The following is a 144,179-nucleotide window of genomic DNA, read 5'->3' on the forward strand; positions in this document are numbered from 1 at the left end:
CAGGCGGGTGACATTTATTCGGTCCGATATTGTGTCGGTCCCTTCCCCCCCCCCCCCCCCCCCGCCTGCTACTTTTCACCAGCAGCCTAGAGCGATTCTGCCCAGCTGTGTGTGGTTTGAATAATCAACCCATTTAGGCCTGACGTTCGCTCTGAAAGAATATATATTCAAAGATTTGTGCCACATTTTTTACGATTTTTTTAGAAATAGCAGACCTACAAGCTGAGTGGCGCGCTATGAGCTTGTATTTTGTACATTTTCACGATTTTTCACTGCGCTGTGAGCTTGTTAGATCTGATATTTTTCAACAGCTAAAGTGGCTAAAAGCTTTAAGGCGACACAGATGCCATGCGCCCTCGGCTCTAAATGGGTTTTAACAACGTCCAAGTTATCGGTGTTTTTTTATATTTGTTTTCACTGACGGCAGACTTATTTCTACAACTAACCTTACTGACACCCCCCCCCCCTCTCCCCCCACTGTGACTGCTTGTCTGGCTCCATGTAGTCGTCATAACCACACACACACACCTACACTCCCGTTTCCCAGTCTGTCGCAACCGAGCTCAAAGGTGAGGCGCCGGTGGCAAGGTGGGGGAGGTGTCTTACTGACCACCCCACCCACACCACCACCCTCCACCCTGCCCCCCCCCACTGTGCTTTGCAGGTTCTGGAGCAGTGGGAGTCCCAGCAGCAGCAGCAGCAGCATCAGGGCCAAAGCCAGGGGTTGTTGGGCAGCAGCAGCCCTGCCCAGACCAGCAGCCTGCTGTCGGCCCCCGTTTTCCCCCACTGTGCTCCCCCCTACCCGACAACCCCCCACCACCTGCACAGGGCCTCGGTCCCAGACTCGGCATGCACCCCCGAGGCCCTGCAGCTCAAAGCAGAGCCCTTTGATCCCTATGAGACGTCCAGGTCTATCTATGAGAATAGGCGTAAGTACCCCATGGGTTGTAAAAGCTCTGTCGCCTCCACGACTGATTTCTGTCTTTTTTTTTGGATGGATTCCATAGAAGCCAACATTTATTTTATTTCTTCCATGGCATTTTTGCGCAGCGAAAATCGCCCGTCTAACAGCCAAAGCAATCTAACAGCAGGAACGGTATGACTAAAACGTGAACGTGTGCACTGCAGATAGTTTGGTGTCACTATATTACTGTTTATTTCATTGGCCCGTTTGACTGTCAAGGGTTCAGCCTCCAGGAAGAAACCCTAGATACAAAGTTACTACACCATTGCACATAAAAACGATTCCAAGGTATGTCTAATGAAGTACTGTCACCTCATAGACTCATGAAAAATACAAAAAATTGTGGCACTCCATCTTTAAGAAATACTACACGAGAGAGGGTGTTCTTCAACGTCATTAATGCACGCCTGCGAGTTCTGAAAGGCAGCGATATTGCAATTATACGGTTGCTTTTTTCAGATTTTTAGCAGCTGTTTTTCCGCCGGTTTTCCGAAAAGAAAAACGCGTCCAGTCTGCAAGGACATATTTCTACTTGCAGAAAAGAGATTTCAACCTTACTACTACTTTGTACTACTAGGACTTATGTTAAAAAAACATGTTTAAAAAAAAAGCACATTTATAATAACTATTCAAATAATAATAATAAATTAATAATTTACATTCGGTGGAAATCTTTCACAATAATACATAATACATGTTCTAGACATTCTAAGGATCGCACAAATATATGTATTACATGCATTTTAGTTACTTTTATCAGGGTTAAGGGTCAATTTTGAGTGTCCAGAGAAGTTTGTGCCTCTGAGGGGGGGAATTTATACGCGAATATCATGACCAATGGCATGGCAAGACTAAACAATGAACTTCAATGATGATGTTTAGGTGAAAAAAAATAATAATAAATGAATTAATTAAAATAAAAATGTTAATGAGAACCAAACACTGTGTAAAACCCTCTTGTATAGGCTTTTAAAGTAACTAAGTATTTGTTGATTTACTTAAGTACTGTACCTAAATATAATTCATTTTGAGGTATTTTGTACTTTGCTCGAGCATTCTACTCCACTACATCTCGGATACAAATATTGTACTTTTACTCCACTACATTAGTTGAAAGCTTTAGTTACTTTGTAGATTTTGATTATTGTGACAAAACATTACAATAACCGCTTTACAGTTGAAAATAGCAGATTCTAGAAGCTCACAATGGGACGCATTGTGAGCTTCTAGATCTGCTATTTTCAAATGATTTTTATACTTTCTGCATTCTGCATAATGAGTTATTTTGAGTACTTCCTACTTTTGGCAATAATTTTGTACTTTTACTCAGGTAAATTTTGAATTCCAGACTTTTACTTGTAACAAAGTATTTCTACATTGCAGTATTGATACACAATCATGTGCGTACTATTTCCACCACTGTGGAATATATGACATATGGCATATATGTGATGTATGCCATGCTTTGTTTTTGCTTAATGTAAGTCGCTCTGGACTAAATTGGGTGACACAAACAAAACATCTGACTCACTCAAATCTGTAAATGGCTACCACTTCATAGCATTAAAAATACCATGAGCCATTCATTTTTGTAAAAGGGGGGGGGGGGGGGGGGGACCCGTCTGAAGTAAGTGGTGCTGTACTGTACTGTACTGTGCTGTGCTGTGCTGTGCTGTGCTGCACTGCACTGCACTGCGCTGTACAAGCCCTCCTCCCTGGCCTGTGTGTGTGTGTGTGTGTGTGTGTTAGGCTGTGCAACAGTGAACAAACACTATAACGCTATTTTTGTGCTCAGGGACAGCCAGGGACACAGGGACAGGACACAGCCACACACATAGCTGTCTATAGGAGTGGTTGCACCACTCAAAAAAAGTATTCAAGCCCTTTGCACACCCGGATTAAAAGGCTAAAGGAATGGGTGTGTAAGTGAAACAATCAACGATACAAGGTGAAGATAATCCGCACACTGCCTCATGCGAGGTCCACCCTTCATCATGCCCGAGGAAGGTTGTGTGTGACCATAACGTTGCTTTAACACTTTGAGGGCTTTAAATTGTTCAAGCAAACGATCAACTCTGCTTAATACGCTAAACCCGCTATTTGTTTTATGTGTTTAATTCGCCATATTTTAATAATTAAAAATAAACTGCGGCTTTGTCGCTGACCTGGTGACGAGGCCGTCACGCTATGATGACGAAACCCGAAATCAACCCATGCTCTGGGCTGCTAGGCCTTCTGGGAAATTGAGGCCAATGCAAGTGAACGAGGGGGTAGGGACAATCTTGGCTCGCTTTGCTCTTTGTCTGTGACCCGGATCAAGGAAGTGGCTTTTTTGTCGGCTCAATAACAAATGCTGGGAGTGTTTACTTAAGCAATATTACATGAGAGGGTGTGGGTTAATGTGATTATAATAATATTTGCAATAATAATGATTGCAATAATCACGTTAAACCACACCCTCAAGTGTAATATTGCAATTATACAACAGTTACCCTTAAAACTAAGAAAATCGCTGAAAAAATAAAAACATTTAATGACAGATGTAGTCACTACGACCACAAATGTCCCAATAAACTAGCTAGCCTAGCCACCGAGTTTGCTAGCGCTCTGGGAGAACAGAGCAGCTGAATTATTTTGATTAGGTGGTGAATGGTGTTGGTTTAACCCACGGTTAGAAGGCTGTTTCAACCAATCAGATTGCTTCCTCGAAACGACCTGTGGTATAATAGCGTTTTTTCACGGATCAAAAGCGCAAATCCTTTGGCGTATGCTGCAAAGGTAATAAAATAATCTAGGCAGCGTAGAATATTTGATTAAATGTGTGTGAGAGTGGGGTGCATTCGTATTGGTGTGCAGGCTTCGTTGAAGATGAACACAATTGGCTGTCCAAAATGTTCCATATCATCTCTCTCTGTGATAAATGTTGCATTGTGTGTGGCTTCATGAAAGGTCATTCGTTCATTGTGGAGATACTTGTTTGAGGGGAGAGACACACTCACACTCACTCATCACACAGAGAGAGAGAGAGCGCTATGGTGACTATGAGGAAAGACATCTTGGTTAGTCTTGTTGTGGTAGCACAAATGGCTACAGTAATTCGGGACATTCCCAAAATAGGGATGCCAGTAATTATTTTGGGGTTAGCATTTATATTAAGGGAATCAATCCATTGGCCAATGTCAGCCCTCCTGAGCAAGAGACATGATGCGAGAGACTATCTGCATGAATCCCAGGCAAGAGTTCCTGATGGTGACTGTTCTTCCCCCACGCCACAATGAGGTGTGGCGTGGTCGTGTGGACCATGGGTTCACACGGGCAGATGCAAAGATGCAGTCTACCGTTCATTGTCGAAGGAAGCACAGCGACGTCAAGCTACGAGGCAATTCTGACTTTTGCAGCTGCTGCAAAAGACACAAAGCTACAAATTGAATTGAGCTGGGTTCTATCTATCTATTTATCTATCTATCTATCTATCTATCTATCTATCTATCTATCTATCTATCTATCTATCTATCTATCTATCTATCTATCTACTGACTCTTATGACCCATGTCAACCTGTAATCTCTAAATCAAGTGTCTGGCCATTTTTCCAACATCAGGACTTCACCGTGTTTTGTAACGTCCCGCCAGATCCGATCCCTGTAGTCAGTGCTCGTACTTTAACCCATTCTGACCTGAGATCAGATTCAAAAAATGTCTATTACATCCTGACAGTTTCATTATTAACCCATTCTGACCTGAGATCAGATTCTAAAAGTGTCTTCGATTTTTCAAAAAATAGCAGACCTACAAGCTCGTATCGCGCCACTCGGTGGCGCGATATGAGCTTGTAGATCTTCTATTTTTCAATAGTTAAAGCATAACATGATGCCAACACCAAAATGGGTGCCCGGTCAGAATGGGTTAAATACTGGGAGGGGCACATCACAGATCACACCCACTGTATGCCAGTGGGAGGTCCTTGAGGGAGTTCTATAGGGGGTCCCTAGTTAAATTAGAGATAGTTAGGAACCAAATGGACCCTTATGGGTCTGTAACTCAGAGAGTGGTGCCATATGGACCCGGCATTTGTACACATTCCGAGATAAAAAATAATAACAGTGATTTTACAATATAAATTGGGGGGTCCCAGAGATAGAAATGCCATTAAATGGGGGTTGCCTAATAAATTACATGGAAAAAGTTTGAGGACCACTGCTGTAAAATAAATTAAAAAAATAGGGACAGGCGAATTACACACACTGTAAGCATTTTCAGGCAGTAATGGATGACAGCGTGGCTTCCGCTACCACATTACTGCTGAGACACAGGCTTTGTGTGTGTGTGTGTGTGTGTGTGTGTGTGTGTGTGTGTGTGTGTGTGTGTGTGTGTGTGTGTGTGTGTGTGTGTGTGTGTGTGTGTGTGTGTGTGTGTGTGTGTGTGTGTGTGTGTGTGTGTGTGTGTGTGTGTGTGTGTGTGTGTGTGTGTGTGTGTGTGTGTGTGTGTGTGCGCGTGTGCGTGCGTGCACAGTGGTAAGTAACTATAAAGTGTTGTACTTTTACTCCACTACAATTTAGTTACTGGTTACTTTATAGATTTTCGATAATTATTATTACAAAACGTGTGCGTCCGCCATGGTTTATGGGTGCTTTTCTTTCATCTACCCCTATCCTAGAGCCCGGCCAGCCACGGACCATTTTCCCCGTGGAGCCCTCGGGTAAGTACGGTGTCTGCGAAGGCACATTATGTTCCCCCGAAAGATAACTGTTACTGAATCACTATCCATTATTTATTGACCGTGTAGACTACTGCGCTGTGGAATACAACACAGCATATTGAATGGTATGCAAGGTGCAATTCTGGGGAAATTGCAAGTGCGGTTGCAAAGACCACACTTCTATCTCCTCTAACAAATTGGGGATAACATGGTAAATGGTGCATTTACAAAGCGTGTTCACCCATGCAGCTTTAAACTGGGTTTTAACTCAAATCTAGGACTACCAGGACATGGTTTTCATTCTAGTGTGGTTGCTCCATTCAGGGGAGGGCTACCAGGACATGGTTTTCATTCTAGTGTGGTTGCTCCATTCAGGGGAGGGCTACCAGGACATGGTTTTCATTCTAGTGTGGTTGCTCCATTCAGGGGAGGGCTACCAGGACATGGTTTTCATTCTAGTGTGGTTGCTCCATTCAGGGGAGGGCTACCAGGACATGGTTTTCATTCTAGTGTGGTTGCTCCATTCAGGGGAGGGCTACCAGGACATGGTTTTCATTCTAGTGTGGTTGCTCCGTTCAGGGGAGGGCTACCAGGACATGGAGGTCTCACTCCGCAGACAGAAGTCGGGTTTCGGGTTCCGGGTCAGGGGAGGGCTACCAGGACATTTATATCTACCAGGACATGGTTTTCATTCTCGTGTGGTTGCTCCATTCAGGGGAGGGCTACCAGGACATGGTTTTCATTCTAGTGTGGTTGCTCCATTCAGGGGAGGGCTACCAGGACATGGAGGTCTCACTCCGCAGGCAGAAGTCGGGTTTCGGGTTCCGGGTCCTGGGAGGAGACGAGGCGGGCCAGCCTGTCAGTCCGGAGACGCGCGAGAAGGTTGGTATGGTGACGGGAGTAGCACGCACACACGCACACACGCACTCACGCACGCACGCACGCACGCCTGTCGTTTAAAGGCTCCGGACAGATGTCATGTCACACGACGTCTAGTCTGCCTCTCGCTATTTTCAAATCCAGTCTGGAGAAACGGAGGCTCCGACCATGAGTCAAATGTAAAGCGGCTCACTTCCGTTTCGTCTTTACAGTCACACACATTTATCCTAGATAGTATATATTATATTCTTTTAAATGTATTTGTGTGAATAGAAATGCAGCATGCAGCCTCCTTACTCTTATTTTGGGAGGTGTATAGTTCCAGACTCTATATACCAGTTGTTCTCAAAGTGGGGTCTGGGGGACCCCCAGGGGTCCTTGAGGGAGTTCCAGGGGGTCCCCCAGCTATGATAGTTAGGAACCAGTTAGTACCAAACTAGTCAAATTAACATTGATTTTACAATTTAAATTGGGGTCTCAGAGATAGAAATGCCATTAAGGAGATTCGTAGCCTAATGCAGGTCAAACTGGGGGTCCTTGAAATTGAAATTGAAATGGTTGAGGAATAGTTGTCTTGACATGTGGCTCTCTTCCGCTCTCGGACCACAACATTGCAGATCGTGATCGGCGCCATCGTGGAGAAGAGTCCGGCGGACGTGGACGGGCGCCTGCGGCCGGGCGACGAGCTGCTCTTCGTGGACGGGATCCCCGTGCTGGGGAAGCCCCACCGCTACGTCATCGAGCTCATGCACGGAGCGGCGCGCAGCGGCCAGGTCAACCTGCTCGTCAGGAGGAGGACGCACGCAGCAGGTGAGAGGTGATTGACGCGAGGTCACTTTAAGGGCTCTTCTTCTGCATGGGGGAGAATTCTGTATGTTTGAGGGGCGCCTATAGCCCCTCCTATATGATGTCCAGCTTCGAGGGTTTGCGTAAACACAACCTTTGGCCTAGCACTATAACATTGAATGCCATTTGACAATGAATGGCCAGTTTTGAGTGTTTGTATAAACACAGACATTCTGTAAACGCAAACATTGAAGACGAAGGTGAGGACGCAATTTGTGATTGGCCCGGAATGAGATGATGTTTGATGACGTGTGGTGATAAGAGCGCCCCCCTCACTTCACATGGCCCGGGTGTGATTTTTTTTTTTTAATTTTATCCCACGATTTTGCAAGCCATTCTTTTCTTCACCCTGTGTCAATATTGTCTAATGTAATCCTGGGCGCTTACACTCCCTCTGCCAACCTGGGGAGAGCAACGGACTGACCTCATGCTTCCTTCAATGCATGAGGAGTGCAAGCAGCTTTTTTTCCACCTGACAGGAGCGGGAGTTTCCCCGGTTGGACGTAGAGCGCGTGGAAGGAACACGTTATTCCAACCAGTTCCTTTCCCCTCCATCAGGCATTTAGTGCTCTGTCTGTTCTGCACATTAGGAAGGATTCAGTATTGAAGAATGGTGGAAAGCAACTTTGTGCATTTATGTATTTCCAATTCTCCAGTACTTTTACTTCTACTCCACTCCACTATTATTATTAGAAAACATAAACACTAACCACCACACCAGCCCCTATATACATTTCCGCCATCTGAAAATAGCCGATATACAACCATGTAGATCTGCTATTTTCGGGGGAAAAAAAATAATATTTGACAACCTCTCCACTCTCTTATACCTTTCCCTCTGGCAGGCGAGCCGCCCGGCTGTTGGGAGAACGGCCGCAGCCCGGGCTCTGTCTCCACGCAGCACAGCTCCCCGCGCAGTGACTTCACCTACGTGGTCAACAGCACGGCCCCGGAGGCCGCGGCGCCCAACCCCAACGCCACGCCCAGCGACGTGGTCATCAACCGCAACGAGAGCGAAGGCTTCGGCTTCGTCATCATCAGCTCGCTCAACCGGCCCGAGGCGGCGTCTCCGGCCATCGGTGAGTCTTCTGACTCTGTGTCGGCTTTTCACGTTGGTCGTTTTCCAGTGTCGTTTTTGGTCAGTGGTGGAAAGTAAGTGCTTTTACTTAAGTACTGTACTTTGAGGTATTTGTACTTTACTTGAGTATTTCCAATTTCAGATTTTTAACCTGCCGCGCGGGTTTGTCTTGACTAATGACTGTATATAGCCTGGGGTCCACCTATGCTTTCTATGGCATTATAGGCAGCTTCCGGCAGGATCCGCCGGGAGAATCTAGACGCAGCTGCGCGACATGAGACTAATTAATTAGAGCGACAGAGAGAGAGAGAGAGAGGAGTTTGTGTGTATGCGTGTGTGCGTCAAATTTAACAAAGGTGCAGACGATCAGAAATCAGCAGAGAGTGATCGACGTTTGCGCTACTCTATGCCGAATTGAAGTGGACTCTGTCCCAGACTTTTTTTTCCTCCCTGGGTTTCCGAGGCTAACGACTAGGTATGCACCCCCAATGGACATAGTTAGTTCAGTGTTGAAAATAAGTGGTATTACTATTCCCCTTTACAGTAAGTCCGAAATCTAGAGTACTTCACTGCTTCAGGATGTTTTCTGAAAAAGCTATGTGTGCAGCTGCAGCCCCGTGTGGAATCAATAATGTAAGTAAGCTAACGAGGAGAGGTCATTGTTACGTTGAAAAACTGAAACCCATCTTCCTTCAACATCTACACCCCTCCGTCTCAATTATGTATACCCCTCCTACGATGAGCCATTCTCTGCACAGATCTGTAGCATGCTGTGCTGCGTGAGCCTCAGCGCTTCGCCCACACACACACACACACACACACACACACACACACATGCAAAAAACCCAACTGGCTTACGTAAGCTTGGTGGGGGGTGTTGGGTGTAGCAAAATAGCAGAGACAGAGAGGATTGTCAGCCGTTCAGTCAGTCGGTCGATGAGTGTTAGTGCGTCTGAGCGAAGAAACGTTTCCTACTGCCTGCACGTGTGCTTGTACGGTACGGTAGGCATGTGTGTGTGTGTGTGTGTGTGTGTGCGCACGTGCGTGTGAATGTACGGTATGTGTGTGTGTGCGCGTGCGTGCGTGCATGTACAGTAGGCGTGTGTGTGTGTGTGTGTGTGTGTGTGTGTGTGTGTGTGCGTGTGTGTGTGCGTGTGAGCGTGCGACCGAGTGCATGTACAGTAGTTGTGTGTGTGTGCATAGTGCATACTTTATTAACCCATTCTGGGCAGGAACCCTTGGTGTTTTAAGCTTGTTGTTGTTCTACTTTAGCTATTGAAAAATAGCAGACCTACAAGCTCGTAGCGCGGCACTCTGTGCCGCGCTACGAGCTTGTAGGTCTGCTATTTTTGAAAAATCGTGAAAATGCGGCACAAATCTTTGAATATATATTCTTTCAGAGCGAATGTTTTTAACTAAAATCGGAGATTGGGGTCCGGCGGTCAATTACATATAATTCTGGGGCTCCTTGACCTGAAATATAGTTCGAGAACCACTGACACACAGAAACATAGGGTTTTTTCAGAAACATAGGGTTTTTTCAGAAACCCGTCAGGATTCAGAAGACATTTTGTAGAATCGTTCCTCGGGGTCTATAGATGGGTTAATAATTGAACTGGTTGTGAATCATTTTGGCCAATGCAGCCGCCGTGCCCCATAAGATCGGACGCATCATCGAGGGCAGCCCGGCGGACCGCTGCTCGGCGCTGAAGGTGGGCGAGCGCATCCTGGCGGTCAACGGCCGCTCCATCGTGGACATGCCCCACGCGGACATCGTCAAGCTCATCAAGGACGCCGGACTCACCGTCAGCCTGAGGATCATACCACAGGAAGGTGAGCAAGGAAAGTGTTACTGCCGTCGACTTAACCCATTTAGACCCGAGTTAAAAACATTCATCTTGAAAGAATATGTGACCAGATTTGACTGAGAGACTTCCATCGCGCAAATTCCAGCTTTTCACCAGGAGGAGAAAAACTTTTTTCTTTTCTTTTTTTCCAAAATGAGGTAATGGCACAGGCAGACTCTTCACAGCATGTCTTAAATAAGTGTCAGAGCTGAAATCGATGTAAATATATTTTATGTAAATATGAAATAAATGCTTAAACATGTAGCTAGGTGTAATGTTAGAGACCACAGAAGTGAACCTTTCAAGCCTCTTTTCTCAACTCGCTGTTTTCTGCAAGACATCACTCTATAAGCCATATCTCCAAAACTGGTCAAACTCAACAACCAATATGTCAATTTGAAGCTATGATTCCCTGCTTTCATATAACATGAAAAAAACTAAAAATTCAAAAAAATCCAATGGCAGCCCCTCAGTCAAATTTGGTCACATATATATTCAAAGATTTGTGCCACATTTTTACGATTTTTCAAAAATAGCAGACCTACAAGCTCGTAGCACGCCACTCGGTGGCGTGCTATGAGCTTGTAGATCTGCTATTTTTCAATAGCTAAAGTATAACATAATGTTTAAAACACCAAAAGGGGTTCCCGCCCCAAAATGGGTTAACACTAAAAGACTTTGGGCTCCGTTAACGTCATCGTTCTACGAGCTCGCGACGTGTCAATGTAGATTGGCTAGTTGAACTATTCAAAAATGTTTTTACAAATAGTAAAAAAAAAAAAAAAAATGATAAGTTTAGGGATAAGGGGTTTAGCTGTGACGAACATGGAGCCCTTTTTGGGCTCTGTTTTCGTCCATGCTAAACCCCTTATCCATACTTTGCCTTTTTTTTACCATTATAAAATAATAATTAATAGATCGATGTAGATCGGCTAGTTGAACTATTCAAAATTTAAAAAAAAAAAATATATATAAAAAAAAAAGGCTAAAAAGTTTAGGGATAAGGGGTTTAGCATAGCATGGACGACAATAGAGCCCTAACACTTAAAGTCATGATGCGGAATGTCCCATTTCAGGTTTTCAACAATATCTTGAAAATAGCCGATCTTCAAGCTCACAATGGGCTCACGCTGAGCTTATCAGTCTTAGTTTTAGTCATCATAGCTTATTTTTTATTTCTTTTTCGTCAGTGAAAAAAAGGTAGTCAACGAACACTGTTCGTCACGTCAACGACATCAATGCGCGGGGGCCGCGCCCTGCACAGATGGCAGTGATGATATACACACACACACACATTAGACGAGGGCATGCGACTTCGATGCGTAAGACAGACAAAGATTTATGGCCGCTGTTGAATCAGCGCTTTAATGGAAATTGTTATATGGAGCGTGCAAGGTCTTTGTTATCTTTATGTACCGGTATTCACTTACGTGCAGTGGTGGAAAGTACTTTTACTTAGGTACTGTACTTAAGTACAATTTTGAGGCGTTTGCACGCACGGCAGTTACTTTGTACTGTCGATTTTGATTATTATTACAAGACATACTGTACATTAACCACTTCAGCCCTATATGCACATTTGGGACATTTGAAAATAGCCGATCTACAAGCTCACAATGCGCCGCATCGTGACGCATTGTGAGATTTTTTATACATTTGAAAACCTGAAATGGGACCTTTTGCATAATGCCTACTTTTGCTTTTGGTACTTTAAGTACACTTTGACGCCAATACCTTTGTACTTTTACTCAAGTACATTTTGAATTCCGGACTTTTACTTGTAGTAAACCCTGGGGTTCTCGTTGCTATCTACAGATAGCAAAAATCGGCTCCGGTCCCTAAATGGGTTAAAGAAAGTAAAAGATGAGTGTTATTATTTATTGATTTGCTCCCTTATTTAGTTTCAGTGATTTTAGCTATTTTGACAGGACAGGACAAAAAGACATATTATTTAAAAAAAATTAGCCAGTTCTTTGAATGCCCCGTCCCCCTGTCAAAACAGCTTACAGTACAGTACATTGTTAAAACGAAAGAAAGCAGTAAATGAAAAAAAAAATCACACCTGTGTGTATCGAGTGGTGCAACTCCCCTCTCCTCCCCCCCCCCCCCCCCCTCTCTCTCTCTCTCTCTCATTAGCAGGGAACAGTGCCTGTCTCTGTCTCTCTCTCTCTCTCTCTCTCTCTGTTTCTGGAAAACAGCGCCCCTACTGGTACTCATTATATTATGCTCATAGTCACATAGGTAAACACATAGGTGAACACATAGGTGCAGGACACGGACAAAGCTGTTCCTTCACCACTCAAAAAAGAAAAATACTCTCATCTTTTGCTTCCTCTAATAACAACCTAACATGAACCATGGTTGAAAAAAATCAAAGTCCTTTAAAGTAATGGCCGCTGTGCGTTTCCATCCGCGTATCATTGAGAGACCGACACTTTGCTCGCTTTGCTTCATGTTTTTTCCATTTTGGTTAACGCTCCTGTCGGTCTTCTACCTCTGTGATCACCCAGAGTTGAGCAACCCCCCGTCGGCGCCCAGCTCTGAGAAACAGAGCCCCATGAACCAGAACCAGCAGCACAGCCCGGCCCAGACCCAGAGCCAGCAGCCTGCCACAACGGCAGCCTCGCAGCCCGGTTCTGTGGCCCCGGTGACGGAGCCCCCCGGCCAGCAGCCCCCCCTTGGCCCCGTGGTCACCCAGCCCGGCCCCGCTCCTCACCAGAGCCCTGCCGCCCAGCTGTCTGCCGCCCCGCCACCCCAGACCTACGCCCATGAAAACAGGTAAGGCAAAAACGCACGTACGGTAGGAGCCCTGCCCCGTCGCCCCGTCACCTTCATGCCCATAGCTCTTGTCTAACGCCAGTAAGACGCCGAAGGGCGAGAAGCAACGTTGACGGCAGACTGCTGGGCGAGCACTGGCGCTTTGGCATGGGGGGGGTGTCAGATCAACATGGAATGAATTCTGTAGTGGCCATATAAGGAGCGTGTCTTGAGTGTACAGGGTTTGATAACGTCAGATCAACATAATGGAATGTCAGAACAGGTCAGCTCCCTATAATGGAGATCTAAGGGTGGCAGCGGGGGCAGTGTCTTGAGTGTACAGGGTTTGATGAGGGCCCAGGTAGGGCCGGGCCTAAATTTCCGGGCCTGTTGAGAACTCTAGTTTTCGCCAGCTGCATTCATAACTTTGGGACGGGCCCGTCTACAGTTTGATGGACGGGTATCAGTCAAAAGGGAGACATCGAAGAGGAAGGATGGATGGGGAAGGATCAACATTATGTAATGTCAGAACAGGTCAGCTCCATATATGGAGATCTAAGAGTTTGAGGGCAGATTTAGATTTGCTGGCCAATATTGATGATATCAGGGACCTCCATATTTGGGCTTAATTGCGACAGATGCATTTACTATGACATCAGGGATCTCCATCCCTGATGATGTCACGTGATGTCACGAGACCATCTATGGGGATAATAAGTGACTGACTGACTGACGTGGAAATGGACGTTTTCATAGTAAGTGCGACGTGCAGTCGCAACAAGACTGTACAGTAGGAGTAGGTCACGACCTATCCATAGTCCCCCTATAGTGTAGATGCCCTCACAAAAAGCATGCAGTAATACCGGTCTCTGTTCACACAGGCAGATGCAATGATACAGTCTACTATTCATTTTCAATGGAAGCACAGCGACATGAAGATACAAAGATATAGGCTACATCAGACGTTTGTGTAGCTGCTGCAAATGCTACAAAGTTACAAAAAAGCTGAACCGGTTTCAACTTCAGCCACAAAGATTCAAAGCTACAAATACTGCTGTGTGGCTTTGTATCTTTGAATCTTTTGCATCGGCATATGTGAACGCAGCATCTCTCGCTCCCTTCTGCCCGACCGACCGACCGACCCGCGATATGATGATTGGTCTGTTAGTTACAGGTCGGAGGTGAAGGCCAGGCAGGACGTGAAACCGGACATTCGCCAGGCGCCGTTCACGGACTACCGGCAGCCCCCAGCGCTCGACTACCGGCACCCTCCTCCCGTTGCAGACTACCGGCAGCCGCCCACGTTGGACTACAGACACCCGCCCCTACTGGACTACAGGCAGCTGTCACCTGACACCAGGCAGTTCACCATCCCCGACTACCGGATGCCTCCGGCCGTTCAGGTGAAGGAGCTTTCACTACACACGTCGTCTCTGAAGCCAAATTCCAAATCGGTATCCCAAAAACTCTGCCACTCGCTCACTCACACTCGGTCTCACTCGTGACGCGTTACAGTGAAATAGTGACTAGACTTTCAATCCATATACCTCCTAGGTTTGAATCTTGCTTGTGCCACTATTTTGTGTGCCAACCGCAAAGTGTTTTTTTTTGCAGATAAAGTAAAAGTTTTAGACCTCGACGGAGTCTGTGAGGTTATAGGGTTACGGGTAGGGTTATTGTTAGGGTTAGTGTTGGGTTTCAGAAATGCATTAATCAGATGGTATTTTTGTCAGACAAAGCCCCAGACAAAGCCAACTATGGTTTGTGACAAATCATGACAATAAACCTTTTGTTGTCATGATTTGTCACAAAAATACTTTTTGAAAAATGCATGCACTGCGACGCTCTATTTCTGTCAGAAAAACAGTTACATAGTTACCAGACTGGTATTTCTGTCAGAAAAACAGTTAGTTACCAGACTGGTATTTCTGTCAGAAAAACAGTTAGTTACCAGACTGGTATTTCTGTCAGAAAGACACCCATGGCTTCCGCGTTCAGTGCCACTCAAAGTGAGGGAAGCCTCGCCCCTCCGTTGAGGGCTGATTTCACCCCGCTGCTTCTCTCTGAAGCCATTTTTGTCAATTTTCCAATTCATTGTAGCCATTTAAGGAGTAACAACATCGGATAAAATAATGAAAGTGATCGTGACATAAAAAAAAAGGTTTTGTAAAAAACAAAATAGGTTTTCTGAGCTCAATTGCACCCAAAAAACCTGAACATTCAGTAGATGTTCTGGGGTTTTCTGGCTCAAACAAGCGCTCTGATTTGCCTGTGGACTGTGAGGTAACAGTCCACAAATCCCATACAGTATGATTTTTTTTTTTGTCATGTTTATTTCGAATATGCCAATAAACAGAACAATTCCTTGCATTTCACAATGAAAAATAATTAAAATAAAATAGCAAGAAGAAATAAAAGGAAAATAATAAAATAAATAAATCTAAGCATATCCGAAAAGGAGTGAGAAGAAGTAAAAACTTATAAACTCCCACCCCTCTTTAACTGAAATTACTTTTCAGTTACACATACATCCATATTATACATATCCAAAGATTGTCTATTTTAATATACAATTTAGTACCAATATAACAAAACATTCTACACAAATATAATATAATATAATATATAATATATATATATATATTGATGTCACCCTGTAATTTGGCCAAATTATCCCCGGAGCAGAAAACATTTGTGTCGTCTGCAAAAAGTACCAATGATAGCAGCTGTGATACTTTGCAAATATCATTGATGTATAAAATAAAGAGATGTCACTGAGGGATTTTGCCTGCTTTCGTTGCAGCTCAAAAGGCTTCAGAACACACAAAGAAAAGTTGTGTGGGTGTAATTGAGGTCATACAACCGGAAAAAAAAGAATGTCATGAAACCTTTAAAATGTATGGCTGAGTGGTCCTAATACTGTATGACTTTATAAATTGACCCAAAATACAACAAAACAAGGTATTTCCTTGCTTGGTAATGAAAGTATTCCTGCAGCTGGCCCAGCTGCAGCACAGTCGGAAAACAAGGAAGTGAGTTGATCAAATAGAATCCATTTCCGGGTACTGCTTCGTCTATTTCTCGCTCGAATGTTTTCAAAAACATTTATGAGAGCAATGTTTAGCTGTAAAAGACATTGTGTGTGTGTGTGTGTGTGTGTGTACATGGCTGTCGTGTTGGAAACAGCAGTAAATCAGCGGTTTGCAGCAGGTGCTCCGAGGGTTTTATTAGGCATCGGTCTGTTATAGAGCGGAGCGGTCATTATCCAGAAATAACAGACCGCTGAATTTGGCGAATGACCAATCAGAATCAAGCATTCAACCAAGCCGTGTAATTAAATGCAGCATTGCATGTATAACCATTGTTTTCCTCATGCCTCAGCTTCCCATGCAGGACTTTGACTTCTTCACGGTGGAGTTGGAGAAGAGCGCGAAAGGCTTCGGCTTCAGCATCCGCGGAGGACGAGAGTACAAGATGGACCTGTTTGTCCTGCGGCTGGCCGAGGACGGCCCCGCCGTCCGCAACGGCAGGATGAGGGTGGGTTTGATCGACTGATTGAAATGTGTATTCACAGTATACGCAGAGCTGGACTGAGACAGAGAAATTCGGCACCTGACATTTTCGTGGAATTTGGCCCAGTGCTCCTTGAGAGCGGTTTTTGAAGGAGTCTATAGGATTCACATTTCTTAACGGCTGTCGGTAGGGTGTTCCACATTATAGTGGCATAGGGTACGGAATTAATTTAACCCCTTGTTGGAGCCGATTCGGGGTTGAACGTTGCTTGTGGTACTCCCTCTGGTGTTGTGGCCAGGTACCTGGGTATCTTAGACGTTGTAGACCAGGCCCATTGCAAGTTGCTGTACCCTAAGCCATTCCAACCGAATCGAAATTAGTGTGGTGGTGGTGTGGGAGGGGGGGGGGTGTCGCTGACTGGATGTTGTCCTCCTTTGCTCTACTGCTGCTAAAACGTCTCTCTCAGGATGAGAGTTGTCCTCATAGATATTTTAAAATATAGATGCCGCTGCAGTTCATTAGAGCCAGTTCATTGTGAGAGCTGAGCCAGAAGGCAAAGCTCTCTGTCTAACCGAGCAATCTTCGTTCCTACTCTCACCTATATGGTCATGAAGTGTGGGTCATGACCGAAAGAATGAGGTTGCGAATACAAGCGGCCGAAATAGGTTGCTGTCGTCTCCCTTAGAGATAGGGTGAGAAGTTCATTCACGCGAGAGAGTAGAGTCGCTGCTTCTTCGCCTGGAAAGGAGCCAACTTAGGTGGTTCGGGATTCTGGTTAGGATGCCTCTCGAGCGTCTCCCCAGGGAGGTCCTCGAGGCACGTCCCCGGGCAAACCAAGGATGAGATGGAGGGATCACATCTACTCACTGGCCTTGGAACGCCTCGGGATCCCCCAGGAGCAAGTTACTAATGTTGCTCTGGAGAGGGAAATCTGGAGCTCTCTGGTGGAGCTGTTGCCCCCGCGACCAGACTACGGATAAGCGGTCGAAGAAGGATGGAGTTCATTGGCGCGATGTGTCTTCAACGAAGGCGGAAGTGCGGAAGGCACGCTGCGTCACTGCCACTCAAGTGACCAATCACAGCAGGTCTTTTCCGGGACTTATCAATTAAATCCAAGTGAGCTTTATTAGCATAAAATATTTACCGAAGGCCTATACCTTCCGTTACGCACGCTTGGCAAGCTCCCGCTTTGCTTATGCTATGCTTATGCTATGCTTATGCTATGCTTCGCAAGGAATCTCAGGGAAGCTTTCCCTCCATGTTGCCTTCAAGAGAGACACACGCCCCAGAGCCGAAGGAGGCATCAACCTTTTTATGTCTATGGTTGTCCTCCTTTGCTCTACCGCTGATAAAACGTCCCTATCAAGCTCTTTCTTATCACTCTGGATTACGTGTACAAAAACACTCTGATGTTGTCCGATGCGATCAATGCTCTCATTTCAGGCCCCGGTTCCCGAATAAAATAATCTGACCAAATAACTAAGACACTAAGACACAGAGAGCTATATATTGAGCCACCCGCCTATCCCTAAACTCATTTGCCATTTTTTACTATTTTGAAATCGTCCAAATAGCTGATCTACAAGCTCACAACGTGTCGATGTAGATCGGCTACTTGAACTATTTTAAATTGTTTTTCAAGATAGTAAAGTGTGGCAAACAAGTTTAGGGATAAAATAGGTAAGGCCATGAGTCCAAACGGCAAAACATTCTGTAAATAATAGCTGATTACTTTGCACGGTCAATATAAAGCACATTTTCAGGTTTGCTTGGTTGCACAATTAATTTGGTCATGCCAGTGAGAGTACCAGAGTCTGGCATTTTATGAAATTGAAAAGGGCAATTGGAATAGTCTTCTCCCCCAAGTCCATTAGCACTGTGTGCGTACAGTGTGTTACCTTTACACTATTAGTCAGAGCCTTTGTCACACAGCCTTGAGACAGACTGCAGCTATTATACTGCAGCGCGTCTGAGCACCGAAGTCTGACGTCAATATCGGTAGAGGGTGTTAGAAGGCCTCATATAATAGCTGTTTGAAAAATAAACATGTCATCCCGGCCGTTTCACTCATGTGGATATGAAGAATCAACTGACTGAGAGAAAACGCTATTGTTACTGCTGCCAAATTAGTTATATTTTTGCTAGAAACAGACTGTATCAAATATGAATGACTAAACGATAAACGATACAGAGACACCTCCTCGACAATAACACAGAGACAGTATGTTTTTTTTGCATTGAACATTTGAACATTACAATTTGTATTTCTGTTTGCCTTTTAGGCTTCATAATTACACATTGCACAGGACAGATATGACAACTAAGATTGACTAATCAAAGATATCACATTTTACTATGTCATTAATATACCTTAGAGGTATAAACATGGCGAATCACATGTGTTTCACCATGTCTATCTCTCTCTCTCTCTCTCTCTCTCTGTCTCTCTCTCACTCACATGCACACAGACAAACAGAAAACAAAACAACAAACTGTATGCCATACGCCTGAGAAGGTTCGCCTGTCTGTTTTTGGTACAGAGAGGAGGTCCAAGTTTGTGGACTGCAGGTTTCCGTGTCACAGGAGGTTTCGACATTTGTAGGTGAGAAGGAACTTGACAGGAAGCCAGTGTTGATTCCTTCCCGCAAACTGGACCCTGGCCCTAATTACACTATGGGTTTTGACACCAGTTAACACTAGTTCTAATAGTCCCATGGTTTGTTGTTGAAGAGAAAAACATGCCGCCATTACGATGTGAAACCAAAACAGCCTGCACAGCATGTTGTAGTCCAAACAAACCCCCCCGTTCACTTGCATTGAACTCATTTTCCCAGAAGCCCTAGCAGTCCAGAGCATGGCTTGATTTCCGGTTTCGTCATCATAACACGACACGACGATCATAATCCGCTCTTTCTTTATAATTATTAAAAAATGCGGCTTAACCCGCTATATATAAACAAATTGCGCTATAAACAAATAGCGGGTTAAGCGGTATTACGCAGCACCGACACATGGATTAAATAGTGGCGAACACGGGTTACGCAGTGGAACTGTTAAGTACTGTAGAGGCATAATTGAATTCAAGCAACCTAATAAACCGGGGGGTATTTCTTCTTCTTTTCTAAAAATAAATGTAAAGCCGTTGGTAGCAATGCCATGCTCAGTGCTGCTGGTTCAGTAAAAACAGCTCCCTTCAAGAATGTACTTCTTGAATAGGTTATGAATCTCAGTGTCTCATGAGGCAGAAGTCTTCTTTGTAGCGTAGTAGTGGGTACTTAAAAACGCCTTGATCCAAGAGGTTGTTTAATATGTAAAGAGCTCTTTAGGAGAAGTGCAAACAGTGCCGTTAAAAGCATTTGACAACTGTGTGACCTTGCAATGCACTCAGCAACTAATAGCGGTTAACAACGTCTAATGGCAAACGATGACATTTAGAATCTCAATCTCTCATTCCTTCATAAAGTGCTTCAAGAAAGACAAAGACGTTTTTTTGTCCTTCAGCTGCTGTGAACCGACTGCAATCCAAGCAGGTGTTTAACCCGTTAAGACATGAGGACCTGATTCTACAAGTGTCTCCTAAATCCTAACAGTTTTCTGAAAAACGTATGTGTCTATGTTAGTGGTTCTCATACTATTTCATGTCAAGGATCCCCTGTAGGAAAAAGCTTTCGCAGACCTAGAAATCGGGCGTACTGCTCTGAAAGGGACCGAAACGTTGCCTTATTAAAAGCTAAAACACTTTTACTTTCGGGGCGCTGTGGGCGCTGGCGGCGTGTCTCCTCCTCCGCGTCATCGGTGCCCATACCCGAGGCGGGGTTGGCGAAAGGGCCTTTCTGTGTGGAGTTTGCATGTTCTCCCCGTGTCCCCTAGGGTAGGTAGTAGGTACCCTCACAAAAAACGTGCAGTAATCCTGGTCTCTAAACTGCCTCCCCCTGGCCAGCCTGGGCGCCTGATGGAGGGGAAAGGAACTGGTTGGAATAACGTCTTCCTTCCACACGCTACGTCCAACCAGGGAAACTCCCCCCTGTCAGGTGTAAAGGAGCAACTTGGACACTCATGCATGAAGGAAGCAAGAGTTCAAGTCCGTTGCTCTCCCCCCTAGGGCACACAGCAAAAACTCATCCTCTTAACCCATTCTGACCTGAGATCAGATTCATACAAGGTTTCCGCCGGACACACACTGGTCCTGATGAACCCATTCTGACCTGAGATCAGATTCTAAAAATGTCAGTCGTTCTTTGATTTTTCAAAAATAGCAGACCTACAAGCTCGTATCGCGCCACTCGGTGGCGCGATATGAGCTTGTAGATCTGCTATTTTTCAATAGATAAAGCATTACATGATGCTGACACCAAAATGGGTGCCCGTTCAGAATGGGTTAAGCTGTCTGACTAGTCGGAACGTCTTTCTGTGTAAATGCTCAGAAAGCACGTGATTATCGTCCGCAAAATGAGGCAGCCCAAGGTCAACCCAATTCCCACCATCCGCACATTCCTCGTTGTGTGCAGTCCACTATAGTGTCCACTTGGCCCTCCATTCCCACTATCCTTCCCACTCCGCCCTCCGTTCTTTAAACTTGAAGACACGAAGTGCTCTCGTATGCTGTCGGGAGGCACGGATTAATGACTGCACCATGTCCCCTTCCACCTCGCCTTCAGACCACAGTGATGACACCTAATCACACACATGCGCGCGCGCACACACACACACACACACACACACACACACCCACAGACCACAAACTCCGCTTCTCCACACTTTCAAATTACACCAGCCGTTAGCAGAGGATTTCTCCATTTGCTGGCGTAATTGGTCGGCACATTCTGCCTCTCTCTCTCTCTCTCTCTCTTGGGTGATTCCTCTCCTTCCAGAAGTCATTCAGGGCCAGGTCCATCATTTAAAGGGCCGGGCAAGTGAGAGGCTCCGAAGGAGGAAGGCTTCCCTTTGAGGGGACGTGACCTGACCTCAATGTAACATTGAAAGGAAACGGTTGTGTCGTTATAGGCTGTATGTCACAGGTGCGCGGGAAGGTATTCATAACAAGGGGGGCTGACGTGGAGGGGGGTTATTTATTTTTATCAGTTTTTTATAATGGTCCAATTGGCCTAACAGTTAGTTATTTAGGACGTAGCACCGACGCACGCACGCACGCACGCACACACACACTGAAGAGAAACAATTGATGATTTCATATTACACCCACCCACTTTACTGTAATGATTCCATTTCAATGGGCTATTACAGACAGACTGCACAGTGGCAGACAGTGTTGCAAAGAAAAACGACTGCCTACTTTACAAGTGAAGTCATGCTCATTGCTCTTTGCCCTGAGTCAGCTAAGCAAACTTCGAAACATTAATAAAACAATAACTAACTGAACCAACTTTGTGTGTTTACAAAACGAACAAAAATCTAAGGTTGTCTTTGTCAGTGTATTTCATACAATAAGCCTAGTAGTGTTGTTTTGCTTGGATATGAAATCTATCTTCCAAATCTTTAGTTTGGAAACTGCCTTAATTCTATCCAAATGACATCTTTGAATTGAGGCTGAAATTAATTATAGCGGACACCTATTTGTGGTTAGGCATGCTTATTGGTGTTCCCAGAAGCCGCTGAGACAGGCCAGTAAATCGTTGACTGATGCTTGTGAATCGTCATTGACATTAACGAGGCTTATTAATTACCTACTTAATGTGTGCCGTCCATGCCTCAAACCTGCAGAGATAATTACCTTGCCTTTTGTCACATTCAAAAACTAGTTGCCTGTCATTGTTGAACAGATGCGTTTCTGTGCATTCAGTTTGTGAAGTCTATGTAATGATGCGGTCCCACCTAAACATGTTTTTAATTGATATTCTTCAGCTGTATTAACGTATTCATGGCTGGACTTTCAAGGACTTTCAAACTAGGAAGGGTATGGCCTGGTCAGCCAGCAATGACATGCATAAAATATGGTCATCCCAGTTTAGGGACAAAGTAAAACATATTTAGGACGACCATCGAGCCGATTCTACTCTATGGCTCCGAGACATGGACACTTTCAAAGAAATGAGAGAAACGGCTGGATGGCACTTACACCCGCCTTCTAATGAGAGCGCAACATCTCTCTTAGAAGAGCCACTCATCGACTTCTCTAATATACGGCAACAATCTTCTGATCCAGAATAACACAGTTTGCTACAGAGCTGATATATCTTCCCTTCTTCTCTGGAGTCCTGCCTCAAAGCAGACCAGAGGTAGAAAACTGTCGTTCCCTGATGTCATCGCTTAGGGACACATGCATCAGTAAGCACTAAGCAGGAACTGGGGATGGCAATGAAGGACCGGGAAGTCTGGCGTGGCATTGTGAAATCCATGATCTCGACCGCGGACGAAAAATGATGATGATTCATGGCTGTTTGTGGAATGCATTTCTGCAACACAATAGTGCAACACAATCATTGCCAAACTCGAGAAATCTCGAGAATATGAATTAAAGTCTCCTTTGCCAAGCACGAGAACACAAGAAATGTTAAGAGTGTTAATCCTGAATGAATACTATTATTCTTTACCTTATTTTAGCTTCCTGTCGCTAGGCAGCGCTTCCATGGTGTGACGTCATCAGAATCCAAAAACTCTGTGCACACACGCGCATGTGATCTTTAGCGGCTAGAGGCTCAGATTGAGTTTATATGAGGTGAAGGACGATGTTAGGAGCTTAATAAAACATTATCCCGAGATCCTGCTTAGCATATTAGTGTTTCTAACACTGGAGAAGGTGATACATGGGGGCACGAAAATGGCCGATTCACGGGTCTTCTTTGCAGCCTTTTTTGTGCATTCTTTCGGCACTGAAAGTCAATGGTGGCATGGATTCGGTTAACCACTTGAACCCTTGCGCCCCCCCCCCTATTGCTGTGAGGCTATTTTCTAAAGATATTTCATACATTTTGAACTTGTGAAATGGGACATACCTCACAATGAGTACTTTTACTTTTGGTACTTATATATATATATATATATATATATATATACCAAGTATATTTGGATACCGACGGATACTTTTGTACTTTTAAGTGCATTTCAGATAGGGCACTTCCACTTTGATACTTTTTCACTTAAGCAAAGAAACATACTGGTGCTTTTTCCCACCACCACTCACTTCACCTTCCCCCAATAATGTCCTTCAGGTCGGGGACCAAATCATCGAGATCAACGGAGAAAGCACCAGAGACATGACCCACGCCAGGGCCATCGAGCTGATCAAGTCCGGGGGGCGGCGGGTCCGCCTGCTCCTCAAGAGGGGCAGCGGACAGGTCCCGGAGTACGGTAAGCATCACCGCAATAACCCTGCTGGCCCTATTCACTCTCTCTGTATGTATGGCTGTCTGTCTCCAGGGCCATCATTTTATCCTTTTAAGCTTTGGGTCGTACTGCTTTATTCTTTTCACTGTCTAACTTACAGTCACTGTATCTCTTTGTAACAATTCTGTTTACTATTAGCCCTTTGCTAAACCCCACTGCAAAAAGTGATAGTCCAATGCCAATCCAAATAGTTTAGCAACCGTTGCTAAGGAAGGTCACCTCATAGCTGTCAATGTTATTTTTGCATGGCTGTATTGTTGAACACATACACAGCTCAACGTCGGGAAAGTTACACGATTGAGCCACCCAGTTGATAGCAATAACACTAATCACCGTAGTCTTACCGTGCATTACATGAAAACTCGGCGGACGGTCGTTAAAGTTGAGCGAGTTGGATACTGTTTCTCCCTCGAACATTTCCTCATATTTCTGGTACATTGAAATATTGTCTTGCACATTTGTCCATTGCATATCCTACTGCAGGCCTGGTTGACTAGATTTAGAAGACATTCTGAAGCTCTTGCTACAGAAATGATCGATTATTTTAATTTATATGGAGAAATCCCCGTCATTTAACATGCATCTCAATGGGTGAGAAGGAAAGCGTGCCATGTCTCCTCTCTTAGTCACGGTTGCTAATGTGCCTATTGGACGAGGACGGGTTGGGGAGGGACTTAGCGACGGGCTAATTTCTCGGGCATGCGTCTTCATTCAATGCTATATCCTCTGTGCATTAATACTATTTCTCCTGTATTTCTCTCATTTTCGATCTCTTCTGTCTTGACTAAAATAACGGCAGTAGTGTGACTGTGTGTCTGTTCCATTTCAATCTCTAACCCTAATGATCGGTCTAGGCTGTTACTTCCCCTTCTATAGGAATGGCATCTTCCAGTCTCTCCATGTGCATGAAAAGTGACAAGCATGGCGCCCCCTATTTCTACCTAATGGGCCACTCTAAAGACACGGTTTGTGACCATCGGAATGTTTCCTTTCTCTCTACCGCTCTTAACCTTGGTGTTGCCGTGTCGTGCTGTGGTGCTGTGATGTGCTGTGGAGTGTCCAAGGGCTTTTCACGCGGGAAGCGAATTGCGTGCCTATTATATTAGAGGAAAGTGGCCAGGTAGGGGAGTTGAGGGTCCCGCAATGTCGGCATTTGTGTTCATTTCACGCCCACCCGCGACAACAGCTGGATTGTTGTCCACGTTGTCCACTTTTTCCCTGAGTGGTGTCTGACTTGACACCACTGAAGCAGCCGTAGATTGCCTTCCGTTTACTGGCAGAGCCATTGTCCTTCTGTGTTTTACCAAGAGCAGACAGTGCAACCCCGCTGATCCAAGAGCAGGCAGTGCAACGCCACTGATCCAAGAGCAGACAGTGCAACGCCACTGATCCAAGAGTACATTGCAACGCCACTGATCCAAGAGCAGACAGTGCAACGCCACTGATCCAAGAACAGACAGTGCAACCCTACAGGCACTGTGTACTTCTTCCCGTCTGTAAAGCCCTTAACGCTGTGTTTTGCTGTGATTACTTCTTCAGGACACGTACAGTGGTTCCCAACGTTTCCTTCATTCCCATCTTGCGCCACCCCTTTACCCTTAATATAGTTCAAATAGTCGATCTACAAGCTCACAACATGTCGATGTGTAGATTGGCTAGTTGACATATTTTTTTATGTTTTTCAAGATAGTAAAAATATGGCAAAATAAGTTTAGGGATAAAGGGTAAGGCGTGCCCAAGATAGGACCATCGGTGTGATATGCATTCGGGCAGAGGTTCTCAAACCCTTTTGGCTCAGGTACCCCCTTGGAGGGGACACATTTCTCCATATATACCCCCCCTCGTCACAGATACAGATAATAAGCATACTTATAACCACGTGTTCATTTAGATGCATTTGGAACTATATGCATTAAAAGCTTTTCAATCAATACCACTACTATAATATGAATCGTAATAATAATAATAATAATGAATTTTATTTGTATCGCACTTTTCATTCACAGGGAATCTTGTGCCAAGAGTCAAATTGATTGTGTGCAAAACCTGACAGCACACTTGTCAATTAGATCAACATAATTGTAACGATACAGCATTAAAAAAAATCAATTCACTTTGAAAACCATCCACTTTGAGAACCGTGGCATTAGGACACCAAATCTCTGAATGCAGCGGAGCAGGCTGGAACCCAGGCTAGATCTGGATCTACAGTGTACAATTAATTTGACACTGACAATATACAGTAGAGCCTCTAATTATCTATTAGGTTTCTACTGTAACTATCAGTGATTTAGCTGCAGGACCCCTGGAGACCAGCCATGAAGCGGGACCTTTATTGCCATGAACTTGGGGGACATTCATGGCTGCCACTTTTCAACCCAAATCCCATCCTTTACAAGCGTCAGCATCCAAACCACATGGCATCAACAAAATATCTGGCACCAAGACCTTTTTGAAGGACAAATTCACCAAAGATATATCCAAGTCTTATGAAGTTCATAGAATAAGCAACTCCGCGCTCGCCTTCTATCGCTCGAGTACTCAAGAGAGAGGGAAAGATCACCAGGCGTATAACCTGCGCACACGGAAGCAGTAATGCAATATGAACGTGCAATCCGAATCGCCCGGGCCGGGGAAATGAATCGTAAATAATATCACGGCAGATGATTTTACGCTGTGGAATCCAAGCGATCCACGAGTGGCGCCTTTTATAATAATAATAATAATAATAATAATAAAACTTTATTTGTATAGCACCTTTCATGACATGAAATGCAGCTCAAAGTGCTTTACAGAGCAATGGAGAAAAAAAAGGAAAGCAAGGCAACGACATTAAAAAACAAGCAGTAATGCAATACAGTGAGGACATGAATAACAAAAAATAAAAGATCAATTAAAAGCAATGTTGTAGAAGTGGGTCTTGAGCTGTGCTTTAAAAATGTCTACAGAGGCTGCCTGACGAAGGTACAGTGGGAGCTTGTTCCATGCCGACGGCCCGTAGAAGCAAAAAGCTGCTTCCCCGTCTTTTTTAGTTGCCATTTTTTTAGGCAAAGCGAGCAGGCCAGCAGTGGAAGACCTTAGGGGGCGGTTTGAGGGCCCATGTTTACATGTGTGAAGCCTCTGGTGATAAAGCTTCAGTGTGTTATCCACTCCCATGGCCCTCGGAGTGAACAGAGAGCAGTTGTGGAAAAACGTTTTGCCATACTTTGCTTAAGTAAAAGTATCAATACTGCAATATTGAAATAGTCTATTACGAATAAAAGTCCAAAATTCTAAATGTGCTTGAGTAAAAGTACAAAAGTGTTGGCTTCAAAATGTACTTAAAGTACCAAAAGTAAAAGTAGTCATTGTGCAACTTTTTGAATGTATGAAAATCTGTTGAAAATAGAAGATAATACAAAGCGACACATAGTGAGCTTGCAGATCGGCTATTTCCAGATGGCTGAAATGTGCTATGTTTTGTAATTATAATCCAAATCTACAATGTAAAACAAATTGTAGTGGAGTAGGCCTACAAGTACAATGTTTGGATCAGAGAAATTGGAATGACTCAAGAAAAGTGCAAACACCTCAAAATTGTACTTAAAGGGTGGACAAGAAATTAAAATCACACCTGTGTGAACTGAGTGGTGCAACTCCCCTCTCCCCCCCTTCCTTCCCCTCTCTCTCTCTCTCTCTCTCTCTCTCTCTCTCTCATATTAGCAGGCAACAGTACAGCACTATCTCTCTCTCTGTTTGGCACAACAACGCCCCTACTGGTACTAATAGTCATACTCGTGCTCATACATAGGTGAATGTCACATACATAGGTGAACAACACGGACATTGCTGTTCCTTGGAGTGGTTGCACCACTCAAAAATAATTGCTCCAGTGATTAGAAATTGATCATTCAAAACATGCTCCTCATTGACTAACATTGTACACTGAAACAGCTCTCAAAGTCACTCTTTTAGTACGTAAAACAAACACAATCTAAGTTGATTCAGACAATATAGAGCATCACCAAAACTCATGTGGTTTTATTTTTCCATAAAATGTTTCTAATCACTGGAAAAAACATTCTTCCACATCCACATTTGGAGTTACATCATGGCAACACAAAAAGAAAGTGGTCTTACGCTTTAAGTACAGCACTTAAGTAAATGTACTTAGTTACTGTATACACCAGTGGAAGAGGGAGCATGCAGTGCAGTAGCCCTGAGTGAAATCCATTCATCAGCCGTCGGCAGCGAGTGGGAGTCTGTGTAGTGGGTAAAGGGGAGACCCTCCAGGCTTTACACACCTGAGCGATGTAATGCCGGTTTCCCACGTCGTCTTGTTGTTCAGCCTCGTCTTTATCTTGGCCAGCTCCGTTTGCGACAGAGATTTAATTCCTCCACTGTGTTGGAGGGAGGGAGGGTATATTCTATAGCCTGCCTTGAGGGGGACATAAAGCTTGTGAAATCCACTCGCAGGGACCATTACTCTAGGTCAGCCCCAATGCAACAGACGGTGTACTAAATCACTGGTGCGTTTTCGCCTGTTCTCTTCTGGGCCACGCTGCGGTAAATCCCAAAGTAGAATAGGCCGCGTTTTAACATCTGCGTTTTGTGTGGGCTTTTACTCATTGTTTTACAACCTCGGCCGGGTAGTTAATTTGCAATTTGCCAACGAAGCACGCGTAGAGAGAGTGTCCATCCATTCCAAACGTGCACGTGTCAAAAGGAGACGAATGTTTACTTTTATTGTGTTAAAGAATAGTTTCCCCCCAAAAAGAAAGAAATGTGACTTTGTTTGCAACCCGTTGAGACTTGTGACCGATTATACAAAATGCCTTCTAAACAAAAGTAGCAGATGTACAAGCTCGCAGTGCACCGTGAAAGTGACACGCTGTGAGCTTGCAGATCAGATGCTTTCCCGGTTTTAAAAGCATACAGATGTTCTGCACATGCGTGCGTGTGTGTGTGTGCGCGTGCGAGAAAGAGACACTGTGGAAGACATACATACTGTAGTTCATATGTAGAGTATGTGAGCTGACAGCAGGCATTATCACAGTGTGCGACAGTGATAGGTTTCCAACCAACCACACACACACACACACACACACACACACACACACACACACACACACACAGTGGTTATTACACAAAAGCAGAAGTCACTTCACTGTAGCAAGCGAGGGATGACAACAGACCATGATGAGCCGGTGCGTACCTCTGATCCACCAGGTACTTTGTCCAGCTCGTTAGCTCCAGCTGAGGTCGGGTGGACACCCTTCTATGTCCAAGACGGTTTCTGTTCAGGAAATGGAAAATGAACCATGTGTTCCAACGAATCCAAGGGTTACTTTTGGTCCAATATAATATATTGGTTACATTGGAATACTGGAATATATTTGTTCAATATAATCCACAGACTAATATAATAAAATATATAATAATACTAATATAATCCACAGACTTCATTTCACTCAGATTGGTGATTATCCAGTGCTTGCTCCATGCGCTACCCGCCCCTCTATACCAGAAAGCACACTGGCTGCTGGGCCAGGCTAATATCTATTATATAATTTAAAAAAAACAGCAACAATATACTTCAAATCTGGCGTGAGGGTGTTTTCATTTTATAATTGTGTCTCATGGTGTAGCCACTATAGTGCAGCTAGCCTAGCCTAGCCTCTGCCCGCTGCCTAGCCCAGTGAGAATGAATGATGGATCAGGGAGCATATGGCTCACTGGTGCAGAAAAACAGTGGTTTGAAAAAGTACTCACATTTTCTTACTTAAGTAATAGTATCAATACTGCAATGTAGAACTACTCTATTACAAGTAAAAGTCTGGTATCAAGTATTGGTAGGCTATTGGTATCAATTTATAGCAAAACGACCAAATGTAGAAAGTGCTCATTATGCACAATGTCGCTTTTCACCTGTTTTCGAATGCCTAAAATGTATTCAGATATTTTGAAAACAGCAGCTCTATAAAGCTCACAATGCGTCACATCGCGCCACGCATTGTCCGAGATGGATCCGAGATGTAGTGGAGTAGAACTAACGGTATTGTACATTATAATAATAATGCAAATACATCAACATTGTGCTGAGGTACTCTACTTGGATATACTTCACAGCACTGCTCGCTGGTGCAGGGACAGAGGCTAACAGGCTGTTAGAGTGGACGGTTCTGAAGAAACACACCTTTTAGAGTCACTGTGGCGGATACCGAGTGCTTAAAGCTAGAGAGAGAGAGAAAGAGAGGGAGGGAGAGAGAGGAATTCCGGGGGCCCATATAGGTTCTCATTTGAACTAAAGCACCGTCTTATTGGTCACATCATTCCATTTCATTAAACCTGTTTTTTCTTTCTTGTCGATTTTCCGCCAACATTGTGGCCTGGGATTTACAGGGAGCCAGGGGAAGGTATAGACTGATGTTGTCTAGAAGTGGAGTCGCCCTGTGACATGACAGGAAGTATAGCTTGTAGTGCTGTGATTTCTATACCTTACGACTGTGCGTGCGTGTGCGCGTGTGTGTATGTGCATGCCTATGAGAAGGTGTGAGTCGATGGAGAAGCCTTGTTGTGCATTTATGTGTTACTTACTTTGTCCTTTTCAACTGTGTGTGTGTGCGTGCGTGCGTGCTCGTGCACTGCACTCACGCATGTGTGCTCGCGTCCCCCCAGACAATGCCGCCCCATGGGACGCTCGGCCTGCAGCCTCCCCAGGCCTGTCGGAAGTAGCTCCTCTCGTCGACGGCCCGTCCATGACGCCATCGCCCTCATCTCATCTGACCCCGCTGACCCCCGACCTGGCTCGCCTGTCGCCCCCGGAGGTCCCGGCGGCGCGAGGAGAGAGCCGGGCGGAGCGCGCCTCCCAGAGCCCCCCGAGGAGGGCCGAGGAGGGGCCGCTCCACCCAGAATATGGCGTCGGCCGGGGGAAGAGAGGGCCGGCCGCCGTGCCCACGGGGAGCGGCAGAGCCGCCAGGAATGAGGGTGGCAGGTCCGCCCGCAACGAGGGCAGCAGCGGGGCGCACCACAGGGGGCAGCGGGTCATGCCCGAGGAGGAGGAGGAGGGGGACGGGGGCCGAGGCGACGAACAGTTCGGGGACGCCAAACCGTCCGGAGGCTCCAGCAGGGGGAGGTCTAAGGATCGGAAAGTAGCCGCGGAGAGAAGCGCCTCCTCCTCCGGCGGGAAGATGGGAACCACCACCACCACCCAGTCCCTGGGAGGCTCCGGGGGGTCCACCACGCACGCCAACGGTGGCAACGACGACAACCGGGGGCAATCGGGGCAAACGGGCAGACCCCGGCCCTGCAGGGACCTGGTGGACAGGGGCCTCCCGGGGGAGAGCCGTCCCGGCCACCCTAACAACAACAACAACAAGGGCACCGGCGGCGGCGGTGGCAGGAAAACCCCCGTCTCCCCGGGACCCTGGAAGATCCCCGGCTCAGACAAGCTGCCCAGTACCCTGCGCTCGGGCACGTCCACTGTGAGCAGATAATACAATACCCCAAGCCCAGCCCCCCCACCCCCCGCATCCCCACCCAGTGGCTCCAGCAGGTTGGACATTCTGGACTGGAATGGAATGGAATGGAATGAATAGGCCACAACCGACCCCCCCCCAACATTTGGACGAAGCCACTCCATTTGAACACATCTGAAACATTAAAGGTCCTTGCAGACTGGACGTGTTTTTCGGGAAACCGGCGGAGAGCTGCTGCTAAAAATCTGGAAAATGCAGCAGCGTGAAGGGACCCTTTAACTTAGTTTTTCTTTTTGCCCTGTGTATTTCCTTCACCCAGAGACCTCGATGTCTGGGGCCGCGATGTTCTGAATCATGTGTTTTTAGTACGGAAACCTATTTTTTTCTTCTTTCTCCGTCTTCTTTTTAATTTATAATACTGGACTCTAAATTATTTTGAGGAATATTTTACACCCACCACCTTAAGAACTGGAAGGATCATCCACTTTTGAAAATCAAAGGGGGAGCGAGTGGAATGTTGTGCGTGCGCGTGAGTGTGTGCGTGCGTGTGTGTGTGTAGTGTGGCAAAGAACTAGACGGAGATATAAACATTGAGGACTCCATTTTGGAAGTGGTTCGGCTGTCCCAACACCACAATTCCCCCAGCGATGGACCCGAGGGACGGAGATGCAAATACAAACCACTAACAGCAGACGACTGTTGGTTGCCATTGCATTTTTTTTTGTTTTTATGTCTATATTATGGAGTCTATTTTATGAAATGAAATGTAAAAGAAGGTTTTGCCTGTTTCTTTTCTTTTTTGGTGAAAGAGAATAACACAGAGAACTGCAGTACAGGTTGAACTTCAATTCATCGACGGGACTTTTGCCTTAACAAAGACTATATGGGCCTGAATCTATCTTGAATAATCTATCAGATGATTATAGACATAAATATATTATAATGGATTTGAACACGTGTGGGAGTGTTATGTAAATACAATCATCTCGCCGACCCGCTGCCCGCGGTCCAAGCCCATGGTGGCAAATCTAGTTTCCAAAAGGTCTAGACGAGCCAAGGAACACAGAACTCGTATACGGTGTCTTTCAAGGTGTCTCCACCCTCCTGTTGAAACCCCACCCCTGCATTGTGGTTCTAAGTTCCATCTAGGTCTATCTCAGCCGGCCCCGACGCGGAACGGCGGACTGGACTGCATGGTCTGTTTGTGCTTGAATCATCCTCGTTCGGCGGCCGTGTCACAGTCTGTCCATTACTGTGCTTCGTATGAACAAATGCCGTTGTTTTCCACTAACCTTTGAAGAACAACCGAGCCGCGGTCGTATAAATTCTGCCTTAAAATCCGCCTATAATTCGTCTAAAATCCGTCTAATATTCATCTAAAATCCGCCTTATCGTTTGTAATAGTGTCCAAAAATATTCCATGGTCCCGACAACATCAGCAGCAGGAACTGGGAGACACCGCCGCCGCCATTGCCCCTCATAGACTCTGCATTGCGCCTCAATTTTCCCAGAAGCCCTGAGAAGCCAGTGTGACTGATTTTTTTGACGTGATCCAGACGTGTGACTTATCCTACTGTGTCCGACGGAAACCATGTATCTCTTCAAAGTTATCAAAAACAGCGAATTAAACAATGAAAACAAAAGTTGGGAATGTCGTGATCAGCAGGGAATGTGTTGTTAATTAAAAGTATCAATACGGCAATGTAGAAATACTCTGTTACGAGTATACGTCCGGAATTTGAAATTAACTTGAGTAAAAGTGCAAAAGTGTTGGCATCAAAGTACCAAAAGTAGAAAGTACTCATCACAAGTTTTTAAATTATACTAATCTTTTGAAATATAAGATCTGCAAGCTCACATTGTGAGCGCACGTGTTGACGCATTTGGGTGTATATGGGGACGTGTAATAGTAAAAGTGCACTTGTCCTCTATAGACTCCAACTCCCAACTGGGCCATATAGGTTATTGTTTTCAATTCAACAGTTAGACCGTCGATATTCAGCACACACTCCAGAGTCTAGCCCCGTGAAGGACGAACCGTAAAATGCCAAAAAGCTATTTTGTTTGTCATTCTCTGACATCCACAGCACTTTGAAATGGCCTTTGAGTTTCTTTCAACTGCAGATTGGTTGGAGGTTGTTGTCTGGAGGTGGATCTCTGTGGAAGGAGGGCTCGTGAGACGCCAAATATATATATATATATATATATATATATGTAATTGGCCGAATATGCTTTGTTCCAGGGACCTCCGAGAACAGTGAGAGTGAGTTGAAAACGTTTGCTGTGAAAGGACATGCAGTATATTCAAAGATTTGCGCCACATTTTGACGATTTTTCAACAAAAATAGCAGATCTACAAGCTCGTGGCGTGGCACGCTATGAGCTTGTATATCTGCTATTTTTCAAGAGCTGAAGTTTAAAATAATGGCTAATGTGGTTAAAAGCTGCATGCGTTCCAGGTTTTTACTCTACAGCAGTGTGGGGGTGGTGGCCGAAAAATAGGCGACCTATACAAAATGACGACGTGTTGCCGTGCAACGCGTTATGTAGCTTGTTGATCGTTTATTTTTCCCCTGAAGAGAATTGGTGTGTGAAAGGACAAAAGGAGCAGACCAAGTAAAGAGCCCGGTGGAACTCCACTGCATACATCATACAGTATACATATGGGTTTAACCCATTCTGACCTGAGATCAGATTCATACGAGGTTTCCGCCGGACACACACTGGTCTGATGAACCCATTCTGACCTGAGATCAGATTCTAAAAATGTCAGTCGCTCTTCGATTTAAAAAAAATAGCAGACCTACAAGCTCGTATCGCGCCACTCGGTGGCGCGATATGAGCTTGTAGATCTGCTATTTTTAAATAGCTAAAGCATAACATGATGCCAACACCAAAATGGGTGCCCGCCCAGAATGGGTTAAGTGGTTAAAACCATTTCATGTCTTTGGGGTGATACAATAGTGAGCGTTGATATTTAGGTGTGTGCTTTTCTTTTTCTTTTTTGTTGCAGAAATTAAGACATTTTGTGTGCTAGCTCCTCCCAGACAATTGAAACATGAGTTATTTTCATTCAACTATATTATATAAAACCAGAGTCATTTATGAGCTCTATTGACTGTTTGTGACAGTATTTCATTGTTTGGTTCCTTAATGAGGATTCATTTCCATGAAGAATCTTATTGGATGACACAGTGTAATTAATTACATTTCGGCACAGAATGACGTCCTTTGGGGAAACCTTCTCATTTGGCAAAAACTTGCAGTTTACACATTAGCTTAACAGTCTGTAACAGAACTTAAATTAATGCACTCCATTTGAACACGATACATGTCTATCCATCCCAGACACTGAGGAGGGTAGATTACATCTGACTGCCTTCAAAGTTAATTTCCCTAAACGGTTTGGGTGTACCGTGTTTGTATGACGTGCAATTGTAAAGTGCACTTGTCCTCTCCAACTCCCCAAATGGGCATAGGTCATTGTAAAAAAAATTAGGGGCGCCAACAATGTTATGAATTTTGTGCGTGTGTGTGTGTGTGTGTGTGTGTGTGTGTGTGTGCGTGCGTGCGTGCGTGTGTGCGTGTGTGCGTGCGTGCGTGCGTGCATGCACTTTTCAGGATATTTATTTTCAATTTAACCCTCCATTCAAATTGGTCCATTGGTGCCCCCTGGAGGCCCCCACTTTAATAAAAATCAGACCCATTTGAAGTAAGTAGTGCTGTACTGTACTGTACAAGCCCTCCTCCCTGGCCTGTTTGTGTGTGTCAGTCGTTCTTCGATTTTTCAAAAATAGCAGACCTACAAGTGGCGCGCTACGAGCTTGTAGATCTGCTATTTTTCAATAGCTAAAGCATAACATAATGCTAACACCAAAAGGGGTTCCTGGCTCCTGCCCTGGGTTAAGTCTACATAAGTCTGGTATCCACACTTTTCCTGGGCTGTGTGTGCTCCAGTTCCTGTTGATTTCATTGGATATCATTGGACATCTGACCAGTTTCATTGGCTTTCATTGGATCAAATCGACAGGAACTGGAGCACACACAGCCCAGGAAAAGTGTGGATATCATCACCATTGATTAGTAGTCTTAGGAGGACGACAGATCGGAGCAACAGCAGAGCTGTCTGTATATATAATTGGACAAACAATTTCCTGGAAGAGTGGATGATCCTTCAGAAGGTTTGATTCTCAAGCTATATTCACCAAGTCTTGATGGGGGGGAGGTAATGTTTCAGGCAACGGTGCACACGACACATCTACAGTTGTCAAAGATATGCAGCGAAGCAACTTGACACTTGAGAAGCTGAAAATTAATCTTCATGATGACACTGTGTCACATAATTTTATTTCACTAGTATTATGGGCACTTTGATGGCAGTTAATTTACATATAAAGCAGGTTGGGTGTTTAATAGGCTGTAGTTATTATTAGTTGATATGTCTGACCAGGGCCGCCAGGGGCACTTTGGAGAACATAACCCTGTGAATAGCAAGTGCAACTTCTGGCATGCTTTTCGTTTTTTTTTACGGGGAGAAAAAGGCCTGGAATGAGAGAATGAATTGTGCAAATGAGCTAGAGAATACACACCTGAGAGGCAACTTGATTTTATTTTTAATATACATGGTTTAAAATAATGCAACTTTGTAAGCCTACAGTACCAATATTAGCAAAGATTCATACATTGAAGATGGGCAGTGGTGGTCGAAGTACTAAGATTTGTTTTATAGAAAATTTCTGCAACAAGTATAAAGTGAAAAAGTATTGTACTTCATCATCAATCAAATCATCAAATTATACTTAAAGTATGAAAAGTTAAAGTACTCATTTGGCTAGTTACAACTGTTACAAATACAAGATGGGCCCAGTCGAATGGCCCCAATGAAATTCCTGCCTGTAACTAAATGGAAGCATTTAGCCACACGAGGGCGCTGTTGCACAACAAAAGGATCAACCTACAACGAATGTTATTTGAAAATCATTCTGCATAGCCTGGAGTCAGGTCCACGTAGCCTATACTTTGACCATCATCATTGACATTCATTTTTGTGGAGACACTTGTCTAATATAAGCTATAGCCAAAAAAAAAGGATACTATGAAACAACTCATATGATGATGTAAAAACAGGGGTTTTCAACTGACTGTGAAGGAGGGACCACCACCCCGAGTCCCTGACTTAGAAGCAACCAGTGGGGACCACTGTTGTGTTGGGTGGGGACATGGGTTAAGATTCGTGCTTTTGTAATGCTAGATATGCATCCAGGGCCAAATTAGCCATTGGGCCAGTGCATGGGGCCGTGGCCCAGGGGCCCTTGGCTCTCAGGCGTCCTTTGGGGAAATTGGACCGCTCTGTTCTGGGTTTATGGCCCTGAAAAGAGCTCCTGGAGACCTTCATTGGCCAAATTCCCGATTGTTAAATTTAGGTCCAAAATTTGATAAAAACATGAAAATTCTGCGCACACACGGGCTATGGGGGCCCCAAAAAATGTACCGGCCCAGGGGCCCTCGTGGGGGTTAATCAGTCCCTGTATGCATCCCATGTGTATACATCCCACTGTTTCTCAACCAATGGTCCATTGATTACTAATCATTTCCTAATAATAATGACTCAACGATGCAATCCGGTGCACTTCCCCCTCTTGAGATTCTATACTTGACCTCCAACTTGTCAGTAAAAGATTAGATCAGGGGTCTGCAACCCGCGGCTCTGGAGCCACATGTGGCTCTTTAGCCCCTTTGTGGCTCCCTGTATAGCTTTACAAAAATATAATATGGAAATTAACTGTTTATTTTCTTCAATTTAAACATTCTTTTAATGTATTGTTGCTGTAGTAGGCCAAACGTGACACATACATTCCAATATTATAAAAATGTGTACTTAGAATAAATACAAAGTTTCAAAAAATAACATTTGCATTGTAGCCTACAACAATCCGGTGTGATTCCAAATGCGAAAAACAACAACAACTGAGGAAAATAGAGAATTTAATAGTTTAAGAGTTTGCTTTCACTGCCAATACTGCTGGATTACCTTTAGGGCCTATATGAATGTTTGATCTGTTGCAAGAAGTTATCATATCTAATGAATGCTCATTAACATTGTAATTAGTAACTTCGGTAGGCTAATATAGGCAGTGTTGACTTCATTATAAGGCTCAGGTTCAGGTTTATTTGTCATTTGTATAGATACAGAGTATACATACAATGAAATTTATTTTGCTCAGAGCACTCTCCGTCTTACATACACAGGACATAAACAAACATCTAAAGTGCAAGAAAAGACAAAAAAAAAACAGGAAAAGAAAAGTGAAGTGAAGTGCAATACAGTTCAAGGTCAGCTGTTCAGCAGCCTGACTGCCTGGGGGTAAAAACTGTTACTGAGACGGGTGGTACGAGATTTGATGCTCTGGTAGCGTTTTTTGGAGGGGAGTAGTTTGAACAGGGTATTTGCGGGGTGGCTGGTGTCTTCCATGATGTTATGGGCTTTTTTCATACAGCGAGTGGTGTAGATCAGGGGTTCCCAAACTTTTTTGGACCAGGTACCCCTTTTGGGGTAGATATTTTTCCAGGTACCCCCTCATCCTCGCAACACAGATAACAATATATTTACAACCACACGCAGTGTTTCCTGCAGGAAAAAGCTTTGGCATGGTGCTGGGCGCAGGCCGCAGGGGGGCCTTCTTGCGTCGAACATTTTGATGAATTAATTAATTTGATTCAATAATGAATGAATTTGTATTATTGCTCTTGTATTGCTATTGGAGACACTGGGGGGACACTGGGGGACACTGGGCAGGCACTGGGGAGGCACTGGGGAGACACTGGGGAGGCACTCGGGAGGCACTCAGGGGGACACTGGGGAGGCACTGGGGAGGCACTCAGGGGGACACTGGGGAGGCACTCAGGGAGGCACTGGGGAGACACTGGGGAGGCACTCAGGGGGACACTGGGGAGGCACTCAGGGGGACACTGGGGAGGCACTGAGGGGACATTGAGGAGGCACTGGGAAGGCACTGAGGGGACACTGGGGAGGCACTGGGAAGGCACTGGGGAGCATGGGGAGGCACTCAGGGGGACACTGGGGAGGCACTGGGGAGGCACTGAGGGGACACTGGGGAGGCACTGGGGAGATACTGGGGAGACACTGGGGAGCATGGGGAGGCACTCAGGGGGACACTGGGGAGGCACTGGGGAGGCACTCGGCTGGGCACTGGGGAGGCACTGGGGAGGCACTCAGGGGGACACTGGGGAGGCACTGGGAAGGGTCTGAGGGGACACTGGGGAGGCACTGGGAAGGCACTGAGGGGACACTGGGGAGACACTGGGGAGGCACTCAGGGGGACACTGGGGAGGCACTGGGAAGGCACTGAGGGGACACTGGGGAGGCACTGGGAAGGCACTGAGGGGACACTGGGGAGACACTGGGCAGGCACTCAGGGGGACACTGGGGAGGCACTGGGGAGGCACTCAGGGGGACACTGGGGAGGCACTGGGGAAGCACTGAGGGGACACTGGGGAGGCACTGGGAAGGCACTGGGGAGAAACTGCAGCCACTGGGGAGACATTGGGGAGGCACTGGGGAGACACTGGGGAGGCACTCAGGGGGACACTGGGGAGGCACTGGGGCAGCACTGAGGGGACACTGGGGAGGCACTGGGGAGCCACTGGGCAGACACTGGGGAGGCACCATGGCGGACACTGGGGAGGCACTGGGCAGACACTGGGCAGACACTGCAGGGCAGACACTGGGGTGGCACTTGGGGAGGCACTGGGGAGGTACTGGACATTTCATATCACACACACACCATGTGTCAGGGTACCCCCTGGCTATGCGTCGCGTACCCCACTTTGGGAACCGCTGGTGTAGATGTTATGGAGACTGGGTAATTCTGTAGTGCCGATGATTTTAGCTGCAACCTGTTGCAGTCCTGAGCGGTCGTGTTACCGTACCACACTGTGATACAGCCAGTTAAGACTTTCAATTATACAGCGATAAAAGTTCACTAGTCCTTTTGTACTTAAGCCAAATTTTTTAAGGCGCCTCAGAAAGTACAGTCGCTGCTGCGCCTTCTTGAGGATGTACTCGTTGTTGAGTGACCATGTGAATGTGTCTGTGATGTGTATGCCCAGGAATTTAAAGTTATCAACTATGTCGACAGATGACCCTTTGATGGAAATGGGGGTCAAATATAATGTGCGGCCCCGCAGACAGAGAGAGACTTATGCCTTCCAGGGCTCAAAATTGGTTCAAATTGGTTGAAGAGGGGAGGATGGGTACACACTTCCTCCTCGCTCGTACTTTCTGGAAGAGTTTTTTTAAAGGTTCGCCAACTATTTTTGCTTGCCACTGACAAGGTTTATTCTTAGATCTCCACTAGTTTTTATAGGCGACCGTACTATAGCCAGACAGGAAGATGAAAAGAACTCTCAGAAATAGTTTTGTAGGCCTACATAGTTGTTAAATCTGCTGACTCACTCCAAAGCCGCTGAGAACCTGGCTGCGAGTCTGAACTGCACCAGGCAGCCTAGATTGTAGCGTTCCACTTAGTTTCAACGAGTTGGCCATCATCAAGTGTTAATTTTTTATTTTTTATCTATCATGTATTAATTTACTTAAATTGACCCTATAAACAATATAATATGTATGGTTTTGCACACTCAATTCGTAATTAACGTTCCAATTTTGGGGGTCTGGCTCATGGACTGGCTCATGGACTCCTGGTGGAAAAGGGGCCATGAGTGACAATCATGCGTTTTGACGTGTTTTTAGTTTTTACATTAGATGGCACTCTAATTGATAGGCAGGTTTCTGAACTGCCCATAGCCCACCAATGAGACGCATAAACTGTATTATGAAATGTATTGACAATTGGAAATAGTAAAAGTACCTAAAATGTTTTACTTAAGTACATCACTCAAGTAAATGTACATGTACGTAGTTTACTTTTCACCACCACTATACAGTACCTTCTATCAAAGGATGCCGGCCGTAAAACACATTTTCTGCTACTATACCCTGCCATATAGGGTTGCTATTTTCATCATTAGAATCTCCGTCGTCGTCACCATAATGTATCTGTATTTGCTACAACAGCTTTTAATTCCAAGACGATACGGCACGCTAATCCAGCTGTGAGTAGCCAACCACGTGCCATGCTTCTCTCACGCGCGCGCACGCACACACACACACAATATGTGCTTCACGTTAAACATCATTATAATTGTCCCTCTGTGCATAACTGATGTAATCCGACAGGCTGGATTAAACACCACAAAGCAAACGATGATGTAGACCTTGCTGCTGTTGCCCCTTCATCTGCCATGAATCTGTATTATTTCAACTCTGTTGTGGTCCCAATTTATTATTTTCCCTTTATTCTTGTGGTAAATTTGTCATTGAACTCCATTTAAGTGCAACATCATTAGGCCTACCGTATCACTGATGTTGACGTAGTAGGACGTAAAGCAGTGGTAGGCAACAGGCGGCCTGTGGGCCAGAACTGGCCCGCTATATCTAGCCAGACAAATTATTGTGTACATAATTTAAAAAACAAGAGTCCTTGAACCATGAAAGAAAGTGCTCCAGAAAAAATGTTCTTTTGAAAACTTTCAATGAAATAAATATCCTCGAACGGCCACATTCGAGGACGAAACCGGCACAAAAACGGTTACATAAGCTTTTCTGTGTGCACCTGTAACATTTGATTTCACATAGCTTCTCTATCAATTGTTATACAACACACACAACTTTATGTATTAACTATGACAATCTAGTTATTATTGTGTTGTTGTATATATAGGCCTAAGGTTGTTTGCAAGTTCCAGGTCCAAAGAAACATTGATTGTGTTCTGGTCCACCATCTAATGATTAATGTTTTAAAAAGTTTGACCCGAGGCCAAACTTACTTGCCGACCCCTGACGTACAGTACTTAAACCCAATCTTATTTTGTGCTTTTTTTGATTGAATACTTTATTAGCAGTTTGCAAATAGTACAGTTGTACAATTATACAATGGTACAATTATACAAAGATGCTATAAGGCAACAGGCATGTTTCTATTGTGGTTCAATGCATTCAATTCATCAATAATTGTCACGCTTGTAGACCTGCTACTTTGCTACTATGAATGACTGCTAGTGCTACTTCAGTCATTCATAAACTCCCCGCCCGGAAATTGCAGCTAATGTGTGCATTTTTCACAACCTTGACACAGTTCTACTTGCTGCTTAGGATAGGATTCTTTCTTTCTCTGTCAGGCTGCCTGGGCCTCCCCTTTCTCTATTCCCACCTTCCTTTCACCTTCATTTAAATAATCATCATTAAACATAATTATACTGTATTTGAATCTTTGAATTATGGCCCAGAATCTCAAAAACTGCATCCAATGCATAACTACTTAGGCCCTATATACTTATTCATGAGACAAATAACAAAAGTAGTGAGGTTGCAGATCAGCTTTTTCTTTTTTTTCTCTCTCTTCACCTATGATGACATGCTCAAAGTATGTTTGCCAGGCTACACGTGCTAGACATATCTACAGTAGTTGCGCTGTTGCCACACCTGACTCTACACAGCGGCACAAGTGAAGGTGTGCCAAAAGGTTATCTGAGTTATGGTACGAGAGAGATGTGTGCTAGCACAAAGCAAATATGCATTCTCCTTTATTTCCTTATCTCTCTTGTCTGACACAAAATGTGCTGGCAGCGGTGGAAAGTATAACTATAAGTACTTCATTTCAACATGAATTCCACTGAATTCCAGACTTTGAGTATACTTTTTCCATCCCTGCTGGGGTTCCTGGAATCTAACATTTTGTTATTCATTCCCCTGCCACCTCACCTCACCCTGTCAGCCCAGCCTTAAATTGGATGGACCAAGTAATAATACCTGTATTTCCTCCTCTATTGTTGGCTCAAGGGTCATTGTGTGTTCTGCATCAGCCGTTCAAAGTTGCTGCTCAGATGGCAGGACAATGCAGAACACGTCACTGTTCTTGTATAATTTTCACAAAAAAAGAAAAAGAAAAAAAAGGCCTATACACAGCATACCCAAAGTAATTTTTCATCGACAGGCTATGTAAAGCCATGGTTCTCAGCAGGAAACCGATGGATGGAGTGAAGGAGTTCAAATATCTCAGGGTTCACAAGTGAGGGGAGGATGCAGAAGGAGATCAGCCGGAGAATCGGAGCAGCAGGGGCAGTATTGCAGTGGTTTGGGCATCTGGTTAGGATGCCTCTCGGGCATCTCCCTAGGGAGGTCCTCGAGGCACGTCCCACTGGGAGGAGACCCCGGGGCAGACCAAGGCACAGTTGGAGGAATCACATCAACTCACTGGTGTCGGAACGCCTCAGGATCCCCCAGGAGGAAGTTACTAATGTTGCTCTGGAGAGGGAAGTCTGGAGCTCTCTGGTGGAGCTGTTGCCCCCGTTGACCCGACTACGGATAAGCGGTTGAAGATGGATGGAGGCTACGTAAAGTGCTTTGTGGGTTCTCTCTGTGAGAAGTGCTATACAAATAAAATGTGTACATAGACTACTTTACTTACACTACCACACTACATGTTCATAAGAGTTGTTGAACATGTTTCACCAGGCAGGTCATGCCATTTGTTAATGAGGTCAGGTCATAAAACTTGCACTTGGCACTGGCTATGACAACATTAGAGACTATGGATGATGATGCGGTGCTATTGTTCCCCAAATGGAACGACAGTTTGAAGCCTCGCCTGCTGTTAAACTTAGGTGTGTCTGCGTCCTGGACCAAACCTTATAAGTACATATAACAAGTTGACAACCTTTTTACTTTGGCGTTTATTAGTGTGGTTGCCTGAAGGCAACCATACTATTGTTTTTGTGACCTTTTATTATTAATGTTCCTATTATAGATAAACTTTATTTTGTCCCGTTATACCTCCCACAGTTTTTGTCGCACGCACTCGAGCCATATGTCAAAACGACGGGCTACATCGGGAATCGTGTGCGTGTATTGGGATAAGACATTTGTTGGATAGTTTAATTGATATGAATTAATTAGTGCATTAAATTTCCCCATAGACATGAATGGGAAAATGCAAAAACTCACTTTCAAGTATTTTTTCCTCTGAGACCGTAAGGGCTATACTTACAAGACTTGGAGGAGAGATTCATAATAATTACTAAAATTAATTACCTTAGAAGTATAACGTTCTGCCTCATGGTGGCGCTATAACAGCCAACTTTACCTTTTGGGGTATAACTCTTGAACCGTAGGTCGTAAAATCAAAAATATTTTTTCCCTGGATTCCTTGGGTCATGACGCATCTCCCCATATAGGCCACGCCCATTTGCGTCTAGATAGATTTCCCGCCATTTTGAATTTTGTTCAAAACACACTTTTTGCTCCTCCTCCTACAGATTTTGACCAAATCTCACAAAAATCAGTACACATGATCTCGGGACCTATCCCATTAAAACAGCACAGTCAGAATTTAGATCTTCTGTATCGTTCGGCCGTAATCGTCTTCCAAAGTTAGTGGGAGGGGCCTATTTTACAAAAAAGGCCACAATTCACGCACGGAATGTCCGATCCATCCCAAATCTGAATCACATGTCGAGGGTGGCTTAATCAACGCAGAGACAAAAGCAATTCCATTTTCGACGGGTGCGATGTGGGCAACCACACTTTGCAATTTCCCAGAATTGCCTCTTTCTAGTTATTATTGTGTCTGGGTCTCTCGGTAGAGGTCTCGCCTTTGGACCACAAGTTCATGGATTCGATCCCGGGCACCGTCAACTCAGCGAATGAGTATCACGGCTTGGGGGCAGGAAGTACCGGGAGCTGATGGTAGGTGTGGCGCTCCACCTCAGCAATCCATCTTCCAGGGGTCTAGCGCATTGTAACAGGGACAGACTCCATCTCCCAGGGGTCTAGCGCAATGTAACGGGGACAGACTCCATCTTACAGGGGTCTAGCGCATTGTAACGGGGACAGACTCCATCTCCCAGGGGTCTAGTGCATTGTAACGGGGACAGACTCCATCTTACAGGGGTCTAGCGTGTTGTAACAGGGTGACTGACTCATCTTCCAGGGGTCTAGTGCATTGTAACAGGGACATATTCCATCTCCCAGGGGTCTAGCCCACACAGGGACAGACTGCATCTTCCAGGGGTCTGTTCTAGCGCATTGAACAGAGACTCCATCTTCCAGGGGTCTAGCCTCTAGTGCATTGTAACAGGGACAGACTCCATCTCCCAGGGGTCTAGCGCATTGTAACAGGGACAGACTCCCACGTGTTACAAGCCACTCCTGACTAGGCTACCTACAATGTTTTGCCACTGTAGCACTGTCTGCCATTATTAATTAAACATTACTGTGGAATAGCTAATACACAAAGAAAAAGAAAAGAGTGGCTTGGGTGTGTGTTTCATACAATGGAACGTCAGCAGCAGAGGAATTCAGAAAGATTATGTGTGGACTGTGGATGGTATTTAGTTTAGATAAACATATTCACGCGGAAACAGTGACCCATCCCAATCTGATTTTCAGTGAATAGAAAGTTGATCCTGTTATTTCACTGTTGACAGTGAAAGTACAAAGAAGCACGCACACACGAATGCACGCACGCAGAATGTTATTTTTCTCCTATTGGGCATAGCATTTTCTGGTTCCATCGATCCAGAACCCATTCGTTCCAAAACTATTTACCGGTATATCAATTATAGCCTAGAATCCAACCACCCAGAATCCAAATATTGTGTGACACTGTCACATACATGTGTGAAATAATGTATTTCCTGTCCGAGTATTGAAAGAAAATGAAACATACTGGGGAATAATAAGGGAATATATTGGTTGAAACTATGGTTGAATATTTAACCCTGAAATGTAGTGTACGGAGAATATAATAGTGTTTTGTGTAGTTGAACCATAGTCATACATTTTCTGTTGACAAAATGACAAAGTTTGATCACGGGGAGCTGTGGGGAAATGTATGTGAGCAATAGTTCCAGGAATAGAACTGTCAGGAAGCTATAAAGGAACAGGAAGTGAGGCCGAGCCTGGGTTCCATTTGAGGCAGGTAGAAGAGGGTGTGCTGCTGCTGTTACTTGTTTATCAAACACACTCTTTTTACGCCAATACTAAGCAAAATCAGAACCGAACTCGAACCAATAAGTAGTTTGACCGAAGAACTTTGGATAGGGGAAGCAGAAAAGTTCGGTCGGACATTTCTGAGGCTTGGTGCTCTGAACAAACAAATAAGAGCTTGTGAACAAAATAACCAGCGGAGCACTCCTGACTTAAAGTTTGGGTGAGAAGGATATACTTTTCTTTTTTCCAGTGAGCAATGGAACAATTGGCAGGTGGTGTGATTAATTACCCAGCACCTATCGCAAGGTACCTGCCAATTGTGCGCCCCAAACATTTGTTCTTCCTAGCCCCTCTCGGAACCCTTTTTTCAGTTTTCTGAAATTTGGATGTAACTTTACGTAGGGTCCCTATGCATTTATTCCACGCGCTATGGTATACAGATGTACATACCCTCCGTGCAGGCCGTGCTGTGGCCTTTTGGTGGTGGTGAGATGTTTCAAAAGAAGCATAAACCGGCTATGAGACAACGGAAATGTGAGAGAATTTTTGCTCTGAAATTCTCTCTTCCTTCCTTCCTTGACTTCCTAATTGACTTCCCATTGTACCGCCTCCCACACCGACACTGGCTAGCTGCGCGTCCCTACGTTCCTGCCTCTGATCTGCTCTGTCGCAGCTAGCCAGTGTCGGTGTGGGAGGCGGTAGCCTACAATGGGAAGTCAAGGAAGGAAGGAAGTGAGAATTTCAGAGCAGCCAAAACGGTCAAACAAAGTGAATGGCTTCTGCGCCAAATCAATTCTCTCACGTTTCCGTTGTCTCCTATATAGCCTTCTTTTGAAACATCTCACCACCACCAAAAGGCCGCAGCACAGCCTGCACGTTGTAGTCAAAAAACTTGCTGGAGTAGCAAGCGAGGACCCCCCACCCCCTCTCGAAACCTCCGATGTACTGAAAGGATCGGGAGGAGTGTCCGAGTGTGTATATGACACGGGAGGAAGTTGGATATACAGAAGCTGCTAAAACGTTAACGTGCACTGCTGCTATGTTTGATATTGATGATTTGGATTTGAATGCGCGTAGCGGACCGCAGCGCATATAATGAATGGGAGCTATTGGAGCTGCTATATAGATCACGTTAACGGTGCATGCAAACGCTTCTGCTAATATTAATTCAAGAAATAAACGGGAATTAAACCCGATCGAAATGGAACTGGATAATAATGTGCCCGCTGAGGTGGTCCCCGCAGAGGGAGAGCAGCAGAGCTCGAGTCTAGATCAACTGATAAAGGCCAGGAAAGCCAAACTGAGCGCATGCACGCGCAAAATGAATGAATTAAAAGCCATGATTGACGCTAATGACAATGCCGAAAATATGCAACATGATTATGAAATTTTTTATGCCGTCTGTGTTGAATTTAGGAGCGCTCATAAAGCGGTGCAATATAATATGCTGTCAGAGAAAGACAGAGAAAATGATCATACTGAATGGTACATACCAAGAGTTAAACCATTTGAAGATTTGTTGGAAAGCCTATATAATATATTAGCTCAAACTCGAGCAGAGGCAGAGAGTGCACAATCACATAATTATAAACAAGACACAATACAAAGAAGAAATGGGAGAAGAATAGTTTTGTTTACGTTAGCCGAACTCTTGCACTTACACTGATTTACACACACACACACACACACACACACACACACACACACACACACACACACACACACACACACACACAGCGATCGTTTTGGAGTTTGTTTTTGTGAACAACGCTGTGTGATTGCAAACAATAATGGAATGTGCGTCTGAACTACACCGTCTCCGAGCCAGGCGACTTGAAAATTAAGGTAGGACAAGTCTCCATAACAAAGTGGATCAGTGACTACACTGTTCCATTCAGTAGGCCATTAAGTGTACATCTGTATACCATAGCGCGTGGAATAAATGCATAGGGACCCTACGTAAAGATCAATGGCTCCTGTATGTGGAATACTGTACCAACTACCAACTGTATGTAACAACAGAGGGGCTAGATGGTTCAGAGTCTTGCTCATGGACACTTCAACACTAACTCTGGGATGAGTGGAGCCTGGGATCGAACTGGGGACCATGTGGCCGCTCTACTGGCCACTCTACCATATTCACTCTACATAGTCACTGCTGCCATATCCATATATCACAGTACTTAATACCTTTTTTCTTCACTTTACTGCTGTATGTGGGATGCACTCTCTGACCCTCTTTCCACCGGTTGGTTCCCAATGGGAACCGGTTCAGTTCTTTTTGGTTTTTAGTAGATGAGCCAGAGCTCCAAAATTGGTGGGCAAACTAGACCTATATTAAATTGTTTATAGGATCAATACAAGTAAATTAATACATGATGACCCTTCCACAGTAGTATTTTCCTACAATGCCTCATTTGCATATTTACAAATGTAAAATTCGTAATACAATAAATCATTGTCTTCGTGCAAGTACTCAATTGGGGAAGTTTCATGGTGATAACAATCTAATATAGGCATGGTTTTGCCCACTCAATTCATAATTAACGTTCCAATTTTGGAGCTCTGGCTCGTGGACTAAAAACCAAAAAGAACTGAACCGGTTCCCACTGGGAACCAACGGGGGGAAAAGGGGCCTCTGTGCCGTGTGATGCGGTGTGCACTGCAGTATCAGTATGACACTGATTAGTATGCAGTGACTGCACACTTGAAACCTGAAAAACCTGAAGGCAAACCTGAAAGCAAAGATGATGCCCTTTAGCCATTAGTCTGAAATAGTATAGTAATAGTAGATTATGCTGACACATATGCAGGTGTAACTGGTGTAATCTGTCTCTCTCTGCGTTGTGTTGAATGGAGTATGGACAGACGGACCCAGAACTGTCTTTGGAAACCACGTTTTATTCTGACAACGAATAACAGACACGTCTCCACGTTAGTTCTTAGTAGTGCAATGGCTCTCTCGTTCCAAGACGGAAGTAAAGAAGCAAGAGCGACAGTAATACAACAAATAATATAACGTAACATACCTGACAACGAATAACAACAGACACGTCTCCACGTTAGTTCTTAGTAGTGCAATGGCTCTCTAAACAGAGTGAAACAAACACTGTATAAATCGATTTGCAAGTACAATTCTTATTATATTATACAAAGAAGTCAACAAAGACACCCACCTCGTTCCAAGACGGAAGTAAAGAAGGAAGAGGTGGAGGTGTCGCAGGACATTTATACAGGGGGCAAAAGGGGGAGACTTAAAGGGGCTGTGACCTCTAATGCACTATGTATCCCTATACACATGAACCATGGAGAATTAAGTCAGGTAGAAGCACTTATTTGTGTCATATTTTGTGTAATTATATAATACTGTTACACAGACACCAATTCACACATAGCCAAGCTATATCGGGTTGTCCCGATCTGATCACGTGATCACCGATCGCGTCATTTTCAAAAATGAATGATAGGAATTGGATCGGAAGCAAAAGAAAAAACGTGATTGGGACATCACTGGTATCAATATTATATCCATGATATTGGACTGGATATTGTCTGTGAATTTGGATATTGTATCGTGATATGGCATAAACGTGTTATATAATAATATAAATATCGGATCGGGAAACATCGGTATTGGCAGATACTCAAAATTAAATGATCGGAATCGAACCGTGAGTGGTTCTAGGGACATCCCTAGAAATAACTTTGATTTACTTTAAACCTTAGTCTGCACCCCAGGGATATGTGATCAAAAGGTCCTCCATAGGCAATGCAATAAGTTATACTGCTTTGTTGATACTTGGATACCCGTGACCCCCCCCCCCCCCCCCCCCCATCTCTCTCAAAATTGTTTATGAATCAATCATCAATGCCTATACAGAAATTAAATTCACGTCACTGCAATTGAGCATTTTCTATGAGAAATTAAGAAGTTACATGATCTGATAAAACTAAAGGTAGACTAGATAGGCTATGTAATTATGTATGCAATGGATATCATAAAATGCATCTCTTCAAAAGCCTATATTGGGGGCGAGCCGTCTTTTCGCGGGGGTGAGTTGCAAAAGGGGCGAGCAGACCCGTTACCTCCACCAGGGCAGGTCAGGTTGCGCTATAATAAGCCAATGTGAAAAGGGTGACATTTCACCTTGGATGGCAATTGGATGATTTGAGGCATTTTGTTCCAAAAATGTGTTTTGCAAAAATCCACCTGTTGGTGGCGCTATAACAGGCCAATGTGAAAAGGGTGGGATATATTCCTCAGCCTAGTAGGAAAGTCTGTGAAATATTTCACGCTTTTTGTTCAAAACAGGCCAATCCTGTAAACTTTGAAAGCCAATGTTAGCCAATCAGGATGGAATAATAAAATATCGGACAGATGTCTTGAGCACATGACTATAGGCCTATATGTAACGATTTGCAGGATTTCTGGACAAAATATGGAGGAGTAATATAAAAAAGAATGTTTTACCTAAGTCGGCCTCCTGGTGGAGCTATAACAGGCCGTTCTGGAAAATTTGGGACAGAGGTTCATGTTGGCATCCAGGGAGTGTGTGCGCAAAGTTTGGCATCGACCGGGTTAACGGTGCCGGAGATTAGCTGTACACGGACGGATACTCACACACACACAGACGGAGTGCTGAATATGTATACCCTTTGAGCTCTTTTATATACTTTACTGAATATGTGTGTGTGTGTGTGTGTGTGTGTGTGTGTGTGTGTGTGTGTGTGTGTGTGTGTGTGTGTGTGTGTGTGTGTGTGTGTGTGTGTGAGTGTGAGTGTGAGTGTGAGTGTGACTGAATAAAAACTGACCGCGTTCTGTAACATGTTTGTGTTCCTGGTGGACACCTGTTACTGAGGGGCACTTTTTCTAGTTTATTCTGCATTTGAGCCACGGACTAACATTTGATGACATTTATCCTTGCAGACCTAAAACTAAGAATATTAATGTTGAATATGATTTTGTTCGCAATTCCATTGATTGATTGAAACAAATACAAAATGCTACTTTGACGAGACCGAAAAGCACTAGTTTACATCAAGGTCCTCCATTTTCAATTAATCAGAAATTATGTATTGATGGTAGTACCATAGGAGAGATAACAGGCAGACGTTGATCAAAATAACAATTCTTAATCTACATTCTCTAATTGTGTAGACTTGAAAACTTGAAAATTAAGTAACGCAGATGTTTAACAATTTTGGTTTCATTTTACAATCTCAATAGTTAAAGATCTATAGTCCATTTGGTTACCAATTCTCCATCATTTAGCTGGGGTGACCTGGAACCTCCTCAAGGACCACTGGTTGAAATTGAAAACCACTGTAGTAGTGGTAGTGTCCTTAAAACAAGGCTCCAGACCTCCCACAACAAACTGGTCAGGCTCCTACTTGGCCTCACCCCCCGAACCCACCTCACCCCTGCCCACTTTGACAGGCTGGGGTGGCTTAGGGTCGACGACAGAGTACAGCATCTTGCAATGGGTCTGGTCCACAAGATTCGATACACCACCAAGATACCCATGTACCTGTCTAAATACTTCCTTAATGAAAACTAAGTCCACACCTACAACAACAACCAACAGTCATTAAGACATGTGAATCCCTTGACTCCTTCAAAACCGCTCTCAAAGGGCACCTATACGGACGGCTGCAATTCGAAACTGGCCCCCGTAAAATCTGAATCCCCTCCCACCGCACCCCCCCCCCCCCCTTCCCCTCACTGTATATGTTCATTTTCCCTTTTTGCTTCCTTTATGATGAATTCCTGTTCTGTTCTTTAACTATATAGAAGTGTCTATTTGTACGTCTCTTTTGATGAATTGAACATGGTGGACCCTGTTGTAAACAAGTGTAATGCTTAATTGTGTCGTCTTTGTATTGAGTTTGTGCTTGAAATGTACTGTAATTCTGCAAAATGTTATATTTGTTATTATTTCAATCAATCAATCAATCAATCAAAAAAAGTTGTACTATAGTAGCGTATCTGGTTGCTTGCTTCTCTCTCAATTCTCCACACATGGCAACGCTGTTCGCTGCCTGTTAACGGAGATGTAACGCAGCCGGGTGGTTGGTTTGTGTCGGAGGAGGCAGGCAGCCAGCCAGCCCACAGCAGCAAACAGCAGCACTTGTCTCTATACCGCACAGCAGCGAGTACGGGGACGGTAACTATATACGCCGGTGCCAGTGGGAGGGAGCAGAACAGGCATTACAGAACAGGCTGCCTGCAGACCCGACACGCACAACCAACCTTACGCACGTTTTGTTTCTTCTGCTGGTGTTGGTGGTCCCGGACGGCACGGCACGGCACTCACCCGGCACTGACGGCAGACAATTGGTGTAATAATTGTTGCTCTGCTGACTGAACTACCGAGATAAAAATAAATCAGGTAAGAAACGCGAATTTGGAGCTTTTTCTGGCACAGTGGTCACTCACTCACCTGTTTTGGTTTAATGGTGATTATGAAGGGAATGTGCATCATGTATGCGATGATGACGGTTTGGTTGTGCATGATTCATCCGTTTGTTTGGTTTGGTATAATGTAAGTGTGTGTGTGTGAGTGACGTGTGTGTGTGTGTGTGTGTGTGTGTGTGGACTGGAGAGCCTATGCACGTTGCGTGCGCCTGCGAGTGCGACTCAAAGCTGAAATGTTTACAAACGTTTACCCACGTGTTCTTGTTTGATTTGTTGTATTTTGGCTTTTGCCCCCCACCACCACACATCCGTTTCAATGGTTGTCAAAACGCGACGCAAGACGTTGTATTTAGTAGCAGTAGCATAGTGTACAGTACAGTACAGTACAGTACAGTACAGTAAGGTCGGAGCGAAACAGTTTGCGACAGAATGAATGGACAGACAGACAGACAGACAGACAGACAGACAGACAGACAGACAGACAGACAGACAGACAGATAAACTGACTGACTGTCCGGGATAGCAAAGAACAATACCCTGGCAGATGAGAAAACCCTATGAAGTGTATATATTTACATCTTTAATATTGTTATGATGAATTGAAAATGGTGGACCCTGATGTAAGACGAGTCTTAATTGTAATTTGTACCTTTCATGGCTTCGTCCTCATGTAGCATTATTTTATAATTGAATGGTGGTTTATTCTTTTGAATTGTACCCATTCTATTCTACAAAAAATACAAAATCAATCTATTCAATCGATGAATAAAACGCATGCTCTCTGGAGAGCCTTCACTTATACAACTATTAGGGAAACAAACACTCAACCAATTGATTGATTGACTACACTGATCCATTCAGTAGGCCTATAGTGACAGTAAGCAACATGCCTGATGGTTGTTGAATTAATCCAGTGCTTTTCAACCAAGGCCCATTATTGATATGGCATTTGAGCCACGGACCACTTCAGAACGAAGAATATGTTATTGTTGGATAAGATTTTGTCCACAATTCCGTGCTGTATTATTGATGTGATTTGGTAAATCAAAATAACAATTCCTCTACATTATCTTAATTGTGTAGACTTCTTGTAAATTAAGTAGTGCGTGTGTGTGTGTGTGTGTGTGTGTGTGTGTGCACATTTTGTTCATCAATTCAATTCAAAGGGCTTTATTGGCATGACAAACATACGTTTACATTGCCAAGGCACAATGCAATCAAAACAAAAGTGTTCAAAATGTCTATGTACGAAGATCACTCGATGTACGTAGATAGTGCAGGAATACACACAATGATTTGTCTTTAGGGTGGTTGTGTTCCATTTGATATTCTTCTATCACAGCAGCTCACAAATCTTGCTGCTGTGTTTGCATATTTTTGTACTTCGCCCAGCAGATATGGGAGTTTTTTGTCAGTCATGTTTTCTAAATCTCCGTGGGTGATTGTAATCTGGGGGAAGTACAATGTGTCTCTGATGTCTTGGTACAGTGGACAGGTGGTTAGGAAGTGTAGCTCGGTTTCCACTTAATTTTGTGTGCAGTGGGTGCATAGTCTGTCTTCTCTCAGGATACCATGACGGCCTTTCTCGATCGCAAGACTGTGCTCACTGAGTCTGTACCTAAGATTTTTCTTTGTTTTGGGTCGGTTACGGTGCTCAGGTATTCTGCCACAGTGTATTCTCCGTTTTAGGGCCAGATAGCGTTCTAGTTTATTCTGCTTTTGTTTAGTTTTATTGCTGTTTCATAATTTGGCTTAGTCCAATAGGTTTTCTATCTGCTGGCTCTGTTTGTGTGTTTCGTCACTGGTTTCACATGCATATTCAATCTGTATGATATTGGGTTATCATGGGTAGGCTATAGGTGGTATAATTCTTTCAAGCCTTAGCCTATAGTACTTAACAGCAGTACAGGAATAGAAAGCCTGCAGTTTCTATTAGCTTGGATTCCCCATCGATGATGTCCGTCTTGATCTCGGCCGGCCCGGTTCCAGCGAGGCTTCCCACGTGCGAAATGGCCAAGAAATGCTGCATAATGGATCGGAGGCGCCGCTCAAAAAGCAAATTGCTGCTGTTGGACCGAAACCTTATGTCCAAAACCATTCCTTTTCTTTTAGGGAAGCTTCAAGCTAGCACCTCGGCTTCCGGAATTGCATCATATGGCAGCCAAGCCTATGGACTTTTAATGTTTGTTTAGAGCATATTATTACCAGGCACTCCTCACTTCACACGAGTGTGATTTGTATTATTATTAAAAAAAAACATTTTAAAATGGTGCCTTTATTGTTTATTACGGATCCGGCATTAGTCCTCACTACAGTGAAGACTACTCTTCCTGCATGGGGTCCAAACACTCATACAATCAAATTAAAACATAATACAATGTTATTCTGTCATTACATAGTTAAAAACAAAACAAAACAAAAATTATTGAAGCTTTCAGTCTTCATGCATTCTAGAAAATATATTACATTACAACAAATTTACAAACTAAACATTGTATATCCTATTATTAATTTAACACTCACCAATCTAACTAAACATGATTTCTTTCATAATCACTGCTGCCTTCAATTTCTTTTTACAGCTTGATTTATTCTCTGTGGCGGGAGCTCATTCCAATGTGCTCCTGCTCTGTACATTACTGTTCTCTTAAGTGCATTTGTTCTAGGTCTACAAGTTCACAACGCCTCGCATTGCAACACGCTTGTACAGTATGAGTACATTCATTTACGGAAAAAACAAACAGGTTTATGCACGGCAGCAACAACATGGTGCATTTATAATATAGTGGCTTTCTCCGAAAGAGCTTTGTACTGTGCGTCATACGTTCGCACATGGCATTCCACATTCCACATAGCAGAGGAAACCATGCGATGCACCATGATCCTCATTGTCAGGAGCAGTCTCAAGGGTAATTTGACACAGCCAGGAGGAGCTGGGGAGCAAACCGGGGACGACGACGTGTTTTTCAGGTGGTGCAGACTGCAGAGTTTTCTCAGGACAGATCCAATTGTTTGTTATTGTTACAGTGAGTGAGTCATAGTCAGTGGGCTAAAGGTTCAGGTTCAGGTTTATTTGTCATATGTATAGATGGAGTATAAATACAATTACATTTATTTTGCTCAGAGCACTCTCAGTCTTACATACACAGGACATAAACAAACATCTATAGTGCAAAGAAAAAGACAAAAACACAAAAAGTGCAAGTGAAGAGACAATACAGTGCAATACAGTTCAAGGTCAGCTGGTTCAGCAGCCTGACTGCCTTGGGGAAGAAACTGTTACTGAGACGGGTGGTGCGAGATTTGATGCTCTGGTAGCGTTTTTTTGGGTGGTTTGAACAGGGTTTTTGCGGGATGGCTGGTGTCTTTAATGATGTTGTGGGCTTTTTTCATACAACGGGTGGTGTAAATGTTGTGGAGACTGGGTAGTTCTGTGCTGCCGATGATTTTAGCTGCTGTTTTGACGGTCCTCTAAACATGCCAGACCACTGGTATGGTCTTTTAAGGATTTTTATTTAGCGAATGCAAAGTCCCTAAGCCAAGCGGTTGCCTCCTGGTCTGCTGTATGGAGGGTGATTAATCCTCCTTCCAGTCTTTGGAGAGGACACACTTCTATGATGTGCTCCATAGTTTGTTACATGTAAAAGTCATGTATTCAAAATGTAGTTGAGTAAAAGTACAAAAGTATTCAGTATTGGTATAATTAAATACTATTTTATAAATAAGTACCAAAAGTAAATGTAATCATGAATGTGTCATTTTGTATCCATTTATTTAAACTTTTGAAACGCATTGTGAGCATGTATAGATCTTTCTATAAATAATTAAGACCTACAAAGTAACTAGTAAGTAAAATCTTCAAATAATTGTACTTACTTACTTACTTACTCCTCTTCGTCCCCAATGGGACATAAGGCTTCAATGAGCACTCTCCATTTCATTCGATCCCTGGCAGCATGTTGCGCCTTTCCCCAGGACAGGTTCATCTGTTCCAGCTCCTGCGTCACAGTTCTGCGCCAGGTGGTCTTGGGCCTCCCAGGTTTTCTTTTTCCTGGTGATGTCCATCTTAAATCCACCTTTGTGATGCAGTCCTGCTCCATTCTCAGTACATGCCCTAGCCATCTCAGGCGTCTGTGTGTAATGTCCTTGGTAATGCTCCGGCTCCCTGTTTGTTTGTACAGTTCATTGTTTGATATTTTGTTCGGCCAAAAGATCTGACATATACGTCTGAGGCATCTGTTATGGAATACTTCTATTTTCTGTCTTGACCACTCTCCAGCTCTCAGATCCATACAGCAGGACAGACTTGACATTGCTGTTGTATAGGAGCATCTTTGTTTTAAGGCTATATTGCTTTGATCTCCAGATGGATCGGAGTTGGGAGAAGGCCCAGATAAGTGAAATCGTCCACAAACTCGAGTGGTTTTTCATCGACAAGGATGGGTTGTGTGGGGGTGGAGTTCACACACACACCACTTGTGTTTTTGAGGTGTTAATACCGAGTCCGACCTGTCTGGCGAAGGTGTTAAGCCTGTCAGTTTTAGTCTGCATGTTGTTGTGGTTTGTGGATAGGAGAGCAAGATCGTCAGCGAAGTCACCACTCAAAATACACTGTACTTAACTCGAGTAATTGTACTCACAGTTGTTACTTTCCACCACTGCAGCACAGTGTCCATTAAGATAATTAATAAAAAAAAGACAATGCAAAGAAATGAGCATGAATGTGAAAAACATTCTGATTAGCTGATTACTGAACTGATTAGCCTAGCTGGAGGAAAATCCTCAGATGTAGATGTTATTGGCATTTGATGGATGAATTTCATCTGCTGTTTGAAAAGAAAGGAAAGTAATCATTGTAGTAGACTTCTGATCTTCTCTACTGTTTTTTCCCCCTTTTTTTCCTTCTTCCTACAGCCAGTCTATTCTGTTCTGCTTACAGCAGTTTACATTCTTCATTTTTCATTTCCTGGATCTCAGCGCAGGGTGGTTCTGTCTGTGTTACGCAGATTAATTTCCCTTGTACTCAAACTAGTCATGCCGGCAGCCATGCAGGGTGCAAGTTAGGATAGAGACGAAAGTGTTTGAACACAAACCAAGTTGTACAGCAGTGGTTCTCAAACTTTTTCATCTCAAGGACCCCCAAATTGACACTTATTAGCCCGTGGACCCCCCATTTGAAAACGATATTCCAGGGGCCCCCATATACATTTTTACAGCTCTGGTAGTGATTCTCAACCCCCCCCCCCGTTTGACATGCATTAGGCTACGGACCGCCATTTAATGTCATTTTCATCTCTGGGACCCCACTTTATATTGTAAAATCAATGTTAATGTAACTCTGAGAGTTACGGGTCCATTTGGTTCCCTACACTCCTACAGAGTTTGTCAGTCGGGACTCGGGACCCATCTGAATTAAAAACACATTCAATGTGTTTTTTTCATATTTTCTTTTTTCAGTCATTTTACGAAGATAATAAAACATTTGAAAACAAATGTTTAAGAACATTAAACAGGCGTTGTAGCTTGTAGATCTGCTATTTTCAATGTCTGCAGATCCAGAAAAAAGAATTGCCTGGAGAAGTCAACAGTGTAAAATAGAATAGAAGGCACAGTGCCAAAATGGGGGGTTCGGAGTTGTTTGAGAGGACTATTTTAGTTTGTTTATTTACATTTGCGCACCGTGAAAGGTGTTAGCGGTGCCAGAGCATACTGACAGACAGCAAAGGAATGGTCTCCCCTGCAACCTGCGGATTCTCATTCTTCACAGGAACCCTCCCCTCCCCTCAATACGACTGCATCAGCGATTCAGCATTTGTAGTATTGGATGGCAAGGATTGATGACCAGCCGGTACAGCAGAGTGGAGTCAGACGCGGGAGAGGAGAGGAGAGGAGAGGAGAGGAGAGCCTGAGCCTGAGCCTGGAAAAAAAAAACCTGCCTGTAAGGGTTGGAGGTGGAAGACAAACTACCTCCAACATCCCATTAAGGCCCGACTGAAAGTAATAAAACAAAAGTTAATTTCTAGGACCGATTTATTAGGCAGTAAATCATCTGGCCATGATCCACCACGTATAGATCTAGTGGCAGAAAGTAGACTCTAGATAATTGTAGTAGAGCGTGTGTCAGGCATATCCTGAACTCTCAGCTACTCTGTTAATTAGTATGTCATACGAGGGCAATTGAGAAGATGTATTGGTGGTATTAATAGTAGTGACTTCCCCATGCACTCCCCAGTGTGAGATCACAATGGCTAACTGGACACAATTTAAGTAAGCAAGAACAATACTGTTGTATGGTAATGCATCAAATACATAAAAACAGTCATCATTAATATGAAAGCTAAGAACCTAGGATCTATATAATCTATTATATAATGAAACTATGCGTATACACACTATAGAGTGCTAGGTCTACATAAAATGCTATCTAAATTACATAAGTTGAGCCTTTGCAGACGCCTGTAAGATTGTCGAGGCTAGAGCAAGTGCTAAGGTGGAGTCTGAAGACTTTTCAGACTACGACGACATATGTATTATACAATATTAGTTTATTCGAATATTGGACTTAATCTTCTGATGGTGCATTGGACAATCATGATTGTTGAATGTATGATTAGTTTGCTCAAATTGATCCGTGTGAAGATAAAGTATAACGTGATTGTGATTTTGGGTTTTTCCGCCGATTAGTATAGAGACAGTCGGCAACTGTTAGCCTGGAAACCATGCAGATGAATCCCTGGGCAGATTAGGTCTGGTACGCCTCAGTTTGAATTACATTTCGCTCACCCCAGAGTTGTGGGTGACTAATCGGAGCCCACTATTCAAAGTGAGACTTTTTTGCCTGTAACACTAGGAAGAAATATCCTAAACTGGACTCCCTTTGTCGAGGCCACGTTTCATCATAGAAGCCTGCAGAATCTCAGTAGATGCAATAATAGTTCAAAAGAATGTACAGGTCAATACAAAAGCTGCTACGAGGATAAAACCAGAAAAAGCACTAAGACTTGTAGTCATTCAACCTTTTACATAGAGGGATAAACTCGCACCCTTCTGTCTGTCTGTCTGTCTGTCTGTCTGTGCTGTCATTGAGGGGGCAGAAAACGGTGAACTCAGCCTTAAATTAGGGATGCACCGATCCGATACTCGTATCGGAGATCGGCGCCGATCCAGGCTAAAATTCTAGATCGGGTATCGGATCGGTGGCCGATCCATTATCCGATCCGATCCGAATGTGTAATTACAGTATGAAAACAACTCTACCTCCTCTGTGACACAGCAGTGTAGTATTGACAGTATAACATGTGGAATGCAGCCAGGCTAGCCTGCGCACACATTAACCTGGTCTAATTGTTGCACAGTTATTTAATAAATAATTCAGTGCATTTATATCTGTGTTTGTTACATTTTGTTTTACAAAGTTGGGAAAGTAATGTTTAAGTCAAGCCTTGATGTTGCCTTACACAAAATAATGATTCCAGACTCCACACAGTGAGGCATACAGCTTAATAGGTTATTACGTTTCTTTGTGGGGGTATCGGATCGGTACTCTGTATCGGCAGATACTGGACCCCCATGTATCGAAATCGGTATCGAATGCCAAAAAGCCGGATCGGTGCATCCCTACCTTAAATACGATAGGGCTGTGTAGTGCACCTTGTTTTTAGTTATACTTCTGTACACAGTATGAATATCAGCGTATATTGATTGTCGTCGAGGGCATTGTTCTGAAAACTAGTTGTACATTTGCAGCATGGCTGTCGTTTGGTTTCAGAGAATTAGACGCTAAGACACTTCTCTATTTTGTAGTATGCTACAGTATGATGTTGAATTACATTCACTTTTGTATTGGTTCCAATTAAAAGTACTGTATACTGTCCTTTCTACTGTTTCTCTGTAATAAGAAGAGTTGGGGGGATTAACGAAGATGTGTTCTGTGAGAGATCGTTGACTTTACTTTGACCTGCTGTAGCAACAAGACTTCAAGATGATGTCAGTTTGTGTTTGGGCATCACCATTGGAGAACCAAAAAACATCAGCTAGTACAATACTGTCAGCAATATGAGAAATCTCATATTTTCATAATATTTATATATTATATTTTATTTTGTATTCTTTCTCAAAAAAGGAAGAGATAATTCACCCATTTTCACCCCCATTTGTTGTGAGTACCAATGATGTGATATAAATAGCTGAGCTAGATTAGAAGCTGGCAGCCTGGCAAGTCTGTCTGTCTCGCTTGTCTTCTACACCTTGGTTGATCAAGCTACTCCTTGACGGGCAGCCATGAGTGGCTGGTCTCGGAACACGGATTGACTTGCCAGGCCGACTCAGTCACTCACAGCTAATGCCCGGTGGTGGTCACCTTATCTTTATAGTCTCTGAGTAAAATGACCCCTGTCTCCATTATTTCCCATTGTAGCCTGTGAATGAAAGCACTTTTACCCATGCAATTTTGAATGTCTGTTTCTAATCTCCACGGTATAAGATATCCATCACAGCTCGATGGGGTGTCAGTGGAAGAGAGTGAACGCAGTTCAGCCTCTGTGGCTAATCTCTAGTGATGTTTGTCTCGGACCCCATTAGGGATGTCGGTGGCAGGGTGGACCTTAACCTACTGTAACATGGCTGGCTGGCTGTGTCTGGGGCTTGGACCAATGCCCTGGGCATTGTAAAGTTGTGCATAGCTCTAAACGAGGCTTGCCTGCAATTAAACAGGACCTGAAGATTGTAATTATATGCTCTAACAAATCAAAGCTTCAGAAAGGGACAGTTCATACCTGATCTGCCTGATGGAGGTGGACTTGGGGCCATTTGGAAATGAACCTGTCAATAGCAATATTTCAACTGTTTGCAGTCGCATTTATAGTGCTGTAGTGTCACTCGATCCTTTTGAGCCAATTTGCCAGCTTTCAGTAGTGGTCCTTTTGATCCTCATTCAAGGAGATTCTCCACATGACCTTTCCATTTTGTGTTCCCGTCGATGCAAAACAAATTGAACTGAACGGGGTTTGGAGAGATTGGTGTAGTGTTGAGATACAACATTTTCAAATGTTTTTATTATATTTTGACACTTGCTTTGGCAATGTTTTCTCGTGCCAATAAAGCTCCTTTGAATTGAAAATTTGATCGAGATGCACTTCAAAGCTTCTCCTGTATCATAATGTGTCTTCCAGCAATGCAATAAGACTCATCTTCTCTTACGTTGTTCGGTCCTGGTTGTTCTTCCCCGGTGTTCTCACCTTCTTCTCTATCTCGCTGACCTCCGAGCAACATGTGGGGAGGATTGACGGAAGCTCTGCATTGAGTCTTTGTCATTAATTATAGACTCTGGCCTGCCAGCGATACGAGGCATCACGTATGTTTGTGAAGTAGTACATTACTCTTAAGTCGTGTCATGTATCTCCTCTCTCCTACGCACACTGTAATCGATCCCACCACTTACTAGATTCAATCAGTCCGTCACGGCATGTGCACTTTTTTTAATTCATTAAGCAAGAGAGATGACCACCCGTTGCTCAGAAACATAGTCAACATACAACAAGTTACTGTATGACCATCTGTAAATGCAGTCTACAAGCTTACCTCGGGGTTCACGGATAGGTCGATGGTGTAAGAGACAGACGTTGTCCATTATTTAGCAATTAGTCGCCCCCGGGTCCAGCGGCAAGCGGCTTACTTGGATTGCAATGCAGACGACCTGAAAGAATCAGTTGCTCGCGGTGGAGCAAGTGATATCCCACCTGTCTACCCAGCCCTCTTTCCACATTAGGAAATTGAGCCTTCAGGGTGCATGACTGACTGGGCCGCCGTGCCCCAACACCTCCTCAGCCCTCCATCTATATATTGTGATAAAGAGGCTAGAAACCGCACTAGCAATTAAGGCCTGTTCCAAATGTCGCCAACACTAGTGTGTGTGTGTGGGGCCGTGTGCGCATTGTGTGGGGGGCGGCCGGCTTCAGTCCAGCTGCGGAAAGGGATGACCTTTTTCCAGCTACTGTGAAAATGCCCACGTGAAATTGGCCGTTAAACGGCTGTTGTGCTCTCCACTGCTGAGTCACCAAAACGTTTCCTTTACTTTATTTATTTATTTTATTTATTGACTGCCAGGGGGCAGTATGTCTGTCGGCTACTGCCACCATAGACTCTCGTTCTATTTTGCTTGTCTTCAACAAGCAAAATAGAATAGAGTTAATTAAGTCCATGGCTGAGTTAAGTAGCAGCAAACCTTATTGGGAAACCTAAGTAATCACCATTTAATCATTTATAACAAGCTTTCCAAATTGTGTGGTATGGTCGCAGTTTGGGGGGGGCAGCGGTGGCCGAACGGTTTGTGGAGCGGTCTTGATATCGGAAGGTCGCTAGTTCGTATTCCCGGACCGGCACGTTAAAATTACCACCGATGAAGTGCCCTTGGACAAGGCATTGAACCCCTACCATGAAATGTTCTATGAGCAGGGCCTGGCTGTAAACAAGTTATTGAGCTTAGTCCAGTTACCCTGGGTAAACATGGTACCTTTCCTTTCCTTTCCTTTGTAACCAATTTGTTGGTTTCATTTGTACACGAGTTTATTTAACACTGATCATTTTATTGTTTACTGTTTGGAATGCAACTCATCCTCAAGTCACGCGGCATCTCCTTTTATATCAAAGTTTAACAATGTGGCAATAAACAGAAGATGACAATGTGTTGTCACTTTTATTTCCCTGACTCGCTGTCGTCTTAGAATAGCATTTTTGAGACGCGTTTGCAGGATCCATTGGATGTGCTGAAAATGCCACGTTTATTTGACGGATGGAAGGAGATTGGAGGCCCCGCAGGGTTCTCTGAGCGTCAGGACATCACTGCAGGACCTCTAAATCATCACATTATGTGTAAAAACCATGCACCAAATGACAATAAAAGAACGACAGGCCTGCTGCCACTTTATTGCTGCAGTGAGATTATAACCCAGTAAGAAGCCAGTGAAATGCCACTTTAGTGCAGAGGACTAGGACTGCGGCAGCGGCTGTTTCCTAATAAACCAGTGGCTTTCAACCCTTTTCATATCAAGGGCCATTCTTTTTTTGACATTTGAGCCACGGAATTTGATTAGATTTAGCCTTGCAGACTCACAACTTAGAATATTTTTGTCATTGGATAAGATTTTGTCCACAATTCCATGCTCAAATTGTGACGTCTTGTAAATTATGTGATGAAGATGTGTTTTCTTTTGAGTGGTGCAACCACTCAACTCCCTTACGGAGCTGTGTGGGTGGGTGCGTCTGAGCACGAAAACAGCATGGTTGTTTCCCCCCCCCCCCGGGGACCCCCACACGGAGTTGCACCACTCACTTCACACGGGTGTGATTATTATTATTATTTTTTATATAACATTTCATTTCCCCACACCTCCCCCCCCAGCATAAATACAAATGTACAAATTGTCCTCTTTCTCTGTCACGTCTTTGTGCACTGTATACTCAGTTTCCACACATAAAAAGATAAAATAATAATAATAATAATAATAATATACACAATAGCAAAAAGAGATAATAAAAATCACACCTGTGTGAACCGAGTGGTGCAACTCCCCTCTCCCCCCCTTCTCTCTCTCTCTCTCTCTCTCTATTATGGATATCAATCCGCGTCGCTGACAACTCTTTTTCATTATTTTGGGTCGGCCTTTCCTTCTTTAACATACCTCCTAGACCGGATCGTGCATGCGAGCTGCCGTCCACGGGGGTCGGCCTTTCCTTCTTTAGCATACCTCCTAGACCGGATTGCGCATGCGAGCTGCTGTCCACCTCCCATTATACAGGCAGACTAAAAGCTTCAATAACTCCTAATCTACGGATCTCTCCATGGTTTGGTCAATTAGCGCGATGTTCAGAGGTCTTTGCTGATTATCCGGTGGTCTAGATGGAAACATTGGTGCTTTCTAGAGCAAGGATGGCTATATTTTAGCTCGCTAGCATTGACGCTATTTATTTAGCACAAGATGTGAGGTGCGCATTGTACACACACGCATGGATATTGCTGGCCATTGCTGGTTTCACGCATGCGCACACCACTCATGCTCATGATGACTGATACAAGATACAAGATACAAGATACAAGATACATGATACATGTGGACATTCCTGGTTATAGGAGTGGTTGCACCACTCAAAAATAAAAGTGGTCCCCGCACCACTGGTTGAAAACCACTTGGCACCGAAGTCTGACGTAATTTACTCATCCTACCTGGGTCGCATTGTTTCCCCCCCATTCTGAATTCACATAGTCTTTTTTTTCTTCATATCTTGTCAAATAAGAACTGTGTTCCAAAAATAAACAAATGATGATGTTTGACTCATATGGATCATATGGATATGAAGAATCAACTGACTGCGAGAAAACGCTAATGTTACCGCCGTATTAGTTACATTTTCGCCTGACTATGAGTGACAGACTATCGTAAACGATACAGAGACACCTCCCAGACAATATATATTGCAGGGACAGTCTGTTATTTTTGGACCACAGTGCTTTTATGAGACTATTTAATATAAGATTATTCTCCAATGAGAAAAACTTCCACGACCAAGGGAATGACCAGGGGATGAACGGGTGACGCCAGGACTTCTGTACTCTATGGATTATGAATAGTGACATCCGAGCACAGCTGATTGTAATGACAGAATATCTCCACTATCACACAGGTATAGATAGAAGATGTGCATCATGGAATGGATGGTGTAATGGGAATTTAGAATGCCAACTACAGTGCCAGATATATGCATTATTGTGTATTTATCTTCCTTCCATGAAGTCTCTTTGCTCAACAATGTGCTCAGTCTAATTCATGCAGCTGTCAATCTAACAGCTGACTTGACTCCTCCACGCGGTCAGCAAAGGTATACTTATGTGTGTGTCGCCCTTATGTTTAGCACAGATCCGTATATGGACATTACATGACTATAAGGACTGTCTGAGAATGGGGTTGAGGAGGCATGCGCCCGGAGGGGCTGCTGGAACGGGCAAGGAGGCCTGTTCCTCACTCTCTGTATGTTGTTACTCTGCCGAATCTTCTATATAAATTCTCAACACTTCACTTCGTCATTCCTTCATCTTTGCAAGATTATTTAATAGACAAATATGGACACACAAATGTGTACACGACACACACACACACACACGTGTGCATTCCTAGATTCACTTTCTAGGAGCCAGGATGCGTTGCGATAGTGAGCAAGTTGATGGCGCTGCTTCTAAACTGACCGAGAGGCGTAATGATCTCTTAAATTAAATTAACAGCACTGGGGTCCGTTAAACCTTTAAAGCTCTTAATCTGATGAATTCTATTAAGGATAACTGTCAGTCAGCTACCCCACAATTGCAGCGAGTAGCAGAAACGGATGTGTGCGCCGTGTACATTTTCCACTATAGGCTGCAGTTACTGGTTTGAGATTGGGTCATCAATATGTCCGTATGTACACAGACAAATGTTTGATGTTCTCTTACACACCATTATAATGTTATTTTGATCACAAGACCCAATTACTGAATGTCAAGTCTCCAGTATGTATGTATGTATCATGTACAGTATGTATGTATGTATGTATGACACTTATTTACTACAACACTGGCATATTCGGAGGCCAACTATAGTACTAGTGGTTCTCAAATATTTTATTTGCAAGGACCCCCACACTCTCATACCAATCCTGTTATGGTCATTCAGGGCCAGCTCTTTAACCCATTTTGGGCAGGAACCCCTTTTGGTGTTTAAACATTGTTATAATTTAGCTATGGAAAAATAGCAGATCTACAAGCTCACATAAAAAGAGAAAATAATAATAAGAGCTATTAATAATAATAATGAGTACATATATAACACAATAGCAAAAAGAGATGAAGAACAAAGAAAAAAAAGATACAGCTTCAAAATAAACATCAAATATCCTCTTATACATCCTTTTCCTTCACACCCGTACGCCACCTTTAGGTGTGATGCAGATGTGTAAAGATCTAACGCACGGGTCCATTCATGGGCGCGCTCTGAGCTTGTAGGTCTGCTATTTTTGAAACATCGTGAAAATGTGGCGCACATTTGGAATATAACAAACGTTTTTAACTCAAACCTTTGCTTCTGGAGGGTCCCTGGATCAACATGTTCAGATGGGTTTCGGAGGCCAATTACATATCATGTTTGGGGTCCTTGACATGAAATATTGAGCACCACTGATACAGAAACATAGGTATTTCAGATTTTTTTTTCTTTTGTTTCGACGTTGGTATGTCCATCATGGCAAAACCTTTTTGAAAGGTTGACAAACATGTCCACCACAAGCCAGCATGGTCCTGACCCCTGAGGGTGATGCTTGATGGAGGGAGTCCTAGGATGCTTATCCCATTTAGACCTGACCTCAACATTAAAAAATAATCTTCTACATCCTCCAGTTTTCTGAAATAAATATTTTCACAATTTTTCAAAAATAGCAGACCTAAACACCAAAATGGGTTATGGTGGAAAGTAAACGAAGTACCTGCACCCAAGTACTAATTTGAGGACTCTTTTCTTTCTTTTTTTTTTTTTTTTTACTTTACTGGAGTATTTTAAAATCTCAGTACTTTTACTTCTATTCCACTACCATCTCAGAGACAAGTATTGTAATTACAATTATTCTAAAACTGCTACTAGTTACTTTGTAGATCTTTATTATTATAACAAAACATACATTAACCACTTTGAACCTACATAATACTTTGGCTATTTAGATTTTCATACATTAAAACAATTAATAAAATAAAATAAATATAGCATAATGATTACTTTTGGTATTTTTAGGTACATTTGTACGACTTGTAACAAACTATTTCTATTTTCTACATGATGGTATTGATACAGTATTTTTACTTAAGTATTCGATGACTCTAATTGTGTGTGGTTAACTCAACTCAACAGTTTACTTACCCCATGCACACTGCTGCTAACTAGTAATTTAACTACGCAATGTCATGGTTTCTTCTTTTTGCCATCAGCTGATTATCCTAAAGAGCAGATCATTATTGGCCCCAACCTTCACCCCATTAATTGTGTGACTGGTACAAAAACTCATTTCCTCTGTGCTCACATCCTCTCTAGGCCTACAGTACTTAAGACACAGCATATCTTAGTAAGCTTGTTTCACATCTACGACCCATGGCATATTTTTGATTACCGATGTAAAAAATAAATGAATAACCATACGAAGTATAATACACACCCATTCACCTTTGCAGCCAAGTGACCTTTCTTCTGCAATGGAAGATGGAAGCACTGTCTGTACTGATAAGAGCCAATTATTGAAATCCCAAACATGGAATATATACATGGATGTGATACCCGTCTCAGGATTGCTCCCTAGCTGCCAGTATGCAGTGGACGACTTCCCAGTCTCCAGGTTTTCTAAAGTAGAGATAAGTTAACCACTTCACCTGATGTGAGCTTGTAGGCTTAGCCTTTTCCCCCCGAAATACCAATGACTACGTAAGACGTCACATGGCCGATATAAATACAGTGGGTGGGTTCCCCTCACTTCACACAAGTGTGATTTTATTTCTATTTTCTTTGAGTGGTGCACCCACTCCTATAGACGGCTATGTGTGTGGCTGTGTCCCTGGGTCTGTCCCTGGTTGTGTCCGAGCACAAAAATAGCGTTATAGCTTTTTTTTTTTTTTTTAATGTGGTGTTGCACAGCCTAACAGACACACACACACACACACACACACACACACACACACACTGTATATATGATGATTTCGGGTGTGATAGAGCCCCTGGTAGAGCTCTTCACCGGGTCTCCGAACATACCCGAGTGGACCCGAGACCCGCACGGGTCGGAGCCGTGTTTTATCATAATCACTCGGGCAGGGTCGGAATCGGTCGTATCCCCCTCGGAACTCGGGCCTGTCAATCATTATGTGTAACTAGACCTGTACGTGCCCGGCGGACACTGGCCTACTTGAGAACGATGCAACTTGGGAACCTAATAATACTCGTTCAGTGACGTAAATAGGTTTTCAATGTAATGAGTCCTGGGATGCAGGGACGGTCTTTTAGATGAGTCCCAGGGACATTTTATGAGTCCCACTTCAACGAGTCATATTTTTGCAAATTGCAGCATTTAACTCCCATTTTATATGGTCATATATTGCCCCGCCCTGGCTTGCCTTGCGATGATTTGAATGAATGACCAGTGTTTAATTCTACTTTATATCACCGACAACACATTGGTCATTTCTCGACCGTTTCGGACATGGGGCGACTCGCCAGAACCGGCCCCGCTCCTGTGTATCTGGAAGTTCCGGGGACCCCCACAGCCCACATGGAGTTGCACCATTCACTTCACACGGGTGTGTGTGTGTGTGTGTGTGTGTGTGTGTGTGTGTGTGTTTTGTTTTTTTTCCCTTTATCTCTGAGAGATTCCATGTCTGAGTCAATTAAATAATAAGTAGGGCATGCTGCCAGCGCCTGCCCACTGCGCCACTGACTGTGACTACAAGCTTTCTTCCTGGACCTGCAGGATGCCAGGTTGGTGGATGAGATGGGGCTCGTTATTTGGCAGCAGTCCTGAAACCCTAGCATCTGCTGGCTCGCGTGTTTGTCCATTTTAGCTGCATTGCTTAGAGTTGGCATGGGCATATACAGTAGAATGACCAGCTGCATACTTCAATTAGCTTTTTAGGCAATTTCATTTTTGAATAAACATGCTTTTTACTATTAGTTTTAAGCATTGCCCTGGATTGACCCGTTTGTCTTTGGCACGATATGACTTCAAATCAATATTCTTTCAAAAAATCGGTTCTTTCAAAAAATAAAATTAGCTTGTCGAGTTTTTTTTTGTATGCCACCATTTTGCATTAATTTGCGAAAATAAAATCTAAATGAGGTTTCTGCCCGACAGCGACGATAATTATTATAATTTCTTCAGCAATAGTCTACTGGTTGCGGAGGCAGAAATGATCATGTCACGTTCATTGGTGGAAAAAACTACTGCAATGTTTTACTTTAGTAAAAGTATGAATACTACAATATTAAAAGTAAAAGTCCAGAATTCAAAAAGTACATGAGTAGTATTTGCATCAAAAGTAAAAGTATTATGCACAAGTACAATTGTCACATTTAGGCAGCAGTGAGTTACAAAAAAGATTGCTAATGATCCACATTAGATCCACAATGAGTCCAAATTATATGTTTAATATAATGAACATTGCTGTTTGTATGGTAGCAAGGAAGCTTTTAGTTGCATGTGTTATTAGACTTGTCTAAGTCGACTCTTTATAGTTTCACCTGTGGCACTGATAAAGAACATTTTGGAAGACCAGCGGTCAGATGTTACTGAGGTTGAATTGCCTTGAATTGAATAGAAGAAGCCAGAGTTGTCAATGCTCTTCCACACTTAATGATTATCAACGCAACTAGTCGCAACCTGCAACGCGGCGACCACGTATACATTATTTTTGAGTGGTGCAACCACTCCAAGGAACAGCAATGTCCGTGTTCACCTATGCCTGTGTTCACCTACAGTATGTGTGTCTGTGTTGGTTAATGATCACCAGTATACGACAGTAAAGGCGCTGTTTTGCCCAGAAACAGAGAGGGATAGTGCTGAACTGTTGCCTGCTAATGAGAGAGAGAGAGAGGGGTGTATAACATCATTATGTTATACATTTTCACTGTGTGCACTGTGTGTACAGTGAAATTGAATAAACGGAGATCAAGGTGGTGTGCACATTAAATTGTGTTATCTAGGTCACATAATATGGCTCAGGGGAGCTACGCTCCAGTCTTCTGTCCTTTGACAGACACTATACCAACCAGGCGTCTCTTTGGACCGTGGGAGAAGGATGTTCCAACTTCCAAGCATGTAGCAGCAGTAGCACTGTATATATTTCACTGTATATATACTGTTATATCGGCGCCACTGCAAGACAAACCGCTCAAGTTCTCCGTGGTTAACATTGTGTTGATGTCACTGCTGTGCTGATGTAGGCGTGGGCGATATGGAAAGATATCAAATCCTGATATTTTCAATCGGTATCACGATACACGATATTTTCATCATATTTTTTTCATGTGATTTTTATGGTTATTTTGTGGTGGTCGTATTGTTAAGTAACTTGAGTTATACTTACAACCACCTACAAGGTAACATAAAGTAAGACCATTTAGACCAAAATACGTATTATTTTTGGCGAACGAAACCATCGTTCTACAGTATAGTAAGTATAAGTATAAATTAAGGTATAGAACAGCAAATCATAGAATTTGCATTCACTGAACTACGCACGATATGTACTGTACGTTATCTCTGAAACGACATATCGTAGAGACATTGTATCGTCTCGACGATAATTTATCACGATATCGACCACCCCTATGCTGATGTCACAGCTTTAACAGGTTGTTTCCATATTTATGCCCAGAGTCTGAGCCTCGGGCAACAAGCTGGTTGGCAAAGTCCAGAGTGAAAAGTGACATGATGCCTCTCTGGTTGTTTAAAATAGGAGGAGGGGCCCGGGCGGCTGGCGTAGCCATCCGGGCCCCTTGGCTGGTAATCCAGTCTGGCAGTGTGCCGCGGGTTCGACTCCCGATCCCGACGGCCTTTACTGCGTGTCACACCCCCCATCTCTCTCTCCCCATTTCCTGTCAGCCAGTTACTGTATACCTATCCCTCTATAAAAAAGAAAATAAAGGTGAAAGCCACAAAAAATATATATATTTCAAATAGGAGGAGGAAGGATGCTAATTGGACAGCAATCTGTCGTCTGCTCATCAGATAGATGCACTTTGATATATTGATATTTTGTCGTCCCGGCCGGTGGTGCCATGCAGGCAAATTAAGGCACACCAACACTGGCTTTGGTGCGTTTGTCAGCTTTTGATCAGGCCAGCACTGCTGCTGACTTACTTCTAGGTTGATTGATACCTCGATGTCAATTCTCTCTCTCTCTCTCTCTCTCTCTCTCTCTCTCTCTCTCTCTCTCTCTCTCTCTCTCTCTCTCTCTCTCTCTCTCTCTCTCTCTCTCTCTCTCTCTCTCTCTCTCTCTCTCTCTCTCTCTCTCTCTCTCTTCCCTCCCCCCCCCCCCCCATGCCCAGCTTTGTGTGTGTGATGACTTGATTGGCTGAGTACGGAATGTGATGTATGATGATCAGCACTAGTTCAACCCGGACCAAATATACGGTTTGTCATACTAGACATGTCATATAACCCAAGGGTTGGGAGGGTACTTTTGAAAAGGAATCCCCTACAGTTACAAGTTACTTGCTAAAAAATGCAGTCAGTAACGTAATCCCGATTACTCCATTTAAAAAGTAACTACAAGTTACTTTCAGTTACTTTTGGATTACTTTTAAGTAAAACTCAATTTAATTAGATAATACAAGTTTTACCATTGATAGACAAGAATGTTGAGCCTATGAAATTAAGATAAGGACAACAGAAATATGGTTAAGGTCATTTAAATTGTTAAGAATTTGATTACAGGCACAGCCTATATTCCCTAAGGCTATACATAATTTATAGTCGCTTCTTTTGGGCTTGTTTTCATAGACCTGGTTGCTTATTTCTCTCGCAAATTGGCAACACCGCCCTGACGCAGTAGCAGCCTCCACTGTGAGGATTTTATACAGAGTCAGAGAGGTGCGCGCTGCGCTCAACTCCAATCCATTCCGTTTGGTGTTATAATAATTTATAACTTGTTTGTAAAATTAATGAGGGGAAGGGGAGAATGTAATCCTCATGTAACCCCCGTTACAAACACCCCCGTTACTGTAATCCAGATTACACATTTTAAAATGTACTCTAATACGTTTCCGTTAAGTTTTTTATTTACTCTGATTACAGTAACGGATCCGTTACTTCCCAACCTGCTAGTCGGATATGTCATATAGCCCAACGTCCTAGTCGAATATCCGCATGTATGGAGACTATGTCCAATGAACAACTCTCCCAGATCCGATATTATGAATGGAGGTGAGAGTCTTCGTTACAGTCTGTATCTTGTTCAGCAAGTAAAAACTAGTGCCAGTGGAGTGGTGAGCGTTCTTTATCCAAACTACAGACTGCCATAGTTAAAAATAGACTTAGATCCACAATGGGCCAAAACAGGAATAGGAATGTTTATTTATGATTGTGCTGCTGTTGCATTATTGCTGTTCTGTGCTACTGCTGCTGTCTTTATTATATTTTCTTGGTAGTTTTCCAAGTATTGCACAGCAGTTCAAGAATGGTTAAAACAATTTTTTTGGTACTATGGCGAGTATAGGTTGTTGCATTAGAAAGCAAAAGCTGTTGCGTGCTTGCAGATGCATTGAGAAAGCGTTTTGGTCTGTAGGATTCCTTATTGCGAATCCAGTGAGCCTCTACTATGTAACCCAGCAGAACATCTGTCACACGTCTGTCTGTTTGTGTCACACTGTAGTGTAACACCACCCGCCCGCCACCAGAGGACAAAACAAGGTCTGTGTGTGTGTGTGTGTGTGTGTGTGTGTGTGTGTGTGTGTGTGTGTGTGTGTGTGTGTGTGTGTGTGTGTGTCAGACTGCCACAACAGCTGCGTTTTGCTTCCCGCGTGACAAAGGTGACAAAGTGGCTCTGTTGAGCTTCACACTGTGCACAGGTGCATGATGGGAAGCTGAGTTTTAACAGCCATGTGGCGCTGTTGAGCTTCACACAGCACAGCTGCATGATGGGAAGCTGAGTTTTTAGCAGCCATTACGTGATTTCGGGTGTGACAGAGATGCCACGATAAGATTTTTTCAATTCCGATCCGATATATTCATTTCGAAATTTCCCGATACACACCCAATATCCGATATTAATTGGCAAATTAAGTGGCAACAAGGAAACCACACCAGTGTCTTCACTTCACTGACTTGTGTAAAGCTTTAGGTATCAGCCAGGCTGTAGATAAAGAAAGCACTGCCTGGCAGTGCAAATACTTAAATGGCAACTTAAGTAACTTTAACTGACTATTTTTGCCTCATCAATGGCATATGTTCCATAAGTAAGTTAGAACAAATACTGTATTGTAACAACACAAGAAAATGCCTACAATTTGTAATAAATGAAAACAATGTGAATAGCTGTTTCTTAAAGGTATATTCAGTGATTTCACTCAAAAAACCTTAGGTTTCGTTTTTGGCTGTGGGACCCAGCCTTTCGTCCAATCAGGATAGAGAGTCAAAAACGAAACCTAAGGTTTTTTTGACCCCCAGGGGTTAACTGGGGACAGGGAGGAATTCCTTATAGCCAGCACACTCTATAGTAGGGAGGATTATCACAACAAAACAAAAAAATAAGTGATATTTGAATTAAGTGAAATCACTGAATATACCTTTAAAATTGTAGACACACAAAAAAATAATATAAACATCTGCATCAGCCAAGACTGTACAGGAATCCACAGGAATTGTTGAGGTATCTGGTTAAACCTGTTCTTGGCAGTGCAAATTCTTACTGGCAGTGGCAAATACAAAAATGTGGCCAACAACAAACACAGTATAGCCTACCTACAAAATGATAACAATGTGCATAGCACTGCCAAAAAATATTAACGCAAAATAAAACTAATACTGTAGGCCTGTTAGTCTGTTTTAATGCACAAACGAAAACAGTGCTGCCGTAAACCACTCACCCTCCCCACATGGCATGCTCGTCTGCGTGACAGGTTTGCTTTACGGCATGCTATGAAGCAGTGGAGCAACAACGAAGCCGGATAATAAAGACATCGTTAATTTAATAATTATGTGCTAAAACGTTTGGTAATGGGCTCACAATTGCGTGATTATATTATTTATGAACCAGACTAGAGGCCTTTTTATCTGAACGTGGATTTTTGATGAACCAGACCTTTTTTTCTTTTTTTTAATGGAACGTGAATCGGTAGTGTCATCTCCGATACATTAATTAAGCGGTATCGGAGGCCGGTCCCGATATAATATCGGATCGGTTGTATCTCTAGTGACGGTACAGTGACAGTACAGTAGAGGGACCCCCACACGGTAAAGGGCCTTTCAAACATAGGAAGCGATTTAACACGCCTATAGTTCATTTTCAATGAGACCTGTGGGGGTTTTTTCTGTACGTGCAGAGAAGTCGTGGGGCAACATCGCAAGCGTATTTACGTGAGAGCGGTCCCATGAATTTGTTGCACGCGTGCTCCTTACGTGCACACGCCCACGACTCACCAGACCTGGATTCAGTTTAGCTTTTTTTACGCTAGCGTTGTTGCGCCCCTTTTGAGCAGACCTGTAGTTGATCCTGGCGACAACGTCTGCGTTCATCACTGCCCGTTCATCGCTGTCATTTCTCATGTAATGCACAATCTATGTAAAGTGCTTTGGATAAAAGCGCTATAAAGTGCACCATTTGCCATTTATGTTCATTTTACTATCTTCTATATTTTACTATTTTTCATGAGCCCCTAGAACTACTCTTTGAGTGCACCCCCATTACTCTTAATGTTTTACCAGCAAAAAAAAACTTTTAAGTAATTAATTTTAGTGTCATGTCTAAAAGCATGCGTGAGGTCGTCACTACAGATTTCCACATGGCATTCCCGTCCAGGCCATTTGCAACAAATCCGGTGATGCGAGTGCAAGTTGGCGTTCGACAAAACGAAAAGTCCAGCTGAATTTAGTGCTCGGGTTTGAAGAGACTCCAGTGCTTCTGGCTCGGCCGAGTGTCTATAAGTTACGATCCCAATTGGCCGTGTTCGGGGGAGGGTCATCTTTGTTGACTAGATTTGTTGCCCTTCCTATAGGTTCATTGGGCGACGACAGGGAAAGAAGTTCTAGAAAGAAGGCATTTGGGAACGAATGGTGACCACATTATAATTTACGATATAACTGAGTCGCCTAAAGTAACAGCCAAAACAAGACATCACCAAAACCAAACCATTAATCCTATAGCAGCTGGACCTTTTATTTATTTCTCGTGTGTGGATTAGTTCCCAAGCCGTAGAGCTGCTGCACACAGATGCCTCCTATGCATTTAGAGCGAGCAGAGAGGGCATGCACTCACTGTGGAGAAAACACTTGAAACCTGAGTGCTAATGAGAGGATGAAGTGTACTTCTGCTACTTACTGAGGATATCTGAAAATATCCACACGGCTAGACAGACAGCTAATACCTGTCTAGTACTGTACACAATACTAATCCTCAGTGTTCATGTGTCCATTCGTTACTCGGAGAATGTACAAACAAAAACCTGTGTGCATTTCTAATAACTCTCAGAGTTAAATTAGCGCTCCAGATCATACTGTGTCAGCTATTGAGCGGCAACGGAGCATCCTGCATGCCAGCAGCACTGTCAACCTCCAGCTTTGTGTCTTTGTTGTAATCAGGACTTTCCCCTCATCGGGCCTGGCTGCCTGCCAGCAATCAAGCAAAAATACCCAGGGAATGATGGCCTCGTGTTGGGGCCGGTCCCAAATAAGCAGACACAGGCCATTGCATCAGCGCAGGCATCGGAGCGGGCATTGATTCAATCTAGTCCCCGTGTTAGCAGGGGGCGGGGTCTGGGCATCCAATAAACTGTCCAAATAGGTTTGTATCTTACTGTAGGTGAATGCCAATCGGTGTGTATGTTTACTCGGATGTTCTAACCATTGGGGGACTGCCCATAATTTCCGACATTCCATTTATCACGCGGGGTAGGAACAATGACATGGCACCAACCATTGTGCACTATTCGTGTGTGTGTGTGTGTGTGTGTGTGTGTGTGTGTGTGTGTGTGTGTGTGTGTGTGTGTGTGTGTGTGTGTGTGTGTGTGTGTGTGTGTGTGTGTGTGTGTGTGTGTGTGTGTGTGTGTGTGTGTGTGTGTGAGAGAGAGCTATGGTGTCCACACTGCCTCAGTGTGGAAGATTTATTTCCAAGGGGCGTTTACAGACGTTGGGACAGATTCAAACGTCATAGCAATAAAGTCTCACTTTGAATAGTGGGCTCTGATTGGTCACCCACAACTTTCTTTTCTCCCTGTGGCAGATTAGTGTGGTTTCCAGGCTAGAGAGACGGCGGGCGGGCGAGCGATGGCGTAAGGAAAGGGCTTGTTGTAGTCGAGTCTAGACCGAGTGTGGGAGGGGGTCGAGTCCGAGTCGAGACCGAGACCGACGGGAGGAGAGACCAATTCAAGACAGAGACCAGATTTTATTTATTTTTTACAGATACAGAAAACACTGTTAGAGCAGGCAGGCACGTCAGCTACACTCTACTGTCTATAAGCGCCAGACAATTCTCTTATAATGGGCTCCTCATAATATGGATAATACAATGATTTCATTGCATTGTAGTGACTTGTGACTCGAGTGGACTCGGTGGGGGGAAGAGTCCCGAGTCTCTTTGGTCCGATACCGAGTTAAGTCCAAGTCAAATTAAAGGGCGAGACGAGACGGAGTGAATGAAATGTGTTAATTATTGCATAAAGAATCATAGAACTCGACATGTTAAGGATCATAAAACAACTACCCGCCACACACACACACACACACACACACACACACACACACAGCTAATTGTGTGAAGTGTGTGAATCTGTGAGATGAATATATTCATCTGATTTGCATAGTTGGCACCTCCAGCCATAACAGATGCAACATTGAATATTAAGGATTTGAATGATATGCGTGTCTGGCGAACAGACGTGACGGAAGGTTGTGCCCCCAGACATCACTTGAGTTATATAAAGTTCCTCGTGCGTTTTGTCATTAATTTGTTCATGGCGTTGACAGGTCTTACACTGTAAGATGCTTAGTGCGTTTTGTCATTCATTTGTTCTTACACTGTAAGATGCTTAGTGCGTTTTATCATTAATTTGTTCATGGCATTGACAGGTCTTACACTGTAAAATGCTTAGTGCGTTTGGTCATTAATTTGTTCATGGCGTTGACAGGTCTTACACTGTAAGATGCTTAGTGCGTTTTGTCATTCATTTGTTCATGGCGTTGACAGGTCTTACACTGTAAGTGTAAGATGTGGCGCTCTTATCATCGTACATCATGATGTCAGTCACTATGCCTATTTGCTCAGACACTATGACGTAAAATTGTCAATGGGAATTTAATGTTTGTGTAAGACATAAATAGCAGAGTTGCTCAGAAACTATGACGTACATTTTCTATAGATAGTATGCATGATTGTACATGATTTTCCCATCAGGACAAACCCCCCTCATCTAGACTGAGTGGCAAAATGTTGAGCAGCATGGAGTGTTGGAGTTTGGAAGCGCTCGTTGGAAATCACTCAACCGCCCTGTGTGTCACCTGTTTCTAAATGTCACATAATGCAGGAGGCAGTATTTCCAAGTACTACCAAACTCTGACACACAAAATACTCAAATGCAGGGCATTTCTTGACAAAGTATCTCATAACGTTTCTATGGTGGATTTTTATGAAACACAAACTTTACAGATGGAGCATAATTCAAGCGTTTCGTATAGCTGCAATGTTGGTGAGTTTAACATTGTTTAATGCAATCAGATAGGACTTTTCTGTTTGGATGAATGGGCTGTCAAGGCCAGAAAGTAGTTTTTTGCCACTCAGTAGGCGTTCCCGCATAACTTCCAGGTACGATGTCACGCGCATACCCTCTATTCATTGTCAATGGGAATTTAATGTTTGTGTAAGACAAAAATCTACACTAATAGCTGAATATAGGAGGGACTAGCAGCGTTCAAAAATCAATACTTGAGTTGTTTGATTGGACTGTTTTTTGTCTGACTGTCTGTACTCAATTCTTATTGCTATTTATTTATATTGTTTTAATGATGACGATAACTGTGGGGGGAGGGAAGGGGTGAGGGAGAAAATTGGGAAAAAATGGTATGTTCAAACTAAACCTAAATTATTGAAACCTGCTACCAATAAACATATATTAAAAAAATATATGTCAGGACGGTTACAGTGTGTACAGTACAGTCATATTCCGTCTCCTCTCTTGCTCTACACAGAGACCATCCCGGTGAACGCTATAGGAAGAGGACCAAGTACTACACACGTCGAGCGAGACGAACTGGACCGAGGCCGACATCGCGGGTGGCGGTCAGGTCACTAGGATCATGGCGTCCATAGCAGACTACTATGCCGGGAAGAACGTGCTGATCACGGGGGCCACGGGCTTCATGGGAAAGGTGCTGGTGGAGAAGCTGCTCCGCTGCTGCCCCGAGGTCAAGGTCATCTACATCCTGGTGCGGCCCAAAGCCGGACAGTCCATGCAGCAGAGGGTCAGCGACATGATGAAGTGCAAGGTAAGAGATGCTATTTTGTGCATATTTATTTAGACTCCCGGTTTGAACGCCATCGATGCACTGAAAGGGACACGGTCATGTTTTAGCAGTCTGCTCTGCTGACCTATACCAAGATCTCGGTAGCTGCATTCCTGTGTGCTGATCTGTTTTGACAAAACGATGTGAAACTGACTTACGTGGCCGGTTAAGACTGATATGAGGTTAGGGGACTTATGTGGCCGGTTAAGACTGATATGAGGTTAGGGGACTTATGTGGCCGGTTAAGACTGCTATGAGGTTAGGGGACTTATGTGGCCGGTTAATACTGATATGAGGTTAGGGGACTTATGTGGCTGGTTAATACTGATATGAGGTTAGGGGACATACGTGGCCGGTTAAGACTGATATGAGGTTAGGGGACTTATGTGGCCGGTTAATACTGATATGAGGTTAGAGGACTTATGTGGCCGGTTAAGACTGATATGAGGTTAGGGGACTTATGTGGCTGGTTAAGACTGTTGAGGTTAGCAGACTTATGTTGCCGGTTAAGACTATGAGGTTAGGGGACTTTTGTGGCTGGTTAAGACTGATGAGGTTAGGGGACTTATGTGGTTAGGGGACTTATGTGGCTGGTTAAGACTGATTTATGGGTGCAATATCAGTGGGATATGCAAATGCTTTTTTGCACAATAGGTATTTATTTATATTTAGTGTTTTTAGACGTACTGTATATTACTTATTTTATGCCTGACCAGAACCTGCTGAGTAACTTGCTGGGGTCGCGAGTTAGGCAACTGATCCCCAGTGCAGCCTAACATTACTAAACTCTGGTTATAAACACTGACCCAGTCACACACACGCACACGTGCGCCACGTTCATGCATGCACGCCGCATTCATGTGTGTTGCTACGTGCTAGGCTAACGTTACTTGTATTGCTACTACTGTACAGTAGGCTGCACACATGCTATGCCACTCACCTATTTCTTCACAATTCCTGGGGTGTTAACATCTCCAGTTCCCTGTGCTTTGCTGTAGTTTAGTAACTTTTGTAGCTGTTCCGAGCACAGCAATACAGTCCATTCAACTGAGTGTGTGTTCGTTCGGTGAAAAATGGGCGGTGACTAGGGCTCGGTGCAATAACCGCAATACCGCCATACCGCCGGTATGTAACGCATACCGCGGTATCAAGTTCATTACCGCGGTAATGAACTTTTTTTTTTCTTTACTTTTTTTTGTCCGTGCTGTTCTGGTTCTAGGCCTAAGTGCATATGGTGTGATATGAAATGAAAAGTGTATCATAATAAACAGTGAGGCTCAGTCAGTCTAATCATGCCAGCAACACCGCATTTTCTTTACGAATTTTGTTCCCTACAAACTTTCAGGCCATGTCAATGGCAATTGACGCCACGTCATGTCCAAGTCTGACGTCATGTGGGTCAATAAATGGCACCCCTCACTTCACCCGGGTATGCTTTTTCTTAAATGAAACGGCTATGATCAGTAATTTCTATCACCATACATACACACATATACATACGTACATACGTACCGTATGTATGTATGTATGTATGTAAACAACAGAAGCACTTCTGAGGTGATGTCTTCCACATGTCTGCTGCAGGGGGAACATGGACTTGCGAGCTTTCGTGAAGACTCTTTAGTTTAGGGAAAACATTTCTCAACCAAAGAGACACTTTGCATCTTTTAAGATGATGAAATGCTTGTCTCGTGTTAATGTGAACTAAACGCCTCTTATGAGAAAGACCAGGGTTCCAGCAGCCTGGCCACCTCATCCATTTCTGATGATTTACAGTATGGATAACAACTTTACTTCTTGGCTTAAAAGCCTACATTACGCTTAAAAGCCTATTGATATATACATTACAAGATGCACTATAATAAAATGTTATGCGCCCTTGCAGTTTCTTCTTAATGTAAATTTAGCAATTTAATCATGTCAGTCCTTTCAAGTTTGTGGGGGGGGGGGGGGGGGGGGCGGCTATCTTCTAGTCCTTTCAGCCACAATGCTGTCATTCATAAGAACCCCTGTTGCTAGGTAACAGCCAGGCAACAACCTGTTCCCATCTTTTTTTGTTGTTGTAAGGATGTTATCGGGACGTGGCCCAAGCTCGGAGAAGACAAGACGGATAGCGATCTGATTGTTCCCATGCGTCCCAATGCCCTGACGTTGACATTGAATCCCCGTGTGAGCATTCAAAGGTTTTTGGCCATTACTGTTGAGTGTTGAGTCCGGTGGAATGCTGAAATAGCTGCAGCTCTTGTCTCTGGCTGCTGGGCAGTGAATGGCATGCCAAGCACTTGATTGATGCAGGCCTGTGGGCATACATAGCTCTATGGCACAGCCCACCACCTCCACGCAGCTCTACTGCAGAGACTTTTAGCCATCCGTTTGTCTGCGTGTGCACCATCTTATTTATCCAAGCACTTTACAGAGATTGTGCATTACATTCACACACACACACACACACACACACACACACACACACACACACACACACACACACACACATTCATACATCGATGCAGGAAGAAACCAATGCAAGGCACCAACCATGCACATCGGGAGCAATGAGGGTTTCAGAGTCTTGCTCAAGGACACTTCGGGAGCCCGGGTTCGAACTATAGGAGCCTTGTGGTTTCCATCCGGTCACTCTACCCCTGAGCCACTTCCTTCTACAACAGCAGGTGGTTGTGTCTATTTGCCCTGGGGGTGGGGGGTGGTGGGGGGCAGGTGAGTCCCGATCTGAGCGGAAGGCAGCAGGGAGTGTGTAATGCGGAGGTAGGACGAGTGAAGTGTCTGGAATTCTCATAATATACAATAATCGGAATGCCTTTATTTGTCATTGGTAGCATGTAGAGACTGACACGGGAGTGGATTTTTGAGGGGCGCTAGTCCCTCCTATATTCAGCTATTTGGTGTTGTTTTTCGTCTCGCACATACATTGCATTCCCATTGATACTGCGCAGCCTCCTGCCCCGAAGGGCGGCGGACGAACAGACCGTGTGCAGGGTGGGTGGAATCCTTCATGATGCTGGCAGCCTTATTCCTGCATCTGCTGGTGTAAATGTCACTGAGGGCAGGAAGGCTGCATCCAGCACCCTGCATTTCCTGTGATGCAACAGGAAATAATGTAAAAGCTAAAAAGATATGTATATATATTTTTTTAATTACTCCATTAAATGAAATTAAAGAAAGACGAGGTCCCTCATCTTGGCATACTTTGTGTTAATACACATTTTAATCCCATCCCGCGGGAATCTGGAACCCCCAACAAATGTCAGCCTTTAGTAGCATGCTCCCTAGGTGAGTGGACCCATGGAGTGTCTCTTCACAGATGCCCCATGCAGCCCCAACCTCTTCTCCTCCAGCCAACACACACACACACACACTCATCATCATCCCTGAACAACAGGGCTCATTACATGCTGCACTGCGGCTACGGCATAGGAGGATCAGCCCTGACCAAACAATGCTATATCTCCACCGCGTGTCTAACAAAGGCTCGCCGATGCTTGGCGATCGTTGCTCACCAGAAGTGGAATGTGTCTGGCTGTTTGCTTATACAGCATTTGTTCAAACATGGCCTCTAATGGCTTCTATACGGGAGCATGCTGCCGAGCAGGCCGCCAGTTAAACACATGCCAAGTTGTTCTCGTCTTTGCAAGTATGTTATGAGTAATCTTTGTTTTACTGTCCCCTGCGTTCATTTATTTAAAGAAAATCCTCTTATCTCTTCTTCGGCCCCTGTTTTCACAGTCAACAACAGAGATAAAGGGGCACGTTGTGTGAGAACTAGTTCAGTGGAGCAAGTGCTCCATGGTCAGCCTTTATGTACTGTGTGTGTGCGTGTGCGTACATGTTTGAGAGAGAGAGAGGGAGGAGAGAGAGAGGGAGAGAATGCTTCCGCACAGAGTGTGTGGACTGGAGAAAGCTATGAGCGCAGCTATGAGTTTTTGAGCGGTGCCTAACCACTCCATTACGTAGCAATGTGTGTTGTGTGTATGTCCCTGTGTCTGTCCCTGTGTACAGTATATGTCCAACCACGGAAAGCTGCAACACGGTAACTCTGTCATTTCTCGACCGTTTCGGACGCGGGAAGGCTCAAACGAACCGGGTTGGGCACCTGGGTGCATTCCTGGGGGTCTGGATGTTGAGGGGACCCCCGGGGACCCCCGCATGGTACAGTTGCACTGCTCACTTTACACAGGTGTGATTGTCATGACCTCTCGGTCGGTGCTACACACATACACACACACACACACACACACAGTAACAGTATAGTAAGGTGACTATTAGATCTGCATGCTACACACACACACGCACGCACGCACGCACGCACGCACGCACGCACGCGCGCACGCGCGCACACACGCACACACACACACACACACACACACACACACACACACACACACACACTCTGTATGGTAGATGTCTGCTGGTGCATGTGTGCATGCTACTACCATACCGAGAGGGTGTCGTGCCATGCAGAAGGTGACGTATATGTTCCCTGTGCAGTGCATTTAAAGCCCTCCTCACTCCAGCCCTGCCCCTTTGATGTCGATACGTGTGCACGTGCATACGTGTGCACGTCGTGCATGCCTGACGGAGATTCAGCATTTTAGTATTTGACTATGTACACGATGCCCAGTGGTGGGGGGAAAAAAAGTACTCGCATGTTTTACTTTTAAGTAAAAGTACTAATAATGCAATGTGGATATACCTCCGTTACAAGTTAAAGTCCGGAATTCAAAATGTACTTGAGTAATAGTGTAGGAGTATTGGCATTAAAATGTGCTTAAAAGTACCAAGAGTAGAAAGTACTCGTTATGCAGAATGTCCCATTTCATGTTTTCAAATGTAGATATCATTTGAAAATAGCAGATCTACAAGCTCACAATGAGTCGCATCAAATGATCTAAATGTATCTAGCTTGTAGATCTGCTATTTTTTCCAATAGCTAACGTATAGCATAATGCTTAACCCATTTTTGGGTGGGAACCCCTTTTGGTGTTTTAAACATTATGTTATAATTTAGCTATTGAAAAATAGCAGATCTACAAGCTCATAGCGTGCCACCAAGTGGCGCGCTACGAGCTTGTAGGTCTGCTATTTTTGAAAAATCGTGAAAATATTTATTTCAGAAAACTGGAGGATTTAGAGGATTTAATTTTGAGGTCAGGCCAACACCAAAAGGGACTCCTGTCCAGCATGTGTTGTTAACCAAGTACCGACACTGTGTGGCTATTATATTTTTCTCGTTTTCAAAACCTTCCCAGCACAGCTGAATGGCTCTTCATTACGTACATCTGCTGTTCTTGTATTGCATTTCGCCTGATGGGTGCAGCTGGAGGTCCGAGGCAGCAAAAGGAAAGCCTGCAAACATATCTCCGTGAAATATGGAAGCACGGGAACCCCCCCCCCCCCCCCCCAGCGGAACACGACCGCGGGGGTTGGCACGTCGATCCGGGGGCCTTGTGCCGTTACTCAAGCCCTTATAGCTTACGTGTGCGTGTGCGTGTTTGTGCTTCGTGCGCGGGTGTTATCGATCCCGCGGTCTGGAAGAACGAGCGTCATTTGGGTTGCCGCATGCAGGCAGCCTGGGGGGCCAAAGGTCGGTATACTTGCCCCATGGGTTCGGTTCGGTGGCAGGACAGATGAGAAGACAGAGAAGATCATGTTCATCAAGATTATACACCGCAGCTCTGCAGTATCCCTCCCCAACACGCACACACACACAAACTTTATCCACTACGTGCAGCAGCTATCAGCCAGTTCCCAGGGTGTTGCCTTTCAGGCATAAATTAAAGAGAGCGCTTTCAATTCTTTCCGTTACGTGCATACATGTGAGCATGTTTGTTTGTCCGTGAGTGCGTGCGTGTGTGCGTGTTTGTTTGTTCGTACGTGTGTGCGTGCGCCCACTATATTTGCCATATTCTGTCATGATGTCATGTGTCAAACTGTGGTCATGAGGCGAGTGAACTTTCATCTTGGCTTCGTCCATAATCTCTGGGATTGATGACAACAGCACTCTGGCATTATGCTTGGCCGCGCATGCAGTAGCACTGCCACTGCTCAGCCTCCTCTGGGCCTTGTTCATGCAGTAGCACTGCCACTGCTCAGCCTCCTCTGGGCCTTGTTCATGCAGTAGCACTGCCACTGCTCAGCCTCCTCTGGGCCTTGTTCATGCAGTAGCACTGCCACTGCTCAGCCTCCTCTGGGCCTTACGGGGGTTGCTACTTCTCACCTTTTATTTTCGCAAGTGGTCGACGGATAGCCCACTTGATGTGGGAAGCACTCCGTTCGCTTATGATATGTCAAACCACAGAAAATCCTGCACAGTGTTCATTTTAACTCTGAGAGTGACAGAGTGTACACACATTGATCTGCTATTGAGTGTACAATGATGGGGTAGCCTGAGAAACCCCTCCATTTTGCTTAGCTTGCTTTGCCCCACCCTCCCTCTACTCTTGAACATTCTATGCTCTTAAACTGTAGTGCTGACAAGGCAACGGTCAGGTTTTGGTATACCGCACTGGCCCAGGGTTATTTAATAACGGTCAGGTTGTAGTACAGCTGGCCCGGGGTTATTTCATGGGTGTAATGAGGCTCTCTCTGTCCCTCTGCGGGTTATTGTGTGGGCGAAATATTTTCTTTCTCTCTCTCTCTCTCTCTCTCGCTCTCTCTCTCTCTCTCTCTCTCTGGGTCATTGCGTGGGTGACAACCACCTGCCCACATATACCGAGATACAGTGGTGTAAAGTAACTGAGTACGTTTACGTAAGTACAATTTTGAAGGTATACTTGAGTATTTCCAATTCCCAATACTTTTACTTCTACTCCTACATTTATTTAGAAACTTTAGTTGCTATCATTACAAAACACACACGAACCCCTTCAGCCCTATTATACGTTTACGGGCTGGTGAATTCCATGGCTGCTTCCACTGTTGCTGTCTGAATGTGACACACAAAGCATTTTACAATTGGCTAACAATCAAAAGTGTCAGTCGTCCGGTAAAAGTGTGTAATTATTTCTGTGTTCATCCTTTAACAGTAACCCAACCCAATTCCATTATTCGACTCACTTGGACACGATTGCATGTCAGGAAATGGAGGTCAGCGCTGAGGATGCAGCAGTTAATTGCCTCTTCATCTTGACACGTTTTGGCAGACCCTACCCTATAGCGACTGTAAATTCTCCGTCCTGCTCTGCTCGCCGATTGGCTCGCGTTGCCCCTGACTCGGCAGAGAAAAAGAGAGAGAGTACCGAGCGCGGCGTGCATGCGCCAGAGAACAGATGTTCTACCCCGAAGAGCAGGGAGAGGGAAATGTGTAGCATCAGGTCTTCAGGAGGAGTTAACAACTTCAAAGTGCTGTAGAAGGAGCTGCCTCAGACATCCTTTTGGCCCAGCGAGGCCATTTTGATCCAGCAGCGTTATCACTTGACCACAAAGTGTGTGTGTGTGTGTGTGTGTGTGTGTGTGTGTGTGTGTGTTAACCCCCCACCCTAGACTCAGGTGTGCAGGTGCTTTTCAACTGAGCCACCTGAGCGCCAAATATAATAAAATAAAAACTATGACGAACTAGATTTAAAACGAAAGGCTTCAGAGTGGAAGGACCATAGGTCGCAGATTACTATGAAAACCTGCAAAAGCCCTGTCCATTTGTCACCATATATGCCCGTCGGCCCCTCACACCTTGTGACACGTCATATATGCCACCATATATGGTCGACACTCCATATATGAAGATAGCGACACTGACCTCATCCAACCCTGGATAGCCATACACAGAAAATACTGGGTCATCACCTAGAATCTCCATATATGGAGCTGACCTGTTCCGACATTTCATATCCTTCCCCACCCGTCCTTCCTCTTCGATGTCTCCCTTTTGAATGATACCTGTCCATTCAAACTCGTGCCCGATGCCCGGCGAAAACATGGATGACAGAGGCAGCAAGGAAGGAAAGAAGTACAGCGAGTGGTGCAGACTTGCTCAGTAAATAAGTGCCACAGCAGGTCACGTTGAGGGAATGAGCCAGACAACGGAATTAGATGTTCAGCTTTCCAGCATGGAGACAGCATCAAGGAACCCAGATTGACGAGTTTACAAAAAAGACATAGAATGGCTTGGATCTCGGCTGTACGGCGCACGGGCGCAGAGACATAACGTTCAACAAAGTATCTAAGCACAGCCGTGTTTGTTCACGACATTTTCCTTGTCCTTGTAATGTATTTGGGCCCGACGTTCTTTCTATCCATCCTGGTGTTGGTTCACTATATTGTCGCCAAGAACGAGCTCAATATTTACAAAAACATACCACCGTCTGAGTCTTGTGGGCTAGAGTTTAAAGCCCACAAGAATGGCGTCGCTAGCTTTTCAGACGCCGCCCCCCTCTTGGTGACGTACACGTTTTTACACCCTATAGGGTGGTGCATGAAAGAACAGAGGCCAGTTAAAGGGCAGTTAGCGAGAAGCGAGGGCTTTTTGAATGGCATCTCAGGTTTTTGCGAGCTGAAAGGAAAGCTCCATTAGCGCACTGTCCCTGTGAAGGTCCGCAGAGCGATCTGCTTCCATGCAGCACTCTCTGGACCCACGATTTATTGTCCCCGGGGTCCCTTGACAATGGTGGGTCCTCTCTTGCGCGCGGTGAAGGGACAACTGGCAACCGCACGTACTGTACTGTATAGGCAGGCTCCACTGCAGATGGGGGGGGGGGAAGAGACTATTCAGCCTGACATTTTAACGGTGACATTTTATACACAGCCCAGATTGTGCTTGAATGGAGCCGGTGGTAGTATAGGGCCTCACCACGGTTCTGTGCTACTATAAATAAGATTCGGGCCATATAATGGACAATGTGAGTCATCCTCTCCACAAAATTTTGGCAGATCAGAAAAGTGGTCGCGAGGATCTGTTCCGTTCTTTGACGTGTATAAGAACAAACTATTCAAGAACACTTTCGTACCAACAGCGATCAGGCTCTTTAACTCGACGGCCAACCCACTATATAGGCTTATGAACTGGACTATTGGCTTTCCAGCTTTTAGTTTTTAGTTGTTTACGGGTCTGTGCAATATCTAGTGACACCTTTTTAATTATTTTTTATGCTTCATAATATATTCATCATATATTTGCCTTTCTTTTAATCCATCACCCCCCCCCCTTTTTGTGATGTATTTTTACATGTATTTATTATTTGTATGCCCGAATGATCCATCATCATCTGAACCCCTCGGGGATCAATAAAGTGTCTTGTCTGTCTGCATGTCTGTCTGCCTGCATGTCTGTCTACTTGGATTTGATTGACTTTCTTATCCCGCGTCTGTGGAGAGTTAAAGGTAGCGCTAATGGAGCCCTGTTTTGGCTGAGATGTCAGACCACGTTGGGAGCAGTTGTGGTGTGACGAGATTGTTTTTCTCCCCCCCCCCCCCCCCCCCCCCCCCCCCACACACTGTGAGAAAGGCGGTCGGTGTGTGTGTGTGAAGGGTAACTATCAAGACAGTTTTCTCATTTGTGCCGGCGAGTCGTGGAGAGGGGAGGCCGTGCGGTGAAACGAGAGCCGTGGTTAGCCTGGCACAAGACCACCGATGGTCCGATGAGCCTCTTAACAAAAGAATACCAGTGTCCCACTATGCCTTTCTTTCCTTGTGCCGGGGCACTGTAACAAAGGGCGCTCTGATGCCCACAGTCGGTGGCCTCAATCACTCTTCTGACCCCGATGCACTTCTATTCCACTTAGAAGAAGTCGTTTTTTGTCTTGGTGCAGTCTGTAGCGCAGCTATAGGTCCCGGGTTCGATTCCCGCCGGGTGGGGGGGGTGGGGGGGGCGTGGTGTTCCCTCCTCCACACCATCAGTGCCCAGACCCTAGGTGTGGAGTTTGCATGTTCTCCCCGTGTCCCCCTTTTCCAATCCACCGCGGTGCAGCCATCCAGCTTGGTTGAGCGTCTGTACAAACACAATTGGCCCGTACGTGTTGGGGGCAGGGGAGCCGGGCGGGCAGGGTCATGTCTGTAATTTCACGTACTGTACGCGGTGGTTTAGTGGTCAAAAATGAGAGAGAGAGAGACCGAGACCCGTTTAGATATTCTGCCATTATACAATGTTTTCGAGGACTTCCCAAGGACTATTGAAAAGAGGACCTCCATGTTTCTCCCTGGAAGGAAAGGAACATGCGCAATGGACTATATGCAGCCATCGTTCAAGCCAACGTTGTGCGAGCGGGCAGCAGTGCAACGCCACGCCGCCGACATTCCGGGTGTGCCCCGAAAATAAGTCAGGCTCTGATGAGGTCATCGGATGCCGTCATTCAAAGCCAAGGTTCTGTGGACTGCAAGGGGAGAACGCTCTCTGCACTGAAAAGGAACGGTTAAATACGATACCATATTATATATTCATGAGGACAACTTTCTGATGAAAGCAACACTACACTACACTGTGCGTGCGTGCGTGCGTGCGTGCGTGCGTGCGTGCGTGCGTGCATGCGTGCCTACATACTGTAACTGTCCAGACAGTTGCATAACCCTCTCTGTATTCAAATCAAATCAAACTTTATTTGTATAGCACATTTCAGCCAAGGCTGACCAAAGTGCTGAACAGGGTAAAAAACAACAAGCAATAATGGCAATGGATTTTTTTTTGTCGTGTACTGAATTATAACAAAAAGCAGTGGTGAAAAACTGGAAGTATAACTAAGTATCTAGATCTACTTGTAGATCTGCTATTTCCAAAAATCAATCAATCAACTTTATTTGGTCAGACTCGGACAGGTCCAATTAAAAAAGGGACAACATAAAATACTACATGCAAACAGAACAGCCCTATCCCATAGAAACATCAGCCCTACAGTATGCCTAATGTATACAAATACAAATATTTGTATACATTGGAAAACTTGACATGGGACATTCTGCGTATGAATGAGTACTTTGTACTTTTGGAACTTTTACATTTGATGCCAATACTTTTTTCCTCAAGCACATTTTGATTTCCGGACCTGTCAAGTTGTCACAGAGAGAATTTCTATATTGCAATATTGATACTTTTACGTAAGTACAAAACTGTCAGTCCTTTTTATCCTCCCCTGGTACTGAAATACAGCAGCATGCATGCATGCAAAAAGCCACCTCGGTACTTTGGTGGGTAGCTACGTACATATGTAGGTTTAGGTTTTGTTATGCAGTAGATTTTTGGCCAGTTAGTTGTATAACAACATGTGACCCCCCCCCCCCCCCCCCCCCCCCCCCCCCGACATTTGTGGAGTTTTGGGTCATCATGCGTCATCTGGAATGGGCCCTATTGTTATTAATCTTAGACAACACAGCAGAGAGAGAGAGAGAGACGGAAATAGAAAAGAGGGCGGCGACTCAGCAGAGAGACGAACAACGGGGGATATTAAACAGCTGTTTAGAAGCTGTTATTCAACATCTGTCCCCCGGCCGGCCTCGGGCTAGAGAGGGCACTTTGCCACCCAGGAGGACGGCTTACTGCACACACCGACACATAATTCACACGCCTGCACTGTAAGCAACACACACACACACACACACCGTCTCACACACACGCACGCACACACACACCTTTGATTCAGCTGCAAAACCGCCAAATGTCTTGTGTGCAGCTGCCAGGCTTTGTAATGCGAGCATGCACAGACGCAACGTGACCGCATGCGTGACCACCGGCTGACCTTCTCTGTCGCCTGCAGTCAGCGTCTCGCATGCGGCCACTCGACCACAGCAACAGGAGGACGATGACACACTCACGCACACACACACACACACACACACAGTGCAGTCGACTCGTTTCACATCCACGTAAAAAAAGACTGATTTGTGCAGATCACAATGCGTCTCGATGCGACGCATTGTGAGCTTGTAGATCTGCTATTTTCAAAATATTTTTTTGTACATTTCATAACTTGAAACCGGACATTCTGCATAGTGAGTGCTTTCTACTTTTGGTACTTTCAAGTACGTTTTGATTCCAATACTTTTACTCAAGTACTTCAAAGTAAAAACAAAATGTGAGTATGCTTTCTCCACCACTGTGTCGCGTGCGGCAGAAAGTCATGCAGCCGCCGGTGTCATTTTAGTAAGAGATCACACAGAGTTCACATAATCCTCCAGCCACCCTGGAGTGCACACACACACACACACACACACAGCCACCCTGGAATGCTGGGCATGCACGCATGGCTAACAAACAGTGGTTTAACAGGTGGAATGAAGGCACAAGCTGGCCCTTGTCTTTGCTCTGTGCGTGTGTGTGTGTGTGCGTGTGTGTGTGTGTGTGTGTGTGCGTGTGTGTGTGTGTGTGTGTGAGACAGACACCGCATAAAAGTATCGCCACGACTAGCAGTGTGACAATGGCCGTGTCGGATTCACACACCTGCCATCGTTAATCACACTTTACGCAATCTGTCACGTTAGTGACAAATGGGATGATTGAAGATTGGTCAATTGGTCAATTAAGACCTGGAACGCATCTGTGTCACCGTAGCTTTTAACCATTATTTTAAACTTTAGCTATTGAAAAATAGCAGATCTACAAGCTTGTAAGATATGCAACAAAAAAAAGATTTAAATCGTGCAAATGTGGCGTAAATCTTTAAATATATATTCTTTCACAGGAAACGTTTTAAACTAAAATCTTTGGTTCTGGGGGCGGCTGGTCCCTGGAACAGTATATTTTCAGATGGGGGGGGGGGGGTCTCATATATAATTTTGACATGAAAAGGCTGAGCACCACTGATATAGAAACATAGGTTTTTCGGAACACTAGAAGACATCTGGTCTCATGTCTTAATGGGTTACCGTTAGATGATGGTTACCGTTAGATTACCTCTGTGGTTGCACTGGTTTATTTTATTTTTTATTTATTTTTTAAATGTTTGCGGCTTTCGCCTTATTTTATATTTTCTTATAGAGGGACAGACAGACAGTACAGTAGACAGGACCGCTGAGCCACGGCCTAGGCCTGCACTGGTTTATTCGCTTAATAATAACGTGTCAGTGTCTGGGCACAAAAGCCAAAAACAAGTCTTTAAAAATAAAGTCAAATTATAATGTGTCTTTCAGTAGACTTTCTCCTCGCATTCCGCTGAACCCAGTCATTTTGGTGTTGGTATGTTATGTTAACAGACGCGAGTCAGCCGGGTCGGCGGGGGGGGTTATTAATGTGGTGGTTTGCTGGGTTGAGCCACAGAAAATGTGTCATTTTTTGTTTCCTAGGTGGGGTGTCCAATGGCAGACACTCCCTAGTGTGAGTCAGGGCCCCGACAAACACACACGCACGCACGCACGCACACACCTAAACGACAGCACCACCACTTTGTTAGATAATTAGATCATTGACTACAGAGCTACAGGCTTAATTCCTCGTCCCAGTTATTATTGGCACACACATTTACAAAACCGATACAGTAGGTGAAGCTTTAGGCAAAAGAGGAGCATTCAGACTAGCAGCTCCAAGCCTATTATGCACCAAATAAATCGGGCTCTAATGATAATTGTATTATTTTCCAGGATTTTGTCCCTTTTATTAGGCATATTGAAGTGCTTATTATACAGTAGCAGATCTACTGTAATTCAATAATGCATAAATGAATATATATTATTTATCAGACAGCCAAAGGTATACATTATATGAGTCGTTCCAAAATGTATATATTGTTTTCTCTCTTAAAGCTACCTTTAACTGTCCTCTTCTACTCTGTATTTGAACCCAGGTCTCATGCGTAAGTCCTGCCCATTTACAGATCTGTGCCACATTCAGAGGTGGTTTCAAATCTGATCTCAGGAGATCCGTCTCATTCTGAACGCAGTAAGCTGATCATTCTAAATTGGATTCCTTTGAGACTCGTTACTTTTATTTAAAACAAATCGGATTCTATATCTGGATGTGTCAGAGATCTGATTCTGACTGGATTTGGCTGCCAGTCTGAGCACAGATCTGTGACGGATCACTTGCAAAAGATCAGATACATTATCATTTTATATAATACATCAAATAGGTTATCAATATCAAAGTACTGATTACATTCTGTTTCAGACGTACTCACTTCACTTGTGTCTTCACCAGTGGTTCTCAAACATCAAATTGACACGCATTTTCCTGTGAACCCTCATTTTAAATTACTTTGTTCCAGGAATCACCATAAGAGAATATTATTTTGTCCCCAAAAAAACATCCAAACGATCCAAAAACACATTACACGCTGTGAGCTTGTAAGATAAGGAGGATATACTAACAAAGTCCTGCATTAACAATCCCTGTGGAAAAGAAGTGAAGATACGAGTGCATGCAGGTTGGAATGGGTGGATAAAAAGTGTCAGGTGTGATAGGAAAGTATCAGCGAGAATAAAAGGGAAGGTACGTATGCAAGAAGACGGTGGTGATACCAGCCATGTGTATGGTTTAGAGTCAGTCGCACTGAAGAAAAGACAGGCAGCAGAGTTGGAGGTAGCAGAGACTAAAATGTTGAGGTTCTCTCTGGGAGTAACAACTCAGTACATCAGAGGGAACAGCGCATGTCAGATGTTGTGGAGATAAAGCCAGAGAGGCCAGACTGAGATGGTTTGGACTTGTACATGAGGGATAGTGCGTATAGGCAGGAGGCCTAGATGAAGGCCGACGAGAAGATGTATGGATGTAGTGAAAGAGGACATGAAATTAGTTGGTGTGAAAGAAGACTCTCTCTTTCCTACCTCTTTCCTTTCCCGAGTTCACTTTCTGGTTTATTCTCGAGAGGCCATTTCATGGTACTGTCCGCTGCACAACAGTGACACCTGCAGTCTAACCGTCATGTGGACATAACGTGTGTGTGTGTGTGTGTGTGTGTGTGTGTGTGTGTGCTGCCATGTGTATCCTTATGTGCCCATGAACTGTCAACCCTGCTACATTTGTTTCCCTGCTAAATTAATTGTAATTTGTGTTTGTGTGTGTGTGTGTGTGTGTGTCGGACAGCTGTTTGACCGCGTGCGTGAGGAGGACCCAGACTTCCATCAGAAGATCATCCCCATCAGCAGCGAGCTGATGCAGCCCGGCCTGGCCATCAGCCCCGAAGACGTGGAGACACTCACCGCCCAAGTCAACATCGTCTTCCACTGTGCCGCCACCATCCGATTCGACGAGCCGCTCAAGTGAGAACACACACACGCACCCCACCGCTCTTGCTAATGCAACCGTTCTCAACCTGTGGGTCGGAAATTATATATATACACACACACACATTTTATTTTTTGCTCGTTGCGGGGGGAGTCCCCAGATGACAGTAAAGTGACAATTTAGCACATGGTTATTGTTTAATTTACATTGTTTTGGTAGCAGCGAGTGACCCTTATGCGGATCCTCGGGGACTATTGACAGTTGCAAGAGGATATTAAGAAATGAACACTTCCGTCGCACTGGACCGTTGTGGACGGACCGAATGTTGATATACTGCGTTGTGTTCTGTTTTTCCTTCATTTAATGTTCATAGCCTCGAGTTGTCAGCCCGTGATTAAAAAATTGAACATTTCGGACAAAGTAAAATGAAAATAAGATGCTGCATCTTAAGGGGCTGTTTACCAGCACTCAATACATCTAATCAGACCTAATCAATCTGCAATTGCAATGTTGATTCTGGGGATTTTCCCCCTGGACCCCACTGGGGCTTAACAGGTTAAAGCTGTAGGTCATTCCAGGTGGTTGGGGGCATTAAAACAAAATGTCCAATCCAATAGAGCATTAAAATACAATGGTAAAGTCCCATCATTTAATTGCCTTAATACAAATATACTGGTACCAGTGTTTGTTTCGCCTGTCGGCCAAGGAAGGCCAACCCACTCTATCATGGATACAGTGATAAGCCCTATAATGTTCACTAGATACTAATCGCAGAGCTGAATGATATATACTGTATCCATGGGCTTGAGGACAGAAGGGACAGCTTTTCTATATAAGACTTCTCCATAGTCCAACACAGAAAGAAAGACTGCTTCAATAACCCTTTTCGTACATGACATTTTCCTGCCTTAGTTTACAGGCAAGACAGTTGACATTCATTACACCTCGCTGCTGCTGCTGCCCCTGGCTGCTGCACTGTAACTGAATGCTGCTGGGCACAGTGCTCCTGTCCATATGCTGTGCTGGCGTACTTAATGATTTCTGCTGCAGTTGACTGCCGTCCTTTGCACCACTATGTCTGCTGGTCTAGCTGGCACACGGCTCATGTTCCTGTAAGCTCCCCGACGTCGCTGCTCAGCTCTGGAGAATTGTATTTGAGGTGCTCCGTGTCCATGGACTTTCTAAATTGCACATGTGAGGGACATAAAATGTCCACTTTCCCGCCAGGGAAACAGGATTTATCCCTGTTCAACCCTTATTTTGAAGAGCCAAACACCCGCGACCGGATGTTACAAATGTTACTACTGTACTACTGTGTGTGTGTTGTCGCATCCATTTCCGGTCTTGCGGTCGGGCAACGAGAGAGCCTCATCGCAGTGTCGGCTATGGGCCGTGGAATGAACCTTGATTTGACCAGAAATGCCATCTGGGACGAGGAATTGTACTGTACATAAAGGCCATTGAAAGTAACAGAGTGGGCGCTGGTGCCTGAGAGATGCAAGATGGTGCACTAATGTGAGTAGCATCTCGACTCGATCGATCTTAAGCTCTATAAAATACCAATTGGTGTTAATCTACACCAATGGAGGTGGGCCTAAACTAATCGCCTACGTCATGTTTTCTTTTCAGTCAGCTCCTCATGACACTCTGGCCACCTCTGGTAAAATCCTAATTGAAAAGGATCATGCTGATCCTGTTCCTTTAGTATATTGACTTAGGCCAAAATAGGCAAGTCAGTAGCCTACGTAAATTGGCTTATAATAGGTTTATTCCTATGTAATCGTATTATGTTACATAACTGACAGACAGTATTATACATGTATATATTAATAGACAATTGTTGAAATATCATATACCAGTAGTTTTGTTTTGGATCAGTTTTATTTAATTTATTTCTGAAAACCTTAAAAAATATATGGGGCTATTTTGTTTAAGAAGGCGACAATGTGTTACGCTCCATTTCAAATAGTAGAGTGCAGAGAGACAAGAAACCGAGGTCAGAGAGTGGAAAGACTTGCGAGACAAGACGGGAGGAGTCGAACTCAAACCCTGGTCCGCTTGCGATCACAAGGCAAGGCCTAAGCACATGGCACGCACACGCACACGCACGCACACACACACACACACACACACACACACACACAGCCAGGCACCAGCAGGCACAACCGTCACGTCTGGGCTTCTTTCAGGCGGTATTGGGGGTGTGTGTGTGTGTGTGTGCGTGACGCCTGTTGCTGTGACTGATGGCTCAGTGTGGGGCGAAGCTGTGCAGCTATAGACTCATGGATTAAAGTTCTCAGTCGCCACGCGGTGGATTTCAGTCATTTGGATTCCATGGAAGCGTGTCCTCTGTGAAAGCATGATCTGCTCATCATAATAATGAATTGCATTTTTATGGCGCTTTTCTATGCACTACGTGCCTACTCAAAGCGCTTACAATGGTTCATTCATTCATACATTGGGAGGTGAAGCGGCGAACAGTCGACGCCAGCGTCCTCACTTCCCACCCCCAATCCAACCCTTGATGCTGAGTGTCAAGCAGGGAGGCACTGGGTCCCATTATTTAGAGTCTTTGGTATGCCCCGGCCGGGGATCGAACCCCGACCTCCCAGTCTCAGGGCGGACACTCTAACCACAAGGCCACTGAGCTGGTATCATAGCATAACCCTGTTCTGAGGCTAACATTCAGCGGAAATAGTGGGGGACAAAAAGAGTGGACCAAGTACAGAGCCAATGCTGCCTGGTCAACTAAGTATTAGTTTACCAAGTATAGAGGACTGAATGAAGTGGGCACAAGTCAGGATTGTGTGTCTGCCTGACAATATGGATGGACGTTTATGCTCATAGTTGTGCTTATTGCTGAATAAGAGGCAGTTTTAAACAGGGAATTGTTAATTAATTAACAAGTTAAAAAATAATGAGACAAAACTTGACAGGTGAATAGCGGGCTCTTAAGAACACTTCGACACTAACTCTGAGAGAGCCTGGGATCGAACCGGGAACCTCGTGGTTCCCATCCTGCCGTTCTAACTACTGAGCCACTGCCGCCTTATTGTCAGAATCTCCATGATGTGACAATGAAGTTGATTCTGCTTCTGAAGTGGTTCATTTGTTAGTTAAGAACTTTGCTAAGTCCCTCCCCAGCCCGTCCTCGTCCAATAGGCACGTTAGCAACGGTTATTAAGTGAGGAGACATGGCAAGCTTTCCTTCTCACCCATTGAATATGCATGTAAAATGACGGGATTTCGATCATTTCAGCAGCAAGAGCATAACAAATATTTTTAATCTAGTCAAACAGGCCTGCAGTAGGCTATGCACTGGACAAATGTGCATGTTGACAATGCTCAGGGCGGCAGTGGCTCAGGAGTAGAGTGACCGGATGGGAACCGCAAGGTTCCCAGTTCGAACCCGGGCTCCCCCAGAGTTGGTGTCGAAGTGTCCTTGAGCAAGACTCTGAACCCCTAATTGCTCCCAATGTGCAGGTTGGTGCCTCGCATGGTTTCCTCCGGCATCGGTGTGTGAATGTGTGTTTGAATGTTTGTGAAAGGGTGAATGTAATACACAATCTCTGTAAAGCACCTTGGATAAAGGTGCTATATAAATGCACCATCTACCATGACACTATTTAAATAAACTAGAAATACGAGGAAATGTTAGAGGGAGAAACGGTATCCAACTCAATCAACTTTAACAACCGTCCGCCGGGAGTTATGTACTGCGCGGCAATACTGCGGTGATTAGTAATATTGCCAACACCTGGGTGGGTGAGTCGTGTAACTTTCCTGACGTTAAGCTGTGTACACAGTATGTGTTCAACGACACCCATCCATGCAAAATAACACTTGTTATGAGGTGACAAAAGCTTTCCATCCTTTGCAACGGTTGCATTGGACTATCGCTTTAGGGGTGGGGTTTAGCGAAGGGCTAATTGACACATGGGTGCCTCTTCTCTCTCTCTCTCTCTCTCTCTCTCTCTCTCTCTCTCTCTCTCTCTCTCTCTCTCCTGGACGACGCGCGCAGACACGCCCTGCAGCTGAACGTGATCGCCACGCAACAGCTGCTCACACTGGCCCAGCAGATGCAGCACCTAGAGGCCTTTATCCACATCTCCACCGCCTACGCCAACTGCAACCGCAGGCACATCGACGAGGTCATCTACCCGCCGCCCGTCGAGCCCCGGAAGCTCATCGAATCCCTCGAGTGAGTAGTGGATGGCCGCGTTGTTGTTGTTGTTGTTGGGAACAGACTAGTGTTTGTTTTTGACTAGATTTTTGATTTGGTTTTTATCCATAGTCTTTTGAATAAAAACCCTAACCCTGAATCACATTTAGTCACAACGCTGCAAGTTGCAACGCGTTGAGGCAGAGGCCAAACCCGAAGGTTGCGTTTTTGTATTTATAAAAAAAAGTATTCAAAAATTACCGAAAGCTCACAAGTGTGCCTTTACTTTTGCGCAACAATCTCGTATGCCAAATTAGGGCATTCATTTACCTAAACAAACGCAAAACAAATATGGAGATGAGACAAGCGGCGACAATATGCAATTTCACTCTTTATATATTAATCCGCTTCTGATCTTACCTGCTTTGGCAGTCCCCTAGTTGTCTACATTATGAAATGCACCAGATCTTCCGGCGTGTAAAGGTGTGTTTCCACCCCCCACCCCCTAGGTGGATGGACGACGGCATCGTGCGTGACATCACTCCGCGGCTCATCGGCGACCGGCCCAACACTTACACCTACACCAAGGCGCTGGCGGAGTGCGTGGTGCAGAGGGAGCAGAGCAAGATCAACATCGGCATCATCAGACCCTCCATAGTGGGAGCCAGCTGGCAGGAGCCCTTCCCTGTGAGTTCCCCTCTGGGCGCAGCAGGCACACTGTCGCATCCAAAGAAAATGCCTAGAAAATGCCTATAGACCAGCTAGGCGTCTCTAAATGCCTATAGACCAGCTAGGCGTCTCTAAATGCCTATAGACCAGCTAGGCGTCTCTAAATGCCTATAGACCAGCTAGGCGTCTCTAAATGCCTATAGACCAGCTAGGCGTCTCTTCCGGGTTTATATGGATGGAAATTAATGAAATGACGCTCGCCCGCGGCTGCAACTTGTAACGGCAAAAACGGCACAAAAAAAAGACTGAAACGCTTTGCTGACGCTACAAGTTGACTACTAGCGTTATTTTCATCCACCATCTGTTTGAAAACCAGGAAGACGTGTTCTAGACGTTTTTGGTATTTGGCATCAAATTGTACTTAAATTGCAAATGTAGAAAGTACTCATTATGCAGAATGTCTAAATTCACAAGTTTTCAACTGTATAAAATTATTTTGAAAATAGCAGATCTGCAAGCTCAATGCATCGCATCGTGGCGCATTGTGAGCTTGTAGATCGGCTATTTTCTATTGCAAATTCTCAAAACTAGTATCTACAAGCTCATAGTGTGGCACGAATTGGCACGTTATGTGCTTGTGTTTCTGCTATTAACCAAAATTAAAATGACGCTACATTAACAACCTCCAAATGCATGGTTATTTATTTAACAGCACATTTATTTTGAGTTATTTGTTTCATAAGGTTCACAATTAAAGTCTAAGCCCCTGTCTTCTGCATGTTCCCCAGGGCTGGATCGACAACTTCAATGGACCCAGTGGAGTCTTCATCGCTGTGAGTAAAAGCATGGGTTGATTAGTGTTTAGCTTTGTTGTCATGGCTTTTCTTGTGATCACCATGGATCCCATTAACGAATTAACGTATCTTTTGTTTGACTAAGAAAATAATTGTGTAAGTGTTGTTGCTGTTGTAACTGTTTGTTTTTTACTGTTGTTGAGACCGAAGACAAGTTTCCACACGTGGACAATAAATTTAACTAACTAACTAATGACTGCGTTTTTCTCGGAATTGAAGCTTAGATTGAGGTGATAATACAGAGCATCAATGGTTTAGGAGCTCAGTAAAATAAATCCCAGCGAACTCGCGGTAGTATATAAGCGATTCTGACGAAAGCTAAAGTATCTCCCCGCCGGCTGCCCCGGAAATGATTGATTGTTACTACCGGTTCACCGAATCAGCTGGTGGCTCTTCAAAATAAGGGCTCACGGCTGAAAAGCTCTATGGTGGCAGCGAAGCGACTAAACTTGACCTTAAACGTGGCGGGGAAGGAGTTGATGTCCTTATTTTCCTCCTCCTGCCAGGCCGGCAAGGGCATCCTGCGCACCATGAGGGCCAACAATGACGCCGTGGCCGACCTGATCCCCGTCGATGTTGTCATCAACTTGACCCTGGCTGCAGGCTGGTACACTGCAGTACACAGGTAGGCCTCTAGGGGGGGCTGCAGGCTGGTACACCTCAGTACACAGGTAGGCCTCTAGGGGGGGCTGGTACACCTCAGTACACAGGTAGGCCTCTAGGGGGGGGCTGCAGGCTGGTACACCTCAGTACACAGGTAGGCCTCTAGGGGGGGCTGGTACACCTCAGTACACAGGTAGGCCTCTAGGGGGGGGCTGCAGGCTGGTACACCTCAGTACACAGGTAGGCCTCTAGGGGGGGCTGGTACACCTCAGTACACAGGTAGGCCTCTAGGGGGGGCTGGTACACCTCAGTACACAGGTAGGCCTCTAGGGGGGGCTGGTACACCTCAGTACACAGGTAGGCCTCTAGGGGGGGGGGCTGCAGGCTGGTACACCTCAGTACACAGGTAGGCCTCTAGGGGGGGGCTGCAGGCTGGTACACCTCAGTACACAGGTAGGCCTCTAGGGGGGCTGGTACACCTCAGTACACAGGTAGGCCTCTAGGGGGGGCTGGTACACCTCAGTACACAGGTAGGCCTCTAGGAGATACCGGTGTATATATATAAAGCCGATTTGCTGGTCCACATATGACTTACATTCTCCATTCATTGTCAATGGCATTTCATGTTTGTGTTGCGACATTTATGTTTTGAGGGACATATGACCTCATTTCTACTTTCATTGTCAATGGCAAATGACGTGTGGGGACAAAAGCTGTATGAAAATCACACCCGTGTGAACATCGTACATCATCATGCCATAACATGTCGATTTGCTCAGACAGACGGACACATAATTATGATGTAAATTATCCAATTGTCTCATAACGTTGTTGTTCTGCCATCCTTCTATTCTGTCTTGCAGACCTAAAACTGCACTGGTGTACAACTGCACAACTGGTGGCATCAACCCCTTCCACTGGGGAGAGATCGGTATGTATTGTACAGTACAGTATAGTACAGTATGTATGTACTGTACAGTAGGCCTAGTTGTGTTTAGCTTGAGGATAATTTAGCGGCATCGAATGGTTATCTTTAATGGGACACTTTTTTCAAAAAGAAAATACATGTTAATGACGTTTAGAAGATTTAGAACACTTTCCTGGGGTCTTTGTGTGTAATATGTGGTTTTAGATATTTTAGATTTTAGCAGTGTCCATGATGTCACAGACACTGGGCTTACTTCCTTCCTGGACTACAATTCCCATAATGCTTTGGTGCACTGCTCCTCCTTGTGTATAGCAAGGACTATTAAAAGAGGATGGGAAGCAAAGGACTCCATGTTGCTCCCTGGAAGGAAAGAAACATGCACAATTGAGGCCAAGGAAGCTCAACGCGGAAGTTGCCCATGTTTCTTTCCTTCCAGGGAGCAACATGGAGTCCACCGTACGGTCTTCGCTTCCTAACCTCTTTTAATTAACCTTGGTGTATAGGGGGAAGGCTGTCGTAAGGCTCATTCATAGTCTAGATTTTCGGTGGTGAGGTGACCACCGAACTACAACCTGACATCACGAGCCGCGTTGAAGAGAAAACCACCGCCCCAGCCCTTCTCTCTGTTTTTACTCACCACCGCTCAACGTTATTTCAGCTTTGGTGGTCAGCTCACCACCGGAGCAAAATCTTCTAAATGTCATTAACATGGGGTGAAGTGTCCCTTTAATGTCCGTCATCAGCCGTTATCAACACCATTCAATGAAGCCTGTATGGACATTTCCACATACTGACGTTGTTGTCAGCGTTGTCCGACTATTACTAATTAAATCTAACCCTAACCTCAGTCTTAACTGGCCATGTAATTCCCTTATAACCTCATATCAGTCTTAACCGGCCACGTAATTCCCTTATAACCTCATATCAGTCTTAAAGAAGAATTCCATACTAGAAGGCTTTCTTACCTTTATTTGTAGTTGTTACGTCCCCACCAAAGAGGTTCAGGTGTTATTTTTTGCAAAAGTGCATTAGTAAAGTGTGCCGCTTGGGATACTATTTACATTATGAAGAGAGGATATATATACGGGGAAAAAAATATTTTTGAGCGATGAAAATAAGCAAATTAGCACAACACCCCAATGCCTCATTCAATTAAATGCAATTCACTGAGGGCTTATGGTAGGTGAAATAGCGTGTTATTTTGCACAAAATAACACCTGGACCTCTTTGGTGGGGACGTAACAACTACAAATAAAGGTAAGAAAGCCTTCTAGTATGGAATTCTCATGTCCAATGTCCATACTGCAATGAATGGTCTTGTTAGGAACAGACTGGTGATTATCGGTTGATATTCGAAGCGAGTGGATAATTAGTTGCCCATATGGTGGATTATTGGACCACATCTGTCATATCCTTGCCTGCTGGCGCCCTACATTATCCTATATACAGTAGAACTACTGCAAATACCGACTTATAAGCTCAGAACGCGTCACATTGCAATGCATTGTGTGAGCTTGCCAATCTGCTGTATTTAAACCTATAGTAAAAGTATCAATACTGAAATGCACTAGAGTAAAGGTGGTTGCACACCGGCCGCGTTTTTCTGAAAACCGATGGAGAAACGCCACTTAAAAATCCGAATTCGAGCTCTGTGTGCAGGGACCTTTAAAGTACAAACCTATCGGCATCAAAATGTACTTCAGATCAAAATGTGTGCAAGCTACAAGCTCATTGTAAGCTTGTAGATCGTCTATTTTTAAATGTATATAGGGTTGAAGTGGTTTTTTCTAATCAAATTTTAAATCTCCAAAGTAACTAGTAACTAAAGTTTTCAAATAATTGTAGTGGATTGGCTCTGAGATGTGGTGGAGTAGAAGTAAAAGTATTGGAAATTGGAAATATTCAAGTAAAGTACAAATACCTCAACATTGTTCTTAAGGACAGTACTTAAGTAAATGTACTTTACACCACTGCAAATCAATACTCCAGTATCTTGACTTGTTGGCACAGTGATGTCATGTTGTACTGTAGAGTGTGGTTGTGAATGTCAGACAGTGGCAGTCTGCCACCTGGTGGAAGGACCTGGAAAGAATTACATTTCCAGATGCAGTAAATCCATGCAGGGACTTTTACCTTACAATTCGAAGCAAAATGGATTTGGCACTGATTATATTCGAGATTTAATTGATTTAACCCATTTTGGGCGGGAACCCCTTTTGGTGTTCACACCCATGTGAACTGAGTGGTGCAACTCCCCTCTCATTAAAAACAAGAAGAAAGAAACAAGAAAAAATAGCAGACCTACAAGCTCATAGCGCGCCACTCGGTGGCTCGCTATGAGCTTGTAGGTCTGCTATTTTTCAATAGCTAAATTATAACAATGTTTAAAACGCCAAAAGGGGTTCCCGCCCCAAAATGGCTTAAGTGTCCCATTGGCCGAATAGGGCTAGTCCTCCCGTTGGCTTAGAGGCCAGCCGATCGTGAAAATCTCGTCACTACATCGCTACTAGACCACGTGACTAGGGATGGGTATCGTTAGGATTTTTATGAGTTCAATACCGATTCCGGTTCCAAAAAAGCTTTTATTCTTTTAAGCATTTCATTTAAGACACATGAATAGACTAACATCCTCTCCTTTATTTAACAGTTGAGCCATTTGTGGATACTGAGCTGCATTCTTTTTTTTCCCCTTTTTTACCTCTGACAATAACAAATATAGGGGTTAGATTCTGAGCAATACTATATATCTACTAGGATCAAGGATAGGATAAAAAGGGAAGAAATAATAAATTAATAAAGCGTGTGACTCTGCGTGTCTGTAGGAACCGATGGGAAGAACCGAAATTGAATTATTTGTAACAGTTCTACTGCGTAACCCACGTTCCCCGCTATTTAATCCAATATTCTACGCTGCCTAGATTGTCTTATTACCTTTGGAGCATACGCCAAAGTATTTGCAGCTTTTATCCACGAAAATCCGAAAAATTGTCTGATGGTTTGCTGTTGAAGAGAAAATCAGGCTGCCATTACAATGCGAGACAAGAACTGCCTCCACAGCATGTTGTAGTCCAAACAAACCCCTCGTTCACTTGCATTGAGCTCATTTTCCCAGAAGCCCTAGCAGCCCAGAGCATGGCTTGATTTCCGGTTTCGTCATAACCCGAATGAGCTTGTAGATCTTGGTCGTGAAAACCAACCAAACGCTATTTTCCAAACGCTATTTTTTGCTCGGACAGACCCAGGCAGGGACACACACAGCTGTCTATAGGAGTCAAAAACGAACCGTGAGATTGACAAATAATGCTGAATTGATTGATTTGGTATTGTTTAATGGTGTTGTTTAATCTTCACGACCCGTTGCGGCTGTCGTCATTTGAGCTCATGCGGAATACATGTGGGGTAAACAAATCACACCCGTGTGAAGTGAGTGTTGCAACTCCGCGTGGGGGTCGCCGGGGGGAGGGGGACGCACCCAGGGTGCCGGTCCGGTTCTGGCGAGCCGCCCCACGTCCGAAATGGTAGAGAAATGACAGAGTTACCGTGTGGGGGTCCCCGGCGAGTCCCCGGGAATATCCAGACCCCCGGGAACGCGCCCAGGAGGCCCAGAGTTACCGTGTGTGGGTCCCTCTACTGTACCGTACTGTACTGTCACTGTACTGTACTGGCTCACCTGAAATCATCATATATACAGTTAATATCTGTGTGTGTGTGTGTGTGTGTGTGTGTGTGTGTTAGGTTGCGCACAGGTGGTGAAAAACAACCGTGCTGTTTTCGTGCTCAGATGCACCCAGCCACCCACCCACACACATAGCTCCGTAAGGGAGTGGTTGCACCACTCAAAAATATGGACGTCCAGTTAGACGTTCTAATGAAGGTCATGGTTGTTAAGCAGGCAGAGGTTTAATCACATCAGGGTGACGAGGGGGGCGCCCTCATGCTATGCCTTCTCACAGATTATCAAATGTACTCCCTTCGCCGTGGAAATTGCTACCAGATGGCAGCAGGATTTATTTGGGCCTCGTCTCTGCAACGGTCCGTTCATGAAAAAGGGGGCGAGGCTGGCATCAGGCGTGTTAATCAACAACAGTGGTGGAAAATAACCACTAAGTACATATACTGTATGCATGCATATATAGCACCATTTCCCATCTTGGTGCGGGGGCCAACGAATATGTCTGGGGGTATAGAGTCCAACATTTTGCACAAAATCATAACGTCATTTCATCCACTTTCAACCCACTGTCTCTGTTTTGGGGCTAGGCTGACCAGATTTCCCCCTTTGCGTGGGACAGTCCCTCGTTTCCAAGACTTTTCAGGCGTTCCACAAATTGAGACCCCGTCCCACATTGTGTCTGGCAGGCATCAGTGTTCAAATGCCCTAATAGTTGGCTTTCTGTTGTAGGCTATACAGTACCAAGTCGGCCAGACCACCCATGGCCAAAACAAGATGTGAGACACCAGAGGGGTTTAACAAAATTATAGGCAATATTAGGCCGAGTAGTAGTCGATGGGTTCGTTTGGGGAGGTCTGAAGTTTCGTTTTTAGTGACATTGAGCCGGTGTTGGAGAACCAAGAGCTGCAAGCCTAATCAAAAGGTAATGTTAGAAATAGCAGCAGGTGCGTAAAGGTGCACCATCAGAACAGTGACAGATGTGACACACAGACCTTTGTGCAGAAAAGGGTCTCGGATGACATAATCCTCATGGGGTAAATTCCACATAATGATAATGTTTGTTTGTGTGAAGTGGACGGTGGTGTGTGTTGTCTAAGCCATGCCCTCTGTTTATTTCTGATAATCTAGAGGGAGCAAAAGCTAAAGGTCACACATTATCACGGCAGCACAGGTGGTGATTTGAGGAATTCGTATCGGCTCCGTGAAGCCGTTCGATGTAGTAAATATATTTCAATGCTTAGGAAGCATGAATATCTGATGTTTTTATTTGACTTTTTGTAACATGAAAATCACATCAGATTATAACCAGGCCGCTCTGCCCCTGAGCCTGAGCTACTATAAAACAAATTTATAATAAAAAAGGGATACATAATAATACAAATATTGAAATAATTTAAATAATAATAACAAAAAACACTCTTTACTTTTTTTTGTAGCGTGTTACTTATTGAAATGGTCAAAGAAGTGTCAGGTCTCCACTTCCTCTCAATTCACCTATAGCTATAAGCGCCGGCCTCTCCCACTTAGACACTCCCACTTGGTCACTTTCCAGCCAGGCTCATTCATGCCAATGTAAATATCATGGATTTTACACATTAAATACTGGTTCATTCTTGGAACCAGGCCTTCAAAATCTCTTCCAAATCCGTCAACAAGGCCTTCCATATGCAGTGGAAAAATATGTGCGTGGCATTTCTTTTTTTAAAACAATGTTTTATCATATAGGAAAACTATTGGTGGAGAGGTTTGTCTAACCCATGTCATGCTTAGCTGTGATTAGACTATAGCAGTTTGGGGAAGGGCTTAGCAATAGGTCAATTCAAACAAATTGTTTTTAAGTGATTTTTAACCCTTGTTCTCCCGACATGCTCCATGTCTCCAGAGCACCATGTCATGTCTGCCTTCAAGAGGAACCCTCTGGAGCAGGCGTTCCGCCGTCCCAACGCCAACATCACCTCCAACTATCTGGTGTACCAGTACTGGATCCTGGTCAGTCACAAGTTCCCTGCCCTCATCTATGACTTCTACCTGCGCCTGTCTGGACAGCAGCCTCAGTAAGACGCACTGTGGGCTGTGTGTGGCAACTTCTTTATTAAAGATAGGGTGCAATGGCTTTTTCGGTCATTTTATTTTGAAACGGAAGCCTCTGTGTTTCTGTAATCTGAACCAATCAGAGCGTCGCATCCCTTAAGGCTATGGGACATTAGTGTCTACGCTACATCCACGTGTGGAGTCTGTTTGTTTACAAGACATACAGACGGCCACCAAAACATGCTTACGACTTCGTGGCTTATTTCTAACCTATAATGTTTTCAGATAAATATTTGTATGCGTATTTTCTTCTTTTAGTTTGTGTTACCAATAACCATAAAAACCGCATGAAAGAAATATCATACACAATATTATATACATTATAGTCTTGTGTATCGTGTTACTGCTTGAAAACATATTGTGATATTCTATTTCATGGGTGGCCAACTTTGAAGATGGAGAGGGCCTCTATATTTCCACACTCACTCCAGAGGGCCACATTGCATATTACTGTCGTAGCAAAAATAGCGATCGACATGCTCAAAACGCGTCGCGGTGTGACGCGTTTTGAGCTTGTAGATCTGCTATATTTGAATTGAAATGCTGAATTATGTTTAGCTATTTTTGAACATTTCAAATGCCTTGCAAATGCCTTTAATTATACTCATGTTACTCTCACTCCGAACTTAAATACACATTTTGGTCATTTTTGTCACGGTAGTGCTATGAAGTACAAATTAACCTTGATTTTCACACTTGAAATAAAAAATTGATTACTTGGCAGTTGGCACATACTGTACGTACATACCCTCTCTCTCTCCCTCCTTACTCAGGATGATGCGCATCTTTAACCGTCTGCACAAGGCCATTGGTCTGCTGGAGTATTTTAGCAACCAGGACTGGCAGTGGAACTCTGACAACATAACCATGCTGCTGAGCCAGCTCACGCCCGAGGACAGAAAGGTAGGGCTATACTCTTAACGCAAACTCATAGTTAGTCCAACATGGTTAAAATGTGTTTGAACTAGTTACAATAGTTCTACATAGGAAGGGGGGAGTGTCTGGTAAAATGAATATCCAAATGTCTTAATATTGAGTAGACACTTAAAAACTGTCTTGGGTGCACACAAAAGCCGACGTGTCCACACATCCTAGGGAATCCAACCGACGGGTTGCAATGACGTGTGTACTGTACATGTCCTAGCCATAGAGTATATATATCTATAGAGAAGACACCCGAGTTCTCCTCCCATCCACTTGCATTGAGTTGCTCAAAAGCGCATGAGGCGGATTCACTCCTCCTTCCTGGTAGGAACAGAGTGCATTCTGGGATGGATTGGCCCCAAACACATGAACGCGCGACCGACACATGAACTAGCATCGTGCGTGTGCGTGCTACTCGTGGTGAACGCGCATCGCTATGTAGGCAGCAGGCTCGTCTTAACCTGACACTGCCAGCTGGGGGCGGTATTGGCCCTTGTGGGGTCTATTAAATAATAATGCTACCGATCTCTAATAAAATGCCAAAATACAATAAATGATGGGTTCTTTTTCATAGCACTTGTAGCACTATGAATGCAAATATAATAAATATCAAATATGTATCAGACAACCAACAAATGTATTACAAACTATATATTTATATAACAAAATAATATTTAAAGTGTGAAACAAACAAATGAGAAACAAGAACCTTTTTCTTATTCCCCACCCCCCCCCCCCCCCCCTGGAACAAATATTATAGGTTAATTATATAACCTATTAACATGTTTTATAGCTAGAACATATTAAGTACTTTAGGTAGCCATCTAGTATGAGAAATGATGACTCATATACCCAAACTTACAATAATACATGATCAATAAATAGACCAGTTCCATGATGAACGGACACCAGATCAACAGACCAGTTCCACTGAAGTGGTATGGTAAAGATTTCTTCTCTATGATAATGGTTTGTAATGACTACTGGCTGCCCTTTAATGTATGTCCTTGCTTGCTCACATGCTAAGTTGTATGGATAAGACAGCCTCCCTCCCTTTATATCTCCCTCCATCCCTTTCAAGGGGGACCAGCTAAATGATAGTTAGGAAACAAATGGACCCTTGTGGGGTCTGTAACTCAGATAAATGGAACCCATTTTGTACAAATGGAACCCATTTGTACACTCTCAGATGGTTCTTTTTGTTGTGTCTTTCGCCCCCACACCCCTCGATCCTCCCCCATGCTCACCTCCCTCCCACATATTTATAGAGCACTCATTCTTGAGATGAGGGACAAAAGTGGAAAAAACATGTCCCACACATAAGAGCCTTATTTATGTTAAAAATAAATTAATTCATAAAAATAAAAGCACTTCAAAGTTAAATGTAATACAGTTGTGTATTATTATGCCATTAATTTCATTATAATTGTTTTCATATGCCATCTGAATTAGTTAAAAGCAGGCACTGTACCCAAAAAGGCCTGTATTTCGCCTGTCCCCAGCAAATGGTCACAATTTCAAACTGCCAAAAAAGTGTCTAATACTGTCACAATCACATAAATATACATACTAAATGAAAGTAGATACTAGCACTGGAGTTCAATAGGTTGAACAATTTTGTAATTACAAACACTATATATATATATATATATATTACAGGGAGACAATCTTACCACAACATGCAGCCTACTCAATCGGTTAAGACATCAATGTATTGTTTTATTCTCATTCTGTTCTCATTGGATATCAGATGTCAAACCTATGCGTCTTCATGATCCTTTTATGTGCTTATTTGAATCTGCAGGAATCACATGGACTATAAAAAATAATGTGTTTTGTCTTTTAGGTATTTTAATTCAGGTAATAATAGAAATATTCTGAAATATATAACATAATATATATAATCTGGTGAACATCTAGTACAAGTGCCTAATGAAATATATCGATTATCTAAACAAACATTAAAGTCCATAGACTTGACTGACTTGTCTGCCATATGGCGCAATCTTCAAAAGTACAAGCTCACAGCATGTGAGCTTTCCATTTTCTTTAGCTATTTAATGTAAAACAAAGTGGTTAATGAAATATATCATATAGCATATATATGGTGTCATGTTCCTGAACCAAGTTTAAAAAATTCACCTCTGAATGTTAAATGGGGTTTTGGAAAAATAATCAGATTCCATGTGACTTGTATGTGACCTGTCTGCATTTAGACTTATTTAAACAAATCAGATTCCAATCTGGATGTGGCACAGATAGATCTGATTCAGGCTAGATTTGGCTGTCAGTGTAAATGGTGCCTAAGGGAAATGTGTTCTGCACTGACCGTGACCGAAGACGTGGTAGATGGAGAGACATAAGCCTAGCAGAAAATGACTTTCGCCTATTTGTAGGTTATCAAACCATGTATTTATATCGGTAAATAATCATGTCGATGCTAAATCAACATTAACTTAATTAATTAATTGTACAGCTGCTATTTAAAAAAATGTTTTTTGAATTCGGACTCGGGAGTTCTACAGAAGCCTATGGTAAGTGAATGGGAAGTCCCTGGCAGTCAAAATGACACAAGCGATCTTTATAATCTTAATACTTGGTCACAAACCAACTATTTTACAAGAACAATATTGATGTAACTAGAGATTAGACAAATTAGCTATATTTTATATACACAGAATAATAAGTAATGAGCAAAAGTCCTGATGCGACATTTCCTGGTTTTAATGCGGTCGGCCCCTCAGCGCTCTCCGCTCTGAAGCAGAGCTCAGAGCTGCCTGAAACTTTCTGGAGTGGGCGGAGCCTAGTGCACGTTCATGTGTTTGGGGCCAGACCTTACCAAACTGCAATACCTTCTTTCGGCCACTATGTCCATTTCGCCTCAAGATTTCCTCTGGGTGCCTTCTCTATAAATATATATACTCTAAGGTCCTAGCGCATCTTCAATGATATCAGGCGAGAGAATAATATTTCCTTTTTTATTTTTGAGTGAGGCTCTAAGGCCACCGTACGCTCGGCTCTTCGTACCGTGCGCGGTCCCGTTTACTTCCCGTTTACCGCTGCAGAAAGAACGCCTCCGTGGTTTTTATCTGATGGATATATACTAAGCGCTTCATTTCTCTCTACATGTTTTTTTGTGGCTTTCGCCTTTATTTTATATTTTTTATGAAGGGACAGACAGGAAATGAGGAGAGAGATGTGGGGGGAAAACACGAAGTAAAGTTCAGAGTAAAAGCTGTTTTCCCGTCACCCCAGAGCCCTTATTTTGAAGGAATCCCGGGACTGATCGTGTCAAGCCAGCCAGCATTATATTACATTAAAAATGAATTATGAGTAAATCAAACATATTTTGTTCGGCTTTGCTGTGACAATCCTTCCCTCTGTGCTTTCTGTCTTTCAGACATTCAACTTTGATGTGCGCCAGCTCAACTGGCCAGAGTATATTGAGAACTACTGTCTCGGTACCAAGAAGTACGTACTGAATGAAGACATGTCAGACATCCCCGCTGCCCGGCAGCATCTGAGGAAGTAAGTACCAAAAGAATGGAACGACTAGCACACCAACAGATAATGTCTGTAGGGGTGCCCAAAAGGTATAGCCTATCGTGATCTACCAGTAGATCACAAAGGCGGTAGAACACATGACATGCCTCTTAAAAAGAAATTATTAAAATGTGTATAAACAAAAATCCCAAAACCTCTCCCCTTTTTGGCATCTGCTATTTAAATTAAGGTGAGTAAGTCAAAAAGGGTGTGCCAACGTCCGTACCAAAGTATTTCAGTATTTTAGCCGTGACGTAAGCTCCCCCTCCAGAGATACTTCTGGGTCCTACCGTTTTGTGTCTCTTTTGTGTCCCCATAGTTATACTGTGTCCCTCCGTCGGAGCGGTGTTTGAACCGATCTGAGACTAAAACAAACCACTAAAGTTTCATTTTACCGCTTTCCTTGCAACAACAAAGCTACTGCTCTCCCAAATCTGGCTGTCTGCCCCACACTGAATACTATCGCCATTTTATTTCATTGTGTCAACTAAATCCTCCATTAGAGATCCTCCATTAGAATGCAAACTAGACTCAACGTACACATTCTAAATATGCCCCCGAAATATTGTACTGAGAGAATTGACTGTTACCACCTTCAATAATAATGATAATAATAGTCTTTATTGTCTCCACATCATATATTTTCTTTGTCATGGACACTTGTACAGTTACATTAATAATTCTGCTCGAGTTGAAAGCATTAAGACTCATTTAACCCTCAATGGCTTCCATTCTGAAAAATAACGTTATTGTAAAAAGATTCACGCGTTGAGACTTTGCTATTTTACAATGAGAAGCGGACAGGCGCTGGTGGCTCTAGGACCCGGAAGTAACCTAGCACTACAAAATGACGTCTGACTATAATACTGAATATAAAAATGTGTATGGCAAAGAACCAGAACACCAACTTCCATTCAGAATGTGCGGAATAGTTTTTTTGGGGCGGGTAGATCTTGTTAAGCTGGTAATTAAAAAATGTGAACATGTAATCCGGTCTAGACCGGATGGTAAAAAAACAAATATTCCCGGCATTGCTTTGTTTTGGTACCCCGTTTAGTTTTTAGTCTTGCCAGTCACTAGTACTCGCTACGAGTTGGAAGGAAAGATGGATATACCAAACAAACTATTCCAAGAAGCACTTGAAGAAACTTCAACGCCACATCAAGGCTTTTATTGGGTAGGCCCTAAAATGATTGATCACTGGGAATTATTTAGGGTAATCCCGTTTTGATTTGGAGGGTTTGGAGGTTCCGGCCTGACGACTACAAACCAGACTACAACATGAAATGGGTATGCCTCCCAGGCTAGTAGGGGGGGGGGGCATGACTGTAGCTGGCTGCTTGACTTCCTTGTTAACATGTGAGGACGGAGGAGCATGGCTCGCGGACGGAAATGGGCCGTCTCGCGGACCAAAAGGGGCCGCTCTTTTTTTTTATGACTATTCGATTCAAAATCGATTCCCGTGCGTATCGATTGAACGTTGATTAATCCATTTTTTTGGGTCAGCCCTACAGGCTAGGCAGTGGTATAATATGTCTCCTGTCTCCCGCTTCCCACCGTTTAGTTTTTTTTTACCTGCCTTCCTCCCTCCCTCTTTCCCAGGCTGAGGAACATCCGCTATACCTTCAACACGCTGCTGTTGGTTTTCATCTGGAGGGTGTTCATCGCCCGCTCCCAGATGGCCAGAAACATCTGGTACTTTGTGGTCAGCCTCTGCTTCAAGTTTCTCTCCTACTTCCGGGCGTCTAGCACCTTGACCTAACTAACTGACCGACCCACCCACCTCAGCCTTGGGCAGCACATGATGACCCTCCTGAACGAACAGTTTGGATTATTTTAGTCTGGGAAGGTCATTATTAGATCACGGCTGTGGTGGAGCGAAGATTGGATTTAAGGAGCTCGGCAGAGAGAACATCTACTAGCCGTGAAGTGCATTCAATTAATCCTCCTTCCAGAATCTGCACTGTTAAAAGTCATCCAGCCCCATAAAGCAAAACGAATATGTTTTATACCTATGGTTTTCTTCTTAAAAATGACAGAGTATATATATGCAACAATACGCCTTTTGTGTACTCTATCAATATTTTTTCATCCTGGATCCGAACACATTGCCTTTAAAATGTGATGTTTTTGTTTGTTTTCTTTTTTTTGGCATACTTCAAATATGTCATCGCATAACTTAATTAAAGACTGTTTTAGTGTGTGTTTAATTGTAATTTGGAGATATCCAAAGTCCTGTTTTAATTATATCGGTGAACTGGACATCTTCATGCTTTGTTAAGGCTCATTTATGATAAACGTTAAATACTTGTACAGATACAGATGGACCATTTTCTCTCTACCCTGCTTAAATTGTTGTGCATTTTCTGAAAGCGTACGGATATACGGACAAAATTGAGCAGTAAAGTAACACCAGATATCGTGGGCGCAGTGCAGAATTTGTTCAGTTCAAGCAAGACATGACCTTGCGAAAAAAGAAGGGAGATGTTTTAAACATACTGTACATTCATATGTAATTCATTTTAGTTCTCACCAAGGGTCACAGAGCTTTGAGGATTGTACATTATTACAACCAGTGTTGGAAAGTAATTAAAGTAACTCACTACTTAAAGTAATATGATTACCTTTTTTCCAGTAACTAGTAATATAACTAACTAATTACATTACATTTTGAGTAATACTATTACCAATATTAACTAAATATGAACAAGTTACTTTTGGATAATAGAGTTAATAATATTACTAATATGTTAATATTAGTAATATTACTACTCTATTATCCAAAAGTAACGTGGTTACCCTTTTCCAGTAACTAGTAATATAACTAATTACTTTACATTTTGTGTAATAATATTAATATTAACATATTAGTAATATTATTAACTATTATCCAAAAGTAACTTGTTCATATTTCCATGAGCCTTGGTGGTACTGTGGGCTCAGTGTTTATTAACACAGGGATCACGACATTCCTGACTTTTCTTTTCATTGTTTAATTTGCTGTTTTTGAAAAAATCAGTCACATGGGGTTCTCAGTGCGTCTAGGAAATTGAGGCGCTTGAGTCTATGAGGGACAATGGCCGTGCCCCAGTTCCCCGCTGCTGTTATTGCCGGGACTGTGGAATATGTTTGCACACTATTACAAACTATTGGAATATATTCAGGCGGACTTTCGTGAAACATTAGCGCCCGGGTGATTCTTCAAAGGTTAGCGAAATACTCAGCAGTGAAGCTTATTTCACGATTTAAATTCTACGCAGTCAGTGTGTTAATGGTAGACTGGGTTGGGATGGAGTTGCTTTGCAGGCTGCTGATCCGTCTGGATCTAGACTCTATAGGGGATACAGAAACGATGCGCACTCGTCTGTATGTCTGATTTATCGGATGCGGAACGGGTGAGCCTTAAACCGTCTCGGAAACAAACTGGCTAGTGTGAGACTTTTGGGGACAAAAGATGCAATGACTGGGGGGGCGAGGGGGAAAATATTACCGTAATACGTAACTAATACTAACTTTTGGCAGGGAGTAATAATGTAAAGTAATAATATTACTTTTTAGTAATAAGTAACTAGTAATTGTAAAAAAAAAAAAAAAGGTATTATATTACCCTTTTTTGAGTAACTTGTCCAACACTGATTACAACCTCCTCCCATCTTATGAAATTGAAGCTCGGCACACGGAAGAACAAAATGACCTGCAGTGCCCATTTATGGCCCTGCAGATATTGCCATTTCACCTGCGGACTGCAGAAGAAATTACATTAAAGGGAATAAGGTTTTGTCCGGACTTTTCAGTAATTTTTTTATTTGAAAAATGAATGATAAAGTATGGTTCTAGGGCTTGCTTATAGTGGTTCTGCCAGTGGCTTCAAAACTAGATCTGTAGAAAGCAATGGGTCCACTTCATCCATATTCTTTTACAGTCGATGTGTCGGATGTTAGAAAACGTTTGACAGTGAACTGCCCGTATCCCTGCCAACGCAAATTACGTATTTATTTTCGTATGTACAGTTAAGGGAGCATAGATTGGCCTTACACAGCACATGTAAGATGATACCCTAAATGCATGGTTCTGATTTGAGGCCAGTCCAGAGATCATTGAGAGAGTCCTTGTTATTATTTCAGTAGCGCTATCTTACTAGAAATATCTGACCATGCTTCACCATCCTTGTCGAGCGCCTGTCAACAAATTATATTATGTTTTTGAACACCTTTGTTTTAATGCTCATGCACTTCTTGCCTGTTTATACAAATGTTTGTACTGAGACTAAGTTTACTACTTTTTCATCTTTATTAAGTAATAAAGGCTAGGCTAGTCTGACATACACGGAGAACCTCGGCAGTGTATTATACATACAGAGTTTCGAAGTAACTATTGTAAATATTTGAACTTATATATTATTCTTATAGACTACCAAAAAGGAAAGGAGAATAAGGGAAATTTAAAATGAAAAAAAGATTGTATTTGACAGTTGACTTTGTTTGGTGAGAGTGTTGATTGTACCACAGAGCTTCCCACTGAATCTACCTATAGAGCGTCGCAGTCCCGCCCCCTTCGAGGGCACCGGAAGAGAATCTCCTATATTTTTTTTCCCATAGACGTTTCAGAAAGTATTCATTTAAAGACCTGTTTTTCTTCTTTCTAATTATTTGTTCCCCCCCATTTATTGTCATGATTTGTCAGGAGCAAAGTTTGCTTTGTCCGAGGCTTAAAGGTCTTTAAATGAATACTTTCTGCAACGTGTCTGGGACAATAAATGGTATGCTCTTCTGGAGCCCTTGTCGTTCTGAAATGGGACGGGACTGCAACGCTCTTATTTATACTAAACCGAACTCTGTGTTCCGAGCCTTGGTTATGAAAGTATACTGTAGTGTAGATGCATACAATAAAGAGACTTCACGTGAATTTAAGGGCAGAAAGGGACAAACCTGATTCAATGTGCATTATTATGCAAAGCCTGTACCTTTGGTTTCGCCCTTGTGACTCCTCCTGATCTCAGAATGGGGCAAAGTCCCCTATATATGGTTTAATCTCATTCTACTTTATATCATATTTGCAAAATGTTTGACCACCTTTTCCCCCAGCTCTGACGACACTAAATTCTGAAGTGTCTGCTTGACAAAACTGAAATAAACTCAAATGGAGCAATTGTGTTGTTGTGAATTGAAATGTATATTGCCTGCTGTCTCACACTGTAGACTAGACATCATTGAAGTTTATATTCAGACCCATGCGTCCCTTGATTGATTGACAGATTGTTACGCTCCCTTTCTAAAAAAATGAAATAAATTTGCTTTCTGTCTGTGACTCATTGAACTGCATGAGATACATGTGGGTGTCCCCTGTGCTCATGCTGGGAAAGACGTGAAACAGCTGAGGTGCATCCAATTAGCTGTGTAGCACCATAGTGGTGGGAAAAGGTGAAATTGTTCACAAATTAATCGATTAACTATTAACATCCCTAGTTCATTAAGGTTTTTCTCACTGTGCTCAAATATTGTGATAAAACATGCATACTGGTCTACCTGTTTTTTGGACTGCAGAGAAAACGGATTCTACAAATGTCTCCTAAATCCTGACAGTTTTCTATGTGTCAGTAGTTCTCAAAACTATCTCCATTTGGGTGCGGACCCCCATCTGAGGGACCCTGCCAGAACCTAATAAAATTTTGAGTTAAAAAATGTTCACTGAAAATAATATAATTTTCAAAGAATTGCGCCACATTTTCCTGTTTTTCCCCCAAATAATAGCAGATCTACAAGCTACGAGCTTGTAGATCTGCTATTTTTCAATAGCTAAAGTATAACATAATGCAACATTAAAACACCAAAAGGGGTTTCCGCCCTGCATGGGTTTAATGTCTGTGTGACAGTATAAGGCCGTGCAGAGTGCATTTCTGAGACATGGCACACTGACTATGCAGTATACTATAATGTAACGTATATATATATATAGATATATATAGGCTAGAATGGGGTTGGTAGGTTTAAGTATGTAGGACTAGTAGCATGCCAAAGTTTGTGCTATTGCCAAACTTATAGCCCATCGTTTTTTTGATATTTTGAAAAAAAAATTACCTTGTTTTTCATCATTTTTGACTATGGGCTATAACCCATACCGTACGGCATACTATAGCACGCCGTTTTTCATCATTTTTGAGGATTTGAAAAAAATGAAGAAAAAAAAAAACATGGGTTATAGCCCATCGTATTTTGAATTTTTGAAAATAAATGTTAACCTCGTTTTTCATCATTTTTGACCATGGGCTATAGCCCCTACCGTACGGCATACTATAGCACGCCGTTTTTCATCATTTTTGAGGATTTGAAAAAAATTAAAAAACATGGGTTATAGTCCATCGTTTTATTTTTTTATTTTTTTAACCTTGTTTTTCATCATTTTTGACCATGGGCTATAGCCCCTATCGTACGGCATACTATAGCACGCCGTTTTTCATCATTTTTGAAAAAAAAAATATGGACAAAGCGTTCGCCGGGTCTAACATGGACGTAAAATGAAGCCTGTTATTCCTGCACTGTAAGTCGCCATCTTTCTAGATCCGTTTGGTACCAGCTGGCCATTGGCTGGCTCCGTTTTGGACCAGCTGGCCATTGGCTGCCCAGACAACGAGGCGGGACTTCCCCCATTCTTCTCCGTTGGTTTTTATTTTGACTCGAGTGGGAGGGGAATCCCGATCATAGACTGTAACGGTAGCCACGCCCCTCAGAACATACGCGATGTTTTTTTTTCTTTATGGTCATTTTTTTAATTAATGGGACCATAATTTTCCAAAAAGAATATTATGACATTAGAAATGAGACTTTAAACTAGTGACTGGAAGAAGAAAGTATTCATGACCATGTTTATTAAGGTAATACAGTCTAGGTGAAGTTGGGCCAAAATACATGGGCCTCTATGGAGCTATGGGGCTTTTTGGGTCCAGTCCAGCGCCACAACAGGCCATTATTATGAACTACCGATTTCAAATGAGGCTTCACGAAATATCTGGCTGACTGCCCCCCTGGTTATAGCCCATCGTTTTTTGATATTTTGGAAAAAGAAATTACCTTGTTTTTCATCATTTTTGACTATGGGCTATAACCCATACCGTACGGCATACTATAGCACGCTGTTTTTCATCATTTTTGAGGATTTGAAAAAAATGAAAAAAAAAACAAACATGGGTTATAGCCCATCGTTTTTTGAAAATGTAAAAAAAATGTTAACCTCGTTTTTCATCATTTTCGACCATGGGCTATAGCCCCTACCGTACGGCATACTATAGCACACTGTTTTTCATCATTTTTGAGGATTTGAAAAAAAAAAAAAAAAAAAAAAACATGGGTTATAGCCCATCGTTTTTTAAATTTAGATTTTTTTTTTAACCTTGTTTTTCATCATTTTTGACCATGGGCTATAGCCCCTACCGTACGGCATACTATAGCACGCCGTGTTTCATCATTTTTGAGGATTTGGAAAAAATGAAAAAACATGGGTTATAGTCCATCGTTTTTTTTTTTTTTTTTTTTTTTTTTAACCTTGTTTTTCATCATTTTTGACCATGGGCTATAGCCCCTATCGTACGGCATACTATAGCACGCCGTTTTTCATAATTTTTGAAAAAACAAAAACAAAAAAAACATGGGTTATAGCCCATCGTTTTTTGAAATTTTGAAAAAAAATGTTAACCTCGTTTTTCATCATTTTTGACTATAAATGGTAAATGGTGCATTTATATAGCGCCTTTATCAGAGATTTATTTACAGAGATTGTGCATTACATTCACCCATTCATATGGCAGCGGAAACCATGCAAGGCACCAACTAGCACATCGGGAGCAATTAGGGGTTCAGTGTCTTGCTCAAGGACACTTCGACAGTAACTCTGGGGGAGCCCGGGTTCGAACTGGCAACCTTACGGTTACCATCCAGGCACTCTACCCCTGAACCACCGCCTCCGCCGCCGACTATGGGCTATAGCCCCTATCGTACGGCATACTATAGCACGCCGTTTTTCATCATTTTTGAGGATTTGAAAAAAATGGAAAAAAAAACAAAAAACATGGGTTATAGCCCATCGTTTTTTGAATTTTCTTTTTTTTTTAACCTTGTTTTTCATCATTTTTGACCATGGGCTATAGCCCCTACCGTACGGCATACTATAGCATGCCATTTTTCATCATTTTTGAGGATTTTAAAAAAATGAAAAAAATAAATAAATATGGGTTATAGTCCATCGTTTTTTTAATTTTAGAATTGTTTTTTTTACCTTGTTTTTCATCATTTTTGACCATGGGCTATAGCCCCTATCGTACGGCATACTATAGCACGCCGTTTTTCATCATTTTTGAGGATTTGAAAAATTAAATAAAAAAGATAAAATATGGCCCATCGTTTTTTGAAATTTAGATTTTTTTTTAACCTTGTTTTTCATCATTTTTGACTATTGGCTATAGCCCATACCGTACGGCATACTATAGCACGCCGTTTTTCATCATTTTTGAGGATTTGAAAAAATTAAAAAAAAAAAAAAAAAAACATGGGTTATAGCCCATCGTTTTTTAGATTTTTAGATTTTCTTTTTTATCCTCGTTTTTCATCATTTTTGACCATCCCACTGAGCAATAGCCGGCTATTAGACGTGCGTCTAAAAATGGGATAAAAAACGTATAAAAATAGACGTCTAAAAAACGTCTAAAAATAGACGTCTAAAACACGTCTATTCTTAGACGTGTTTTAGACGTCTATTTTTAGACGTTTTTTATCCCATTTTTAGACGCACGTCTAATAGCCCATATCATACGGCATACTGTAGCACGCCGTTTTTCATAATTTCTTTAGGATTAAAAAAAATTAAAAAATTAAAAAAATGATGGGTTATAGCCCATCGTTTTTTGAATTTTTGAAAAAAAAAGAATCCTCGTTTTTCATAATTTTGGACCATGGGCTATAGCCCATATCGTACGGCATACTATAGCACGCCGTTTTTCATCATTTTTGAGGATTTGAAAGTAATGAAAAAAAAAAAGAAATGATGGGTTATAGCCCATGGGTTATAGCCCATCGTTTTTGATTTTTTTCTTCTTTTTTTTTTAATCCTCGTTTTTCATCATTTTTGACCATCCCACTGAGCAATAGCCGGCTATTAGACGTGCGTCTAAAAATGGGATAAAAAACGTATAAAAATAGACGTCTAAAAAACGTCTAAAAATTTTGACGTTTTTTATCCATATAATAGGTCCTCACTAATAATCATGAAAGAATGGCGCAATTTTTTCCTACTCTGTCTGTGTCTCATAGGAGGGCTGTGGGCAGTTCAGAAACCGTCTTCCAGTGACCTCATCGATGGGGAATACAAGCTAATAGAAAACTGCAGGCTTTCTAGTCCTGAAAAGTTGCAATGCAAAAATGGTAGCCATCGTTCTCACGATAATGACAATCTAAACATTTTTGTAAAATAAATCTTGTTTAAAAAAAAAATCTGCCTAATGATGATGTCACTGGAGGACGGTTTCTAAACTGCCCACAGCCCTCCTATGAGACACAGACTGAGTAGAAAATATTGCGCCATTCTTTCATGATTATTAGTGAGGACCTATTATATGAAGATAGGTTGAAAAGTGGTGAAGTGGTCCTTTAACAAAGTGCCGTACGGGAAAATAAAAAACTAAATCCACTGGCCACTAAAACACAGAAAAGCAAACAGCAAAAGAACACATAGTAAAAACACAACACAAACGGAGACACGTCACTCACTGAAAGATCCAAGACGCAGCAGCGTCAAACAGTGAGACAAAACATAAACCATAAGAGACACTCAACACTCTGTGAAAAGGTGGGTTTTGAGACAAGATTTAACCCATTCTGACCTGAGATCAGATTTCATACGAGGTTTCCACTGGACACACACTGCTCTGATTAAGAGTCGAGGGACGGGGGCCAGTTTGACGTGCGAGCACGTTCCATAGTGTGGGGGGCTATACAACGACGGAAAAGGACCCGGTCACCTCTGGTCTTTATAAGCCGGTCTTCTTTTTGACCGTAATATTTAACTGGCCCGCACAGCGCAGACTGAGCGCAGCTAGTGACCTTGGGGGGATTATACACCTCAATAAGTTCTGTCAGATGCTGGGGGTGCCAAACCATTCAGTGATGTAAAACCAAACAATACATTTTTTAAATCAATTATGAAGCCCACGCAGGGAGCCAGTGAAGTGACACCAAAATGGGTGTGATGTGGCGTTAAAACAAAATGTGATGTGAAAGCAATTGAGATCAGGGACTATGGCCCCCATTTATGCGTTGATAAATGAGGGCCTATATTTCCTTGTATATAGAATAATGCTTAACCCATTCTGACCTGAGATCAGATTCATACGAGGTTTCCACTGGACACACACTGGTCTGATTAACCCATTCTGACCTGAGATCAGATTCGTTCTTAGATTTTTCAAAAATAGCAGACCTACAAGCTCGTAGCGCGCCAATCTTTTTTTATTTTAATATAGCCTCCATGTTGTTTTTCATGATTTTCAACGATAAAACAATTAGAAAAATCATGAAAAAAACGACATTAGCGGCTATTATCACTCCATTCAACCACCTCATTTACTTTACTAATAGATAGACATACCAGTTGTAACCAAAACCCAACCTTTATTCATTGCAGCCAGCAACACCTTCCTGGATCTCAGCAAGGAAGCTCTTAGAAGGAAGTGAAGTGGTCACGTGACTGGGCTGCGACATGACACTTTCATGGACACTTTCATGGGAGCCAAACTCACACCGGTAGTGCAACGAATACATGGCAGTGAATGGAGCCGGCTGGACCAGCTCATAACAAACATTATTCATGAACGATTGCGAGCTTTGTCATATAATTGGTTCAGGAATATGAAAGAAGACATAAGTGATATCACACGTTTTTTCCGAGTGGTTGTTTTTCGACTTAATAACTATTTATTTTTATTGAGGTATTTATAGAAGAGCACATAGTACGTTTTCTGCCTGGGCTGCTCTCTGCTCTTTGAAAAAATAAATCACATTAAGTAGTATGCACATCAAAAAATAAGACAGCCTAAAATAACGCGTTATATATATTATTTTATTTTCCAGAAGCGATCACTTTACAAAAGGTCTCAGTCATTCATAAATAATGTTTGTTCATGAGCTGGTCACTGAGCTCTCATTGACTCCAATGCATTCTGCCGAACTTCCGGGTGTAGTTTGGCTCCCATGAAAGTGTCCATGAAGTGTCATGTCGCAGCCCAGTCACGTGACCACTTCACTTCCTTCTAAGAGCTTCCTTGGATCTCAGCCAACTCCCCCACACAGCTGTAATCCATTCACTCTGACGGACCAATGACGGACGGTCTAGGATAAGGTAGGCGGGGCTTATGATTTAAAATGGAGCCGCACATGGTCCATAGCAGAGTATTTGGAGCTGCAATAAGGTAAGGTTTGTTTGAGAACCGCATGCTGTTAGCCAACATTAACTCTGTTATTGTTTAAACGTTAGTGTTGTTAGAAGGACTGTTGGTTGTTTATTGTGACTCTAAAAGGACAACAATATGAGGAATGTGTTGGTACTTTTTGAGACACAAATAAATAAACAAACAGGTGGAAAGTAAATTACATCTACTGAAGTACTGTGGACAATATATTGTACTTGAATATTCTATTTGGACACTTTACTAGTTTTGAAGATTTGGATTATTTAAAATATATCCTTTTGGCTACATTGCAATTTGCCACTGGGCTACAAACACATTTTGGCCATTTGGAAGTAGCTGATCTACACTCTCACAATGCATTGTGATGCAATGCATTGTGAGATTGTAGATCTGATATTTTCAGATTTTTTCTTTCAAACATTTGAAATGGGACATTTCTGCGTAATGAGCTACATTTGGTCATTTTTTTAAGTGCATTTTGATGCCATACCCTTTTACTTTAGTACATATGGTAACACAAGTTGTAACTGTGTCTCAGACACATTCATAAGATTAAGCTAAACTAAATGTCTCTCTGCTGGATGGAAAACTCAAATGTACAAACGTACATACAAAAGTAGCAGATCTACAAGCCCATTTCTACCATACAGAGCAACTTGATTTCAACTTTAAAGGGCCACTTCACCCCTTTTGCAACCAGATCTTATTTTAATGATTTTTGAGAAACACTTCCCTGAGGTTTTTATGTGTTTTTAGATATTTTAGTATTTCAAAGTGTCCATGGACTCCATGATGTCATGGACACCGGGCTCACTTCCTTCCTGAACTACAATTCCCACAATGCTTTGGTCCACTGCTCCTCCTTGTGGATAGGGGGAGGGCTGTCTTACTGAGACAACATGTAGTCCAGGAAGGAAGTGAGCCCAGTGTCCATGACATCATGGACTCTTTGAAATACTAAAATATCTAAATGCATAAAAACCCCAGGAAAGTGTTTTTTGTCTCCCAAACATAAAAAGAAAATACTGGTTGCAAAAGAAAAATGCAAGAATTTCCTAAAATATGTTTTTTCTACAATGTATAAAATCTGGATAAAGTGTAATGTTGGTGTATGTTTGTGTCTTACAGGTTGATCATGTGACCTTGGCTGCAGTCATCAGGAGATGGCTGGTATTGGTAATAGAGTGTCTACTCGGCTGGGCTGAAACGAATAACGGTGTCAACGAACGCTCCCTGAGATTACGAGGCGTACGGTGCTCGGGACGTATTGTGCCATACAACCTACGCGGCTCTATTAATACCGGCCATCTTCAACCGAGCGACGGAAGCCCCCCCACGGTACGTACCTGGATTACATGTGGCTGTAGTAGAAACTAGGGCTGTGTCACCATTACATCATGTTAAGTTGACTATTCATTGTCATACAAAGGATTGCGATTAACAATTGTGTTTGCTGTTGAACGAAGTTTCCTTTTTAGCTTTTAGGCTTCATTAAAAGACTGGTTGCACAAGGCAGATCATAGCCCTAGAATGTGTGTAATAATGGTGACGCAGCCCTGTCAGTGACTGTTATGACTTCCAAAATGTCATCCTGTAGGCCGACAACTAATTTTCTTTTCCCCTGCCATTTCAGAAAGTGAAGCTGACTGGAGGTGTGGACTCTATGCTGTTGCCACTGCTGGGTGCTGTTAACATTGAAGGTTAGTTAACCGTCTGATTCCTGCTGCTTGTTTAAGTGGGCTACATGCTACCATACCGTAGGTTGTCTTTTGCGCCATGTATAGTTTCACTTCATTTGTGTGTGTGTATAATGCCAGTCCACATCACCGTTATGTGATGTTTGTGGAGGCATGTGATTTAATTATCGTTTAACATAATTTATGGGTAAAGTCTGTCCACATCACATATGTATGTTCTCTTGTGTCTCCTTTCTCTTCTCTATTCTTTGGTTTTAATAAAGTTATTTATTTTTTGTTGTCATAGTTTTTAATCGCATTTTGCTTTATTTTATTCTTCTTGCCTATCTATTGCCCTAGTTCTTCACTAGTGTTTTATGTGATGTGGAGGTATGTGATTTGTCTTGTGTCATTATGGTAGCATGTAGCCCCTTAACACTGTGTTTACAGCCTATGCTGTAGGTCTAACGGATGAAGCAAATGATGGCCGCTGTGTCATTTGCTTCCTTGGTTGGTGTGTGTTTTGTTTAGTGCTGATATTGAAGGTAAGTGAGCATAGTTTATTATCCTTGACTGTTGGGCAGAAACCTTGTATCTCTATAGTTCAACCTTTCGTAAATTAATTTCCTTACTTGGTCATGCTACAGTGTCACACACAAGTAGCAAATGGCCAATCTCATGAGGCAAAGATAATCCATTATTGAATATTTAACATGTAGTAGTCTGTTTTTCTAATGTATCAAACCAGTGAAGTATCAGCAAGAGCTTGTGACTAAATAATAACATTGGATCACAGTTGTTTTGGTCCATAAAAGTAACCGTTTTGGACGTACAAGGTTTCTACCCAACCTTCATCTTTTCTCTCTTCTTCTTTGCTTTAATAAAGTTATTTGTTTTTGGTCTCAGAGTTTTTAATCGCATTTTGCTTTATTGTATTGTAATTTGTTATTTCTTTCTTGCCTTTCTATGACACTAGTTCTTCACTAGTGTATGTGTGACTTGGGTCGTGTCTCGCGTACAATTTCTCATTTGGAGCTGTTTCATGTAATTTACCAGTAAAGCGTCAACACGTCAGTTCACATCAGATATGAACACAGGCCTGGTATGTGATGTGCATTTATGTGTTTTTTAAAGGTGATATTTCACAGCAATTGCGGATAGCTCGTCATTCACGTCTGTTGGCATTGCGCCATACGAATTGTGTTTATTGCTGTTCTGTTCATGTTGTGTACTAATGTTCATAGTATTGCTGAGAAATACTGGGGCGCAAAGAATGCTGCTACCTCGTATAATTTATGTCAATCGTAAATTGTACAGTCTTGCCCCATGTTTCCTACATGGGACAACTGGATAGAAAAATACTTGCGCCACGAAAACCTAAGGCCAACTGAAAATCTATTTTGTTCATGTTCATAAAGCCCTCGAAGTGCTTAAAGTGAAAAGTGCAGCAGCAAACATCTAGGTCATAAGACTATTGTTCGTGCTATATTATCAGATCTAATTTGTGAGTAAAGCTTCATTATGTAAGCCCACATCACCTATGAACACAGGCCCGGTATGTGATGTGTGTTTATGTCTTGTCTCATTTCACATTTGTGAGTAAGGCTTCATGTCATCCCACATCACATAATGAACAATAAGGTTAGGGTAGGGCTAGGTATGTGATGTTGGTTGATGTGATGCATGTCTTATAATGTGCAAGCTTCATCGCATCAGTTAACATCACATTATGTGGTGTGTATTGATGTGATTTATTTATGCTGCCATTTGCAGCTAAAACTTCATCCATGCCGGTCAGTAGGCGAGGCATTGACGATGGGCCTATGACCCAAACGTTTTCTGCTGCACTTTTCACTTTTAGCACTTTTCAGCACTTTATGAGCATGACCAAATAAGATATTCTTAGTTTATGTCTGAGGAGTTTTCCTTAAGGTATTTGTGGAGTGAGTCTTCCGGTTTTCAATTGTATAAAGACATAATCATGGATATCATAGTCATGATTCAAATTGAGTGTGTAGGCTATCTTTTTTTTTTTTTTATTCTCTTGCCGCTGGAGGCCGGCAAGAGTATGTTTTAAAAACGACTAATGACTGATTTGGACCTGTAAATTATAAAACTAAGGCACTGGTGTGGTACTCCTGGTTTACCAGAACGGGGTTCAACTCCCTGCGGTGCCCTCAATTTGTTGTATTTACATGGTTCATTTTCTGCTCATTGTGTTGCCTTTTCATAGATGATAACCCCCAGGTTCTTTAATGTGTTTGTACTCCCTACAGTTGGGTTACAAGTCTATTTAGGGACTAAGCCCGAAGGGACTCTTGGTCCCTTATTTTTCTCTTCTCCTTCCACCAAAAATGTCAGTTCTGGCTGAACTGTGCTGTCAGGTTTTCGTGAAATTTGGCAATAATTATGGTAGCCCTCTACTTTCTTTCTTTTGATGATTGGCCTGGCACCCCATCTGATCGGGACAACCTAGAGGGCAATGCCAAACGGTGAGGACGTGAAGCCCACAACCATTGGCTAATGGGTGGCGCTATAGCCCTCAACTGAAAATTCAAACTTTAAACGGGCATAGCTCATGAACCGCTTGACCGTGGGCAATAAAACGTTGATACCCGTGTGTAGGGATGGAGCTCTATACCCGAAAAAATCCGATAAGCTTTGGGCTTATCGAGCTTTGTTGAGCATAGCGGTATAGTGGCCCGGTCAGCTTGTTGAGCATAGCGGCATAGTGGCCCGGTCAGCTTGTTATTGAGCATAGCGGTATAGTGGCCCGGTCATGTTTAAATAATCAAGACAAGAGGCGATCAATAAATGCCAAACAGCACTATCCGGGTAAACACAATTGCACTTTTAAAGTGGCGGAACTTATATTAACCTGTTAATAGTTTCTTCAATATTTTATTGGTAAAAAGGTAATTTGCCATCTGTTAAAGTACTGTATTTGAAGGCCCGCTAGTAAAAGATACTGGATCTGTTCAGAATTGTCTCCTGTCTTTCCACAAAATAATTGCTCGATAGTGGGCTCGATAAGAACCCAGCTCGATAAGCCTGATCGTTATCAATAGAAAATAACGAGCTCCATCCCTACCCATGTGTCTCCTTGCCTCACTTTCGTATTCAGACTTTTGTATCTGAATTGTATCTCTCTTCTCCTGGGATCTTTGCTCAAAATGCCTAAAAATTTTCTATATGAAAATTAAGTCTTAAAAAAAAAAAGAGAAAAGACTGGGTTTACTATATTTACTACAAACTGTAGTCATGTCCGGACCTGGAAGGACCACAGGCAAGGTTTTTATATGTATAACAATCTTTATTAAAGTAAATATGGGTTATAGAACAATAGAATGAGGCAAAACGGTAAACTACGACAAGACATTTCATACAGTATATGCAAAGCACTTTAACACAATTAAACTCCCTTCACATAACAAAATCCCTTCACATGATAAAACCTTTCTCTATAAAATACTAGCCTCTATTATGTGTACACAATAAAGTGTTTGGTTGTGCAATGAACTGGCCCTGGCGGGGTGACCACGCCGAGGGGTTGGGGGGAGGGGTTCTCTTCTCACCCTTTTTACTCTGTCGGGTGACCTTTTGTCATAGAGGTTTTTAATCTAGTCTTGACTGTGCAGAGCGTGTCACCCCCGAGGACAGATGCCGGGAGAAGGTGCCCGGGACTTAAACGCCCTGCCTCCTGTTATAACTTTTGATATTCAGGACTAAAGCTTTTCGTAAACTATGAACACACTGTTCTGTTAAGATTGTAGGGATCGATGAGTTCTTCGAGATATTGTGGTGCCTGACCATTGAGAGCTTTATAGGTGAGGATTTTGAACTCTATACTGTATTTAACCGGGAGCCAGTGTAGAGAGGCCAGTGATGGTTCTGATCACATGGTTCTCGGACCCCTAGAATAGGGGTTCCTCGTTACTACAGAGGAGTTCCAAATCTTTGATTGCAACTTTTTTTCATTTAAAGGTATATTCAGTGATTTCACTCAAAAAACCTTAGGTTTCGTTTTTGGCTGTGGGACCCAGCCTTTCGTCCAATCAGGATAGAGTCAAAAACGAAACCTAAGGTTTTTTGACCCCCAGGGGTTAACTGGGGACAGGGAGGAACTCCTTATATGGTCAGCACACTCTATAGTAGGGATGATTATCACAACAAAACAAAAAAATAAGTGATATTTGAATTAAGTGAAATCACTGAATATACCTTTAATGTTCATTCATTCGTTCATATCGTTAATGTAATGCATAAATCACTATTCTGAGGAACATTAGCAAAATAAATCTGATCTACAAGCTCATGAATTATGAGGATTTGAAAAAAAGGACGCCCCTTTCATGACTATGCCAGGCCCAGGAAATTAATCCCAATGCATTTTTCCCATAGACATTTCAAAAAGTATTTAAAGACCTTTTAAGCGTCGTACGAAGCAGAGTCGTGACAAATCATGACAACAAACACAATATTTTGGACCAAACAAATAATTACAAAGAAGAAAAACTGTTGTACCTCCCGTTTTTTCTACGTTCTAATTCTTTGTTTGGCCCAAAACATTGTGTTTATTGTCATGATTTGTCACAACAAGAGTTGGCTTTGTCCGCGGCGTAAACGTCTTTAAATAAATACTTTCTGAAAAGTCTGAGGAAAATTAACAGGGATTTATTTTCTGGGTCTCTCGAGGGGGCGGGACTGCGACGCTCTATAGTATGCCGTGGTGCAACCCAACACTTCACACAGGGTGATTTTCAAGATTTTGGAGGATTTGAAAAAAAGATGAATCACGAAAAAAAGGTATACTATAGTCCATGGTTTTGGACTGCATGACGTTTTTCATGATTTTGCAGGATTTGAGAACAATATGAAAATAATGGACCTGTAAATTACAACAAAACAAACTAAGGCACTGGTGTGGTACTCCTGGTTTACCAGAACGGGGTTCAAGTCTCTGCAGTGCTCTGCTCAATGTGTTGTATTTACATGGTTTATTTAAATTATATAAGACTAGTAAATGACCTTGACCAGTATAAATGACATTGACCAATATCAATGACCATAAGACTAGTAAATGACCTTGACCAGTATAAATTACCTTCATAAGACTAGTAAATGACCTTCACCAGTATAAATGACCTTGACCAGTATAAATGACCTTCATAAGACTAGCAAATGACCTTGACCAGTATACGGTCCGTGACGATGGACTATAGCCTTTTGATTTTCCGCGATTTTCACCTTTTTTCAAATCCTCAACAATGATGAAGAATCGTGCAATATAGCGCGCTGCTAAATGATATTGACCAATATCAATGACCATCATAAGACCAGTATAAATGACCTTGACCAGTATAAATTACCTTCATAAGACTAGTAAATTACCTTCACCAGTATAAATGACCTTGACCAGTATAAATGACCTTCACCAGTAAAAATGACCTTCACCAGTAAAAATGACCTTGACCAGTATAAATGACCGTAACCATTATGAATGACCTTGACCAGTATGCGGTCTGTGTAGTATGCCGTACGATATGGGCTATAGCCCATGGTCAGAAATGTGAAAAATGAGACGATGGGCTATGTAGCCCATCGGGCTATGTAGCCCATCGTCTCGGAGCGATTTTCTTCTTTTTTTTTCAAATCCTCAAAAATGATGAAAAACTGCGTGCTATAGTATGCCGTACGGTAGGGGCTATAGCCCATGTTCAAAAACGATGAAAAACAAGGATAACATTTTTTTCAAAAATTAAAAAAACGATGGGCTATAACCCATGTTTTTTGAAATTTTGAAATTTTTTCAAATCCTCAAATTATGAAAAACGGCGTGCTATAGTATGCCGTACGGTAGGGGCTATAGCCCATGTTCAAAAACGATGAAAAACGAGGATAACAATTTTTTTCAAAAATTAAAAAAACGATGGGCTATAACCCATGTTTTTTTAAATTTAATTTTTTTTTCAAATCCTCAAATTATGAAAAACGGCGTGCTATAGTATGCCGTACGGTAGGGGCTATAGCCCATGTTCAAAAACGATGAAAAACGAGGATAACACTTTTTTTCAAAAATAAAAAAAACGATGGGCTATAACCCATGTTTTTTGAAATTTTGCATTTTTTTCAAATCCTCAAAAATGATGAAAAACGGCGTGCTATAGTATGCCGTACAGTAGGGGCTATAGCCCATGTTCAAAAACGATGAAAAACAAGGATAACATTTTTTTCAAAAATTAAAAAAACGATGGGCTATAACCCATGTTTTTTGAAATTTTGAATTTTTTTCAAATCCTCAAAAATGATGAAAAACGGCGTGCTATAGTATGCCGTACGGTAGGGGCTATAGCCCATGTTCAAAAACGATGAAAAACGAGGATAACATTTTTTTCAAAAATAAAAAAAACGATGGGCTATAACCCATGTTTTTTGAAATTTTGCATTTTTTTCAAATCCTCAAAAATGATGAAAAACGGCGTGCTATAGTATGCCGTACAGTAGGGGCTATAGCCCATGTTCAAAAACGATGAAAAACAAGGATAACATTTTTTTTCAAAAATTAAAAAAACGATGGGCTATAACCCATGTTTTTTGAAATTTTGAATTTTTTTCAAATCCTCAAAAATGATGAAAAACGGCGTGCTATAGTATGCCGTACGGTAGGGGCTATAGCCCAAGTTCAAAAACGATGAAAAACGAGGATAACATTTTTTTCAAAAATTAAAAAAACGATGGGCTATAACCCATGTTTTTTGAAAATTTGAAATTTTTTCAAATCCTCAAAAATGATGAAAAACGGCGTGCTATAGTATGCCGTACAGTAGGGTCTATAGCCCATGTTCAAAAACGATGAAAAACGAGGATAACATTTTTTTCCAAAAAAAAAAAAACGATGGGCTATAACCCATGTTTTTTTAAATTTTAATTTTTTTTCCAATCCTCAAAAATGATGAAAAACGGCGTGATATAGTATGCCATACGGTAGGGGCTATAGCCCATGTTCAAAAACGATGAAAAACGAGGATAACATTTTTTTCAAAAATTAAAAAAACGATGGGCTATAACCCATGTTTTTTGAAATTTTGAATTTTTTTCAAATCCTCAAAAATTATGAAAAACGGCGTGCTATAGTATGCCGTACGGTAGGGGCTATAGCCCATGTTCAAAAACGATGAAAAACGAGGATAACATTTTTTTTCAAAAATAAAAAAACGATGGGCTATAACCCATGTTTTTTGAAATTTTGAATTTTTTTCAAATCCTCAAAAATGATGAAAAACGGCGTGCTATAGTATGCCGTACAGTAGGGGCTATAGCCCATGTTCAAAAACGATGAAAAACAAGGATAACATTTTTTTTCAAAAATTAAAAAAACGATGGGCTATAACCCATGTTTTTTGAAATTTTGAATTTTTTTCAAATCCTCAAAAATGATGAAAAACGGCGTGCTATAGTATGCCGTACGGTAGGGGCTATAGCCCAAGTTCAAAAACGATGAAAAACGAGGATAACATTTTTTTCAAAAATTAAAAAAACGATGGGCTATAACCCATGTTTTTTGAAATTTTGAAATTTTTTCAAATCCTCAAAAATGATGAAAAACGGCGTGCTATAGTATGCCGTACAGTAGGGTCTATAGCCCATGTTCAAAAACGATGAAAAACGAGGATAACATTTTTTTCCAAAAAAAAAAAAACGATGGGCTATAACCCATGTTTTTTGAAATTTTAATTTTTTTTCAAATCCTCAAAAATGATGAAAAACGGCGTGATATAGTATGCCGTACGGTAGGGGCTATAGCCCATGTTCAAAAACGATGAAAAACGAGGATAACATTTTTTTCAAAAATTAAAAAAACGATGGGCTATAACCCATGTTTTTTGAAATTTTGAATTTTTTTCAAATCCTCAAAAATTATGAAAAACGGCGTGCTATAGTATGCCGTACGGTAGGGGCTATAGCCCATGTTCAAAAACGATGAAAAACGAGGATAACATTTTTTTCAAAAATAAAAAAACGATGGGCTATAACCCATGTTTTTTGAAATTTTGAATTTTTTTCAAATCCTCAAAAATGATGAAAAACTGCGTGCTATAGTATGCCGTACGGTAGGGGCTATAGCCCATGTTCAAAAACGATGAAAAACGAGGATAACATATTTTTCAAAAATAAAAAAAACGATGGGCTATAACCCATGTTTTTTGAAATTTTGCATTTTTTTCAAATCCTCAAAAATGATGAAAAACGGCGTGTTATAGTATGCCGTACAGTAGGGGCTATAGCCCATGTTCAAAAACGATGAAAAACAAGGATAACATTTTTTTCAAAAATTAAAAAAACGATGGGCTATAACCCATGTTTTTTGAAATTTTGAAATTTTTTAAAATCCTCAAAAATGATGAAAAACGGCGTGCTATAGTATGCCGTACGGTAGGGGCTATAGCCCATGTTCAAAAACGATGAAAAACGAGGATAACATTTTTTTCAAAAATTAAAAAAACGATGGGCTATAACCCATGTTTTTTGAAATTTTGAATTTTTTTCAAATCCTCAAAAATTATGAAAAACGGCGTGCTATAGTATGCCGTACGGTAGGGGCTATAGCCCATGTTCAAAAACGATGAAAAACGAGGATAACATTTTTTTCAAAAATAAAAAAAACGATGGGCTATAACCCATGTTTTTTGAAATTTTGCATTTTTTTCAAATCCTCAAAAATGATGAAAAACGGCGTGCTATAGTATGCCGTACGGTAGGGGCTATAGCCCATGTTCAAAAACGATGAAAAACAAGGATAACATTTTTTTCAAAAATTAAAAAAACGATGGGCTATAACCCATGTTTTTTGAAATTTTGAAATTTTTTCAAATCCTCAAAAATGATGAAAAACGGCGTGCTATAGTATGCCGTACGGTAGGGGCTATAGCCCATGTTCAAAAACGATGAAAAACGAGGATAACACTTTTTTTCAAAAATAAAAAAACGATGGGCTATAACCCATGTTTTTTGAAATTTTGAATTTTTTTCAAATCCTCAAAAATGATGAAAAACGGCGTGCTATAGTATGCCGTACGGTAGGGGCTATAGCCCATGTTCAAAAACGATGAAAAACGAGGATAACATTTTTTTCAAAAATTAAAAAAACGATGGGCTATAACCCATGTTTTTTTTTATTTTGATTTTTTTTCAAATCCTCAAAAATTATGAAAAACGGCGTGCTATAGTATGCCGTACGGTAGGGGCTATAGCCCATGTTCAAAAACGATGAAAAACGAGGATAACATTTTTTTCAAAAATAAAAAAACGATGGGCTATAACCCATGTTTTTTGAAATTTTGAATTTTTTTCAAATCCTCAAAAATGATGAAAAACTGCGTGCTATAGTATGCCGTACGGTAGGGGCTATAGCCCATGTTCAAAAACGATGAAAAACGAGGATAACATTTTTTTCAAAAATAAAAAAAACGATGGGCTATAACCCATGTTTTTTGAAATTTTGCATTTTTTTCAAATCCTCACAAAATTATGAAAAACGGCGTGCTATAGTATGCCGTACAGTAGGGGCTATAGCCCATGTTCAAAAACGATGAAAAACAAGGATAACATTTTTTTCAAAAATTAAAAAAACGATGGGCTATAACCCATGTTTTTTGAAATTTTGAATTTTTTTAAAATCCTCAAAAATTATGAAAAACGGCGTGCTATAGTATGCCGTACGGTAGGGGCTATAGCCCATGTTCAAAAACGATGAAAAACGAGGATAACATTTTTTTCAAAAATAAAAAAAACGATGGGCTATAACCCATGTTTTTTGAAATTTTGCATTTTTTTCAAATCCTCAAAAATGATGAAAAACGGCGTGCTATAGTATGCCGTACGGTAGGGGCTATAGCCCATGTTCAAAAACGATGAAAAACAAGGATAACATTTTTTTCAAAAATTAAAAAAACGATGGGCTATAACCCATGTTTTTTGAAATTTTGAAATTTTTTCAAATCCTCAAAAATGATGAAAAACGGCGTGCTATAGTATGCCGTACGGTAGGGGCTATAGCCCATGTTCAAAAACGATGAAAAACGAGGATAACACTTTTTTTCAAAAATAAAAAAACGATGGGCTATAACCCATGTTTTTTTAAATTTTGAATTTTTTTCAAATCCTCAAAAATGATGAAAAACGGCGTGCTATAGTATGCCGTACGGTAGGGGCTATAGCCCATGTTCAAAAACGATGAAAAACGAGGATAACATTTTTTTCAAAAATTAAAAAAACGATGGGCTATAACCCATGTTTTTTTAAATTTTGATTTTTTTTCAAATCCTCAAAAATTATGAAAAACGGCGTGCTATAGTATGCCGTACGGTAGGGGCTATAGCCCATGTTCAAAAACGATGAAAAACGAGGATAACACTTTTTTTCAAAAATAAAAAAACGATGGGCTATAACCCATGTTTTTTGAAATTTTGAATTTTTTTCAAATCCTCAAAAATGATGAAAAACGGCGTGCTATAGTATGCCGTACGGTAGGGGCTATAGCCCATGTTCAAAAACGATGAAAAACGAGGATAACATTTTTTTCAAAAATAAAAAAAACGATGGGCTATAACCCATGTTTTTTGAAATTTTGCATTTTTTTCAAATCCTCAAAAATGATGAAAAACGGCGTGCTATAGTATGCCGTACAGTAGGGGCTATAGCCCATGTTCAAAAACGATGAAAAACAAGGATAACATTTTTTTCAAAAATTAAAAAAACGATGGGCTATAACCCATGTTTTTTGAAATTTTGAATTTTTTTCAAATCCTCAAAAATGATGAAAAACGGCGTGCTATAGTATGCCGTACGGTAGGGGCTATAGCCCATGTTCAAAAACGATGAAAAACGAGGATAACATTTTTTTCAAAAATAAAAAAAACGATGGGCTATAACCCATGTTTTTTGAAATTTTGCATTTTTTTCAAATCCTCAAAAATGATGAAAAACGGCGTGCTATAGTATGCCGTACAGTAGGGGCTATAGCCCATGTTCAAAAACGATGAAAAACAAGGATAATTTTTTTTTCAAAAATTAAAAAAACGATGGGCTATAACCCATGTTTTTTGAAATTTTGAATTTTTTTCAAATCCTCAAAAATGATGAAAAACGGCGTGCTATAGTATGCCGTACGGTAGGGTCTATAGCCCATGTTCAAAAACGATGAAAAACGAGGATAACATTAAAAAAAAAAAAAAAAAAACGATGGGCTATAACCCATGTTTTTTGAAATTTTGATTTTTTTTCAAATCCTCAAAAATGATGAAAAACGGCGTGCTATAGTATGCCGTACGGTAGGGGCTATAGCCCAAGTTCAAAAACGATGAAAAACGAGGATAACATTTTTTTCAAAAAAAAAGAAAACGATGGGCTATAACCCATGTTTTTTGAAATTTTGAATTTTTTTCAAATCCTCAAAAATGATGAAAAACGGCGTGCTATAGTATGCCGTACGGTAGGGGCTATAGCCCATGTTCAAAAACGATGAAAAACGAGGATAACATTTTTTTCAAAAATTAAAAAAACGATGGGCTATAACCCATGTTTTTTGAAATTTTGAATTTTTTTCAAATCCTCAAAAATGATGAAAAACGGCGTGCTATAGTATGCCGTACGGTAGGGGCTATAGCCCATGTTCAAAAACGATGAAAAACGAGGATAACATTTTTTTCAAAAATAAAAAAAACGATGGGCTATAACCCATGTTTTTTGAAATTTTGATTTTTTTTCAAATCCTCAAAAATTATGAAAAACGGCGTGCTATAGTATGCCGTACGGTAGGGGCTATAGCCCATGTTCAAAAACGATGAAAAACGAGGATAACATTTTTTTCAAAAATAAAAAAACGATGGGCTATAACCCATGTTTTTTGAAATTTTGAAATTTTTTCAAATCCTCAAAAATGATGAAAAACTGCGTGCTATAGTATGCCGTACGGTAGGGGCTATAGCCCATGTTCAAAAACGATGAAAAACGAGGATAACATTTTTTTCAAAAATAAAAAAACGATGGGCTATAACCCATGTTTTTTGAAATTTTGCATTTTTTTCAAATCCTCAAAAATGATGAAAAACGGCGTGCTATAGTATGCCGTACAGTAGGGGCTATAGCCCATGTTCAAAAACGATGAAAAACAAGGATAACATTTTTTTCAAAAATTAAAAAAACGATGGGCTATAACCCATGTTTTTTGAAATTTTGAATTTTTTTCAAATCCTCAAAAATGATGAAAAACGGCGTGCTATAGTATGCCGTACGGTAGGGGCTATAGCCCATGTTCAAAAACGATGAAAAACGAGGATAACATTTTTTTCAAAAATAAAAAAAACGATGGGCTATAACCCATGTTTTTTGAAATTTTGCATTTTTTTCAAATCCTCAAAAATGATGAAAAACGGCGTGCTATAGTATGCCGTACAGTAGGGGCTATAGCCCATGTTCAAAAACGATGAAAAACAAGGATAACATTTTTTTCAAAAATTAAAAAAACGATGGGCTATAACCCATGTTTTTTGAAATTTTGAATTTTTTTCAAATCCTCAAAAATGATGAAAAACGGCGTGCTATAGTATGCCGTACGGTAGGGGCTATAGCCCAAGTTCAAAAACGATGAAAAACGAGGATAACATTTTTTTCAAAAATTAAAAAAACGATGGGCTATAACCCATGTTTTTTTCAAATTTAGAAATTTTTTCAAATCCTCAAAAATTATGAAAAACGGCGTGCTATAGTATGCCGTACGGTAGGGGCTATAGCCCATGTTCAAAAACGATGAAAAACGAGGATAACATTTTTTTCAAAAATAAAAAAACGATGGGCTATAACCCATGTTTTTTGAAAATTTGAATTTTTTTCAAATCCTCAAAAATGTAGAAAAACTGCGTGCTATAGTATGCCGTACGGTAGGGGCTATAGCCCATGTTCAAAAACGATGAAAAACGAGGATAACATTTTTTTCAAAAATAAAAAAACGATGGGCTATAACCCATGTTTTTTGAAATTTAGCATTTTTTTCAAATCCTCAAAAATTATGAAAAACGGCGTGCTATAGTATGCCGTACGGTAGGGTCTATAGCCCATGTTCAAAAACGATGAAAAACGAGGATAACATTTTTTTCAAAAATAAAAAAACGATGGGCTATAACCCATGTTTTTTGAAATTTTGAATTTTTTTCAAATCCTCAAAAATGATGAAAAACGGTGTGCTATAGTATGCCGTACGGTAGGGGCTATAGCCCATGTTCAAAAACGATGAAAAACAAGGATAACATTTTTTTCAAAAATAAAAAAACGATGGGCTATAACCCATGTTTTTTGAAATTTTGCATTTTTTTCAAATCCTCAAAAATGATAAAAAACGGCGTGCTATAGTATGCCGTACGGTAGGGGCTATAGCCCATGTTCAAAAACGATGAAAAACAAGGATAACATTTTTTTCAAAAATTAAAAAAACGATGGGCTATAACCCATGTTTTTTGAAATTTTGAAATTTTTTCAAATCCTCAAAAATGATGAAAAACGGCGTGCTATAGTATGCCGTACGGTAGGGGCTATAGCCCATGTTCAAAAACGATGAAAAACGAGGATAACACTTTTTTTCAAAAATAAAAAAACGATGGGCTATAACCCATGTTTTTTGAAATTTTGATTTTTTTTTCAAATCCTCAAAAATGATGAAAAACGGCGTGCTATAGTATGCCGTACGGTAGGGGCTATAGCCCATGTTCAAAAACGATGAAAAACGAGGATAACATTTTTTTCAAAAAAAAAAAAAACGATGGGCTATAACCCATGTTTTTTGAAATTTTGCATTTTTTTCAAATCCTCAAAAATGATGAAAAACGGCGTGCTATAGTATGCCGTACAGTAGGGGCTATAGCCCATGTTCAAAAACGATGAAAAACAAGGATAACATTTTTTTCAAAAAAAAAAAAACGATGGGCTATAACCCATGTTTTTTGAAATTTTGAATTTTTTTCAAATCCTCAAAAATGATGAAAAACGGCGTGCTATAGTATGCCGTACGGTAGGGGCTATAGCCCATGTTCAAAAACGATGAAAAACGAGGATAACATTTTTTTCAAAAATAAAAAAAACGATGGGCTATAACCCATGTTTTTTGAAATTTTGCATTTTTTTCAAATCCTCAAAAATGATGAAAAACGGCGTGCTATAGTATGCCGTACAGTAGGGGCTATAGCCCATGTTCAAAAACGATGAAAAACAAGGATAACATTTTTTTCAAAAATTAAAAAAACGATGGGCTATAACCCATGTTTTTTGAAATTTTGAATTTTTTTCAAATCCTCAAAAATGATGAAAAACGGCGTGCTATAGTATGCCGTACGGTAGGGGCTATAGCCCATGTTCAAAAACGATGAAAAACGAGGATAACATTTTTTTCAAAAATAAAAAAAACGATGGGCTATAACCCATGTTTTTTGAAATTTTGCATTTTTTTCAAATCCTCAAAAATGATGAAAAACGGCGTGCTATAGTATGCCGTACAGTAGGGGCTATAGCCCATGTTCAAAAACGATGAAAAACAAGGATAACATTTTTTTCAAAAATTAAAAAAACGATGGGCTATAACCCATGTTTTTTGAAATTTTGAATTTTTTTCAAATCCTCAAAAATGATGAAAAACGGCGTGCTATAGTATGCCGTACGGTAGGGGCTATAGCCCAAGTTCAAAAACGATGAAAAACGAGGATAACATTTTTTTCAAAAATTAAAAAAACGATGGGCTATAACCCATGTTTTTTTCAAATTTAGAAATTTTTTCAAATCCTCAAAAATTATGAAAAACGGCGTGCTATAGTATGCCGTACGGTAGGGGCTATAGCCCATGTTCAAAAACGATGAAAAACGAGGATAACATTTTTTTCAAAAATAAAAAAACGATGGGCTATAACCCATGTTTTTTGAAAATTTGAATTTTTTTCAAATCCTCAAAAATGTAGAAAAACTGCGTGCTATAGTATGCCGTACGGTAGGGGCTATAGCCCATGTTCAAAAACGATGAAAAACGAGGATAACATTTTTTTCAAAAATAAAAAAACGATGGGCTATAACCCATGTTTTTTGAAATTTAGCATTTTTTTCAAATCCTCAAAAATTATGAAAAACGGCGTGCTATAGTATGCCGTACGGTAGGGTCTATAGCCCATGTTCAAAAACGATGAAAAACGAGGATAACATTTTTTTCAAAAATAAAAAAACGATGGGCTATAACCCATGTTTTTCGAAATTTTGAATTTTTTTCAAATCCTCAAAAATGATGAAAAACGGTGTGCTATAGTATGCCGTACGGTAGGGGCTATAGCCCATGTTCAAAAACGATGAAAAACAAGGATAACATTTTTTTCAAAAATAAAAAAACGATGGGCTATAACCCATGTTTTTTGAAATTTTGCATTTTTTTCAAATCCTCAAAAATGATAAAAAACGGCGTGCTATAGTATGCCGTACGGTAGGGGCTATAGCCCATGTTCAAAAACGATGAAAAACAAGGATAACATTTTTTTCAAAAATTAAAAAAACGATGGGCTATAACCCATGTTTTTTGAAATTTTGAAATTTTTTCAAATCCTCAAAAATGATGAAAAACGGAGTGCTATAGTATGCCGTACGGTAGGGGCTATAGCCCATGTTCAAAAACGATGAAAAACGAGGATAACACTTTTTTTCAAAAATAAAAAAACGATGGGCTATAACCCATGTTTTTTGAAATTTTGATTTTTTTTTCAAATCCTCAAAAATGATGAAAAACGGCGTGCTATAGTATGCCGTACGGTAGGGGCTATAGCCCATGTTCAAAAACGATGAAAAACGAGGATAACATTTTTTTCAAAAAAAAAAAAAACGATGGGCTATAACCCATGTTTTTTGAAATTTTGCATTTTTTTCAAATCCTCAAAAATGATGAAAAACGGCGTGCTATAGTATGCCGTACAGTAGGGGCTATAGCCCATGTTCAAAAACGATGAAAAACAAGGATAACATTTTTTTCAAAAAAAAAAAAACGATGGGCTATAACCCATGTTTTTTGAAATTTTGAATTTTTTTCAAATCCTCAAAAATGATGAAAAACGGCGTGCTATAGTATGCCGTACGGTAGGGGCTATAGCCCATGTTCAAAAACGATGAAAAACGAGGATAACATTTTTTTCAAAAATAAAAAAAACGATGGGCTATAACCCATGTTTTTTGAAATTTTGCATTTTTTTCAAATCCTCAAAAATGATGAAAAACGGCGTGCTATAGTATGCCGTACAGTAGGGGCTATAGCCCATGTTCAAAAACGATGAAAAACAAGGATAACATTTTTTTCAAAAATTAAAAAAACGATGGGCTATAACCCATGTTTTTTGAAATTTTGAATTTTTTTCAAATCCTCAAAAATGATGAAAAACGGCGTGCTATAGTATGCCGTACGGTAGGGGCTATAGCCCATGTTCAAAAACGATGAAAAACGAGGATAACATTTTTTTCAAAAATAAAAAAAACGATGGGCTATAACCCATGTTTTTTGAAATTTTGCATTTTTTTCAAATCCTCAAAAATGATGAAAAACGGCGTGCTATAGTATGCCGTACAGTAGGGGCTATAGCCCATGTTCAAAAACGATGAAAAACAAGGATAATTTTTTTTTCAAAAATTAAAAAAACGATGGGCTATAACCCATGTTTTTTGAAATTTTGAATTTTTTTCAAATCCTCAAAAATGATGAAAAACGGCGTGCTATAGTATGCCGTACGGTAGGGTCTATAGCCCATGTTCAAAAACGATGAAAAACGAGGATAACATTAAAAAAAAAAAAAAAAAAACGATGGGCTATAACCCATGTTTTTTGAAATTTTGATTTTTTTTCAAATCCTCAAAAATGATGAAAAACGGCGTGCTATAGTATGCCGTACGGTAGGGGCTATAGCCCAAGTTCAAAAACGATGAAAAACGAGGATAACATTTTTTTCAAAAAAAAAGAAAACGATGGGCTATAACCCATGTTTTTTGAAATTTTGAATTTTTTTCAAATCCTCAAAAATGATGAAAAACGGCGTGCTATAGTATGCCGTACGGTAGGGGCTATAGCCCATGTTCAAAAACGATGAAAAACGAGGATAACATTTTTTTCAAAAATTAAAAAAACGATGGGCTATAACCCATGTTTTTTGAAATTTTGAATTTTTTTCAAATCCTCAAAAATGATGAAAAACGGCGTGCTATAGTATGCCGTACGGTAGGGGCTATAGCCCATGTTCAAAAACGATGAAAAACGAGGATAACATTTTTTTCAAAAATAAAAAAAACGATGGGCTATAACCCATGTTTTTTGAAATTTTGATTTTTTTTCAAATCCTCAAAAATTATGAAAAACGGCGTGCTATAGTATGCCGTACGGTAGGGGCTATAGCCCATGTTCAAAAACGATGAAAAACGAGGATAACATTTTTTTCAAAAATAAAAAAACGATGGGCTATAACCCATGTTTTTTGAAATTTTGAAATTTTTTCAAATCCTCAAAAATGATGAAAAACTGCGTGCTATAGTATGCCGTACGGTAGGGGCTATAGCCCATGTTCAAAAACGATGAAAAACGAGGATAACATTTTTTTCAAAAATAAAAAAAACGATGGGCTATAACCCATGTTTTTTGAAATTTTGCATTTTTTTCAAATCCTCAAAAATGATGAAAAACGGCGTGCTATAGTATGCCGTACAGTAGGGGCTATAGCCCATGTTCAAAAACGATGAAAAACAAGGATAACATTTTTTTCAAAAATTAAAAAAACGATGGGCTATAACCCATGTTTTTTGAAATTTTGAATTTTTTTCAAATCCTCAAAAATGATGAAAAACGGCGTGCTATAGTATGCCGTACGGTAGGGGCTATAGCCCATGTTCAAAAACGATGAAAAACGAGGATAACATTTTTTTCAAAAATAAAAAAAACGATGGGCTATAACCCATGTTTTTTGAAATTTTGCATTTTTTTCAAATCCTCAAAAATGATGAAAAACGGCGTGCTATAGTATGCCGTACGGTAGGGGCTATAGCCCAAGTTCAAAAACGATGAAAAACGAGGATAACATTTTTTTCAAAAAAAAAGAAAACGATGGGCTATAACCCATGTTTTTTGAAATTTTGAATTTTTTTCAAATCCTCAAAAATGATGAAAAACGGCGTGCTATAGTATGCCGTACGGTAGGGGCTATAGCCCATGTTCAAAAACGATGAAAAACGAGGATAACATTTTTTTCAAAAATTAAAAAAACGATGGGCTATAACCCATGTTTTTTGAAATTTTGAATTTTTTTCAAATCCTCAAAAATGATGAAAAACGGCGTGCTATAGTATGCCGTACGGTAGGGGCTATAGCCCATGTTCAAAAACGATGAAAAACGAGGATAACATTTTTTTCAAAAATAAAAAAAACGATGGGCTATAACCCATGTTTTTTGAAATTTTGATTTTTTTTCAAATCCTCAAAAATTATGAAAAACGGCGTGCTATAGTATGCCGTACGGTAGGGGCTATAGCCCATGTTCAAAAACGATGAAAAACGAGGATAACATTTTTTTCAAAAATAAAAAAACGATGGGCTATAACCCATGTTTTTTGAAATTTTGAAATTTTTTCAAATCCTCAAAAATGATGAAAAACTGCGTGCTATAGTATGCCGTACGGTAGGGGCTATAGCCCATGTTCAAAAACGATGAAAAACGAGGATAACATTTTTTTCAAAAATAAAAAAAACGATGGGCTATAACCCATGTTTTTTGAAATTTTGCATTTTTTTCAAATCCTCAAAAATGATGAAAAACGGCGTGCTATAGTATGCCGTACAGTAGGGGCTATAGCCCATGTTCAAAAACGATGAAAAACAAGGATAACATTTTTTTCAAAAATTAAAAAAACGATGGGCTATAACCCATGTTTTTTGAAATTTTGAATTTTTTTCAAATCCTCAAAAATGATGAAAAACGGCGTGCTATAGTATGCCGTACGGTAGGGGCTATAGCCCATGTTCAAAAACGATGAAAAACGAGGATAACATTTTTTTCAAAAATAAAAAAAACGATGGGCTATAACCCATGTTTTTTGAAATTTTGCATTTTTTTCAAATCCTCAAAAATGATGAAAAACGGCGTGCTATAGTATGCCGTACAGTAGGGGCTATAGCCCATGTTCAAAAACGATGAAAAACAAGGATAACATTTTTTTCAAAAATTAAAAAAACGATGGGCTATAACCCATGTTTTTTGAAATTTTGAATTTTTTTCAAATCCTCAAAAATGATGAAAAACGGCGTGCTATAGTATGCCGTACGGTAGGGGCTATAGCCCAAGTTCAAAAACGATGAAAAACGAGGATAACATTTTTTTCAAAAATTAAAAAAACGATGGGCTATAACCCATGTTTTTTTCAAATTTAGAAATTTTTTCAAATCCTCAAAAATTATGAAAAACGGCGTGCTATAGTATGCCGTACGGTAGGGGCTATAGCCCATGTTCAAAAACGATGAAAAACGAGGATAACATTTTTTTCAAAAATAAAAAAACGATGGGCTATAACCCATGTTTTTTGAAAATTTGAATTTTTTTCAAATCCTCAAAAATGTAGAAAAACTGCGTGCTATAGTATGCCGTACGGTAGGGGCTATAGCCCATGTTCAAAAACGATGAAAAACGAGGATAACATTTTTTTCAAAAATAAAAAAACGATGGGCTATAACCCATGTTTTTTGAAATTTAGCATTTTTTTCAAATCCTCAAAAATTATGAAAAACGGCGTGCTATAGTATGCCGTACGGTAGGGTCTATAGCCCATGTTCAAAAACGATGAAAAACGAGGATAACATTTTTTTCAAAAATAAAAAAACGATGGGCTATAACCCATGTTTTTTGAAATTTTGAATTTTTTTCAAATCCTCAAAAATGATGAAAAACGGTGTGCTATAGTATGCCGTACGGTAGGGGCTATAGCCCATGTTCAAAAACGATGAAAAACAAGGATAACATTTTTTTCAAAAATAAAAAAACGATGGGCTATAACCCATGTTTTTTGAAATTTTGCATTTTTTTCAAATCCTCAAAAATGATAAAAAACGGCGTGCTATAGTATGCCGTACGGTAGGGGCTATAGCCCATGTTCAAAAACGATGAAAAACAAGGATAACATTTTTTTCAAAAATTAAAAAAACGATGGGCTATAACCCATGTTTTTTGAAATTTTGAAATTTTTTCAAATCCTCAAAAATGATGAAAAACGGCGTGCTATAGTATGCCGTACGGTAGGGGCTATAGCCCATGTTCAAAAACGATGAAAAACGAGGATAAC

General features: G+C 42.3%; 2 protein-coding genes across 2 annotated transcripts in view; both read left to right on the forward strand.

The window, feature by feature from the left end:
- The window catches only part of LOC310853208 (membrane-associated guanylate kinase, WW and PDZ domain-containing protein 2-like), a 78,512-nt gene extending 46,176 nt beyond the window's left edge, over positions 1 to 32,336 (forward strand). Inside the window, exons 8-18 of the mRNA XM_083757449.1 lie at positions 665 to 929; positions 5,621 to 5,662; positions 6,429 to 6,544; positions 7,159 to 7,351; positions 8,233 to 8,466; positions 10,110 to 10,298; positions 12,823 to 13,090; positions 14,244 to 14,472; positions 16,451 to 16,606; positions 23,752 to 23,890; positions 30,584 to 32,336. Of these exons, the coding sequence (XP_083613575.1) occupies positions 665 to 929; positions 5,621 to 5,662; positions 6,429 to 6,544; positions 7,159 to 7,351; positions 8,233 to 8,466; positions 10,110 to 10,298; positions 12,823 to 13,090; positions 14,244 to 14,472; positions 16,451 to 16,606; positions 23,752 to 23,890; positions 30,584 to 31,401 (2,649 nt within the window). The 3' untranslated portion in view covers positions 31,402 to 32,336. The remainder of the gene's footprint in view (positions 1 to 664; positions 930 to 5,620; positions 5,663 to 6,428; positions 6,545 to 7,158; positions 7,352 to 8,232; positions 8,467 to 10,109; positions 10,299 to 12,822; positions 13,091 to 14,243; positions 14,473 to 16,450; positions 16,607 to 23,751; positions 23,891 to 30,583) is intronic.
- A 19,212-nt stretch (positions 32,337 to 51,548) lies between these two features.
- Positions 51,549 to 112,975, forward strand: LOC310879704 (fatty acyl-CoA reductase 1). The gene is made up of 12 exons (XM_083794519.1): positions 51,549 to 51,840; positions 77,817 to 78,113; positions 93,085 to 93,260; positions 97,247 to 97,426; positions 97,897 to 98,074; positions 98,845 to 98,889; positions 99,417 to 99,535; positions 100,377 to 100,444; positions 105,997 to 106,168; positions 106,979 to 107,108; positions 110,530 to 110,657; positions 112,275 to 112,975. The coding sequence occupies exons 2-12, from the start codon at positions 77,925 to 77,927 to the stop codon at positions 112,432 to 112,434; spliced, it is 1,545 nt and encodes a 514-aa protein (XP_083650645.1). The 5' UTR covers positions 51,549 to 51,840; positions 77,817 to 77,924; the 3' UTR covers positions 112,435 to 112,975.
- The last annotated feature ends 31,204 nt before the right edge of the window (positions 112,976 to 144,179 follow it).

Source organism: Protomyctophum parallelum, assembly GCF_964188405.1.
Source record: "Protomyctophum parallelum genome assembly, chromosome: 22".
Classification (NCBI taxonomy): domain Eukaryota; kingdom Metazoa; phylum Chordata; class Actinopteri; order Myctophiformes; family Myctophidae; genus Protomyctophum; species Protomyctophum parallelum.

What these genes read in the sequence shown, in the direction of transcription:
- LOC310879704 (XM_083794519.1), top strand. Translation starts at nt 77,925, where the DNA reads ATGGCGTCCATAGCAGACTACTATGCCGGGAAGAACGTGCTGATCACG. An exon ending in GCGACATGATGAAGTGCAAG is followed by an intron (nt 78,114 to 93,084) that starts GTAAGAGATGCT and finishes TGTGTCGGACAG; the next exon opens with CTGTTTGACCGCGTGCGTGA. An exon ending in CTTCCACTGGGGAGAGATCG is followed by an intron (nt 100,445 to 105,996) that starts GTATGTATTGTA and finishes CCATGTCTCCAG; the next exon opens with AGCACCATGTCATGTCTGCC.